The sequence below is a fragment of the Chelmon rostratus genome, chromosome 17, assembly GCF_017976325.1.
Source record: "Chelmon rostratus isolate fCheRos1 chromosome 17, fCheRos1.pri, whole genome shotgun sequence".
NCBI classification, from domain to species: Eukaryota; Metazoa; Chordata; class Actinopteri; order Chaetodontiformes; family Chaetodontidae; genus Chelmon; species Chelmon rostratus.
Window position 1 is genome coordinate 9383664 of NC_055674.1, and position 144179 is coordinate 9527842.

At 46.1% G+C, this 144179-nt stretch overlaps 3 protein-coding genes across 4 annotated transcripts; all 3 read right to left on the bottom strand.

Annotated features, from left to right (window-relative positions):
- Window positions 1–638: 638 nt before the first annotated feature.
- On the bottom strand, window positions 639–3317 carry LOC121620989 (peripheral myelin protein 22-like). Its single transcript, XM_041957276.1, has 5 exons — window positions 3179–3317; window positions 2310–2400; window positions 2053–2146; window positions 1822–1962; window positions 639–1726 (listed from the first exon to the last, which is right to left on the bottom strand). Exons 2-5 carry the CDS (start codon window positions 2385–2387, stop codon window positions 1569–1571), a joined length of 471 nt encoding a protein of 156 aa, XP_041813210.1. The 5' UTR covers window positions 2388–2400; window positions 3179–3317; the 3' UTR covers window positions 639–1568.
- Window positions 3318–18174: 14857 nt separating this feature from the next.
- Window positions 18175–31437, bottom strand: cdc42ep4a (CDC42 effector protein (Rho GTPase binding) 4a). Of its 2 annotated transcripts, none has more exons than XM_041957067.1 (2): window positions 31254–31437; window positions 18175–21341 (listed from the first exon to the last, which is right to left on the bottom strand). In XM_041957067.1, exon 2 carries the CDS (start codon window positions 21191–21193, stop codon window positions 20141–20143), a length of 1053 nt encoding a protein of 350 aa, XP_041813001.1. In that variant the 5' UTR covers window positions 21194–21341; window positions 31254–31437; the 3' UTR covers window positions 18175–20140. The 2 variants fall into 2 exon arrangements, with proteins under 2 accessions (XP_041813001.1, XP_041813002.1); XM_041957068.1 differs by lacking the exon at window positions 31254–31437 and adding an exon at window positions 23040–23229.
- Window positions 31438–35473: 4036 nt separating this feature from the next.
- On the bottom strand, window positions 35474–115001 carry sdk2a (sidekick cell adhesion molecule 2a). The gene is made up of 46 exons (XM_041956725.1): window positions 114883–115001; window positions 70789–70951; window positions 69078–69184; window positions 68650–68797; window positions 66315–66448; window positions 62622–62733; window positions 61989–62179; window positions 61669–61752; window positions 61361–61555; window positions 60750–60866; window positions 60331–60498; window positions 59776–59878; window positions 58834–59010; window positions 58440–58576; window positions 57581–57728; window positions 56272–56412; window positions 55715–55896; window positions 52803–52918; window positions 52376–52571; window positions 52184–52282; window positions 51902–52093; window positions 51607–51728; window positions 51381–51490; window positions 50892–51042; window positions 49145–49382; window positions 48946–49061; window positions 48657–48846; window positions 48449–48547; window positions 48071–48265; window positions 47073–47274; window positions 46874–46977; window positions 46525–46595; window positions 46304–46439; window positions 46060–46116; window positions 45499–45600; window positions 45266–45381; window positions 44949–45135; window positions 43287–43424; window positions 42455–42616; window positions 42219–42344; window positions 41950–42114; window positions 41727–41867; window positions 40535–40679; window positions 38033–38162; window positions 36519–36670; window positions 35474–36446 (listed from the first exon to the last, which is right to left on the bottom strand). The coding sequence occupies exons 1-46, from the start codon at window positions 114977–114979 to the stop codon at window positions 36260–36262; spliced, it is 6549 nt and encodes a 2182-aa protein (XP_041812659.1). The 5' UTR covers window positions 114980–115001; the 3' UTR covers window positions 35474–36259.
- Window positions 115002–144179: the final 29178 nt, after the last annotated feature.

Genomic DNA, 144179 nt, shown 5'->3' on the forward strand with positions numbered 1-144179 from the left:
GTCTGCACATGGTGCCAAGTTTCCAGCAGTTGATAAGCATGTCCTCAGACTGAAGCCAGGTGGTGCAAGTTGTATTTCACTTTATGTGTCTTTACAGTCTGGATGCTGGGAAATCTATGATTGTGGGAAATAAAGGTACATGAAAAGCTATTTGATCAGCAGTTTTAATCAGAAATGATTTGAATTAAAAGATACTCTGTGCAAGAATGCCACTTTTCAAAAGTTTTGGTTGTGCTTGATTGTTTGAGTTGTGCTTTTTCCTTCTCTAAAATGCCATTCTGCATTTAAACACACTGTATTTACCTGAGAATATGAGTTTGTGGTGCCCAGATGTTTCCCTCAGGTGAGTGAGGGGTCAGTCCTGGGAGTGTTTTTGTGTGTCATGGCTCCACGAAGTGGTGATTTCAAGCCACTACAATGAGTCTGAAACACTTGTGGTAGTTGCCGGTTCCTCAGCATACCATGCAATTAATATATCAGCTAGTATGAGTTTAGAATAAGACCACTGAGCAAGAAATATCAGGTAAAAATGTCACTGTGTGGTGTGAAATGTACACTCATCAATAGTGAACTTGCATTCATTCGAACCAGCCTCTGTGAATTGTGCATGTAACTGGACGGTGCAGCACTAAGTTGAATTAATTTCAAAGGGTTTATTTAGAAGAATACTGTCAAAAAAATGCAAACGTAGGTTTGTACAAAGCAAATTAATCACAGGACACGACACACTTGCAACACAAAGTATACATTTCAAGAATAGTAGATAAAAAGCACCATTTTTCAAGACTAGATTACTAAATGCATTAAAAAAAAGGTTTATTTGGCGTATCAAGTACAATGATAATTCAGAAAAACTTCATGAGTTTACGAACACTTCTTAACTTTCATGTTTTCGTTTCTGAGGATGTTCTCGTTTCCTTCAAGAAGAACACAGCTATTCTGAGTAAGGCACATAGTTCAAAGCGTTTGACACTCAAAAAACACACTTGAAAAGCTTGATACTCTGGCAGTTGAAGCGACACCTCTTTGGCACAGCTGCATGATTTGTGAGAGACACGAACTCTATCACGTAAATGGGCATGACAATGTTAACTTGACAACACTATGTACAAATTGTATGTAAAAATGTTATAAATATGTCTAAAAACCACAGACACTATGTACATCTTTGTACTGAAGCGAGGCAGGATTACTCGTCTTTGTTATCACGCACGATGGATTTGTGGGAGTCGGGTGCCAGCATGCAACAAAAGTCAATATGTCACCAAACGCCTTTCTAAACACATTTTGAAGTCACCGCATGAAACATGTGCAGTGACGATCGGCCTTTGTTAGAATTCACAAAGCAAACAGGTGTGATATTGTTCAGCATGTGATGGGAACACAATGAACCAAAATACAGCTAAAAATGATCCCCAGCAGTGATAAACGCCTAATTGTTAGTGACACATGCACCTTTGTTGTATTGTCGGGATGTCAGTCTATGGTCTGTGGGCAGTAGGCACAGTGCGATGTTGTTGTGAGGGGTCTCCTTACCACCCCTCCTCTTTCCTCCTCCGCTCCCTCTCTCATTCTTTCTTCCTCAGGACGATATAAATGAGGCCGCTGATGAGGCAGAGAGGGAAGGCCACCCAGGCCAGCACGTAGGCGTAGCCGAACTGCGTCCCGGGTTGGTCGTTCGGGCTCATCACGGTGTAGATGATCGCCCCGCACATCACGAACACACCTGGTCGAGAGACGACAGGAGAGGTGAGGGTGGATCTGAAAGTGAACCTCGCAACCCTGCCCGCGGCTGCTCGGGGTGCGTGAACTCATACTCACTTGCCAAGATCTGGAAGATGGCGGTGAAGAAGAAGCGCCCGCCCTTGACCAGCCTGAACAGCTGATACAAGAACGCAATGAGGGAGAAGAAGCAGAAGAGTATGGACAGGATCATGAGGGCTTGGACTGCCTGGATCCAGTCTGGAAGAGAAATGATGGAGATTCATAACTTGAATGACAGTGAAGACACAAAGCATCATTTCAGATTGTTTTCTGGGATTGTTGACAAACCTTCATTGCTGGCTGGTGTGCAGTGGTAGCCCCCATTGATTGTCATGCAACTGTACCATAGATCCGTGCTCTTGTCTCCACCTACAGACCAGGTCTGGTACACACAACAACACAGAGCCACTTAAACACACTGCGGCATCCACAGCACCAGCTTGAGCCTTTAACACCAGCAACAGTCACCGATCACACAATGAGCAGCTGGAAGGTGTGCCGGCTTGCTCACATTCACAGTTTAGACTGAAAGGAGAGGGACTTACGCTGGCTGCTGTTGACACAATGAGGAGAATGAGGGCGATAAGGTGCAGGATGAGCACTCCGAGCAGGATGAGCAGCATTTTTCAAGTAGATCTAGAGGAATGCATGAGACAGAAGAAGTGAATCCACATGAAGCCACAACCCCGCCAATCCCCTCCTTGGGAAACATCAGTTTATCTCGACGCTAGATGGCGCCGTTTCCCCACTCCTGCACCGACCGCAATGTTTACCTCAATGTGAAAGTATCCCCTTACAAGCGTAAAAAGAAAAGACGGAAGGAACTTTAATTTCTTCCCGATGGGACTAAAAACGGTCAGGCTAGGCTGAGCAAATCGATTCTCGAGTTGATTTCGCCACGATGAACTTTTGATCCGTTTGCAAGATTTAATTACAACTCGTTAATTTGAACGAGGCGTGTTTGCATAATGAGTTTTTACAAAAAAAGTGAAGAGAAAAAAAAAAGCGCCAGACGGTTAAAAGTTTGGCTGTGGGTCGATGGGAGTGAAAGAAAGAGCGATTCACGACTAATCTCTGCACGCTGCTGGAAAAACAAACTCAAGCCATCTGCATGAGAAACATTCCAGCGTAGTGCCGCCATGCGTGCGCCTCCGCCTTCTCCATTTTCTCCTCCGCTGCGAGAGCAGAAAACACATCTACATCTAAACTGGTGGTGGGCGCGCGAGCCAGGCGCAACGCGTGCGCCGCGAGCGCATTTTCGCGTCAGGTTAAAGTAAATCCAAAGTCGATTTAAAAGTCCAGGGGTGAAGTCCTGTTGTATGAGTGGAAAAACAAAGTGAGTGGAAAAAAGAAAAAAAAAATCAAGCATTTCACTGATTAAACAAAACGCTCCGACACATTAAGTCCAACTTACAAGAAAAGGCAAAGCGAGAGGTTTTGAGTCCGTGGAAGGGGAGCGCCGGAGTGAAGAGCTGGGGAAGAATCAGCGGGGATCTGCTCCTCTCGACTCTTTCTCTGTAGCTACTATTCCAGATGTGGCTCACACACCCCAGTCAGACTCTTTCTCCGCCTGAGAACACCGCCCTGCAGGCCCTGCACGTCACCAGAGGCCCGCTCCAAAACCTTTTCCTTTTTTTTTTCTCTCGCCCCTCTCTTTCTTTCTTCCTTCCTTTCTTCTCCTTGCTGTGGTGGCCTGTCATCTGGATTGTACTTAAAAATCCGCAGGATGGTGCATCCCGCGGTATCGCTGTGCAAAAAAACAGGGTTTGACTGACACTGCGTTCGTGTCCTGAAAAACAGCCATTATTTCACACCTACTGATAAAACATAACAATTACATAACATTTGAAATTCCAATGAGGGAAAGTTGTGTCTATAGTACTGTTATTTTATGATTCATGTGTTACTGATGAATTTTATGGTTGTAATCTTCTTTATGGTCCCTATAAAAGCGTGATCCTGCATCATGTGGTGTCCACTATCTGGCACCACCCAGACCACACTGGCTCCATGCAGGGGATCTAGCCTGATCCAATCTTTGGCCGCCCTCACAGGCTTGTTGTGGACCTCAAAATGTTAATGGCACCAGTATAAGTCTATGCACATCAGATAATTAGTAACATTAATTGTAAATCAGAGTATATCAGATTCCTTAGCTGTCATGTAACTGGCCTATATTGTACGTCTGCAGAGCAGAGATTCAGTTTTGGCTTTTGGTTTTTGGTGTGCCACACCAACATTCTTAGTGGCCCCATATGAAAAATTTCTGGGGCCCCACAGACCTGAAATCCTAACAACTGGAGCTCTAGCTGTCAGGACAGTCAGGAGGACTCCTCGCCTCGTTCCAGATGGTTGAAGGTGGCCCTGCTGACCCTCACTGAGTGGCAGAACTTAAACGTGCACGTTGAGCTTCACAAGCCACACATGTCCAGCAGCTTTCTATGCAGATAGTGTGTGTGCTTGCATGTGAACCAGCCCTCCGGAGGCCCCCGCGGTATGCCCAGAATGCCCAGTGTGTGTGTGTGTGTGTATGCATGTGAAGCGGGCCTCCTGTTTACTCCTGTGTCTGCAGACAGAAGGGGGAGTTTGTCCGCTGCCAAAGGGAGTTAACACAGTGCGATGTTTCAGTCATGCTAAATTGATGCAATGGCCTGGATCTCCACGCACACACGGCTGAGGGATGAGTGACAAAGATTGCCCGGCACAGCCCGCCGTGGCTCTGCATCCCTCATTACGCTGTGGTCTCAGGCCATTTCCTCGGGAGTGACAAAGTTGTGAACCAAACCAGAGCGCAAACAACAACAACAGTGACAAAAGAGCAAGCACACATTCGCTTGTTTTGAAACCCCTCCCGGTCCAAACGTGATTGCGATCAGCTGCTGCAGCCGGGGAACACAGCTTGAACGCCCCCTCTGGCGCTCTCTCCTCTTCCACGCAGTTTTTGGCCCATCAGGTGGATTCCTGTGGCCTGTGTTTGTAAACACGGGAGGGGAGGAACCGCGAGCTGCTGCCCAGGCTCGCTGTGGGATGCCGGGGGTGAGGCATGAGCCGTGAGTCCCGGCAGAGCTGGAAGAGGCAAGAGGGAGGGGGGGGCTCTTTGACAGTCAGCCGACCACTCAGCTGGACGCGCTGCTGTTTATGAAGATGTAATTGGCGCTGTGGTGAGGTGGAGGGCAGTGCCAGCAGCAGCGGGGTGAGGAGAAGTCAAACCTGGCTGCCCAGCCGGAGCAGGTGTGCGGAGGCCATAAATGTCACAGTGGGCCAACTCTTCTCTTCGGTCAGAGAGGATTCACACATAATCCCGCCCTGCTACTCGCCGAGTGCACATGCACAGAGCAGAGGGGTGAAGGGCCGGATCGGTTTTGTTCTGCTGAAGTGTCAAAATGTAAAGAACAACAACAATGAGGATGACTTTAAACTGTAAAGCGGCTCTGTTGTGTAATTCTCCTAACGCAGCATCCGTCCTACATTCCTCAGCAAATGAAGCTTCTCGGAGTGAACTACAGCTACAGGAACCCCACCCTTTCTTCATTACAACTTTTTATTAACTTTAATTTAATAAGCGGTGAGCGCACACCCATCTTATCATTACGCCGTGGTTGGATGTTAAATAATTCTTTTTAATAAAAACGCAGTTATTATTTGAGGTTTAGTGATAATCATTCCAGTCTGAACACACACCCAGCTGTAGTGGGGACACTCTAAAAGAGAGATGTGCAGGGTTTCACAAGCTTTACCCCGCTCGCTTATTAGCGCCAACCTCTCTGACTGATTGCTTCGCGCTGTCAGTGATAGCTGAGCCGTAACCCCGGAGAGTTATGATCTGTCTTACATGGCTGATAACACTGGAAACCATCCAAAACCTTTTAGCCCCATTAAAGGAAAACACACAGCTCCTCTTCTTTTGAAGGATTACTGAGCAAACAGGCAGGAGCAGCTCCTCTAGTAACTATAGTCACGGCCATTGTGGCGGGGGCTGCAGCTGAAATTCAACACCGACACGCCCTGCTCTGCTGATGGATTCACCAGGACACAGGTGAGCTGCTTTTTAGAGAACTGGTTATTTTTTTAAAAAAAGCAGAATTAAGACAGCTGGTGGATGTCTTGACTGGAGTGTTTTTTATTTTTCCCCAGATTAACCTCGCAGATTCGTGCAGAAGTGCGACAGCGCTGCTCAAGCAGTACCTCGAGCAAAACAGCTGACCAGAAACAAAACCACAGAGCCGTCTTTGTGATTCCAGTGTTATTTAATGAAAGTACAAAGTGTGATGCTGTGAAACGCTGCTTTGCCCTCCCTGGAAAAAAAAAAAATCTGTTTTTGATAGGAAATCATACCAATCCTCGAGAAAACATAACTGGATAGCTCCAGTTTGGACATGAATCCTCTAATTCTTTTAATATCCCTGCAATGGTAATATACTGATTTTGCTATTAGCTGGATATGGCTATTAAAAGTTTGATCCAAAGGTACGATTACACAAATATTTCTGGATCGGCTTCATTGTTTAGGGCAAGGCGAGTGCTAACTTTCGGTTTTCTTTTTGGCTTCGGTGCAAATGATGTCAGATTTGATTTTACCTCACCTCACATCGAAAGTCAAGTCGAGACTTGTGTTACAATTGAGGTGTATTACTGGAACGGCCCTCTGTTTTCTGAGAATGATTCATCCAGATTTCAAGCCCAGCCCTGGTATAAAGCAGCGCTGGGCTCCACCTGCAGGAGTGGCCAAATGACTCTGCTGGACTGCTCCAGCTCCAATAGCAAACAGAGACTGAGGCAAGAGTGAGACAATTAGGGATTAGGTGGTTTTGGACCTGATCCTGGCTTGCCTTGCCTGGAGGATGTCTTTAGTGGGACAGCTGGACAGGCACATTTTACTCATGGGAATATGGAGGAATGGTGGAACGCCTCAGCGCTCCTTCACCTATGGAAGCCACTGCCAAAACAAGAGGAAACGCTAAAGCTCTGAAGTCACTCTGGTCACATGTCATCAGGAGTAGCTGACAACGCCTGTCCACACACACGCAAAAAAAAATCCTCAGGTCATCTCGCTGGTCATCTCTGGCCCCTCACAGCTGGGAAACCTTGAAGTCTGCTCCAGCTGCTCTACAGCTCTCCATGCTTTTGTTACAGCTTGGGCTAGTTTGTTGCTGTGGCCCGGTTTGGTGAAAACGCGTCCCTCAGCTCGCTTTGAAACCGTAGACAGCGACATTCCTCTTGCAGACGCGTTCTCGGCTTTCCAGGATGTGTACGGCTCTTTCCTTGTGCTGACCGATCCTCGGGCCTGAACTGGCCTGTCTGTGCTGCTCTTAGTGTTTGCGTTTCGCCACTTAGTGACTATCAGATAACATCCCGCAGACCACGCAGGAGGAGCTTTAGAGGAGCTCTCCAGAGCCAGACCTACGTTTAAGGATTGCACACTTAGCAAGGCCATGTTAACGCTGTTCACCCACTATGACAGTGATGCCAGACAGCGTGTTGACAAGGACCATAAATATGCACGAAATGCGCTTGCAAAAAAAAGACAAGCGTCCCAGATTCTGTCACCTCAAACGTGACCCGGCCTCAGACTGTGAGAGGCGGCGTCTGCAGCTTATCTTTGAGAGGCTGCTCTATCAGAAATCTCTCTGCTGCGTGTGAATGCAGCATAACATGTGCAAGTTTAAAACAGGATCACATTAGAGCATCTGTGCCGTGCATGCCCCGTCTCACCTCTCCCGTTTTACACTCTGAAGATCCAAAATGGACCGTGACAGAGCTGAAGATCGCCATTGGCTGGGAGCGAAATCAGATAACACGGGCCAAGATGTTACAGAGAGGAGAGTGGCTTCATTTCTTTCCCTTTAGAAACGGGCCTGTCCCTCCCTGTGAAGCAACAACAACCAAATAAATCAGAGACATACGGCATGACGAGCTCCACATTGTGGCACCCTAGTGATCCTAAACATGTGCTAATCATTAGCCCCTGGCTTCCTGTTGGAGTCGATGTCATCAGCACACACATCCCAACAGGCAAGACCAGCATACAAACTGTTGCTTAGAATCAGAGCGATACTGGCCTCAGGGGTTTGGAATGAAGCAATAAAAGCGCTGAAAAAATTCAATTTGAATCGCCCTGCTCTGATTTCTACAAGATCTCACAGCTCCGTTATCTACGGATAAATATCTAAGCTGCATCAGACACGCTCTATGCTAGTTATTTTCAATTGCAATCAAATGTGTCTGAATGAACACTCGTGATCATGTGATTCATTTGCTTTGAGATCTGCAGCTAAAATCCCCTTCAGTTCCCAGAGAAGGAGAATAATTCTCGCCTACTTGTTATCAGTGGTTTCCTCATTCCTGCTGTTGTACTATCTTTTCCAGGCAGTATCTGTGCTCCTTTGACAGCCAACAGTGCAGCACTTCCTTTATAGGCTGCCAATTCAGGCTTATTGCAAAGAAAGGTGTGTGCCGGGGTTTTCTTTCCTTAAGTGTTGCCAGCACTTTGTAGATTTGACAAATCTGGTCTACCTGGAGAATAAAGAGCCGATTCTAAGTGGATATACCATGCGGCATTCAGTTGTCGCACGTCTGTAAAAAAGATATATATAGAGGTCAAAGGTCACGATAGGCCAATGTAAACACCTACAGCATTGAACTCATTTACTCTCTGAGATAAGATGTGTTTACATGATTAGCACTGGTGAGTGCAGCATGGGACCCTGAGGCCACGAGGACGTTTTTACACCGAGCGTGAGGCGTTGACTGAGGACAGCTAGCAACGGGCTAGCTATTGTCTTGCGTGGAAGAACAGAGGCTGCAGAAAAAAAGCATGAATAATGTGATCCTTATCCTTATCCTTATCTAGATCAGGCTCTCTGTTTATGTTATGAGTCATGTAGCTGCTGATACATGAAACCAAACTTGCTAATGGAATCCATAATACTCGCCGTGTTTTGGTTTCCTGTCTGTGTTTGGAGAAGACGATGGCCGGTCGAACTTTTGGTTTGATGCTGGGGAACGCACATGCATGTGCGATGGTTAGCCTAGCGACTGTACCGTGGCCTGGCCAGAGGAAGCTGCGGGCATGCCGTAAAGCCCAGCTTGGAGCAGAGTCTACGAGGGAATCGTGTTGTGTGTGTGTGTGTGCTCATCCATCGGCATCGGCCTGGACCGCAGCCCAGAGCAGCCACTCACACGAGATGTGCGCCGAGCCCACTGACAGCTCTGCTCAGCGGAGGAGTGAAGGAGGAGGCGAGGGCGGACTGACAAATCCTGGCAGACCCAGAGATGCACCAGCACGTGCTACAAATCCACACAGGCATAATGGCCGCACTTGAAAACAACCACAAATGCACAAACATTTTGGTGTTGTTGCTCCAACAACCCTTCCAAAAACTCCAAGATCAACCCAAACACTGTCTGTGAAATGCCTCTCCCTGACATTTGACATCCACAGCTATCGGATGCATTAACACAAACTGTGGCACACACATTCATGTCCCCCTGAGGAGGAACTGCAATAACTTTGGTAATCCCTCAACATTCCATCTAGCGCCACCATGAGGTCAAAGTATATGGCCTATGACCAATTACCTACAAAACTGATTACATTGCCGTCACCCTTAGCTGTACTTAGTTTTTGGTGCTGATTGGCAAATGCTAGCATGCTAAATGCTAAACCAAGACAATAACCATAGTAAACATTGTAAGCATGTCAGCATGCTGACATTAGCATTTAGCTCAGTACAGCCTCACAAAGCTGCTGTCAAAGCTGCAGACCCATAGTCCTTTTACTCCTTTTTCTTGATTTGTATGATGTCATTGTGATGAGTTCATGAAGGCTTAGAAAAGCGAAATGTGTGTGTGTGTGTGTGTGTGTGTGTGTGTGGGCTTTTCCAAGAACAAAATCTTTTGAGGTTAGTAAGAAAAGAGAACTAAACATAATCGGATTGAAATAGACAACTGGTCCTAACTGAGCACAAACAGGAAAGACTGTTGCCGCAGAGACTAAAATTTTTTATCACAGCACTGGCCACATTGTTTGATTGTGGGATGATATATTTGAAATGCAGAGCATCAACAAAACTGCAGCCACCGTTCATCATGAAATATGTGTCCAGAATCCCCATAAAACACAGATTTTGCAGATTATCAAATTGACCCATAACTGCAAGACAAACTAATCAGTTCCCAGCTCCAAAAAGTGCTATTTATTCACAAATATCAAGGAAGGCACTAGAGAGAAGAGCTTAATCTATACAGACTACAACGTTATCCTATACGAATCCAGCAGGATTTAAGACATAGCAGATCCTACCCACTCCCATCCCTGCCTAACCTCACTCCTCATCCAGAGCGATGAGAGATGCTGGGATGTATTGTTGTGCTTTATGCATTCCAGATGAGACCTTAGCCTGTTCCCCCACCCATATGAGCGTTTCAAAACATGTGTTTTGCTACGTTCTTTATACGTAATGAATTCCACCCTCTCGTGACAAAAAGAAGAGTTGGGCGTGGCAGCGTTACAAAAAGAGGAAAAGATAATATCTTTGCATTTTCAACATTTCACTTTATTTGGGAGCATTTTCTCCTATTCTTTTCTTTTGAAACCAAAAGGTTTGAGGACACATGATTAGAAACGAGGCCTCGGCTTTCTTCCAGCACCAAAAAGTGAGGTTTAGAATGCGCAAGCGGAAAAATTACGTTAAATCCCATTCTTGGCCATATGTTACAGGCAAGTGGTGAACTCAGAGAAGAAAATATAGCATGGCAGCTTGGATTGAACTCTAGTTTTCAGAGTCGTGGGGGGGAGGGGATGGGATGGAAAGACTTAATTGAAAACAGGGGTTGTTTTTATATTTTTCCATTATAAAGTTAACCTTTCAAAACAATTACCTGGGCTCTCATTACAGTGGGCCTACAGTTCAGCTTCAGCCTTGTAAAAAAAAAAAAGGCTGGCCTCCTTCAAGACCTAATGTCTGTCTTTTGGGCTCAATAACCAATGCAAAGTATAAATACCACAAGTGTAACCATGTGCCGACTACGTACACAAAAGCAAGCAGGAGCTGGAGATGCATGCTCATGGAAAACAGTCGCATATTTGAAGCCGCAAACAAAATGTCTCTCCGCGTCTTGCTCTCCCTTACACTACAACTACAATCACGACGCAGCTGACAGCCTAAATTGCCACTTTGGGGATGCGGGGGTTTTCCGAGGAGAATATTTAATCCTCTGAGGTCATGCTTGTGTTTGTAGATCTCCCAGTCTGTAAAAACTACACACATGCTTGTGGGAGGAGGGAGTGGGCGGCACTGGCCTGAGAATTGCCAGACTAACTACAGCGTAACTGTTGCACAATGGATGACTGGAAACTTCATGGAAAACTGGAAAGTCTGCGGTGATGGCGAAACGGCTTCAACTCTCACCATTGTATGCAAACATGAGGAGGCTTGATGCCAACTCTGTCACTTTCATTATTGAATTTGTCTGTCTGTGGTTTGTCCATTTTGAATTATAATGAGCGACATGGGATTATCAGTGCTGCCGTAAAGGCCTGAAAATGACCAGTGATTAATTTCCAATGAAACTGCTGGTGACCAGGAAATTCCAACTTCTATCAGCAGTTCTTTCCATTGAGTAGCCTTTCCTCCATCTGTGTGTGTGTGTGTGTGTGTGTGTGTGTGTGTATTACTCACGCTGTGGGGACATATGTAAATCTGCTACACAGTGGGGACTCATCTTTCTTACGGGGACAAACGTCAGGTAAATCATGAAATTAGGGTGAAGACTTGCGTTAATGTTAGGTTAGGGTTAGGCAAGTAGTAGTTATAGTTATGGTTAGTGTAAGCCTTCAGGAAATGAATACAAGTCTATGTAATGTCCCCAAAAGTTATGGAAACATGACTCTGTGTGTGTGTGTGTGTGTGCTTGAGTCACTGTCTGGCTGGCTCTCTTCCCTCAGTGAGAAGCGATGGGACAGGCTGCAGACGACAGGCAGCTGGATCGACTAAAATGCACACAAACACACACTGCAGGCCACCCTGGTCACACCCAAGGCATCCCAGGCACGCAGGGCCAGGCACTCACACAGCGGCCTCTAAATGTGCCTACGGCCCCACGGGTGACTCACTCCTGCTATGGGAACATGTGTGAAAGAGGAGGTCAGTGTTTGATAGCGGAACGCTTTGGATGTACCATATGGCGAGGGGCTCGACTAACAATGAGATTAAGAATGAATAGATAGAGCTGTGACAGTGGGCCAAGTGTTTCTCCTCTATCCTCCCATCCCAGGGGCTAACAGCACGGTGACCTCACCCTGCCTCCACCCCAAACATTCCCCCTCCAACACTTCCTGGCTGGCCCACAGCAGCACAGCTGGAGCGTGCAACAGGAGAATAGTGGAAGAAAAGAAAAGTGATTTGGATGATTACTTAACCATTCCTCCTCTATTTGTTCCATCCCGCTCTGATTCACATTTTGTCCGACCTCGCTTTCGCTCACCAAGTCGGTCAAACACCCACGTAAGCATGCTTGCATTCTTTAGCACACACACAGACAGGAACATACGCACGCCCAACTCCTTCAAATTTTGAGGTTTTCTCTGTCAACATGACGTTTTGCTGGAGATTGTGGTGTGAATGAGGCAGTGCTTCGCTTCAGATGAGTCTGGTACAACTTTCTGTGCCTCTTCGAGTGAGCTGTCAGTCAAAGTAAACAGCTACAGATGGAGAGGGCCTTAACCAGGCTTAACTATGCTAGGTGCACTGCCAAAAGGCAATTGTCTTATAGAGGAAAAGCCAGGAGATGGTCTCATGCTCAGCTGCGTCTTCTGAGCTCAGGGCCAGACTTGCCTCTGCTTCGCATGTAAAGCGTCAAATTGTTTGTGTTTAAAATAAACGCTGCAGTTAGATTTAAATTTCAAGCCTAAATCCACCCAGAAAACAGAAAAATATTTCATGACAGATAGGAGAATGTTAAGGTTGTTTAAAAGATCAAATAATTGTGCCGATCTGTTTTTTTGGCAGTGGTTTTAATCCAGCATTGAAGTGAACATTTGCATTTATAGCATGCATGCCTGCAGGACGGTGTCTGCTTCTATAAGTGATTCCCATTGCTGTATGGTCTTCTTTTCTGACGTTAAATAGAGCAGGAAAAGGTATATGGTAAACTGATTATGTGCAACATGTTAATATGTTGCACATTACTGCACCTTATATATGCTGAATTTTCTTTGGGAACGCTTTGAGAACACGTTGCACATCATCCTGTTCTTCAGTCAGCATGCTCTGCTGGTTTTCAGCTCCTGAAATGAAGTGTTTAATTGTTTTATTAAAGTCAAATATAAATATAGAAATGCCATCAAATATAAATATAAATCCAGTCAAGTTCAACCATCGAATAATCAGAGAAAATAAAACAAACAGAGCTCAACCCAATTCCAACAGTCACACAAACACACACAAAACATCTGTTTATGGTCTGCTGCCTCTGATTGGCTGCGTAATCTCAGAGGAGGAGGAGAGTCAGAGCCTGGCCGGTAGGACGATGAAGAGAGCCAGCAGCGGCCGGACTTTTCCCCCTCTCCTCTCCAGCTCAGCCCTGAGGGAGCCCTGGCCAAAGGGAGGGGAGCAAGAACTGGATGACAGAGTTGTTAAATGGAGGACCAACACCCAGTACAGTGTGTTTTAAAGTCATCTCTCCACATGGAGCTCTGGGATTCTTCACCCTGGTGTTGTTTTCTATCTGCAGACACACCCTGATTTATGATGCTGTTGAGATTTGGGGGAAGTCAATGAGCCTTTAAGCTGCAGTGTTTCCACTAGCGGAGGCTGCGCATGAAGTCGCATGAAAACAGGAAGGTGATAGCCTGTAATGGAAAGCGATATTAGCGGGGTGCACTATGAAATCACTGAGGTTCAGCCCATGTGAACTGTGTGTTTTCTAAAGCTAACGGAGGAATGCACAGAGGCCTGAACACAGCCCCTCATCCCATGAAATAAGAAGTGAATGAGGAAAGGTTTAAATAACATCATCATAGCTGTGAAGTTCAAACTATTTTGAGTGGCATATCTCGGTATCCTTTTTGACACTTGCTTAGAAGTGCAAAAAAAAAAAAAAAAACCTTCCTAACTAATATCCACTCATGTAGACTTTAATTTAAAGCACTTTTGAGGATGTGGAAAGTTGAAATTAGTTTGGGGAAACACAGAGAAATTTACTTTCAACATGCAAAGCCAGTATATATTAAAAATAACTTTAGATTGCTGGAGAAAAGAGGTGCTGAATGAAGGAAATGTGGACAAAAGGAGCCACTTATTTCCAGATAATCACCAGGCATCAGAGTGTCCTTCAGTTCCTTCTGTCCCTGCAGTGAACGGCTGGCGCTGGCATTACTCATTATGTCGGGAGAGAGAGGGAAGATTAAGTTGAAGAAGGACCAGAGGGTCAAAGTTTAAAGCCAGCCGATGGGAGGTGACCTTTTGTGATCCCTCACTTCCTGGTCAGCTTTGGAGTATTTCGCTCCACAGTGGGCATGCAGTGTCTGCTAAACAAGGAGGGTATTGTATGGACATACAGCCTCTGTTGGAATGACGCCAAGTCTGTGTTGGCAAGGATGTAGCCTCACCGTGTGATCAGCAACTGAGGCCTCCTTTTATCAGTCCTGCGCTCACCGATAAACTAACTGTCCCTACAAAAGAGCTACCTCCAGATTCCGTATGTGGAAATCCATCAATGCTGAATTTAAAGGTTCTGATGTGTGAAAATGTGCTTTATTTGATCAGAAAATGCTTAAAAGTTTGTATGTGGAAGTTTACATTTCACAACCTAAAGGTGCGGGTGTGGTGTGTGGTGTGTGCTCTCCTTCCTCCAGTGTCAGCCAGCCGTGGACAGGCCCTGGAAGGGAAGCAGCCCCTGGCAGAGAGGAGGGGGCTAGAGAGCAGCAGAGTCCCCAGCCCCATCCTATGTGGTCATGGCTGAGTGCAGGCCAGGCCAGGCCGGACCTCCTGGGGAAGCACATGGCTGCAGGAACCGCTCTTCTCCTCAGCAGAGTGAGACGGGGTTAGCACAGCAGCGCACAGACAGAAGGACAGAATGGAAAATGAAGGGATGAATCATTGTGTCTGTGCTTATGGCAAAAATGAGTCCTCCACGTCCTGGATGCAGGAAACGGGGCAGCACATCTGAAGAGCCATGGTGGAAGTTGATTTTATGATTGGAAAACACACCAAAACTTACATATATTTGTTCCAACTCTTTGTTTGTTCATTCGTGGCAAGAACAATAAAACTTTGTTGCATACATTGTTTCAGCCTGAGTTTAAGGCGGATTTAGCGATTGTGGTTCTGCAGGATGGAAAAAATGTGCTTTAACGCTGACTAGCACAGCCCAAAGAGGCTATGACACAATCTCCAGATTCATAAAGGAAACTGCTCTTTGCACAACAACCGGGGGAGAACGAGAGAGACGGGGAGCTGCGTTTTCCCTTGGAATAACTTTTCCATCTGAGAGAGCCGTACCCACATTCTGACATACCTGCGACAATCCCAGAGCGGGAAGCGTCGCGTCGATGTTTAGAGGACGGGCTAATTTTTCACAGTCTTCGGCGCAGGCATCTGAAGCTCTTTAAGGCAAGGACACCGGAGAAGCTTCGCGTCCTCCCTGCTCCTCCTCCCACCACGTGTGTGTGGTCTCCTGCAGCTCCAGGGGTTTAGAGGTCAACAGGTCAACTCTGGATACTGGAATGTTTATGTTCGCTGCTCCTGTTAACACCAATATCCGTAGCGCCGCGTCTTGCTCTCCTAGAGCAATACCTCGAGCCTGCCTTTGAGGACACAAAGGGGGGAAAAAATCCTAACAATAACATTTGTTAGTTTAATTCTTTCTTAGCAGATTGAACCAAAGGCAGATGTTGAAAAGGCAAAGATAAATTACTCTGGCAATAAGTACTGAGGCTGAATCAAGTCAAAGACAGCCAAGGAGACGTGTCTTCCATGAATGACTAACAAATATACATGATGATCTCATCAATGACAAAAACATTTGAAATACAGTCAGTCTTAAGGAGAGTGAGGCAGAGAGATCTTCCTCCCTGGAACATTCACTTCTCTGTTTAGCATAAAACTCGGCCCATTTCAGATTCTATACATGTTTTTATGGGCGGGCCCGCTCGCTCGGGTACAGTTTGCCCTTCCAGATGCCGTGCATACATTTGGTCAGAAACGCGTCTCAGAGCATGGGAAAGGATGTCTGGATGGCATCCAGTTTTCTCATTCTCGCTTCCAGCCACAAACACACAGTTGGGGCTTTCTCGACCATCACGCTCGCCTTCCAGTTCCATGCCAGCAAAACGACTCAAAACACACACACACATTCTGTCATACACACACCACACCCACACACACTCCCCCCTCAGCGCTGAACTACCCAGCAGTAACGACTGTTTGTTTATGACCCATTAAAAAAAAAAAGGATTTGCAAAATACTGCTGCAAACATAAAAGAAAATGCTGGAGCTGCTTGGGAGTGGTCTTTTTTTTTGGGGGGGGGGCTCACACGCTAATGTGTGTATGTGTGTGTGTGGGAGGGGAAAGGGAACAGAGCCAGGCAAAGGGCGGTATATGAACAATTTTGTATTCTGTTCCTTTTCTCCCCCATCCCCCACTTCTCACCCCCCCCCCCCCCCCCCCCCCCCCTTCCCCACCCCCTCCCCAGTCCCCTCCACCAGCAGGTTGTTTAATACTTTCCAGATTTCAGCATGCCGTCGGCCTCCTGGAAGAGCTGCAAGTCTGCTGATGGAATTTGGCGGAAAAGGTTGTGGGTCCAGGCTGGGGCTCCTGACATAATAAACCTAAAGGCAATGAGCGCCTCCCATTGGTGGCTCGAGAAAGAAAATACGATTTTCAAAGAGAGCTGCAAACCAAGGGGAAATGACATTTGACAGCCTCTGAAGCAGATGAGAAACTACATCCAGGCTGTTTGAGAGGGAGGAACAGCTGCAAGGCAGACTCAAATTACAATGAGTTTCTATGGGGGAGGGAGGTGAGCTGAGCCTCCTGAACAAATCTGCCATATCAAGTTCAGATGTGCAGGACAACTTGAACAGTTGCGTTCACATCCTGCCTCTCACTACAAATCATCCTAATGATCTCATTTGACAGCCTGGGTGATGAGTAAAGATTTTTTTTTTTTTTTACATTTTTTGTAGTTTGTCTGTAAAATGTGGGCGCAGCACCGCAAGATGAATGGAATCAAATAAAACTCAGCGATCAATGTGATTTTTTTTTATGATGCAAAATGAAATAAAGCTCAATTTACAGCCTCCAAAGTCAAATCAGCCTATTCACTGACACACCCATCACCAGATGTGAGCCTCACGCTACCACTAGGTGGCAGTAGATGATAATGTTTAGACAGGACCAGCAGCACAAGAGAGATAAATAATTCAGTTAGAAAAGAACAAGACTTTTTTTGAAATAGATGCAAAAGCGGTGACTGGAGAAGATTTAGTTTTCCCCTCTCAAAGAAACAAACAAGAAAAATCCAACAATCTCGAAAGAGAGTAACGGCTGTATACAGAGAAAAGTAGGATCAATAGCCCCACTGGTTTGTATTGACCACAACAATCAATATAAATGGCCTGTTTTTACCACGAGTGTAAGAATAATGACTTTCTCCAGCCCTCTGGCAGATCAGATGCAAGTATAATGTGACTGTGAAAAAGTGGAAGGAGATTAAACATCCCCAGAAGTGGGGATGAAGGATTGAATGGAAAAAAAACAGCAAAGGAGAAAGGAGTTCAGCATGCAGCTTCGACGTGAGGGAGGGTGGAGGGGGGGACTCAGGGTGAGACCTTGAACTGCCTGCACTCGGTGTTAACCGCACAGAGCGCAATGAACTTTGACCGGGCGGCGAGGGGCTCGCTGGCGTGTGAAAAGCCAAAGTGCGGTCTGCAAAATCAAAAGTGACAGAGCAGCTCTGGGTCCATGATGACAAGCAGGACCCTGGTCTAAGGCGGTTGCCAGACTCATCCGTCCTCCAATCAGCAGGGAGAAGAATTACCTGTCATCGCTGTTAATGGATGCAGCTCTCCATAATAAACTGCACCTTCCTCCATCCATCTTTCACCCCTCCTACATCTGTACTGATGAGAATATAGCTGTTCTATGGCTCTCTCTCACCAACACATACACTCATTTACTCATGAGTCATCACATCTTTTCCAGCTTGTATAGTAAATACTTAAGAGACATGTCCAACTAGGCCTCGATTGCTTCCTTCCTTCCTTCCTCCTCTGGGAGAGCCAAAGAATAGTGACAGGAAACAGAGGAGGCACTCAAGGAATTCCTTTGCTAACGCTGCTGATTGAGTAGCAGTTCTCCTGCGTTACCTTCTGATGCATGGCCACAAAAAAAAAAAGGCAGCTGTTCAGATGTTCAGGATTTCTTTTATTGAAAAATATAGGTTATTTTAGGTAATACAGAAAAAAGGCTGTAAATATACAGTGAAGGAGACAACAGTAAGGCATAATATACAACATTATACAGAAAGACACTTCCCATTCGCACAACATTGTTAAACTCTAGAAATGACCTTGAACGCATCATGTAGTGTTTGGAAATAGAAATATCCAGTTATGCAAATTCTTCTCCTTTTCCCTCCTGCACGATATCACACCTTAGAACACTTTTTTTTTTTAAACCTCAGAAATGAGACTCAGCCTGAACCGAAATTCAACAGTGATTACCCACACAGACAAGGGAGTGACAGAGAGACTTGACAGGCCCTTCCAAAGAGCGAGCTTCTGAGCGACTGAAATTATTTTTGGCGCTAAAATTATGATTTGGCACATCTGTCAGCTTCCGTTAAGGCAGCGAAATCAATCAGCACGACTGCGCTCCGGCTCTTCTGGCCACAGCTTTTAATGATGCAAGAGATACAGTGGAGCTGCAATGACTATGCAACTTGCATAAAAATAGCTTTTCTTAATGCTCTTGCATGTATTGCTGGCTGTGTCTTTTTCATCCACTCTTCAAACATAGCAAAGATTTTTTTTCTCTTCCAAATATATAAAAAAAAAAACAACAACAGGCATTAAACATCAAATACTAGTAGTGTCTGGTTTAACTGTGCATGTTGGTGCACTGATTTTCCCACAACACGTACCCTAAAGCCCTCCTCGTAAATAGTAGTGGAAACTGTTTTGTACATTAAGGCAGCCCCTGGACTAATGAGGATCAACATCTTTTACAAGGTTCAGTTGCACCACTGCAGCTGCTCGGATGTATAAAAAAACAAGGAAGGAAGTGGTTATCAAGCTCGTTTCTGCATCAACTTGAATAGACAGATTAGTCGGAGGAAGATAGCCTGTTCGTGTCAGTTCAATATGTAAAATCATCATCTTTATGCGTCAGGGTGAAAGAAATGATCTAATCGCTGGGAAAGAGTCAGCAAACGCATTGTGCAGTCCATCTCCAGAGTGACACACGCTTCTCTTCACACCTCTGGTTTCCTGTAGTAACAACAGGCGTCATAGTTAATGCAGGCCAACGCATCTCCATTAGCTTTACAACCCTGCTTTTCTCAAACTGACGCTGAGTCGAAGCCTACGTGGTGCTCGCAGGGGAATAAAAACAGAGGAGAATTTTGGTTTTGGGCTTTGTGGTCCGGCTTCACAGCAGGAAACAACAGCCTTTGAGCAGCGTCGCGAGGACCCTGAGTTACACAAGGGAGAAAACTCCGACACATCTATGGCACTTGAGTTTCAGATGAAGGAGGCTCAAGGCAGGGCTTCACACTGCAGTGCCAAACACAGGCCCCTTTATTGTGACAAGATACCTCCCAGTGATCCTGTGGAGACAGAGGCATGATGTCCCACAGCCGGAGAGAGAAAGCACAACAAGAGACAAAGCAAATGAAAAAAAGCACACATCGGGTGAGAGGAGGGGGGAGAGAGGGAGAAAGCGTGAACTGATCTTCAGTTCTGGAAAGTGTTTTTCCTACAAAAGTTTCTTTCTAGCCAGTCCTCCCTGCTTACTTCTGGAATGTTCCATATTTAAAAAGTGGCTGCTCTTCCATGTCGGTTCCCTCAGTGTTCAAAAAGGGAGCGACAGATTGACAGACAAACAGAAAGTGAAGGGTAAGGCTCTCTGACAGATGGAGTTTGGGCTCGCCCTAAAGCGGCAGTCACTCTCTCCTTGCAGACCTACTGTACAAAGCAGGAGTCCTCCGTCTTCTTCACAGTTCCATTCCCACAGAACCCGACACCAGTGACTTATTTCAAGTGCAAATCCACACTGTCAAAGGACTTGCCATTTTCACGAAAACTCCTCCCAGATCTGTCCCTTTTTTTGTTCCTTTTTTTCCTTTTTTTTTTTCTAAGAAGGCTTTGGATCTCATACGCGGATCTCATCGTCTTCATCCTCCAAGAAAGAGGAGAAGTTGCTCTCCTCCTCTGGTGGGGCACTGAAGGTGGCGCTGTCTGTATCTCCTGCATAGGTCTGGCTGCTTGGCTTCTCATCCAGGGCGGCAGAGCCAGAGCTGGACATGGAGCAGCTGTCTAGATGCTGCAAGTGTTTGGGACGAGTCTCAGGAGTATACTCCGGGGTGTAGGGCCCTCCGTTCTCATGCCCCAGATCGGTGGAGCTGCCCGGATGCATACAGGCCTGCTGCTGCAGTTCAGTCTCTTCTTCCTCTGCCTCCATCTGCTCCACCGCATCCTCATCTTTTTCTCTCTCCACGCTATCCTCTTCCTCACCGTGGGTGCTGAGTGGCGGCGAGGCGCGGCCCTCGCTGCTCTTGCCCTCCTCGTAGCCAAGGTCGTCCTCCTCCTTCTCCATCACCCCGAGGATGTCACCCAACATGGAGGGCCCCAGGTCAACGTGGAAGGACATCACTGACTCGGCGTGCTTCATGCCACCCCCGTAATGGTGTGAGGTCTCCGGGAGCTCCGTCAGCTCACCAAAGCTTCGCTCTTCCAGCTCCAGGAAGTGAGTAGCCGCGGCCGCTCCTCTCCCATCCACCTCCGCGAGCTGCTTTAAAGGGCTGGAGGACAAACTCTTTGACACCATGCCGTCCTCTCTGTCCCCATCACTGAGGAAGGGCAGGGACATGGCATTCTTCACATAGGTGGGGGACCCGCCGGGGACCATCAGGGTGTTGTCTCTCTGCTGATCCACTCGGGTCACCGACTGGGAGCGTTTGCTGCTTCTGAAGGTGCGAGACAGGAGGCCCGGCCTGGGAGAGCTGGGGTAGGATGTGGTCTCTGGGGGAGGTTCCCCCGAGCGGGTGCTGAGGAAGGAGGTGTCTCCAAAGGCATCGCCACTGCGGCCTACATGCATGGTGTGGCGGAAGTCGCCCAGCGGAGCACTGATCATCTCCCTGGTCAGGTCCATGCGTGAGCGGCGCTTGGTCTGGGAGCCAGACACTAGTTGTTTTAGGATTGGCATGGCGGCTGATTAGTAGCTTTGTTTTGCACAAAGAGGTAGTCAAAGATGCAGCCAGGCTATGAAATGAGCTTCTGAATCTTGAATATAATCCTTGTCAGAGACCTTGGAATGAATATTGACGGTTCTCAATTGCAGTCAGCCAGGGAACCTGAAAAATGAAAAAACAGAACAGAATAAATGACACCAAATTTACTTCAATTTAACTTTGCTGAAAAATGTATCCCTCTATTTAAATAAAAAAGGCGTTTTAAAGGGTAAGTCCAGCATTTTTAAACCTGGGTTCCCATTTCTTACATATTCTGGGGTCTAAATGACTAATAGGTACAAAAGGATTTGGAATTAGTCCAGCTGCAAAACAGGCTGCAACATAATCTTTGAAAGCAACTGCAGCCTCAAAGTACGTCCACAAAAATAGTAAAATCCTTTTTGTTTAACCACAAACAGCCGTCACATTGCTCTCCTTCAAGCCACCAGACTCCATTGACAAAAACAGTCATTTTATCTCGCAGATTGTTGTGAAACACAATTCATTCAAACGCGACAGAAACAAAATAAAACTCACCAAAACCATCTTGGTTAGTCTTTCCACTGTTCCACCAACAATAACCAACTTGGGCAAAATAAAACCTTAATTCACAGAGTCGGATGTGCAAAATATTGTGAGAGGAGCGAGAGGGTGGTCAGGCATCCGAGAGGCAGCGAGGAAAACAGCATGCAGAGCTAGAATATTTTCACATGTACTGATGATCTACTGGACCAGTTGCTAAGCTTTTTGTACCTCTGAGTCATTTAGACAATAAAATATGTAAAAAAAAAAGAAAAAAAAAGAAAAGAAAAATAGGATGCAGGTTTAACACAGTCAAAAAAGAGACATGAAACCATGTCTGGAAGCAACTTTGAACACAGAAAACAAGTCCTCAAGTATCTCCATGCCAAATATATTCACAGATGTCAAAAAGAAACCGAGAAATCAAATGAGGGTAAGGGCACAACTCCCACTTCACGTTGTGTGCAAAATCTTCACATTTGGCTGTTAAATCCCATCAAGTAAATAAAAACATTTCTAGGAATTTCAAACGATCCACTAATTACTGGGAGCTGAAGCTATCAATTATGCAGCGTTGTAATGATAAGCAGCATCTCTGTGAGATGACCTCTGAAATGCACTGGAAAAAAAAAAAAAGATGGGGAACACCACAGGATTCTGCTTCAAACCTGCATTATAATTGAGAGCAAAACACCAACCACAGACCGACATGAATCGGAGAAGGATAGCTGACAGCTGCCAGGGATTTTCTGGTTCGAGGCTCAACTTTGCACAACATACAGCATGTGACCGAAACACTAATATTCCAGTCACAGAAAAAAAAATCAATTATATACACATCAGAGAATAATAACACCCCTCTCAGCTGGGAATGCTATTCAACAGTCACAGAAGCGCTGTTTTGACAAATGCACATGAAGTTGTGATCAGAGAGATGAGATGCAATATTCCCTCGCCATCTTCTTTTTCTTGGACAACAGTGTTGAAGCCCTGAGAGGTTTGCGACAGGCGGTTGACAGAAAACGTGTTTCTGCATTATTGAAACATGCAGCACAGACAGAGGAAGCCTCACCACGGGCTGCCAGCCAGCCGCCGCCGCTGCCACCTCAGGTGCCGTCTCATTAGCGACACATCCCAACATATAAAACTACAAGTGCAAACGAGCGCTGCCACGGTGGTCTGCAAAGTGAGGTGCAAGCACTTTCTGCAGGCAAACATCAGAAACACACGCGCCTCTCACATGTGGGTGGAAAATCTCGATGGTTGCACGCAAGCCGGCCTGAGGAAGAAACTGCTTACCTTGCCGCCTTGACTGTGCACCTCTTTGGTCTGCACATAGCGCCGCACTCTTTGTTTGCTCACGGTAACGCTGGAAGATCATTAAAACAGCCAGCGACTTAACCTTGACTTTGGATTTCTCGCAGGCAAGCCTTCAAAAGATATTTAACTCGGAGTTGTTCTTGGTGGGAGTGCCGTGGGGAGATTTCGGCTGTTTAATGTGACAGGCTTTTTAGTGCGTTGACCTCATTCTTCTGTCTCCACCCCCCCTGTCTCCGCCAGCTGAGCCTCTACTCCTCTTCCTGTAAATGCCCTCACCTGCTTCGGTTTCCATGGAAACACCCTCCTATAAGCAACAGCGTTTCCTGTCTGCGGCTGCAGGAGGCTTCAGGCTTCATGAAAGCGTGCAGCACATGACCTCCCTCTGTGTCAACCAAGAGCTCAGACAATGCACCCTGTTACCCCTTTCATATCCCTTTTATTTGATACTTTTACTAATTTTAATCAATCTTACTTATCCATGTTGCATGCATTTTTATTAGTGAGAATGGAAATTCCTAAAAAAACAAAAACATGTTTCAGAGCTTCAGCAAAGAAATAGAAGAATCTGTCACAAGAGAAAGAAATATGTGCAAGATTGCAGCATTTTTGACTGAGGCTTAGACACGATGTGAAAACTTTCCATGAACTTCAAATGGTTTTGTGCCAAAAAACACATAAGCAAACCTTTTTTTTTTTTTCGCAGAAGCATATTTATTATTGAAGCTGAATGTTCTCATTTGTTTTGGGGGATAGAACGAGGGGAAATAATTCACACCCAGCCAAAAACACAAAGATTTTTTTTTCTGAGCGGTTGCTTCTGGGTGGCATAAACAGACCGGGAAAAACAACCAGCGGATGAAAGAAGGGGAGATGGTGAAAGCCCACCTCCCACTCCTCCAACCCCCGCCCCGGGCCAGGATCAATCTGAGAGGCTCAATGACGCCCCCTTTGCCAGGACATGGGTTCTTCATCTGCTGGATCTAAAACAGATCCAGAAGCTCAGCACAGGCCTTCAGCAGCTACACCAAACCCGATTCACAGCCCTGCTATATTTATAGCTTCGTGTATCTTTGTGAAGGGGTGCGTGCATGCACGTGTGGGTGTACACGTGGAGAAAAAAAAAAAAGAGAAAAAAGTGGAAGAGGGCCTGAGAAGGGAGCAGTTAGCGTGGGAACTACGGGGTCACGGTGGGGGGGATTGACTTTATAAACAGGCTTTCACAACACTCGGGGTCTGGCTGCAGCAGAGACGCAAAATGTGGGACAGAAACAGGCGGGACGGGCGAATGAAGCACATCCACGTTGTTTCATTTGGGCGGCAAAAGCGGAAACCGTGTACAAACACACGCTGCACACTTGGCCAACAGACCTTGAGCCCCCCTGACTGATATGTGATCCTGAAGACGACAGACCATGATGTGGCATTTCTCAGCTGCGGAGTGAAAAGCAGCGGTGCATGCAGGCGTGCACGCACGCGGTGATAACTTTAAGCACTGGGATCGTTTCCAAACTGTCGCCAACGCTGCTTCACGTCTATCGTCCTTTCACATCTGCTTGCGTAAATGATATTCCAAACCCATTCCCCCCAAATGTATTTATGTCATGGGAATGTAATGTTAGCTCTGTTTACACATCACATAACTCAATTATCAATATAAATACCTAGCGGGGTCCAAGGAGGGTTCTAAATACGCTTAAATATCATATGGTTATAGCCACTACTTTGTGGGAAGAAAATACACACCCAACTCTTCTGAGGGAAAAGCCCAGAAATAACACGGGAAGGAGGTAAATAGAAATGGGCTCTTTTACTGAAAGGGGTGAAAAGTGGAGCACTAAATCTGAGCGTATTCGCACGGGAAGAATTTTGCATCTCAAAGGAAATGCTGCATTCATTTCTGAACACTGTAGAGAGATGCTATACAACAGGAAGTGAACAAACAAGCTCAAGCCATGACTCAAAGATCACTCGAGGCTTTAGGTCTCGGCTAACGGAGCGAAACCGCATCAGAGGAGTGAATTTACGTGTTCGTGTGACATCCTGCTGAACATTAGATGAGAGAAAAAAATATTGACCTCTTGGGGAATTTGTGTGGAAGACGAGCGTAGCTTTTCACTTCTTGTCAATTCTCTCACGCAAGGCCGGCCGACATCGATACACAAGAGATCGCTCACATGCACACACGCACACACGCGCACACACACACACACACACACACACACACACACACACACACACACACACACACACACACACACACACACACACACGCACACACACACACACACACACAAGCTCACTCTCAGACATGACTAATGGTCCATTTGACTAATTGAGTATTGATGCGTCTTCTTTGTGCTCAATTCGTCCAGTGTGTATTCTACTGTCTGGGTGAGGGTGGCTGCTGCAGTGGTGGGGGGGCTTTCTGTCTGCCTCATTTGAAGGCACTGACCTGGATGGACAACTGCATGACCTGAGGGTGAAATGACATTTTGGGGGGGGGGGGGGCATCTCAAACTGCTCTGCCCGGTAATCACTCTGACGACCGCACCATTTGCACGCATCCCATTTGCCAGTGAAAAATCTCACTCATTCCCATACGTTGAAGTCCAAGAAGCATACAGCCGGCCAGCAATACGCCAGCACACACATGTTCTAGTAATTAAGCAGACATGTGGCCTCTAAAAGATAGGTATCTGCCATGCAACTCAGTTAGCAGGGCTGAATATCTCATTTAGGAAGGAGCAGCCCAAGGAAAAACAGTGGAAATCACATTATCTCTCAATCACACAGACGGGGAACGACAGACGCGGAGCTGACGCTGCCCTCTGAGATAAACGGCAGGATGAGAAAACACACTGGTCTAATGAAAATACAAATAAAGCCCCCCTGACTTGCATAAAAGCCACATTTAGTGTTTGCTTAATTGGCCAATTTAGGGCACCGGGAGTGTTGTTGGTTTAGATCTAGCTGTTGACCTGCAGGGTGTCTCGTGTGCCCTCCTGCCCCACCGCCCATCTTCCACGCCGTTCTCCACCGTGCAGTTCCAATGAAACAAGACAGCCAAGGGCTCATTTTGATCAAAGCGGGAATCCTCCGTGGTCAAAAGAGGAAGCGGTGTTACTGTGAAATGCAGGAAGTGATGAGGAAAAGTCATGGCACGGTAACACACTTTGGCTGAACTTCCTGACCAGCCGCTGCTGATGCCAACCTTGACCCGCGTGTGTGTGTGTCTGCTTTTTTTTTTTCTTACATTACCAACTGTTATATCAGACTTTGACATATATAGAGCTGAAAGTCGATAAAATCGGACGCATTTGATAATCCATTGATCATTTCTTCAAGCAAAAATGCCAAACACGGTTGTTGAATGTTGCCCGATGTGAGGATTTGCCGTTTTTCTCAGTTTTATATTGTTTAAAATTGAACATTTGAGGGTTTTGGGCTCTTTGTCTGACAAAATAAGACAGCAGGAGCATTTTTTAATTATCAAAATTAATTCATTAATTGAAAAAATCGTTCACAGATGATTCAATAATGAAAATAATTAGTAGTTGAAGCCCTAGACGGACATTTAATTCTAGTCACGAAATCACACAGACAGAGACACAACTATTCTGAACGCCCTTAATCATAACAAGATGAATATAACACCTCAATACTCGCACAATTCCTCCAAAACTAAGAATAATACAGCCAGGAGAAGATAAAAAGCCAGCCTGAGTGTATTTTTCAACCGCAGACAGCAAAAAAAACCAAAAAAACCTTCACATATCAGTGTTTTTGCTGTCCCCACTCATAGCCGGCAAGCCGGCGCGAGGCGATCTGTTATGCTAATGTCACACCTCGCCCAGCAGGACATTCTGCTCGGCGAGGATCAAAGCACAACAAATTGTTAGAGCTTTCCTGTTAATAAAAGTCCCCGTAGGTCTTTGAATTGCCATTCATACCAGTGAGCACGAAATCTGTAGCTATCCTGAGATCAGTGAGTGGAATATTTGAGGTAAGCAGCTTTGATTGGAAGAACAAACTCACAAGAACACAGCGGTGTTTAAAAATAACACTGCGCATATTGGGAATTGATCACACACCTAAACAGACTGTTAACTTAATACAGTCCATGGCAGCTGCATTAACAGAGCGACTCCTCGAACTTGAATGTGTCACGGTAACCATCGATAGGTCAACTGTAAGAATCTCTGAGTTAAACAAGCAAATCAGACAAGCTAGAGAGAAGCAGGGGAAAAGTGATGGAGGGATGATGAGCAGGACCAGAGCAGAGACGCTGACAGCCAATGAAAAGGCTCCTGGCAGACAGGACAGGCTGCAGTGAGTCATCGCGACGTGCACCAGCTGACCTGCGACACCCAAGAGGAGATGACTCGTCTCTTTCACGTTTGCAGCCAACCCAACCTCCAGACACGGCGCTCCGTCTCCGTCTCCCTCTCCTCCTCACTGTGATAAAACTAACAGCTTTTAATACCAACGCGACCAGCGAATGGCAGACAAGACTGCTGCGCCCCAGTTCAACACATTCAAGAATGGCGAGCGCACGATAAACATTTTCATGGAGCTAAACATTTTTTTTCCCCATCAACACACGATACTGATATTCCCGCTCTGTGCTATCCTCTCCGATCTGGTTAAAAGTTGCACACGTGCGACCAGGTTGCAGCCAGCATGGCTCGACATCAGCGTCATCCGCATGCTGGGCATGGCATCTAAATGGAGGGCGGTGGCGGGGAGAGGGCAGACACTGGCACCACTCCGGCTTTTGGAGTGTCTCAACATTATCAGAGAGACTGAGCAGAAAGCAGGCTGACATCGACGGTATCAGCACGAGAGCACGCCAGAAATAACCACTGAACATTATTCTGAGTGGTTTTCGGTAATGAGACATGGCTAAAACCTGATTGTTCATTCCCGTCCAGCTAGACCTGCAGGGTCAGCCACCGGCTACGGGTCATAAATAACTGCCCCCGTCTCCTCAGAGCACACTTAAACTACGTATTCATGCACAAATATCACCATATAGCGTCAGCTATTAGCTCGCTGCTTCTCAAAAGCACAGATTGCACAGGCGTAGCCACACATGATGGAAGCGTGACAGTGACAGAGAAACGTGTTGGTGTGTCAGGGGGTATGTTCACAGGAAGGGCAGGGAGAAAATAAGGCAGCAAACCCTCCCATCTCTCCGGAAATCTACTCAGCCTGCCCTTCCTGGCCGCTCATAATGTAAACAAGGCTGTCCTCCATCATACTGTATTACAGACAGGCTAACCAAACAAACACAGCTCCTATCTCCATCAACATACAGCTTTAATAACCTACAGGGCTGTGGACCAGTGCTGGGACTGTGTGTTCAACAACAGGCCGAAATGAAACATGTATCAGTACACGCGGAGCCTTGGGTTCAGTGGCGTTTAATTACCGGAGAGGCCGAACGCGACCGGATCTTCTGAGTCACCGCTGATGACAGCTCGGGCCTCGGGCCCAGGCGCCCGTGTCATCGCCCAGGACGGGCCGGCCAGGTATCTCTCAAGAGCTGCAGAAGAAGAGCGGGGTCTTGCTTTGAAACCCTCGAGTGGAGACCTGTGCTGCTCCTCGGTGGAAAGAATGCAAGCAAATTATGGGATCCGGAGAATCTTGTTTGAAAGTGCGAGAGTGCCATAATTATAGGGTCAGAACAGCAGAAAAGCAACAACTGCGCAGGCTGGCGAGGAGCCAAGGAAGCAGCTATCAAGCAGCGGAGGGCTCTTTTTGTCAAACACTTTGTTTTTTAAAAATACAAGAAACCACTCGACTTGCAAATGGCAGCTGACTAACTCTTAAGTGGATAATAAGTGCACTGTGCATGGGTTCTCTTTCAGAATTTAATATCCAATTACTGGATAGTATGAATCAAATAAAATAGCCTAGAACGGTTCAAACTGAGGCAAAAACGTCTAAAAACGGCAGCCTTCTGGTCAGCCAGCGTGACATTCGCGCAATTTTAAGATGATGATTTAGTCTGCTGCCACACTGATCAACTCCGATCCGATATGTACAACTGGCGATGAGGAAGCCGGATGGCAGGAAAGAATGAGCATTTCCTCCAGCTCACAGCGCCGACCCCTGCCTCGCGGGTCACAGTTCAGCATGCTGGATTAGACCAGAAAACAATGCCACCAAACAAAAGGCACAGGAACAAACACAGCGGTCACACACTGACATACGAGACGGCGTTAGAATTTCGTGTTGGGACAACAAGGTCGTAAAGAAAGGTGGGTGGCAGCGCATTAATGGACTGTCGCCATATGTCACACGTCCATGAATTGTTTGCTGAAAGAAAGAAAAACGTTTTCCACTGAGCTGGGATTTATATGCGACATTTGCAGGTCTGTGGTAGTAAGTAACAGCAATAACAACACCCCAACATGTTACTTTTGCTAAAGACCAGTCATGTTCACTATAACCATCCTCAGAGGCATTCCAGGAAAAAAAAAAAACAGTTTATATTGGTATTTCCTGGAATGCGAAGGGGCTGGACGGGACACACACATCGCCTCGAACGAGCACACAAACTGCAGACATGTTCAAACACCTACGCAGGACTTTACACTCGCCGGCCACGAATTACACCACTAAAGTTGCACTTCAGCACCCCCGCCAAAGGATTTTCACATGCCAATTATCTGCAAAATGAAAGTGAGGCGCACAAGCTCGCTCACTTTTGTAAACTAAATTCTGAGCAGGTTGTGTTTACTGGGCCGTGAGCCAGCGAACGCTGTCCACGCCGCGCTGTGCCCAATAACACAGTGCTTGGCACAGTGTCCAACGCCACGCTGAGGAAGGATAACTTTCACCTTCAGGCACTAAACACATGTCTCCTGCAGGCAATTAGATGCTTTGTAATCTAAGAGAGGAGAGGAAGTAGAACCTGTGCAGGCTGGTTAAAAATGTTTTCAGAGGCTCGTCTTGAGAAGAAAAGCAAAACAGGGCGAGCTTATGACGCATAAATCTTGGCAACGAGGCTTGCTTGTTCGCTGTGTCATCAAACCCAAATCCATCACAGCGTCTGGGTGGGACGAGAGGACGTCTCACCAAAAGGCCTCTGCGCGTTTTGGACGAGACGGGTCAAAGGTGGTGTTTGAACCTGCGAGTACAAAACAAAGCCACTCAATTCACCTCACAAGCAGAGACCTCTGATATCTTATCTCCTCAAACAATTGCAGAGGAGTTCTTATCAGCGTGGGGGCAATGGAGCGGCGGCCTACAGAGCAGAGGCCCACATCATCCCAGCCGATGAGCTCCATCAGACGCCACCATGGCATCCCTGCCAAGCGAACTGGACATGGCTGCCAAGCGGACAGGCTCTGGGATGCGTGGGTAATGAAGTGGACAAACGGGACGTTCGTGTGCTGCATGCTGGGCCTGAAAGCGTGCAGCGTGCGGTTTCCTTTCAGCCATCTGATCGTGGAAAAGCCAATGTGTGCCAATTCCAGTTCCTCTACTACCAAACAGAGACATTTCACTCACTCTTGACGTTTCAAAATACACCAGTACAGAGAGGAACGTGCGTTTGTGCATCACAATCACGCCAGCGCAAACCGAAACGTCATCTTGACGCACGTTTGGCCTAATTTTAAACATTCTGAAGCGCATCTGTTGTACTATGAGGCCTATGAGAGTTTTCCTTTGGTGAAAGGCAAAAAACAAGACATCGATGCATCAACTGCAGCTTCAAAGCATTACAGAATCAGCTTATCATAAAGAAATCTACACTATACCATAATGAAGAAATCAGTGTTGTTGCTGAGGGGCTGCAGACGTTTGAGCTCGATTCTAGACCAGTAATTACCTCCACAAAGAAACGCTTGAGAGAGTAAAAAAATAAATAAAATACTTCTTTCTGGGGGCCATTTGACTGCACTCAGTCCGCTCTCGCATTTCTGGCCGTGCAATGATTCGATCACACAACAATAAAGCTCTGATTCTGGGTGGGTCAACGGCAGGAGAACAATAAGCAGCTGACCACAAAAGAGTCAGCTGCCTGGCGCGCCGTGCGCTCCACGCTGAATAAAGCCGCTCTGTGAAATGAACACGTGAGCAGTGCAAACAAACGCAACGGCATTAATGCTAATAATTACACTCCCTTTTCTTTGTGTGGTGAGGTTCAAGCGCAACTGCGAGCACAGAAGCGCACGCACTTACCGAGCATCCCATTCATGAAGGCTCACTTTGAGGCCCCCCCAGCAGGTTGAGGAAGGGGGGCGCGTTCATCAACGGAGAGGGAAACGCTCAGAGCGACTCCCGGAAATCCAGACAGCTCCGCCAGACACACACGGGCCTCTCTTCTGCTCAGACGCGCGTTTCTGTCGCTGTCACCGCATCCTCGGACGCGGCGCGGCTGCTCTGGAGCGCAGTGAGTCGCTGCGGTGCCTCCTGCCTCGGCGGTGCGCTTGAACACGCCCTCTTTACATGGCTCCTTAAAGACACAGGCTGCCAGCGTGGGGCCGCTCCCCCAGGCCCCCCCTCCGCCCCTCCGCCCTGAAAGGCGGGGTCACCTGTGTCATGAGCGCTAATGACACGGCGTGAAAAGGGAAACAAGGGGAATAAATCATCGCAAAAGCTTGAACGAGATGTTTTCAATTATATTTGGCTCCCAAGCCATCTGTGCCGCCACTCAAGGCAACACGCCACAGTTAAGGCTGTATTTATATTGCAAATATCAGCGTTAACCTTCTGCCAACGCACCGTGTTTATACTCAACATACTTGACTTTGTGATATGTCACTGAGAGGGAGAATGTGCATGGTCATCCTCTGTGAGAGCGCCCAGCATGTTCACCGATATCCTTCCTGCAGCACCCGACATGGCATTTTTGATGGGGTGCATGAAGTTTAACGATGGGAGACATCTCGCTCAATGTGCGTGAAGAATAGAACCACAGCCACGAGATAACAAGGCCAATAGGACCCAGTAACAATGTGCCTTTTGATGCAAAAAATGTAATTTTCTGTATCTTTTTGCACCTCAAGTGAGCAAGATTTGGCACAATTACAATAAGGCAAATGAGGATTTCACATGTCAGTGGGATTAAAGTAAAAGTATGAAGTTTAAAAATAGCTTTTCTGTCTTTTAAAGTCACAGCCTACAAACTTTAGTCAAATTATTCACACTTTGAGGAAAGATGGTCAAAAGGTTTCGTGGATTTCTCACATTCTGTGATCACTAAAGGCTTTTTTGAGCGAGTGATGCTTTTCTTTTCTTTTTTGACCTTGTGTATTCCAGGATGATCAGCTGCCCTCTGTCAGTGGCTGCTCATTAGGACCTTTTGCAATGGAAATGAGAGGGAAGCAGCCGTGGTACTGCCCAAAGCTGTGCCTGAGCTCAAGAGAAAGGAATGTGTGAACGGCTGATAATTATCAAAGGCCAAAAGTCAGTCTCCTCCACTACCTGGACAGAATAACTATTCTCCTTTGTCTTTCACAGCCTATCCGCATACGCTACTATACTTGAAAACCTCCGCTCGGAGCTGCGTGGAGAGCATCCATCACACACATTCAGAAGTTATTTCCTGCCTTTGGCTATGTTCCCAGTATGCTCTGTCCCTCCAGCTGATGGGAGAACAGGGCTCTTTATGATGAGAACTTGACTGCAGTGGCCTTTTGTCCAGACTCAAGCTGTGCTCACAATTTTAATAAGTTGCTTTTTTTTATTACATGCACCGAAAGTATGAATTCTAACACTCTTTTCTGGCATAAACTTAAAATGAACATTAAAAATGTGTGTTTAGGAGGTACAACAGTCTCCTACTGTTGCAGCTTTGTGTATTGCATTGGCAGCTTTGACAGCTTTGTTAAGTGGAGCACAGTATATCAGTTTGTACAGCGCTGTCTCAGCCTTTGCTGGACCCTTTGCTAATGTTTGATGCTTTTGAACCTTTCAAAAAGTCCATTCTCAGTTGTGGTCTATCGAGCATTTAGGGAACTCTTTAGTTGTTTTTTTTCTGGTTTTACCATCTGCTGTGCAGTGATGCTCAGACCATCACATGTTGACGTTTCTCCCAGATTGTAAACGGGACCCCTTTGACCCTCCAGAATTGTTGTGTACCTCTTCAACATGGCTGTTGTGATGCCGGCAGATGGGCCAGCAGAGCCCAAACTTCAGCACACTGCCTTGCAGGGGACAGGAACCTATAATCAAACCCATTCAAGGGCTTTGACCATGCTCACAAAACTAGCATTATGATGAATAACATTCATTTCCCTGATTGTTATGAAGAAGTCTGGGCTGACTGCAAAGTGATGGATGTGTTACGCTCGTGTGTCTGTGAGATGAAATACCATCGGCCGAAGGACTTGTGCATCTCGACAAAACCCTTTGATGATCAAAACTTTTTAAAAACATGCAACGTCCAACTTCCCTCTGCGTCATCCAGCGTGATTTTGTCCTAATTTTGGAGTCTTTGGAGTCACCAGTCGAGATGCGTTAGCTGTGTTGCAAATGTGCTCTGATGCGCTCCAGCAAGCGCCTCAGAATTAGGACGCAGTCTGTTTAAGTCGGTCCCATGAGGAGATACTGAACCAAAATGTAAAAAAATGTAACAGATTTGCTGATGAGGAGCTGTGTGTGTGCGTGTGTGTGTGTGTGTGTGTGTGTGTGTGTGTGCGTGAATAGAAGATGAATCTGTGCGCCTCCTTGCAGTGAATTGGCAGAAGGTAAAAAATAGTCATGGTGGCACTGAATGTGAAGAATTACCATAATGTTGAGTTACAAAATAGAATTATTTAACATGTTTCAAAGCAATGTGTCATATTTAGTTTTTAAAACTGAGCTTTAGTTTTGCTGCAGAAACAAGTTGGGCTATAAAATATACACGAGGTGTGATGTGACTGATTTCGCCTCTTCAATCCTCGACTTTATGCCGGGGAATGCTTAAGAAATCGTAATAATATGTGTAATGATCAATTATCCATATGAGATGATCCATTCACTTTTGCAGATTTAACAATCCGTCAGTGTCATTTATACTGACATTTCATTTCTGTTACAGCTTTTGATGGGGGCAAATAAAAATGTTCCAACTCCCTGTACCCTTGACATGACATTTCTTTTCCCATTTGCCTTGCATAAGATCAATGTTTTCCGGCCTGAAATAAGGAGATTACCCAGGCACGCCCTCCCACCCTCCCCCAGCTTTTCAGCATGCTTGCACCGGATCAGGTTCTTCTTCAAATTCTTCCCTGGAACTCATGCTCTTATGCATCCCAATTATGTCTCTGTTGTGGCTGAGAGAATCAGGTCATTTCTGCACTGTAGGATCAAGTGTCACCTAGACTCACTTTGCCTTACAGACCATGAAAATAGGACTGGCTGTCAGTGTAAAACAAGCGTCTGCAGGCTTTGATATGGTGTCTTTTTTTCTTAAAACCCTCAGTTTCTTCCACTGTTTCAAAGCTTTACCACTTGCCTTATTTGCCAATACATATTATTCTGTGCAATATTCTATTATATTCTAAACTATTCAAATGAGCCATGAAGAAAAAGCCATTACAAAATAGAATAATTTATTTTCGAGAGCTACCATGAATAGGTCCATAATGTTTCCTTTATGATGTATACAGTGATGCTCACATTGGAAATTTGACAGATGATATTTTGGACCGACTGTCTAAGTTTATACACTATGGGTCCACCTCCAGCACAGCAATGTCCCATTCAACTTTAAAAGTAAAGATCCAGCATATTCAAAAGTCTCGTAGAAAACATCTCATCATGACATAATGTATCCGTATGTACTGTGAGCATAAAACACATTTTCAGTCATCATATCAACGCCATGTTACACTGTAACATGTTGAACACACATGGTGATGCATTTCATGTACAATGCATGCATCCTGTTGTTGTCCATCATTAAGTAAAGCTTCTTAAATACACACAGATGCACAGTGAAGCTCCTCCGCGGCCTCCTCCACAAACAGAGATTGAAACACATAATATCAGCCTTCTCGTTTAGGATTTTTTTCTGTCTGTAAGCGACCAATTTCATGCTGTCTTTTTTTTTTATAGTGCTGTCAAGAAAACACAGTCTTTAAAAAATGTTACATTTTGGAAAATTTGGTCAAAGTTGTGAAAAATAACATGCCAGTTTCGATCTCTTACATTGGTAAACCTGTAGCAAACCTACTTCATCACACCATTAAAAAAAAGTGTTCTTTATATTGCATAAAGACAGTTACTGTACTTCTTTGACAGCTGTTAATAGCACAGTGTTGTGATGCGGTTGTGATCGGATAATATCATTTGAACCGAGAAGATTTGTGCTTTTGGTCCGCAGACGTGTTCTGTAACATAAAAGCAAACGGATGCACATTAAGAAAGTGTTCCTAGCTTGTATATCTACTGACATGAGTACAAGCACACAATCAACACATTCCCCAGACTACTATAAAGGTGCCACAATGCTTTAATGTGATTCATAACATTGTCACTAGCGATGTTCTGAAAATGTTTAGCTTGAAGCCGATTGATATAAATATCTGGTAAACAATATGAGACAAGTACATATAATCAACACGTAATGCAGTTCCAACAATGATTAGGCAGAGTGAGAAAGTGGAAGGCAGCCGGGGGCCACGCTGACCTCTGGCGCCGCTCTCCAAGTCAGAGTCTGTTCCTCACAATAAGTTTTGTCCTTTGTCCAAACATCACATTATTCCATCAGAGCTGGTTTTTCCATTGTACAGTCTCAGCAAGCCAAGTGGTCCATACTCTATATGGTTCTAAGGTGGTTGTTTTTCCATAAAGCTCTCATATTAAACATAATACAGTGTTTTTAAAACAAGGCGTTCTCTTTTCAGAACCTCGGGTTCTGTTCTTCCTTGTTTACACGGTTGTACCTTCAAATAAATTCACTGAAGCAACGCATAAAAACTTTCAAATGATTGTCTTTTCATAAAATACACATCACATGAGAACCAAACATACGCGCTATACACAGTCGTACACACACACACACACACACACACACTCTTCACAGAGGAGAAAACGCGATTCAAGATGCCTGCAATGCTTAATATTGAGCAACAACTCTGTCAGTGAGACAGGAAAAAAAAGGTAAAAAAAAGAGAGCAAAATACAAATAAACCAACAACAACAAAATCAAAGACTCGTCCTCAGGGTCCTGTTGTTATTGGAAGGAGAGCTGTGTGTCAAACGAAAGAGGAGAAGCCAGCGGTAGGGGCCTGGGCGGCGCAGCCCAGGCTGCTGGGGGGCCGGTAGAGGGTGCTGTGCTGGCTAGGGGGTTCGGAGGACAGCAGGGAGGGGGTGGGAGTCCGGCTTCCCTTAGACCTGAACAGAGTGCCCTGGCCCTGGCACTGGGGCTGCGGGGACGGGGCGCTCTGGGGGAGGAGAGGGGGCAGAGGGGGCACGGGTGGCGGCTGCTGCCGTGACTCCTGCTCCACCAGGGGCTCGGGCTGGGAGTAGCCGTACGCCGGCGGACGAGAGACGCCCTTCTGCTGCCGCCGCCAGGAGTTGTAGTAGGTGGGGTCGCTGATGTAGTGGTTGACAAAGGAGTGGGTCTTCTGCCGACTCTGATCCATCTCGTATTCGCTGTCGCTGCCCTGCGAGCCAATCAGGAGGAAGGAGTTAGAAGACGGTGAGATCACTAAGCAGACGATGTTGGCTACAGCTAACTCTAGCACAGCATCCTAACAGTCAGCACAACACTGAGTCAGAACACAGCAGGAGACATCTACTGAGAGACAAGAGGGAATCTATTAATCCCAGTGCAACCCTATGGGGCAGATAGTCACTTCTACACCGCGTCGTTCACACACAGGAGCTCACCTGTAGCTCTGAGGAGCACAGATGTGATAAGCGTACAAAAGCGTGTCCTAGAATTGGACAGAGACAATGTTCACAGGATTAATTTGCTTTTGTCACAACATGAAGCCATCAGTCTTGGAGGTTGCTTGCGAAATGCCTGCGTGGTTGAATCCTGTCACATTTCCAGCACACTGAATTGGCTGAGGGACGCAAACAATAATAAAAAAAAAAAAGCAAATTGCTCTCACAGAAAACATAGCACACTTGGCACGTTTGTGTGCCTGACAAGTGCCTGCCCATCCACCGCTCTATTGAGACACCGCAGCTTAACAGATGTTGAAGCACCATTTATTTGCACGAGTGGCAGGTAAACAGTGGGAGGCTATGCAGAGGAAAAGAACTACACCAGTTTGTGTCTCCCACGAGAGAGGTGTTTGTTCAAACCGGGTTGAACAATGTTTTGACTGTGCAGGTACCAGATAAATTGGCCAGCGAGTGTGGGAAGACAGCTGTTCACGATCTGCCGCAATCTGCGTCTCCGCCTTTTTTGCGTTCATCATCCCTAACCTCCCCGTCTCTTCACCAGACCTCCCTATTCCACACACACACACACACACACACACACACACTGGGCCGTTCAAATCATCCCATGACTAGCTGCAGCCCAGATTAACGCAACACTTCCTGTTTGAGGAGAATTAATTAGATGTGAAGACGTCTCAAGTCACACGGGACATGAGAATCGGCCCCTTGCTTCCTTCCCATGAAAGAAATCAGAATCAGAAACTCAAATCCAGAGATGTCAGCCGTGACTGGCCTGTGCTAACAGAGAATATTTAAGTTTGAGCCTATCCACTTGAATCAAATTGTTGTTCATCCTCTGGCTTCATAATTAGATAGCAATCTAGTTTTTGCACGTGGAAATGCAGCGATTACGGCAAAAAGATGTCAAGAAGGTGGACAGCGACTGTGACAGAAGTAAAAGAAAGTGGAATAAGAGAAGTATTTTTGAGTTTGGAAAGGTTATGACTTTGCCCTGGAGGCCTTTCCCCCTTTGAGGAACTCAAACAGTTGAGTTTTGCTTTTTAATTCAACTTAATTCCCCATTCCAGACCCGGAGGAGTGGACACGGGCTGCGAGCCAGGATCGCTGCTTACCTGAGAGTCGGATATCTCAGAGGGTTTCTCGGTCAGACTGCTGCTCTCTGCCGGGATCAGGTCATTGTACTTAGTGCTGACATCCTCGTCCGAGTAGTGCAGACTGCCAGGACTGGGTCTTGGGGGAGACCTGGACAGATGGAGAAAAGGAGGCAGAGAAAGAGTGTCTGTGAGAGATAGAAAGGAAAAGGCAGAAACTGAGAGAGAGCAAACGGTTATATACGAATTTCATCATATTCCCCTTCGAGATGTTCCGGAGCGCTCTCCTCTTTGAGAGCACGTTTGAGTAAATTATAAAAAGCCTGATCGTTCCTGTGACTGACATCGTTCAGATGACTAATGGACGGCTGCGAAATAGTTCTGAAAATGAAAGAGCGTCACATCCCACAGAGGGATCAACGTGCACGGATGCAGCGCAGGTTCGTCGACTACGAAAATGAAAATGATATCTTAGCCCAGACAGGCACAGGACGGGTTATTTGCGCATTCCTGGAAGCCGCTGATACACAAAGCAGGGAAGAGATTAGAACTGGTTTAATTCTTTTCGCTGTTTCCTTCTGATCTGTGCGAAGTGTCAGGTCGGAGTTCTGCATGAGCTCAGATGCGCAGACGGGATCCAGTGTGGAAACAGATGAGCATCTTCATGAAAAGATTCTCTGTGGTGATTAGAGCCGAATGATGTACGGTTTGAGGCAGTCAGGGATTTAGACCTCCTGCAGAAAAGCTGTGCAACTAAGCATGGCCCCGAGCTCAGTAAAGTATTATAAAGTTCTTTTATGAGCGCAGGTCAAGTAAGAAGGACCCCTAGCTTCTTTTTGGGCTCCAGTCATTAAGCTCATAAAGTGAAGCGCAGAAAAACATCTGTGCAGACAAGTATTTTTCTTCTTCTGCAGTAATGGCTGCTGCTGCTGCGTTCAAGGTCCGCTGAGACTGAATTGGACGGTCAGAGGGCCAAAACCGGACCACTACCTCTCACATCACTGAGCTACATCAGTGGGCTCAGTATGTGACCCAGGCTAAGAGAGCATTAAGAGAAGAGCCGAGAGAAAAAGCCTAACACATTATATAACCTAGGAATGCCATGAAAGTAAATGTTTAAATGGTCTGAAATGGAAAACGTTGCATGTGGGGGCAGAAGAGACAAGCATCAAACGCTGCGATGTCAAGTGTAATATTAAGGCATAAAGCAGACAACCTTGACGAGCTCTTAAATGAAAATTAATATGTAGTGAGATGTACGCGGGAGCTAAATCACTGGAAATGCCAACAACCGGAGGCTTAAGGCACAACATGACAACGGCCATGAAAGGGTTGACACAACAAAGGGACATCTCCTCTGGGTTAAAGGGGATGACGCGAGGGGGCGGACTGTGAAAAAAAAAGAAAAGAAAGACAGAAGAAAAACATCCACTTTGAATTCAGGTTGAGTCAGACATTAAAAAGTCGGGGGCCACGTGAGCGCATGGGAGGAGCGATGGATCCTGCAACCGATCACGCTCCAAAACGCTGCCAGTGAGCGCTGAATTATTTAGGCGCACTGTACTTCTCCCCTCGCCTTATCTGTCTTAATTCATCCCTCTTCCCCTCACCCTTTCAAACATCCCGCAGGGAGCCCTCCCACTCTTCCTCCTTCGTCCACAGATCATTAGCAAAGAGTATGTTACCAGATTGGAGCTCTTCAAAGAGAGGGAGAAACGCAAGACCCTTTGATCCCCGTCTTGGCCTCCTTGGTCAAGGGGAAAACAGCACCGATTCAGCTGCCCTTAATGCAGCTCTTCTAGCACATTCCACCATAATGTGCACAGTAACGTGTAAAAAGCATCTTTTTTTTTTTTTTAGCTGTGACAAGAAGCAGACTCTGAACTCCCATCCTCCCCGACGCACCACATCACCATCCGTCCAGCCCCCGGCGTGCAAGTGACCCATGCCCCCACACAGGACATTCCCTTTGCTTTACTGCAGAGTTTGTGAAATTCCTCTTATCTAATGTTTACCTAAACGTTAGCAAAGAGCCGGCCGCCTGCCAAAGTCCCGCTGACGGCTAGAAGGGCATGTGCTCATGCTGGCGGTGCTGCACTTTATTTTGAGACGGCTCTAACAGCACCGCGCTCGAGAGAAACCCCGGGCCGGGGGCCAGAGGAAAATGGCCGGCTCTGACCCATAAGCACCCTTTGTCTAAAGCGGTGACGGACAGACAAAGAGCACACGCAGAAGCTCATGAATGCTAATTAGCTGGTATTGTGCTGTCGCCTTTCCATAAATTGTTGCTCCACACAAACGCTGAATATCAACGAGGGGAGCGGAAGGAGGCTCAAATCAGCAGCTGGGCTCCTCGAGCCTCGGTTTGTTCTCTCAAGACTGACAGACCATTGTGAGGGAAGGGGGGAACACACAACACTACATTACTAATTCCCGTCAGCATCGTAAGCAACACTCTGAATAGCAAGAGGAAACTCAGAGTTAACAATATGCCCGAGAGCACGCAGGAAATGTGTGACTGACCGTGTGTAGATGCCGTTCTTGCGGCAAAAGGAGTTCTTCACGGAGAGGCGTCGGTTGTTGAGCTCCAGGGCCGGGAAGCGTCCCTCGTCCAGGCGCACCATCTCTCCGTGGGTCAGCGGCAGGGCTGTGCAGTTGGAGTGGTTGCCTGCACAGGGGCATGAGGATGTGGGATGAAACAAATGATTTGTGGTCTTCAGTCAAATCTAGATTTAAGCCCAGTCTTAAGGATGGGTTGAACGCAACACTATGAAACTCAAGCACAAGCACTTGAACTTGCACATGGTTAATTTACATGTGCAGCACAGGTAAAAATGATGATTTTGTACATTAGGCAAAACACACAGCCATAAGCAGGACAGATCAGCTTCATGGCTAAGAAAATTTGAGGGTGGGGGGCTTGAGAGGGGCTAAGAAGTCTTCTTTGTGTCCCCACACAAACACAGTCCTTGTCTGAAGTGGTCTCGCCAGCCCTGCTTACTGACCCTGGTAACCTTGACACTGTGCTAAATGCTGACCAAGCTAAAAAGTCACTAGCATGAGGCTAACCCTTTACCCCCTGACCCCCCCCAGATCTCCCGCCTCTCTCCTCTAGCTGCTCCGTGCTGCTGGCTGATTAGACCAAGGCTAGAAAAAATTAGCCCCAGATGCCCTCACTGTGATTACTTGCCAACCATAATGTGAAGTATTAACAGTAAGTCTACTTATATTGATTAACTTCCTCTACTTCATGTTTTTGGGATTGAAAATAGAATCGCTGATAAAGAGTTTCTTCCAGCAGCGGTGTCACCTGGGATAATTCACAACCATGAAAATCGGCTTCTTGCTACAGTGCTGTAGTTATATAATTACCCTCAGTCTGACTAATGACCTGAGCATTAAAGCACTGCCGAGCCATTTATCCCAGTATTGATCCTCACTGCAGTTAAACATGAACAATAATGTTTATTCACCTGCCTTTTTCGGCTCTTTCACCGGTAACCTTTACTCTCATCCTTCCCCTGTCAGCCAGACAATGCTGATGAAATCTAGGTAATTTGTCTAATTGTGCGAGCCCTCACACTCCCGTTTCCAAAAATAGACCTTGGATGTGCAGTCATTAACATGCCGGTCTCAGCGGAGCTGTCCGAGAGGCAGACAAACTCCAGTCGATAGCTTAAGTTGCAGCAACAGACAGAGAGACTGAGCTTCTTACCTGAATCTGCTTTTTTGGTGTATTTCTTACTCTGGCCACGGATGATGAGGATGAAAACGAGGAGGAGGATGAAGATGAGGCCCACCAGGGCGATCACGACCAGGAACCACCACTCCTCATAGAACGGGGACACTTTCTGGGCTGAAGTCGCGACATATAACACACATTAATACACAAAAAAGCTGGCCTTGTTTTGTTAACGTTATTTTTCAATTTAAAGTACCTGATATAGAGGGGGAGGGGGCGCTGGGTGACCCATAGCCGTAGTCGTTGACTGCAATTACTCGAAAGTCATAGGTGACGCCCTCTCGCAGCATGTCCAGGTTCAGCGTGTAGGATGTCACTTCTTTGGGAATGTCTTTGATGAGGATGTCCCACAACCCTTCATCTGAAGGCAAGATGAGGAAATATGTGAGTATACTGACCATCAAAGCTGTAAGCTGTCACGTCGAGGCGCTGGAAACCCAAAACCTGTTCATGGACGTCTCTCACCAGAGGGCCTGGCCTCGATGACGTATCGAGTGACGGGTGCACGGCCTTGATCGCCGCTGGTCCAATGCAGCGTGAGGGCAGTGCCGTAACGAGAAATAAAGGGTTCTCCAGGAGGGCCTGGGGCTCCTTGGGAGGACAAAAATGGCGGACAGTTAGAAAAAATAGGCCCCTAGCACTAAAGAAGGCACCATTATTGACCCAAAGCGGTAAGACATCCCAGATTTAGAGAGTCCCACCTTCTCCAGGCCCAGTGGTGATGTTGGCCTCCACCTCGGGCCCATAAGTGAGCGTTTTGGCCCGGATGCGAAAGTTGTAGGTGACGCCATCGGCCAGGTCTTTGATCTTCATCCACAGGGGAGCACTGCCCTTCACATCTACTGTCACTATCTTACTGACACCTGGAGTGCGAGGAGAGGAGTCTGTACAGAAAACACTAAGACTCTAGACGCTGCTTTCTACAAGCGACACATAGCCAAGCTTTGTGCATGTGAACAGACACACACAGTCACACAGACAAATTCAGTTAGAAGACAGACTCAGACTATCAGAGACATGCGTTATTGCATATATAGCAGAAAAGGCCTATTATTCCAGCAGCCTTCTAGATATCCAGATAGAAGGAGACACCAGGACCTTTTTATAATAGACTTTTTTTATAATATTCCCCATCTTCACTGCTCTGTTCGGCTTTGCTCTGGGTCCATTAGTGGATAGCTGAGGGACCACAGCGGCCTCAGCTCAGCATTCCATCTCTGCTCCCAATTACTTGGCAATCTGGTCCAGGCAGCCACACTTAGCCAGCTATTAGCCATGTTCCTCTCAGTGAGAGACGGAGTTGTGAAGTCTCACCAGAGCATTCCGACATGTTTTTTTTTTTTATCAGCCTTGCCATATATGTTACTGCGGGGCCTATACTCATCTGCAAGAGATTAGAGCGTGAGCTTAAGCAGCGCGGGTTAAAAAAGAATATGGTAACCAGGCAAGAGGTAGTAAATCACTGTCTGCGAAAGCCTGCTGAGGAATGTCAAGACATGGCAGGGTTATTAGGCTCCAGACAGAGTTTCTCACCATCTACTGGAGTGCAGGGCTCGTAAACGAGGCGGTAACCCTCAATGATGCCGTTGGCCTGCTTGGGCTCCCCCCAGGACACGTTGACCGAGGTGGTGGTCAACTCGCTGAAGTGGATGAAGCCGGGAGCACTCGGCGCTTTCGGTGGAGAAAGGGAGAAGAGAGTTTGACGACAGCTGGATCTCCTCACAGCACTGAGGCGACACACTACATGCACCCAGCTGCAAAACTGCAATGCAGCGACACTGATACGTCTGCATATTCATGAAAACATCTGTAAGTTCTCAGTGACATTGTTAGACTTCTGTAATTAAAGCACAAACTGGGACACACATAAATAAGAGAAAATAAATAACCTCATTATTTATTTATAATACTTATACAGCAAGCGTTTTGAATGTCAGCAATATTTATTTCATTAATTCTTGACATTCCTCTCCAGTTTTCATGAGTCAGAATAATAATTTAGCACATTTCCGAGTAGTTAAGTTGCTTTTGTTGCAGCTACTTCCCCCACTTGTTTCAAATTGGCAACAAAAGCAACACTGGAGCAGTGCAACAGAGGCAGAACTCTTATAGTCTGCAGCAGGCAATTTGATATACATAAAAAAGAAAAATGATTTTAGATTTTAGAATGAAAGCTTCATTGTTCATTATCAGAGCACCAACAACAAGATGTTTCGTGCATGTGAAAACAGGTGCCCTGGTGCACACGGTGCTAAAGCAAATGAGTCACTAAAAAGCAAACTCACAAGTCGACAAAAGAGTGCGCAAAATCACTCTGCGACCTTGAAAGAGCGCTGTGAGAATTCTGCCTGCTGACCCAACCCAGATCCAGCTAAGTGTCAGGATTTCGCCACAATTCTGCATAAAATTCACAAAAGCTTGTGTTGGCTCACTTCCCAGTACCCTGTGGTGCAGAGAGCCAAAATTCCTGCCTGTGTTTTTAAGTTCTCAGCACTTTGTACCCCTCGCCAATGTCACAGCCTTCAAGGGGGCGGAAAAGACAAGAGAAATTTATACTGTAAACCATTTTTGTGCTGAAACCGCAGAGGAGGGACTCTCGCTGGCTGGTAAACACAGACGTCTTTGTGCAGCAGCGGCCAAAAAAGCTAATCTACATGTGTCCCCCGCACTCTGCATTCAGTGCTCCGCCGCTGTCATTAGGCTTCCACCCTCATGACTTGTCCTGGAGGAGGTGCCAAGAAGACTCTGATCTCTTATGTTGTATCCCACAGGACGAAACTAAACTCTGGCGTGAAAGTGTTGTATTTCTTGGTGAACAGGAGCCGGTCTTACATTATTTGCCTTAAAGCCGCAGTGCTTCAGCTCCAGCTGGAGTTTGTGTAACGAGAGTGAGTCAGGTTGGAAACACTTGTCATCTATTCTTCACCTTTTGTGACTGAGGAGAGGGCTAACCTTGAGTTACTGCTATAGACAAGCACTTGAGAACCATAAACAATGCAGTTAAATAAACAATACTGTGTAGATAACAGGGGGAGACACATAAAGGAAAGACAGAAGGGCATAAAGAAATGCAGAAACTAAGACTGTGAGTGCTAAGTGGTGTTGGCAGGTGATCTTAGCTGCAAATTGAATGCCACTGGTGTTTAGAACATCAATGCAATCTCCTCCACCGCATCTGCTTTTACTGCAACTCACCTGCTTGCTGAGTGCGCCCTCTGGTGGGCAGGGAGCGGGGCCCATCCCCTGCAGCATTGAAGGCTGCCACGCTGATCATGTAGGTGGTGTAGCCTGTCAGGTTTTTCAGCTTCACCCCGAGCTCCGGCAGGAACAGAGTACGCAGGCGCTCCGTCTCATTCTGGAGCTGAAACTCCCAGAAATAGATCTATAAACAGAATAAAAGAGTTCAGGGTGCAGAATTAATATGTTCTTAATATAATATAATAGAAGAAGAAGCATGATGTAAGTTTGGCTGATATGCTGCAACACAGAAAAAAACAGCACATTATTGATACCTTGTAACCCTGTATATCCCCATTCTGAGCATCCAGAGGAGGAGGGTCCCATGTGACATCCAGCTGAGTGGCGGTGGAGGACTGGACCACCACACTTTGGGGAGGGGATGTTGGGACTAGAGCGGGGCAGAGCGTAAACAATAATGCTTGTTATATGTTTCATGTGACTTGCTAAACAAGATGAAGCGTAAGAGGGCCGAGACACATGCTGCACAGTGAGAGAAGAAACATACCCGCCTCTCCAACAAACACTTCCTGTGGAGCACTGCTGGGACCCTCCCCCACAGCGTTATACACACTGAGACGGATCTCGTAGCGTTTGTGTTTACTCAAATCTGCAAGGAGAGAACCCATAGCAGCATTATAATAGAACCGTTAAGATAAAAGAGCAAAAAGAAGTTACTCCAGAGAGACCGCACAGTCATGGAGACGCCCGTGGCAAGACAACATCACAAATTGAACAAAACGACAGAGGGGTGGAATTATAAGGCAAACTGATGAAAAGATGGGGTTGTTGTGGGGACACGGGGAAGATTTGTGAGTGATTAAAAAGAAAGAAAACACGCTGAAATAATGACAGGGCAGCTCAGAGAGATTAAAGTCATATACACATCATAAGAACGAGCGACGGCCCCTCAGCAGATACAGCCGGGAGTGTGGGAGGATGGCGCAATGTGCACTTGCTGTAAATTATCATACAAATGGCGTAATTTGTGCAAGTACAATACAACAGACGACATGCAAACAGATGCGGAGTGAAGGAAGAGAGACATAAAGGGAGATGCAAGACTTACTATCCAGTTCGTATTGGGTGAGCGAGGATTCACTTAAGTTCCTGATGCTGTAAGGAGCTGGAGTTCGGATAGAAGGTGGGCAGGGTTGGAAACACAAGGGTGGTGCACAGGATTGGGAAAGAGGTGAGGCAATCTTAGCAAACTCATCTCTATTTTGCAAAAAACACTGCAAAGCCTTGCTGATAGCATCAAAGCAATGCTTGGTTGGAAAAAGCTGCACATAATCTAAGCAGTAAGAACTCACCCGTGAGATCAGCCCAGTTGGCGGAGGGACTGTTAACTGTGCGGACAGTGAAGCTGCGCAGCCGGTCGTAGTGTAACTCACGGTACCGGACCCTGAACCCCAACAGGACTCCATTTATGTGATCCTCAGAGGGAGGCTACGAAGAGAAGAAGTCTGCTTAATGCCCAACATTTAACCAAAACACATTCATTCGTCCATTCACAAGCAGCCCGACAGCGTACCTGCCAACGGACCAGCACGGACGTGGTGGTGTGAGGTGTTACAGACAGAATTGTCGGTGCTTTGTCTGGGGCTTGAGTAGATTGACAGAGAGAAAAAAAAGAAGTTTGGTATCAGCAAACCAACGCAGATGAGGAGCATGATGTATAATTTAAACAGTCTGGCAGGGAACAGCTTGAGAGTAAACACGCGCATTGTTGACGAAAAGTATGCACAGTGAAAATCCAAAGTTAAAACATCGATGTAAAAGCATGTTAAGTACAAAAGTGTTTCGGTACAGCTCAGCAGAAAAGCAGCGGATTATGACTCGGAGCTGACATGTTTGGTCTAATTACATCAGTCACAACTTACCATCCTGCAGCGTGGTGATGGCCTCGCTCTCCTGGCTGTATTCGCTGTCCCCGATGTCATTAGTGGCTTTTACACGGAACTGATAAGAAGTGAAAGGCTTCAACCTTAAAGAAGAGAAAAAAAAAAAAAAAAAGCAACATGCACGTCATGTTCTGCATGAGTTATTAATTTAAACTGCTGACTCAGGCTTGGCGTTTACCTGTCCACGATGTAGGAGTGTGTCTCGTGGCTGACCGACGCAGAGTGGACAGTCCAGTTGCTGTCTGGAAGCTCCCTGTACTGGACTGTGTAGTAACGGACCGGGGACAGGCCATCGCTGCCTGGTTCCCATGACAACAGCACTCTGCGAGCCTGGACTTCCTCTTGAGGGACCACGGGACGGCTCGTGGGTTGCGGTCGGGCTGGTGGGCACACACACGCGGTCAAGCTTAATATCTAGAGGTGAATCATTTAAAGGTACACTACGCAGCCCAGTGTCCCACCAGCAGCATCACATGCCTACATATGTGATGCTGCAGCAGCTCGTGACTGGCGTGCCTGACTACCTGCTGGAAGATGTGATGAGGCAGATGTTTTATCACATGACGCGTTTGTCGTGTGCTATAGGAATTGTTTGTGTATATGGATGAACAGCTACGCTAATAGTTGGATTAGTGGCTCTAATTAGCCGGCGAGTTTAGCCGTCTTCGGTCTGGCTCGCTAACAGGCATAGAAGTAGACGATAATTACGTGTCACGATGACAACATAATTACAACGTAATCTGTCGAGTTACAGCCGCGACAGCAGCCGGAGAGAGCCGACAGCAACGGCAGCTGATTGTTTTGGGGTCCAGACGGGAGAATTTAGTGGCGCTTCCTCAGCTTCAAACACAGATGACACAGATTGCACGCGGCGTCAGCCTGGTTTGCCGCCTTTTCATGAAAAGTCCCCGCCTCACCCGCATGCTGTCATTGGCTGGGGGGGCTACAAACCTTGGGGCCAAAGGTTGCGCCCCAGAAACATCCAGAGCCCAGCAAGACAATAAGAAAATGCAGGCAGAGGGCAGGGTCTCTGCAGATAAATATACCGCCACACGCCTCCAGTGGGTCATAAGTGATGGTTGAGAGGGATTCATTTTGTAAGAGTCTATATATTGTTTTTTTTCTGCATAGTATATCTTTAAATAATACATTTTACCTGCAGCATTGTACACTTACCTCTCTTTTCTGTTGTGACAACCAAAGCCTCAGCAGCCTCCCCCCACCCCTTCCGTGTTTGAGCAGTGAGGCGAAATACATAAACCAGTTCTGGTTTCAGTCCAGTCGCCGTGTACTGTCGCGCGCTGGGGCTCAGCACGTCCACGGTGGCGGCGTTGCTGTTTGAAGAGTTTCTCCGGTATGTGATCTGATAGGCTGAGAAGGCAAAGGCTTATCAGTACAGAGCCATGCATAAAAAGGAGCGAGAGCAGAGAGAGCGATTCGGGCTGCACTACAAAATCAAACCATAGTATGAGGAGACGTTTGAAGGACAAAAGCAGAACACTTTGTTGACGATATCTAAGTTCATAGATGAAAGTCTGTGTAATGTAAACTGACCCAGGATTATGCCATTGGGCTGTGCAGGAGGTTGCCAGATGAGCCTGACGGAAGTGGTTCTGACTTCTGGGAAGAGGATGCCGACTGGAGGGCCTGGGACTATCACATGAAATGACAACAATAAGAGTTTTACATGTGGCTTAAATCCAGTGATGAAATTCAAAGACAACAATGAGATTAAGTAGGCTGGTGGGATGCGTGTGTTTACCATCATCCAGGGTCCTCTCCAAAATGGGCGGCGAGCTGCTCCGTCCGTCTCCTATGCGCGTGAAGGCCAGGACCTGGATCTCATACAGGACGTACTTGCCCAGACCGCTCAGCTGGACGCTGTGGCTGGTGTTGCCCTCCACTGCCCAGAAGTTGGGAGCCGTGTCCGAATCCTTCTCCTTAAACACGACCTGAAACGCACAGATGATGATCTTCGTGCATGTGTTCTGACATTAAGATCATTCTCAGATGACTGGTGGAATCTGAGGGGTTGACTGCTCACTGCTGACCTTGTAGCCCAGGATGAGCCCGTTGCGATCGGTCTCTGGGACCTCGCCCCAGCGCACCAGGATGCTGCTGGAGGTGGTGGCGAAAGCTGACACGTTGGTGGGACCGCTTGAGGGCACTGCGGCGAGAGGATGGAGCTTAGCACACTTGCGAGCACGCCTGCATGATTAAGCATGTGGAAGCACATAATTCCATCCTCACCAGACTCCCTGGTCCTGCCGTGGACTGGCTGACCCCAGGGACCGGAGCCAATCCCGTTGATGGCCTGAATTCTGACCTCGTACTCGGTCCACTCCTCCAGGTCCTCGATTGTGAACTCCCTCTCCAGCCGGTCCATGATGACATGAGAGAGAACTCCCCCTTTGGACCCGGCTTTGGAGTACTGCACCCGGTAGCCGACAAGATCCGGATTCCCATTGTACTCCCACTCTGGAAGAGGCTGTGAGGATTTTTGCCGTTGTTGTTTTTTTTATTCCCCCAGTTCGAGCAAGATCAATATAAATGACATCATAACTGAGCGCATAACGAAGCAGCAAGCCATGAGAGGTCGTACTTTACAGTGATTTTACAACAGCTAAGAGGGGCTATCAGGAGCGACGAGAGGCAATATGAGAAGAGAAGCTAAACCCTCTCAGCACTTAGCCCTGCACTGAGTGGCTTTAATAAAATGTGGTAATACATTGTTTTAAAATAATAGCACATTCAATGGATCTGTTCAATCAATAGTGATATAATCCAAATCTGTAAATATTTTTTACTTTAGCAGGCAATAGAGTTCTTGAAGGGCAATTAAAAAACATGGTTGCTACGCAAGGGATAAGAACAGGTTTGAGGGACTTTCAGTACATTCATACTGAAATAAACTGTTGTGCGAAGGTGTGTTTGAGGGTGTTTGCAATCACTGTAAAAGTCACTCAGCCAGCAGGGATCGGTTTTCTATGCAGTATAACGCGCACTGACACTTGCACATAATTGAGCACGATAAGTGATGTACTGGGTTTATTTCTAAGAAGGTGCTAGTCCTCTTGAAATTAATGTGGGCTTGACTCAGACTAAGGCTTCCGTGTCATGGCCATGAAGCGGACCACAAAATTTTACTACAGTTTAACATGCAGCACTTGAAAAGGGGCGCAATCATTGAGCTATGTCATTAAATTGCAGAGCCCTATCACACAGCTGACACCCGTCTGCGGTTAAATCCAGGTAACGTGCACTCTTTATAATCCTGCAGGAGCTGCAGGAGCATCTCGCCTCTGTCTCCCGCTGCCTGGCACTGCTCAGGCTCTGGCACAGTGATGATAATGGACAGATGTAGCAAAGAATACATTGGCCAAACGCTGACGCAGGGTGCAGCGGTAATCAAGGACGGAGCATGTCCAGCTTTCCAAAACCATTATCAGTGCCATCGCCTGTATTCATCGTGTAACGGCTCCAAGAACACAGGGCAATATTGCAGAAGAAGGGAAAGGCAACATTTCATGGACGGAAAACAGAGCACAATGAAACATAATGAGCGATGAAGAGCGGTGCTTGTGAGTCAGCCGAGTTGAAGGTAACTGCCACGGATAAAGTCATCATTTAATGTCAAACTTTTTAATATATGAAAAATTGGATTTTGATGGGAAAAATGAAATTGCCTAAATCTGATTTAACAAAGCTTATCTTGAAAATGTTGTATCCAACTTATATCCCAAGGGCATTTTGCTAATTCGGGCCCAACGTGATTTTCCTCCATAGCAACGAGAAGGACAAAAAAGAACACAGACAGCAATTTCTAATAGCTTATATGCATGCAAAGGCATCTACAGCGCAGGAAATTTCAATAGTCCAAGCCTGAATAGGAACAACCCACACATGCATATCTAAATCCGATAATAATCTTATAAAATTCCACTAACTTCATACACACTGAGTCAGGAGCGGTGTGCAGTGAGTCGCGACAACTTACCACCCAGCGCAGCCACAGGCTGGTCTCGCTGGCTGTGCGCAGGGTGACATTGGCGGGGGAGATGTCTGGAGGGGCCTGCAGGGTCTCGATCTTCCTGGAGGGCTGACTGGGAGGACTGGTGCCCACAATGTTTACCTGACGCATTCGGAACCTGGGGCAAAGGAAACCAGCTCATGATGATACGGTAAAGGATTAGATTAGATTACTTCAGATTAGATTAGATGAAACTTCAATGACGCCCAAAAGGAAACTAGGTCATTGTAGCAGCAGAGAATAGGATCTATTTATGAGTAGAGAGCGAAAGAAAATAATTCTGGATTACAGTAAATTGATTGAGTTTATCAAGATAAAGCATAATCCCTGACAAAATAAGAATTTATCAGATTTTCCACTTTGCAACATTTTCACAATGTACCTTTAATAAGACAGGTGTGCAAGGGTTTGTCTTTATTTCATATACAGCAGCTGTGCATGTCTGTGTGTGCTCACCTGTAGAATGTATAGGGGTTCAGGTCCAGGACCTCCAGTGATCTGGCATCAGGTTCGTTAGACAGCTGATGAACCATCAGCCACTCTTCATTCTCTCCTATTATACCAATCTGAAATGCACACAGATAAGGGGGTGATTTCAGCAGCTAAACTAATTAAAGACAGTTATTAATTAAGACGACCCCCTCAGTATGTTCCCACCATGAAAAGATATTAAGTGTCTTACCTGGGCTTCAACCAGCCAACGGGAAATGGAGGTCTTGCCGTCGTAGCCAGGTTTGAACTGCAGAGCGACGGAGCGAGGGCCGATGTTGGAGATGGCTAAATTGGTGGGAGGGCCGGGCAACTCTGTGGGAAAGGGTGGAGGAAAGATTAAAATAACGTTCCAAATGACCACAGCTCCTAGAATCTGTCGAGCCACGGTAAGAGGAATGACTCATTTTAAAATAGTTGTAACCCTTTCAGCGGATACTTCAAGTACATCTAAATTCTCAGTTTATATTTCCCATAGCTCATCTGACCTGGCGGTACACCGGAGGAGATAGTGGAGGCGGACAGCTGGCCCTGGCCCTTGGAGGTCATGGCTGCTACCTGGATGGTGTACGTGGTGAGGGCAGTGAGCCCTGTCACCTTGTACTCCTGTGTTAAGTTTGGCAAATAATGGGTCACCCGAGTATTGGTCCTGTTGAACTCCTCCCAGGAGATACGATAGCCTGGAGGAAGTTGTGGAAAGTGTTAAGGACAGAAAACACATTTTGGTGACTCATAAATTGGGAGAAGACATGTGAGCATTACACAGTTACCTGTGAGAACACCGTTTTTCTCTTGTGGCTCCTTCCAGCTGACTTTTAGCGAGGTGTCCAAGATGTCAGTGAAGCTAAGGTGTCCTACAGCACCAGGGGCTATAAAGATAATAAAGAACAGGTAGGAAATGAGCAAAACAACAGCATGACTTCTAATTATCTGCATATAATATCCTGACTGGGAACACTTACTATCCTCATGGGTGCGTAAGCGCTGAGGCGGGCTGCGCGGGCCGTCTCCAGGCGTAGTAAAGCACAGTACCGATGAGTAGTATTCTGTGAACCTTTTCAGGCCGGAGATGTAACCGACGTGAACGCTGTCCTGGAAGTTTGGACGCACCGTAACCACAGTGACCTCGTTCGCACGACTGGGTTCCCATGCCAACAGCTGGAAACGATGGCACAAAAGGAACAGGCACACAGCTGGTGGTGTCAAGATTTTTGGAAGTTGAATAAAAAAGTCAAATAAAAACGGCTCACATTTATTAAATTTATGATCCGCTGAGAAATTTAGGCGCTCAGTGCAATCAATGTGACAACTTAATGAGATTTTGCCGACAGGGTGCTGGTCTGCCTCTGACCACTAGAGTGCACCAGTTGACAGAAAGGGGCTGCTCACCTTGTATCCCTGGTTGATTCCATTGATAAACTGAGGGCTTGGGGCACTCCAGGTAAAACGCACCGTGGTGGAGTTGACAGCCTCAGCTTGTACATTTCCTGGTGGCACAGTGGGCACTGATCCAGAGGAAGGAGAAAAGAACAGAGGCAGAGAGGGGGAGAAAAAAAGAGAGAGCAGCGATGAGATAGGGGAGGGAAAAACTTGAAAATGTACAACAGGCACTTTCAGACAGGCCTCGTGTACAGCGTGAGAAAAAGGATGAAGATTTTTTTTTTTCCCCGCTCATTTGGGGAGGTAAGAACATGCCAATCAAACCGGGTGTGAGAGTGGTTGCCTCAGGCAGCTTCCAGGTGAACCCTGCAGCAGTTTGTTTGAAGTGAGCATGCGATTCTGATGCAACACCGGAAAGCGGTCGGGGAGTCACACGTTAATGAAGGTGATTGGCCAGTATCGGTCCTCGTGTTCCTATGCTGTCCTCCGTTCTCTTTGAGTGCTTTTAAATGCACATCATGATCTGTTCCTGTGCCTTTAATGGAGTGAGTGACGGAAATTGTTCCAATTAAACAACGCGAACGCCTCGTTCACTGTCATTATTCACTGACAGTGACTTGGATGATGAAATTATTATTTATCTTTTGGCAAGGGAAGCAACGTGGAAGCATAGCGCTGATGTTTGCCATACCTTGCGGGTTTCAAAGTTTCGCTCATTAAACACAACAGTCTTTCTTCACAAATACAGTCCATTGGATTACTTGCAAACGCGTCAGACTCTAATTTGGTGGCGCTCATTAATTGATAGATTGATCGGGCATCACAGAAAGTGAACTTTCAAAGCTTTCAGCGATAATGTGTGCCAGGTAGAAGGCGTCATTTCTGAGGCGTTTGAACTGCTTTGTGCTCATACAGCCACAAAGCGACTGAAATGGAAGCCATCTTTTTATACACACACACACCTGCTCAGTGCTGATGATATAAATCAACTGGAGAAAATACTGTTATACAGTAGCAGTGTACAGTCCCGCTGTGTTACACTAATAGCCTGGTTCAGGTAAGGATAAAAATTACTCTATGCAACCCAAGATTTTTGTATATTCTTTGCTCTTTTTTTTCTCTGAAAAGTATGTCAGATTTTCTCATTACAAAAGCTGTACAAACAAATTAACTTAAACTTGAAACCAGTGTAAGAGGCTCATATACAACCTGTACAATCTAATGAAACCTAAATATCTGCTGATGCATCCTCTCTAATAACTGTATGAGATCAGGGAGTGGAACAGAATAGGAAATGGAAACACTCCCAATTTTCTTACGGGTGCTCTTGAGAATATTTAGCGAGCCGGGTGCAGAGGATCTCTGTTCATGGAGTGGATTTAACATGACAGGGATTCAGAGATATGTGAGTGCGTTAAGCCTTTCAAAGCTTTATATACAAGTTAAAGGAATTTAAAATCAAACTGGGAGCCAGTGCGGCATATCTAAACCTGCAGCGATATCCTCTTTCTTGTGTTTGTTAAAGTCGAGCAGCGGCAATTTGAACTCACTGTAATCTATGAATTGACTTTTCAGGAAAGCCAGTAAAGAGAGCGTTATTCAGTGTTGTAATAAAAACATGGGTTAACCTTGTCAACACGCCGACGCATTAGCCGTAGCTTGCTTTGGCTATATTTGTGGACAACAAGTCGGCATGCTAATGTGAGGTTTACGGACAGATTGTAAAGTCTTTGGCTTTTTAGCTCAGTTTGCTCTGGAGAGCCGCACTCACAATCCAACGCCTTCTCTCTTTGGCTTCGGTGCCAAAAACAATCTTAGATTTGACTTGGTATAATTTCACAGTAGCAAGTGTGACTTTCATCCTCTGAAGATTTTGAATAGACAGGGAGACGAGGAGCATGAGGTGTTGGAATCGCCGGCCGTGACAGAAATATGTCACCGGGGAAAGTTCACAATGCGTGTTCTAATTATGCTACTCAGCATGTACGATGAGAAGAGAAGTCAACCGAGGCAGCTTCCTGTGGCAGCACCGAAAGGTACGTCTGACGCACGTCGTCACCTGGTGATTTCTGTGCAGAATCAATTAAACGTGTGCACAGAGACACCGACCGACATGTCCAGGTGGTCAACATCAATATTTTTCTTTTTTGTGAAGCGGCGCAGTCGCGGCAAATTCTCAGTTACAGCACGTGTTTTGCCTCTTTTCTTCAGTGCGTCAGAATTCAACAGTGGAGATAAAATCAGTAAACAAATCAGACGAAAATACAGTGAAAATCAGCAGGATTAAAGTCAATCTGAACAAAAGCAGAAGTAAAAGCTCGGATGGATTTTTTTTTAAAGGCTTTCGTGAAGCTACTGTATATTCTCATGTCTGCACACAGTTTGTTCCACAATACTGCAGCACTTATTGAGAAATTACCTACATTAAAGCTGACAAAAACAAATAAGTAGCGCATAGAGGCAAACAGCACTTACGTGGCCATCTTAAATTCTTTTAAAAGCCTCGCTGCCGCTGCTGCTGTCTGCAGTCGATGTCTGCAGATGCTGACTTCTGATTGAGGCGAGGGGAAGTAGTTTGCTTAACAACGTGTGTGAATCACCTTTTCCAAGGCTGGCAGAGGATTTAAAAAACATGGCCGTACAACTGTTAATTTGATCGCTAAAAACAGATGACTGGATCTGTCACAAGTTTTGAGCTGCAGGCTTCACATTATCCAGGGGACTAACATGATGAGGCTGCAGGTAATGAATGGAATCTGTAGAGCCAAAGAAAGCCTTGTGCTTATGGGGACTAAGCTGCAGGAAATATGTTGAAATTCATAACGTGGCACTTGCAGACAATCCTTAACTTGAGCTCGGCTGCCCGGGTTGCTGTTGGGAACATTTAGTATTTGATATAAATCCCTGTGAGGTGGCCTCACCTCCTTGCAGTGTCCATTCGGTGACTTTGTGGCTATAGGTGCCCCTGCCCGCTCCATTATAGGCTGCCACCTCGATCTCATAGTTGGTCCAGATGATGAGTTCCTCCAGGAGCAGACTGGTCTGGTCCGGGTTGGTGATGTTTTTCATCTGACAATCAACTGGAAGCCCTGACAGACAGTACCTGGCAGCAGAGGGAGTGATCGATCGACGGAGGGGAGGGAGAGACAGACCACACGGACACACACATAAATATAAATATATTAGAACACAGATTCGAGGTGAAAAAAAAAGAGAGGGAGGGGAGTGTCATAATGGAAGGGAAGTCATGCAGAACCGTTCTAAAATGGTTATAAAAAGAGAGGTGACAACAGACGAATGGAGAGGAAGGTATTTAATTGGCACCAATTATTCTATTGCAGCGGTGAGTGAGAATGAAGCGAAATGGAGAGGAAGAAAAGGCGCTGACATAACAGTTATTATCGCTTCTGAATGGCATCGGGCCAGACAGGCGCCCATCCCCGGGAAGAAATTAGGCAGGTTGTCATGGTCTTCTTACCTGATGATGTAGCCCTGGAGTGGACCATTCTGATGACTCTCCGGGGGTGGCTGCCACTGGATCATGATGGACTGATTGGTGCGGCCGCTTGCGATGACTGTCTGAGGGGGGGCGCTGGGAGGCTCTTCAGGGAGCGTTAGCCTGAAGAATGAGAAGAGAGGTGAAAAGAAGCGACAAAGAGTGAAACCATGCATTAATTATCTGGAGTTTCTGCATATTTCTATCTCATTTCATCATAGGCATCAAATCATAATAAAGCCCGCTTTTTGTATTTTTTTAGAACACCATAAAGGAAAGTTGGAATAAGTGTGGCTGCGTCTTTGTCCGAGACGTAATCTCTATAACGCCGTCCGCGGAGGGACATCTGGCCGTGGCACGACGAGGATCAAAGAGGCCTCGGTGAAAATGGAGCAGCACAATGGAGAGACGGTGCGAACGAGAGAAAGATATAAAAGAACAAGAAAGAGCGATCCAGGCAGACTTTTCCCTTAAGTCAATTTAAGATGACATCTTGATTTCTTCCCAGTGCACCGGAGCACTGCTCTGGAGGAGATGAGGCAGAGTGTTTAGGATCAAAGAGGTGTGCCCGAGAGATGCCTCAGAAAAGCCCTGCACTCTCGCCGACGCTCAGCCTCCCTCCCGCGGTGCGCTCTTGTCTGGGCACATTCACACAGGAGTTCAGCTCGGCGAACGAGAGGTGCGTGATGGCTTTCAGCGTGAGGGAGTTCCTTGCTGCAGGTGTAATAGCGGGAAATGGGCTGTGCTGATGCGGGCGAGGTCAGACGGTGGCGTGTTCGGGTGAATTGTGATGGGCTAAGAACGTGTGTGTTTGCGAGCGTGCGTGCGTGTGCTGTATAATTACGACTCGCCGGTCGAGAGAATTTACTTGAGATTTGAGTCAGTGGGAAGCTCTGCCTCGTTCAAACCTCTCTGTATTTTACTCATGAAGTACGGCGAAGACAGTTAATAGGAGGGAGAGAGATGAAGCTGGGTCAGCGCACCCATCAAGTCTTCACAAAGCGCAATTTCAGCTCATTCACAGTTTTATCTTGAAAAAGGCCCGTCCCGAAGCTGGCTCATCTCTCTCTCCCTCCCACAGGAGCGAAGACCAAAAAAAAAAAAAGTGGACTTACAGGAAATAATCACATGATTTTCTATTGAACTGCCAAGACGAGGGGGAAGGACGGTCTGTTCCAGAGCTGTGAAAGCCCCCCCGTAGTGCTGTTCTCGTGACCGGCGCATGCATGAAGTTACAACAACAACATTTCTAACATTCAGTAGATGGAGAGAAGCTGAGCGCAGCACCAACCGGTCAGTCTCTTTGCTGAACTGGCCTCTGCCCACATCGTTGACGGCACACAGGCGGAACTGGTATGAACGTGCTGGGATGAGGCCGCCGACGGTAACCCCGGTGGACTCTGGTTCAATGTTGGCCAGCAGCACCGTCCAGGGGGCATCTGGGGCGGAGAACAGACGCACAAACAGACAGGGCTGTGAGCAAAAGTGAATGAACGGTAAATGACCTTGCGAGACCATTTACATTCTCGAGAAAGATCTCTTCAGCACTTGCAGACTGCAACTCACATCCAGTGTTATCCCTGACGATTATTGCACACCATTGCTTCATTTCAGTAATAAAATCGCAGCTGATAAAAAACAAGTCATTCATTTTGTGTACACTCCCTCTAAATATCAGATTGAAATTCAATTATCCAAAAACCAGATCCCATCTGCATCCTCGGATTCATTTTCCTCTTAATGAGTTGTCATCTTCTCAGTTAGCCCGAGCCACGATGAGGAATGGCTGAACGATTTACTCTCTGCGGGTGAAGAGCGCTTCCACTTCTTTGATTTTATCAAGCGAAAGCGAGATAAGAGCATCGGGCATCAACACAATTCGGTTCCCCTGATCATTCGCAAGGAAGCGTGCAGGTGAGGCAATTGAGTTACACTGATTGCGGAAGGTAAGAGGGGACGAAACTGCCAATTTAAGGGACACAATGGAAATGTAATATAATAGGTGGGGTAGCAAATGAGTGCTTCCAGGGAGTATGAAGTAAGAATATTGCCGCTAAAATGACTAACAAGAAACAATAAATGCATCAATTTTCTCAGCAGCACCCAGTGTTAATGGTGACACTGGTGCATTGGTGCACTGAACCACTCACTGTTTTCTGAGACCTCCAGGATGTAGCGGATCAGGGGGCTGTTGCCATCAAAGGCCTGGGCCCATGTGAGGTTGATGGCCCTCTTCTCTGTGGCACTCAGCACTGCCATTGGGTTTTCCGGAGCGTGGGGCAGCTGCCTGCGTGTACGTTTGTGCGTGCGGGACAAAGTGATAGATAGCGAAATAGAATCAGACAAGAGAGGCAGCAAATAACAGAATTAAACAGCCAAAGCGAGAGCCTCGCATTGTAAATATTAGAGGGTTTGATGGATTAGAGAGGAGAGCAGTGATAAACCACAGCAGTGGAGAAAACAGCCATCCATCACGTCCAGGTCTGACGTAAATCCGAGAAAAAACACACAGCAAGATAAGACAGGGGAGGGAAGTATGCAGACCTGACTCTGAGGTGGGCATTACGGGAGTCATTGCCACCCACTGAGGTCACCCTGCAGGTGTATGTTCCAATGTCGCCCGACCACGTCTGGGAGATGTGCAGGGTCCCGTCGGGATCCAGCCGCAGGCGGGGCGACGCGCTCACGTCAATCACCGAGCCGCTCTTCTCCCACACGTACCTGGAGGTGACACGCACACGCGTATATCAGCGCTGGCGCACTCTTTGCGCCGTGACAGGAGATCCGTTTTCTCCGTGTCAGTTCATACAGCGAAACACAGAAGGCGCTGACACCGATGAAAAGCCTCGTGAGGCTGATGGCAAAGCGATTTGAATCTGAAACCCATCTCTCTCCGTCACGCATACAGTACATAACCTCTCCTCCACGCATTTCTCTCCTTGTCACATTCCTAACCGCACATATGGACGCCACCACCGCCCCCCCCCCCACTCACATACACACACACGCACTCGGAGCTCCTGTGATTAATTGCGACTGTTCGGGCTTTCCAGCTAATCTCCTCTGTGTTGCGTTTAATTAAAGGCGCTGTCTGAAGTTATTACTCTGTTTACATATTCATCTGTTTACCCCCCGATCTGATCAATGCCGTGGGCCCACAGGTGACAGGCACTCTAATCACTGGGCTCCACAGACATCATTTCACTCCCTCTGAGACGGATGCGTGAACACACAGTCTATCATGCTCGAGACCGTCTGAAGAGTGAGGGACTAATTCCTCAATCAGACTCTGAGAGTTTCAAAATCTTCCCATAGGAGGTCGTCTAAGGGTGGATAAACACTATAAGATCGCTTGCAGATTTCATAAACTAATTAAGTGCGGCATTGATACTCAAGCTTGTTTTCTAGAGCGGGCTGTGATGTCTGATATTTATTACAATTGCGCAATGTGAGGAAATTCCAACATGCATCGCATGTGATCATTACCTGACGGTGACACTTGGGTCATGGGTCACACCGCAGGTCATGACAGCCTTGGTCCCTTTGATGACACTCTGGTCTTGTGGCGGTTTAGTGATGCGGGTACGTGCTGCGGACACACACGGAGGTTATTATTCCTGGGCTGTGTTGGAACAGCGGGTTGAACAGAGCTCGCCGGTCTCGCCTTTCACTCGATGCGTGTCTGACGGAGGGTGAATCATAGAGTGTTTCTGCTGCTTGGAGTATTTTGCGAGGCTTTCAAGGAGTGGGAATGTCAATTTGTGCAAATAAGTACACGTATGAGTCATTAGACTGTAGTCAGAATATCTTGACAATGACCTCCAGGAACCAGGCTTACTGCATCTTCAAGTAAACAAATCATGGATTAAGGAAAGAAGGATGTGCTTTTCATTTTTTAATATTATGCAAAGGTTTATCTTGGACTCTGCAGTATCTTCTACATGTGCTGGACAGGGTAGAAAACGAAGGCCCAGGGGTTTTCCAGACGATGCAAGCAGCATGAATGATGTGTGGAGGGTGTCCAGTTTCTGTTATGCTTACCCCAGACCACGAGGTCAGCAGAAGCTTCATCGATGCCCCTGGAGTTACTGGCCATGCAGGTGTAGGTACCAGCATCAGACAGGTGGGAGGGACTGATTAGCAAGCTGCCCGACTCCAGCAGGGTGAACCTGGGCAGCTGGACCGAGCCACTGGCCAAGACACGTTCACCTGCAGGGAAGGGCGGAAGTGATTGATGGCGTGGGATGGATGGCGGGGGGGAGAGGGAACAGGGAGAAAGAGAGATTAAGGTATTGGAAAAATGTCAGGGACAACAAACAGGAGGGAAAACAGCGAAGCAAAAGTAAAGAAGCAAAGCTTGTTCGGAGAATACGCGTGCGCTCAATCCTTTCTGTAGCTCTCGTCCGACTTTGGCAAATCCAAATGCGGCATAATGAAGCGCACGCTGTTAGCCCACGCACCTTTCTGCCAGGTGATGGCTGGCCGCGGGGCTCCCGAGGTCTCGCAATGCAGAATGACTGACATGCTGTCAATCACTGCGCTGTCAGAGGGGCCAGCGGTGATGTTGGGAGCAATACCTGAGAGGGTAGGGGTCAACACACACACACACACACACACACACACACAAACACACGCAAACAAAATCAGGTGAGACAGAGGTGATAATGAGCGATATAAACAGCTTTCTCCCTAATAAAGCAGACGGCAGCTGAGAGCTTAATAGACTTGACAAAAGGGGCGGCTGTCAGGTCTCATTTTCAGGGACAGCTCTGAGAATCTGACAAGGCGAGCCTCCATCTCTCTCCCCGCTCCTCCTGCACATTCTCTGATTCAAAAATAGCCAATAATTGCCCGAGCATCCAGGGTGACAAATCTGTCAGCGCGAAGAGATATATAGATAGATGGGTGTAGGAGGCAAGACAGAGAGAGGGAGAAAAGAGGATTAGAAAGGAGAACAGTGGAGCGGATTTGAGAATAAAGAAAAAAAAAGGGAGGGAACAGAGAGGGGAAGATGAGCAGAATTAAGCAGCAGACGTGCAGATAGCTTTGGAAATTTTTCAAGGGGACGTACTTGTAACAGCTAGGTAGGTGTTAGTCTGGATCTCTCCTGCGAGATTGCGGGCAAAGCACTGAAACATCCCCGTGTCATCTGGCAGGAGGCCGTTGATCTGCAGACTGCCTCCCACCAACACCCTGTACCTGGGGATCTTTACCGGGCTGATGGGCACCGCGTCCTTATACCACACTATGTCTGGCTGCGGCGTGCCTGCAGAGGAAGGAGAGGATTAATTCCCCCCCCCTCTTGTCACCGCAACCCTCATGTTCCTTTGATTCCTTTTGCTCTTTCGCGCAGCACGCAGAAAAACAAACAGCACCAACCTCGTGCCTGACAGGGGATATCCACCACCTTCTCCATCTCTGCACTGATGTGACTCGGAGGCTCTTTGACAAACAGAGGATACTCTGTTTGAAAGAAGAAGAAGCATAAAGCATCGGCCCATTAAAGTCTTTAAAAACAACTCACAAGCCATTTGCGCTTTTTTTTTAATTTTTATCTTCTAGATAACAACATCAGCTCCATTACTGAAGTCTAAAATGGCAATAAAATGTTCTCTCAGCATGGGGCGAGCGAGCTGATGCAATATTTGGATAATGCAGGCTCAGCTGCTGTGTGCGAGGTTAAGCTGTGGGTTATTTACCAAGAACGTGCAGGAAGGCCCCGGCAGTGACTGAGGGGACGCTGCTGCTGCGGAGAGACGCCTCGCACTCGTAGTAGCCGCTATCGCTAACCGCAGGCAAGCTGATGACCAATCTGCGGCCGAAATCTCGGATCCCCGTATTGACCACCGCACCATCCTTCTTCCAAGTAATACTCATTTTGACGAGAGGTCTGGAGGAGAAAAAAAAAAGATGAAAAGGAGGAAAAAGAGAGCAAGAGATAGGGAGCGTGGTTTTTAATACAGATTCATATTCCGTTTCAAGGTTACGGAGCATTGAGGGAGCAATGGGATACATCTGTCATTCTGATTAAGTCTTTGAATTGGAGATAATAGTCAGAATTCAGGGCTGGGATTGCGCAAGGCAAGGAGAACAGAGCGAAGCCTTGAATCAAAGGGAAGAACGGGGGCGAGTTACAAAATGAGAGACGTCCAAAATACTTTTCCGTCGCGTTCAAACAAAAGATTTCGAGATTCATTCAAATCAGGAAAAAAATCAGACGAAAAGGTGAGAGAAGAGCGATGTTTTTTTGATAGTGTGTGCATGTCGGCTTGTTTGTATTTGCATTTTGTGCTTCTCCATGGCGCCCGTGCGCCCCCGCGTTAAAGACGTACCTTGCGTTGGCAACGCACTCCATGATAGCCTCGTTCCTCCCCATGGTCACACTGGTGTTCTTTGGGGGGACGATGATCGACGGGGCGATGGGGTCAGCAGGTCCTCCCACATCTATCACGCACACAGAAGCAGAGAGAAAAACGTGAAAACAATCTATAAACTATACGCAGCCCTCAGATTAAACCCACGCATCTGCCTGATACAGCCAACTGGGCGTGAGTGGATCCTTACATAGAGACTGACAGCCTGCCACTATCACCAGCAGGTAGCCGGCATGCTATCACCCAACTATTAACACCCCTGTCTTTGCTTTAGATCCTTCTTCTAGTGCACACAGAGTTTCCTGAGCATGGTGTTAGCCCAGGTGTTAGAAGCCATTATGTAGCATAATTGAGACAAACACAAAAGGCGATTAAATGCAGCACCATCACTCACGGGTTTCACGGAGCCTCCAGCCAACCATCGATTCACTGCCCTCAATCAGTGATCTCTCTCTGAATCTGATCTCATTTCCCCCCCCCCCCCCCCCCCCCCCCCCCCCCCACCTCCCTGGAGTACGGCTACGGGCCTGTGCGCTTGTATGTGTTTGAACGATTGCGCGTTTGCGGTGTGTACTGTATGCATGCGTGCCAGTTTGTTTTTTTTTTTCACGGCTACCTCAGGTTAACAGGGTGCCTAATCAAGTTTTTATTATCATTATTGCTATTCTGTGTTACCTCATTGTAAATCACACCCTTTCAAGGCCCTTTTTTTTTTTTTTTGTGGAATCTCAGCAGTGTAATGGCAACGCTTCCCCCACAAATGCTGCCTGAACGTAGGAGCGGCCCTCCCGATGGGTTATTGCTGTTTGGTTCTGCTCCCCGTTTGATTGCTTCATTCAAGTCTCCAGCTCTTCAGCCGCAGAGTTTAAAATCATTATTTGAGAATTTCGCAAACATTTAGAGCTTAATACGGAAAGGGTTGCTGGAAAAACACTTTTAGAGAAATTTTCCCTGCGGAGCTCGATTTTTTTGTGGGGCTCGCGCAGCACAAATTCTCGTTTACGTCACAAACACACATAATGCTGACAGCTACATTGTCGAATCAAAGCGAAGCACAGCCTTGACTCTGAACGTTCACAGCAGACAATAACACGCTAAATGGATTTAAAAGCAGTGTTCTGAGCTGATAATGCGGTCACTATTAACTATGATTTTACCGCTTCAAGCACAAAACCCACATTTAGCTGCCGCTGACATTTTGCTGGAATATTTAAATGCATTTAACGTTTTCAAATTACAGCATTTGAATTAACCTCAGAGCATACATTAATGCAGATGATTCCTCATGGCACCACAGAGTGTATTGAACAGGTAAGTGGTGGACCCTCACCCTAAAACGCAATGTCACGGTGTTTTTTTAGACAAAAAACACATGTTGATACAGGCAAAGACGTGCTTTATTTAAAAAAAAAAAAAACACTGATTGATATTGTATGTGAATAGATACCATTTTGTGATACTTATTTCATCTTGGTGGTGCAATTACAATTATCTTGAGGGCATTATTGACATTATTATTAATTAGCATAGTGAAGATCAATCAGTCTGTGCAGAACAGCTCGCTGTCAGGTTGTCAGAGGAGTCAGAAAACTGAAAAAGATGAAATCAAACAGACTGCAATGATTCGCCAAGGACTGACGAGGAAAAACCAGAATCACTCGGATCACGAGTTATTGGCTAAAATGCGAGATTACAGGCGTTTGACTGATCTGTGTAATTTTTGGCGCCTAATTAATGGGCGAGATTACGTTGAAAGTTTGATCGCTGCGGGTTTCTGAGCGCCTGACGGATTCAGTGGAGAGGACGTTGATGTAGAGAGGAGGAGAAGAAGTGATGGATGGAGGGCGAAGAAGAAGAATCCTATCAGCACTAATATTCGCGGTCTACCACGAGGCGTGTGAGGTGAAGAATAAGCCAAATCACTGAAGTGGTATTAACACCAATAATGTATAATAATCTATGAATGATTTATTGGTTGTAATTGTTGATGCGAGCTGTTAGAAAATATGATAGCATGATAGATAGCGTCTCCTTCCAATAGAGAAACTTAAATATCTATCTAAGGTTAATGACATGCTTTACAATTTTTGTGTAAATATACAAACTAAATTGGTTTGTGAAATTAAATTCCACAATATAGAATGTTGTCTGTGTTTACCAGTGGAAACTGGGAAACCATTTGACTCGTCAAATAACTCATTTTATTTTCCAGAGGACATGGTTGGCTTCTTGGCAGACACTAATTAATGTATTGCGGTGCATAAACTCTCAGTGTTGAGAATAACTCAAGTGTGTAATCTCCTAATTAAATGGGCAAAGTAAACAACGCGATGACCTGCATAGCAAATTCGAGCTACTAATGTCACCATATTGTTTACGTTTCTCCAAAGACAATCGCGAACCCGAGTCGACTGTTGTGAATTTCACACTCTGAAGAATGGAAGGGAGAGCAAAATGCCTGCACAGCTGGAGCATTAGCCAGTGTCAGTTTGCTTTTTACTATTAGACTCAGCTCTGTCTCATTTGTATGTTCCCTTTGGAGCAACGCGCTCCCTCCCCTGCATATTTTTTTCCCCTGTCTTTTCTCCACAGACTTGCTAAGACGAACAAATGCAGCTCTGAAAGGCTTATTGACTTTCCGATGCAAAACTGCGGTTGTGTGATCCGCGAGGCCAGATTCGGCGATGCTCCGCGATATCTGGTCCCCGCAGATTGCTGTGTCATGCGTATTGAATTACAAACACTGTATTAATGATATGATGAGCAGATGCTGGAGCCAGCAGGACGATGATGCTGAAAATGTGCAAATGCGAACGGGCTAAAATCGTCATAAGATCATAAGAAGTCTGAGCCACGATCGGATAAATAATACAAATCCTGTGTGTGTTTCATCTCTTATCAAAGGTGGCGTACTATGTAGTAAACAGCATCGGTAACATTATCTTCGGAGCCAGTTAGAAAGTACATTTGGTGACGCCTCTAATTGGCCGCTCTTGGTAAGCAGAGGAAGACCGACTTTGTTTAGATCAAAGTCAGAAACAGTAAAAAGGGAAGTGACAGGCCCAGCTAAACACTAACATGCAGCCATGCTTGCACAGGCGACGCCAAACCCTATTTAAACACGCTCCGCTTATAAGTGAGGCCGACCTTCTGATCTGATGTGTGTGCTTGCATGGATGTGTTTATGTGTGATCACTCGCCGCTCCCTCAGTGTCATTTTCATAAATCTGCTTTTTTGTGGGGCGGGATTAAACTGAAGGTCCACTTTATGGGCCAGTCAGAGAGGTGCTGCTGCTCGAGCTCCACCTAAAACATGCCTTATGAGCGTATAAGTCACTGCTCGAGCCAGAGGTGAGAGGAGGACTGCGGAACAGGAGGCGAAGGTAATGGGTGTGATTACATCTGCTGGACGGAAATAAGAAGCGGCAGAAGGGAGTGATTTGATGAAGGGGAACGCCAGTAGCCAGTAGAGGGCGCTGACTGTGCTCCTCTTGCCAAGCCACCTGTTGTGTAGCTTGCTGTGCTGATTGAATATGTGCGCTCGAGTGTGAATATGAGGGATAAAACTAGATCTTGCTCTGCAGCAACCTGCTCATGCAATCTGCTGCGAGGAAGCCTCGCTTAAATGTGTGCAGATGCGCGCGTACTTACTCTCCACTGTGAGCGTGATGGGCTGACTGGTTTTGTTCTCGCCGTTCTTGTCGTTGACTGCCTGGGCGTAGTAACGTCCCGCATCAGGCGCCACGGTGGACAGGATGACCAGCGTGTTTTCCAGGGTGATGGCACTGTGCGAACCACACTCACACATTAGTTTAGCGTACATTTAAGGACGCTGCATTGGCTTACATTCATTCCCGTGACGCCCACTTAACCTCAGCCTCACCCTAATAAAGACACAAACAGCTTTAGGCAGCGTTGAATGTAGTTAAATGAAATTGGGGTCACCAATTTGGCTCCCAATTAATCACACATTCCCAGTCCACTGGTGTTGCATTTCTAGATTTGCCCCCCAACACACACCAAACCCTGCACACATGCGCACATTAACAAACACACAGATACACTCACATCATTAAAACCAGTGAGCAGTTGTTTCTCGCAGTCAATAAATCCTGAGGGTAAATTGACACACTAACACACACACACACACACACACACACGCACACACACACACAGATATAAATTATATCTGCAAAGAAGCACACAAAACCAATTTTTATGAGCTCTTCCGTCTAGAAGGTACCACAGCGTCTTAATGGAATAGCTCAGACTCTCTCTGGTTATTTCAAACCTGCTGTTCCTGCAGTATTTGGTACGAGCACAAAGTTCACTGTAGTTTTAATCACCACATAAGATAAGTCCGGATAAGTCAGGCTGATTGTGTGAGATACTGTGCTGGAAGAGAGTCTTAATGTATCCAGACGAATAATTGGTCCAGCAACAGCTTTGTGCAACTAATAAACTTGTCTGCATATTTGAAGTATAGCTATAAGATGAAAGCTACAGCCAAAGAACGTCTTTGTGCAACCTGCCCCATTATACAGAGACGAATAAATGCAACACACAGATGCTAAAAGGATAAGCACATAAAGTCATGAATTTAGTATAAAACGTGAGCCTGGCTGATCTGTGGAGGTTCTTTCAGGCTCAAAATAGATCCTTGATTTCTCCCACATTAATGGCTTCCACAATAATTATGACAAGCTACAGAAAATACAAGATATAGTATGGTCAAGTGTAAAAAACTGCATGTTAGCAGTTGGCTGTTCCTTCACATTCATTTCTGTGATTGTTGCATCCCAGCAGCCTTGAGAATGGCTAAATGTTGTTTCAGAGGATGGTCTCAAACGTTTGAGAGGGCCCCATTAAATGAGATCTGACGCTAAGCACGCGGCCAGATTAGGCTCTTCGTATCTGCCAGCATCTGCCTGATCTGGGGGGGTGGGTGCGCAGACACACTCCTGGACAATTAGGAGCCGCTGCTCTCGCCGAGTCAACAGACACTTACACAAACACACAAACACCGACGTACACACACGCGCCTGTGAATATCAATGTGGCCTGACACAAAGCGAGCAAACAAGCAGTAAATGCAGAGTGTCCTGTCAGTGCCTCTCATTGTCACCGAGAAAAGCCTCACCGCCCGACTTCTGATGCGAGTCAGCGGCGTAGCAACCGGGTCTGGAATCGGTCGAAACATTCGTGGAAGGGTCTGCTTGTGGTGCGTTTTTGCAGCCCGGCAGGCAGAGGATACACGCAACAATCCATTCCTGGGGCGAGAGCATGCAACTCAGAAGTCTTCATGTCAGCTGCGACGTGGTGGAGCTCGCTGCTGAATAACAGATGAGGAGGCGGTTTCTGAGGAGTGGTGGACTGCCTTCCTCTACTTGTCTGTCTGGATGGCAAAATTAATCTCAGGTGATTACCTTCACAGCGTCTCTTCAGGGAAATTGCATTTCTGGGCAGACGTGAAGCCAACAAACAACAAAAAGCTACCACACATACACACACAGTATAACCCATACAGATGTACAGTCACCCACAGAACTCCCACACACACACACACACACACACACATAAATCCACCCAGGGGTGAGTGCTGTCAGTCAAACACATCATCAATTGAGGCCTTTTGTCCAATTTTGTCTAATTGGTTCCCCTGCTGCCTGCTCTATCTCTACCCTTCAATCATTCTGCCTGCAAAGTCAATAGGGGCGATATAATAACCCGCTTTATCACTGAGAAGTGATTCAATGATGAACACAGGGCCTGCGCCAAAATTCGTTCATCAACTCCACTCGACTTGTGCATGGTGTGTGGGGGATTGGAGAAAATCTGCGAGCAGTATCGAACTTCTCGGAGTAAGAGATATTCTGCTTCGGCGGCTCAGTGTTCGCCGACAGCTCTGAAAAGCAGCGCAGAGCCACGCCAAGTCACGCGCTCTCCCCCCACCAAACAAACCGAGCCGGGGCGGACGTCGACTTACATGCGGCTGCTGGAGGGAATCTTGCGCCCGTCTCTGAACCAGGTGATCTGCGGCCTGGGGAAGCTGTGTATCCGCGGCGCGTGGATGAGAGCGCCCTCACCCTGGGATACAGTCTGAGACCTCTCGCCCTCCACAAAACCACCCATGTCTTGCAGAAAGGAAGGCATGTAAGAGGGGGAGACAAAGAAAATTAAATATTAATACTAGAATGAAAAACGTTGCCAACACGTTGGAAACGCATGCCAGCGACAAAGAAGATGAAAAAAGAAGAATTGTCATTATTACCACATTTAATACCTTTCAAAACCTAAGCTCCTTTACTCAGAGTGACTCATCCACATACCGTGCATGACAAGCCTTTAAGAAAAACAGTGTCTCCCCCTTAATCTGTAAGAACTGGGGATGTATAGAAAGAAAGCCACACTTACAGGCAACCTGCACTTCAGTGCTGCACTGCATTATGGCGCCCACTCGATTTCGCACAATGCAGCGGTAGTGGCCAGCGTGCGCTCGGTCCAGCGAGGGGATCAGGTACCTAACGGCCATACACACACGCACACACACACAACACAAAGTGCCATTAGTCATCATCAGCATGACAGACAGCGACATTTGTCATCTTGACGCTTTTATCCCCCACACTCAAGATGCTAAATTAATCAAGATGTTTCATTGGGCACCTGAAACGCGGCTTAAATGGCATTCCCCTTAGAGTAGCCAACAGAGGGGCCTTGAAGTGTGATTTGGTGCTGATGCAGTTCTGGAGAGCAGACTGTAAACTAGAGGAGGAAGTTGTTTTACGGCCTGTTGTGGAGCGAATAGCAAAGACAGCAGAGTTTCCGTCTGGCGGGACAAAGCCTCACTGTATCCTGTATCTGAATCAGATCATATGAGCACCCCTCACATGCTCGTCCGGCCCCGATGTGCATTCGTGTTATATGGTGTGTGTGAAATGCAAGCTATAGATAACCCTAAAGCTGAGTCCCCTTTAATTGGTTTGCTTCAGCCACTTAGGAGTGAGGAGTCCGCCCCTGCCATGTTCCCCCTGCACTGCAATTCAGGGTAGGGGTGGAGGGGGTAGAGGGGGGGGGGGGGGGGGGGGGGGGGGGGGTGGTCTGATTAAATGGATTCCAGTTCTCCTCTTTGATCAGGGCTGGTGAAGAATAACAAGCAGAGGACTGGCCTGTAAAGCCGACCCAGAGACTAAGCCACGTGAGAGCACAGCCAAATGCTGAGGAAAGACGGGGAAAGAAGAAGACGACGAGGGGGGAGAAGGGGGGGATGTGAGAGAGGGGAAGATGTGTGTGTGTATGGGGGGGGGGGTTCGCCAGTGATAGCAATCAGACAATGCCACCTGAGAGTGTCTGTCCATGTCTAGGCGACTAGACAGACTGTGTATGGAGTGCAGAAAACGCCGCTGGAATGAGATAGAAACTGACTTTCACAGTGGACTGCAACTGAGACCTGTGAGCGTGCATGCAGGCACACCAGCGCACAAGCATACAGTGCAGGTACAAATGGGCATCCTGATGCATGCGCACACACACAAACACACACACACACACACAGAGCGGCCTTGTTAGCACAGGCCGGGGCTTTCTCTTGCCACACTCTGTGCAGTTACTCGAACTACTCAGCACCGTGGTTAGAGGCTGAAGTGTGTAATAGAACGTGCCCAGGAGGAACTCCACAGTCAGTGAAACAGCATCTTATTGCTGACATGGCAAAGCCACCCACACTGTACAATCTGAATCTGGAAAAAAAAAAAATGCATTGTGTGATTTTGTTGCAGCAGGGATGGTTTCGGCGAAAAGCCGAACAGCATGAGGGAAACGAAGAGTTATCTGCTAACACCATCTCTGAATGTTGAAAGCGGTGTAAGATATAAATCGGGATAAATCTGACAACCCCCTGAACACAAGATGTTATGTCTCAGGGGAGACATGCAGCCAAATCAGTCCTGAATAAATCCATAGAAATGAGTCTGGAATATGAATAAAAATGAGCGATTGAGCTATTAGTTACAATTAAATGCTGCTAAAATGTCCTCATGTAGTAAGCTAATTATAGTTGATGAATAATAATAATAAAAAAAAAGATAATAGAATCAGTTCTGGCAGGCAGGGCTGCGTTCCTCACCTGTATTCCAAGGAGAAACGTGTGAGCTCGGTACCGTTGTAGATCCACTTGAACTCCAGGGGCCAGCTGCCCTCTGCCATGCAGGTTAGGACCAGGCGGTTCCCCTCCAGGTGAACCTGGGTCTGAGGAGGCTCCATCTTGAAATAAGGTGGGACATCGTCTACTGGAAGGAGAGGGGGAGGGAAGAGGGAAAAAAAAAGTAATGGTGATTATAAAAAGACAGGAAGAGATGGGAGAGAAAGAAAGTGAAGTGGCGAGAGAGGGGGTTGTTGGGGAAAAAAAAGAGCAGTGATTCAGAAGCCCTGTGAGCAGGCACACAACACAATTCCAGCAATTCACAGGAAATGAGGGCTTCAGAACAAGCTATTTCCATTTTTCTTCGCCGCTGATTGGGAACTTGAAGGTCAACAGAGAAGCCTGCCAAAAAGCACATGGAGTAAGTTGTTACTGCACAAGCAGCTTACTCTTTTATTTCATTTGAAATGCACTGGCAAAGAGGTAGGAGAGCAATTTGTGCAGCAGAGGAAGTGTAAATGAACACTTCCATACCTCTAGATCAGTAAAAGAGGACGGGGAGGCAGAGGGAGATGGAGAGAGGCGGGAAGGTGGAATAGACAGAAAGCAGATGGAGAAAAATCCAGTCGAGATTGCGCGCAACAACAACAACAACAACAACAAAAAGAACGCAGGCAAGTAGGAGGAAGAGACAGGGTGAAACTAGGAAGCCATGGGGGGTGGGGGTGGTAGGGGCTGCTTTAGAAAACACAAAGTTTCCCAGCCTTAAACCCCCTTCTCTGACAGGATGAGTTATGCTCTGTGCCTCCCTTCATTTATCTTTATAGTTCCCTAATGCAGCCAGATTATACAGGCCCCATCCGCAACACTGCACACAGCGAGTGCAGCCACAGAAAGCCTTTAAGGTGAAGCGCGAGGTCCAGGGCTGAGCTTGGAGACAAAGTGCTTTCATTTGAGCTGATGAAAAAGGCATGATCAGACCTATTGATCTGTCTGCCTCACCAGCCACGGGCGACACTGAGCCGATTGTGCCAGTGTTTGTGGCGGGCTAATTAAAGTCTGTATTAATAGTTGCAGTAAGCCGCCAAGGCCCGGAGCACGCCCGGTTCTCGGTCTACCACACGAGCTGACTCACTCTCTCATGGCTGATTACTGGAGCCTCTCGCTCTCTCTCTCTCTCGCACGGGCCGCGCACAAGTTCGCACCCGAGATTTATGGCGGCGAATGCGGATGATGGCGCGGTGGAACTGGGTGAACGCGAGGGCAGCCGGCCTTGCTGAGCAGGGAAGGGGATGCAGAAAATTGAACCTGATTGAAACTGTAAATAAAAGAATGAGTGTGTTTCACACACAGAGCAGCCCTGCGCGCACTGTGCACACACACACAACACACACGTACACACAGGGGGCACACAATATCCCTTTGAAAGCTGCAGCTTACTCCCCTATCGATAGCCCACAAACACACCGCTCATAAAAGGAGGCAAACAAACAGCAGCCATCTCATCGCTTTCTGTGTTCAAAAACCAGCCCTTGCATTTTTTTCCCATTTGGCAACAACAATACTCCACTGCCCGGCTAATCTGTTCTTTCTACCACCCTTGCATGGACTTCTCCAAAACAAATAGTCAAACCTAACAGGCCCTTGAAACTGATCCCTGTCTGAGCCCAAATGGAGGAGCCATCGCTACCCCCCCACCCTTCCCAAACACTAGCCGCAGGAGAGGTGGCTTTGCTGTAATTCCATCCACTAGTAAATGCATCTGTACTTGACACACACACACACACAAAGTACACACACGATCCCAAAACATTCGCTTACGCCTGAACGCACGTACGCAGTCAACACCCATCCACTTCCAGCTGGTTCGGGGGCTCGGAGGCAACGTGCACTTAGCAATGCAGCTCTATCAACAAGCCACCATTAGAGACCTGCACACACCAAAGCCAGACTCACACACTGATCACGTGAGGCAAAAGGATAATGCATAATGCCAACTTACCCACGTGAAATCGTGGAACGGGGAACTGAGTGCACAGTAATCACCGGTGTGGTTACCTGTTTCAGCGCCATTCATGTGTTCACGTTCATTTCTGCCTCACTCAACCATTCAGCTGAGCCCTAATTACGAACCCCTTAACACTTGTGACCAATTTTACATTTCGAGCAAAGTGTACGTTTCCAGGAACAAATCCGGCTGGGGAGAAAAGTCATTGTTCAACATCACGCAAAGAACAGAACATCCACTACCATGCTGCTGAACCCAAGACTGTTACACAGATCGCTCCCCATGTAGCACAGCTCGAGTGTTCTTCTCTTTGAGACTCAGTCTGAACTTAAATGGCCGCTGACCGCTGACAGTTCTTACTGCAAAAGCAAGATAGGACTGGTTCCTCTGCACGCTGGGCTCCGGGATCTAATGAGTTTCCAACAGAGAACCTCTTGTCTGACCCTCATTCTCGCCTTCCTCTTCATCACTGCGCTCTTGATCTTCACAGGGAACCTCTGAGGTCAAACGCTGCTGATGCGTGTTCGTGTCTGTGGGAGACACAGCGTGTGTTTTAAGCGTGCTTTCTCCGTTTCCTCTGATTTGTTTTGTGTGCGAGTCTGGAAGTGTGTTCAACCTGTTTGTACGTGCACATCAACGTGGGAACATCTGTTGTCGTTCATGCAGATGTGAAGCATCTCATGTATGCACAACAGCGCAAAGCTGTGTTAATGTATACAGCATGTACAGTAGCGGCAGCTCACTGCGAATGCTGCTGTCAGGTCGGTGTGTTTGCCTCCACTCTGATATGATCCATAATTTGTCTCAGGCGTCATCTCCTTTTAGAGCGCTTTGACTTCATGGAGGAGAAGCGCATATGACAAACATGCAGGACACGTTCACACACACACACACACACATGCTTGTAGACACAAGCACACACATGTGTCCATCTGACCGCGGCTGACTGGCTCGTAGAGAGGAGGAGACAGCAGAGCACTGGCCACGAAGAGCTGCCGCCTCCTCCATCCCAGTGATGAACAAAGGGAGAGTGGTGGGTTTGGCAGGTGCGCAGCAGCGCCTGCTGCAGGCTCCAAATCCAGATGGAAACCTAGAGGGCAGTCCTTCTGGACCAGGCATTCCTGCAGCACTATGAGGACAGATAAAAGGCAACCAAAATGGGTCAGACCCAAAACAGGCACGGGAGGACCAGGAGGGCTTTAATGTGGCAGCGGCTGCCCCCCCCCCCCCCCCCCCCCAAAAGTCAAGCTGCACCTCCACAGCCCATTCACCACAGATATAAAACACCTTATTCTAACCTGACAGCTGAGGTTGAATGGTGGCATGGCTCCAGCCGGGTCCCCTGCCGCATACACAGAATTTTAATGGCTGTGAGACAAAGACCACAGGCACTGGGGCAGCTTTATAAACCTGGACCCATTGTGCTCACCATTACACCACGCTGGCACGCAATCACACAGACCCTGTTCACATTCGACGTTTGTCTTGCATTTTTTTTGGGCTTATTTTTTGCCTCACCTCCTTACCCCTGTTCCCCTCCAACAGCAGGGAGCTCTTCCTGCCCTCTGTTCAATCCTGTGTTTGAGCCCAGGTAACCATATCCTAGCTGGCGCCTGGCACAGCTGTATCAGTGAGAGATGCGGCGATAAAAGTGGAGCCCCTGCTTGCTGAAACATTCGGTGGTCTAATCTCTTGCTAGCCGTTTGCCCCCTCATCCTACCGCGCCTCCATTCCCAGACAGACACGCACACCCATACATATGCACATAACTTCCCTGCTCCATCGACCACATCCAGTCCACCTCATGGCGCTTCATGTCATCCAGGATAATTTAGCGCTATCATTTAGCCTCTGCAATTGGACTTTAACGTGCAAGATGGGTCATGGTTAGCCTCTCTGATGGAGGTCATGCAACAGTCATGGCAGCGACCTTGGCCTGGTAATGGGTTGGTGAAAGGGTGCTGATTGTGGGGTTGGTGGAGGAGGGTTAAAAGCATTTTAAAAGCTGATGAACCCACCCTCCCTCCCCCTTATGCACGCTGGCTTGTCTTCTACGATTCATTTGTTGCTTCGCAAGTTGAGATGAGAGCGTTTGGGTCAGGACATGAAGCTGTTTTAGCAAACACGTATATACACACATCGACACCCACCCGCCCCACCCCGTGAAGACACGGCCCGTCCTGAAGGTCAGGCTCATCTGTCACTCTGTCACAAGTCGCTGTCACCGTGACAACGGGCACCCCACCGATTTACACTCCATCACTTAGGTGAGTCAGAAAGCGGGCGGGCACCAGGGCAGGGATTAAAAAAGAGAGCGAACAAGAGAAGACAGAGAGGAGGAAGACGGAGTGACGGCGAAACAGATGGTGAGAGAAACGCTGGGTTTAATGATGAAAACAAAGAGAGATGGAGGTGTGATGTGGAGGCAGGGTGAGGTGAGGTAGTGAGAGGGGGAGAAAGAGGAGAGAAAAGAGAGAGGGGGGTGGGGGTGCTGTCCTCCAACACCAGGCTGCAAGGTGAAGCGACCCATTATAGCCGAAGCCAAACAAGCAGACCAGGCCTGTAAGACAGGGAGGGGAGATGGAGAGCCTCCATTTACCCCTACATTCATTTACAGAAATGGCCCATGGATCAGCATCTGCATGCTGCATGTGAGTGCCAGTCCATCACAGCTTGGTGCCCCCCCCTCACTATTTATAGCCCCTAGAACATGTTTGTGCAGCAGTTAATAGGACTACGCGCTGCATAAGTTCCCTTGGTATCTATGTGTGGCGATATAGACTTCATGGCCCAAGTGGCATGCCTTTAAAAGCTCACACAGTCATGCTCACTGCTCACAGGAAGAGATGAAGTAGAAATATGGATTTTCATGTTAAGCTGTCGAAAATGTTTTTCTTTTTGATGGTGCGTCTGCTTTGATGTTGCAGGAGAAGTCCCCAGGTCGCTGCAGATGAAATGCCGCCCGCATCCCAGCTGTGTTTAGCGGATCGCCACGGGTTAATTGATGTGTAATTGATGTGATTAATTGAGGTGTAATGTCCCGCGGTGACGTGTCTGGTGTCACGCTCGCTGTGGGCCCCGTGTGTGTGTGTGTGCCGCGCGGGGGTGATCGTGCGCGTGTGCGTGGGCGTACCTGTGTGTCTATCTGAAGCTACGGCAACACAATTAGAAGCAGTAGCATCCAGCCAACAAATGGAGATTTAATTAGGAGTGAAGACGGAGCGGGAGGCCAGTCAATGGGCAGCAGATTGAATTATCTGGACACACACTCCAGCGGGCAGCACAGACAAATTCGCACACACACACACACACCCTTTCTGTTTGGAATTCGTCCCTGTTTGCCTCACTGCTCCTCTGAGTGCCTTCCTCTGCCTCTCTGCTATGCTCTGCCTGCCTCGCATTATCATCGTCTTTTCTCTTCTGCACCCATCTTAAGTTTCTCTTCCCTTTTACCCGCCACAATAACAGTTTCCTCTCCGTGTGTCGTGGCAGTCTCTCTTTCTTGGCGGCCTTGATCTCTCCCAGTACAGTAGTTTTCACACTCTCTCTCTCCCTGCCCTCTCATCAGTTGTCATCTCTCACGCACACGTTTCCCGCGCCCCTTCCCTCCAGCTCTCAGTCCAGAATCGTCTCCATCTTTTTCTGTCTCTCTGCATCGCTCCTGACTCTCTATTTTCCTCCACCCTCTCGCCCCGCTCTCCCCTTCTCTTTAGCACTCTGAGTCACTAGCAGTATATTGTACGCCGCACCGTGGGACATGTCTGTGATATCCAGGAGCCTCATTAGCAAGTCCAGCTCCTGGCAGAGAGCACGGCACGCAGAGGAGCACAGGCACAAGGCCCGGCGTCAATTAATGAGACCTCACACACCCACGGCCGCCATTACACGCCCTCTGCAGCATCCAGTCTCTCGTCAGCTCAGCCTTGTCCGACGAACAGCGGGGAAACCGCAGCTGAACAACTGTAGCTAGATGTAGAAAGTTGTGTCTTTAATCACCGAGGGATAGTCACAGCTTTGTAAAAGATAAAGGAGGGATTCTCGTCTGACTTTGTGGCACTCAAATAAGATTTATGTCTTGTAGCGGGGAGCTGTGAGCACATTCTTGGCGCCAACAGATCAATGCATCAACTTAGAAATGTAAGCCAGACACTATGGCAATTTCTTACTTTCCAAAGACAAGATATATGAAATTGTTTTTTCTTACGGAAAGTGAGGCTTGGAGAGATCTTATTGAGTGGAACACAGTGGGAAATGATCCAGACTTCCCACCCGTTGAAGCGCGCGTGTGACTGACATCACAGTATTATTTCCCAGGTGTGACAGACAGCTTCTACGATTTGGAAGAAGAAGTGAGGTATCCGTGCGCCAGATCACACGCGCGCCTCTCTCTCTGACTCCCTCTTAATTCTCTTTTCACCAGGGAGAAGGGAGACGGTGGTGGTGTGTGTGTGTGTGTGGGGGGGCAGGTAAAAAATTTTCACTTGATCTTTGTGAGGGCTAATTGACATTGTTTGAAAAAAGAAAAAAGAGAGCGAGAGAGAAAGCAACACAAAACAGATAAACGACAGTAAGTGGAAGAAATAGCAAATGAAAAAAAAAAGCAACGAGCAGCAACGGGAATAGGAGGCGGGCAGCTTTTCTCAAGGCATGAGAAGGTTGGAAATAGGCCTAAGTGAATTTAGAAAGTAGGGCAAAGACTAATGGAGGAAAATAAACAAACGCGCTGAAATGTGAATTCCACAGGGCCCCGGGTCATTAGAGTTAATACTGCGCGCTATGCCATCTGCTGCGATTGTTTACACTAGCCTGGATAATTAGATCCTAATTAGTGGATGGTATGGTGGGGGAAACATTATTTCACACGCGTTGAGATGGATAGGATCAAATGCACCTGCATTGCTGCGCTGCCCGTCCATCCTGGGACCTCTGCGGGCAGCTCCGTGCAGACGTTGCTATCACACAGGTCTTGATTTAATTGGTTGATGCCCCAGACAGGATCTGGATCTTTCTCTCCCACCATTAACATATAGATGGAGTTGTACATTTTTGGAGGAGAGAGTCATCTTTGCTCTTGACATTATGAACACCTGTCTGCTCCTTGTTCTCCTTTACCCCTCACATAGTGTGTGTGTGTGTGTGTGTAAATGTGCATGCACATGCTCGTGCTCGTGCGTTTGTGGCTGTGCGTCTTTAAGATATGTACTCTGGAATATTATCAGACAAAATGCATGGATTCAAACCGCCATGTCCCATCCGTGCTTTTCTCCCCAGCCGATCCCTTTGAATCTCTGAATTGGAGAGATACCAGTGGCATGCTAATAGTGTTTTGCTAGGTGCGAGGTATCAGGGCGCCTGCCATTGTAATATATGCATGTGGAATGGCTGGTGATTGTGATTCTTATCAGTGTGGCAGAGTGCATGGGCGCCAAGCAGTGAGTGGCAGGGGCTGGCAGTAAATGCTAATGGCAGAGAGCAGCTGACAGAGAAAAGAATTATTATCTCCCTTCATTACGCTTACACTGACTGCCTGTCTGTCTCACTTCCTTCCTCTGCGCCTGGGTGTGAACAGCAATCAGTGCTGGCAATGCTTTATTTACCTGTTTTGCAGGAGACAGAACCCTTCCTCTGTGTCAATGCATCAGGGATCGGGATCTGAGGAGTTTCTCAAATTGACAATACGTCACACGGACTCGATTACACGTGAGCAACAACAGGTCTTTGGCAGGAAGGAGTAAGAGATGATAGATGAGTGGAGTTGAAGAGTGCATGGAGGATGCTTTCTTCCAACTTTGGTGGAGGTCTCGGGTGATGTGTAGCAGGATCATCACCTTTGTGAGCAGGGCAGCCTGTGGGAACACAGAGTCCCTGTTCCTAATTGAGACCTCTGGAGTGTGAGAGCTGGCAGAATGGAGCTTGTCACATCACTGCCTCTCTCCACCGCATTACTGCGAGGCCCTCTGACCACTATTTTCTCCCATCATCCACGCTTGAGCACCAAGTCCCGCTCTGTGATTGTGTCATAGCTACCCCATCGCCCCCAAATCACTTCCTTCAGATGGAACCTCAAAGCTGCCGCGCTCCTGCCAGGCCATCCCACCAGGCCTCATCCCTGACCTCCGAGGCATCCACACAGGCAGAAGAGTCTCTCCCCGCCTCTGACGTGCACATGCCCCCCAAGCAGGAGGAGAGACGGAGGAGGAACACGGCTCCGTGGCATTGTGTGAAGACAGCCAGCCAGCGCTATGCCAGCAGGCAGACAAAGATCTGAACGCCCTGACATTATGCTAATGGAAGCGTTTGGCTGGTTCTTACATGACTTCACACCACATTGCTCATCTCAATTATCAGTTAGAGTAACGGGTGCTGAGTGAGAAGCACGCAACTCGAACAAAGCGGGGGGAAAATTCTCAGTCAGGGAACTAATCGTTGTGTTCTCTCCACACGATCCTTTAGGATGATTTAGTGCGAGAAACATGACTTGTTAAAATTGGAGGTGCATAATAGCATCCTGTGTGGATACTATGAAGTGATGCATGCTTGAGAATGAAATTAATGAATGATGATTAGATGCTAATTCTGACGGACCACACCGGAACATTAAAGACATGTATATCTCTCTTCATCATCTGAGTACATAACTTAAGGTAACAAAGTGGAAGAGCCGTCCATTTAACCTGATCATATGTTTGTTATATACAAACAAACTCTCAGTGTAATCACCCATCTCCTCCTAAAATGCCTGTCATCCGTCCCCACATTTAAAATTGTAAAGATTTTGTCATTTTGATGTAAAAACTGCAAGCAAGACAGCCAGACCATACCCCTTGATGCTTATCATAACACTGGCACAAACTACAGCTTGGAGCCCTGTGCCAACAACGCTATCTAATACATGAGGCTGATGATGTTTTTCTAATTATATTCTGAAGCTTGCACTCAAGCTAACATTGCTCCCAGTGTTGCTGCAGCGATGTTGGCAGGGTTGGTTTCTCCATTTAGGTTGTGGGCAGAGATTAAGGAAACTTGCTAACAGGAAAATGCAAGATTCAACCCTTCAACTCTTTGCACCCCAATGAATCAATTTCCCATGCCAGAGAATGTGAAGTACGGAAAGCCGTAAAGAAGTTTTGAATTTGCGAAAGTAAAAACCAAGGTTAGCTCTATTTTTTGACAGAGTCTTATACATATGCAAGAGCTCTTTATATGAAAAAAAAGGGAATTACAACCGCAGCAATTTTAGTCTTCACACAATGTCACGTATATCCTGGAGGTTATCGCTAGAAATTACATAAATTTAAATAGTAACACCATCTTCCATCAGGTTAATGTATTCAGAGAGCATTTTTTTTCCTTGCTGTGTTATTGAAATGTTCCCACCACTGCTCTTTAGAAAAAAAAAAATCCATGTTGGTAATTCTCTGAACTTTCTCCGCCTCGAAGGACCTACAAAGCGGAGGCATTGACTGTTGTTGGCTGCAATCAAACATTGAAATATGTGCAAACGATCAAGCGGATACGGCATAATGTTACTGGCGCCAGAGCAACGGCATGAGTGATTTGAAGGCTTAATGCGGCCCTCCACACCACATAGAGTTATAGCCTGTGATTTGCATCATAAACGTCTGTTAAATTTCCATTTTTGGAAATGCATATCACTAAATGACAACCTGACAGCGAGCCAGATGGGGGAGGTAGGAGTGACACTTTTTCACGTTTGTATTTTCCACCCATGATGGGACCTAATTCCATATTACTACATCTATAAGCCGTTCATAAATACACATCAAATAGCGTTTTTTTCCGGGCCTCATAATCCCTGGATAATCTTCATCTACAATATGAGCAGCGCTAAATTGGAGGAAAGATTCGCAAATGAACATATTTACATCAGTCCCATTAGTGAGACACTGAGGAGATACTGCTCCGAGATCTGCTGCCGCTTTGAAATGCCTGTAGGCACTTAAGAATTTTATTAGAAGCACTTTAACGCTCACCATGCCATGATAAGTAATGTGCTTTAATACACGTATAATGCAGTGGATTACAACTCTGGATATTAATAAATCATCTGTTTTATTTATTACTGCTTTTTTACCGCAGCGACTAAATGACATGCGTAATCTCTGTCATGGATTTCAAGGCTTTTTGTGCTTTCCTGCTTATGTGCTTGGAAGTGTGTGTGTGTATGTGTGTGTGTGTGCAAAAGTATCACTGCGTACTTGTTGACCTCCATATACAGTAAATGCAGATGTTTGTGAGTGTACAGTAAGTGTGTACAGTATGTGTTCCTATACGTGTGACTGTGCGTGTATAATTATCAAAGATGTGAATACACGCGTGCAAACACGCGAGCGTCTCTCTGGCTAGTTGATGTATATCTAAATTCTTCATCAGATTAAAGAGACGTGCATGTACTCCACAGTACGTTAATGACAGACAGATCAAAGCCCATCATGTTCCTAGCTGAGCTGAGCTGAGGGGGATCATTAGCGATGGGTCAACAGGGCATCATTAGCCAGCATGCTACCCTTGCAGCATGTTTACTCTGCTCTGAGCCACATTGTATGTGTGTGTGTGCGTGTACCTGTGCGAGTGTGTGTGTGCACGTGTCTGGGGCGCGATCATCAAATGCATCCATATTGCTCTCTGATCTCTGCACAGTGTGTGGGAGGAACACAGGTCTCTCCTGTGGCCCATTTCCCCACAGACAAATGCCGCTCCAGGAGCGAGAGCTAGCCTCATCTATTGTACCTCCTGCCTCCATCAACTCACTTTCCATCTATTACAACCCAACAGGCTGATCTTCATGGCTGAAGCTCATTGTAAAACCCTAGCCTTGCTGATTCAATAGGCTCTGGAGGGTTCTGACAATGACCAATTCACTCGTGACTATTATTCATCACAAAACCTTTCCAGCTCTCCAATAAAATCCACCACCCACCTTTCCTACTCTGTTTGGTATGCTGCAACAATCCATCACTTCCAAATGCTGTGCTACCAAACGCACCATGCGTACACAAACACACGCGTATGCACACACATCACTTTTCTCTTACAACTCCACTGAACAAACTCTTTCTCACCTCAGAAATTGCTATTTTGGTGCAGGGCTATTCCTCCTCTCAGCAGTTTCACATAAATTCTTCCTCCCTTTACAAACATTCCCTCCTGGCTGCCTTCTACCAACCCTTCTCAACCGCAAACTGCTCTTTTCCACTGCCAACTCTGCCCCCCCTGCCTCCTCCCTCTCTCACCTTCAGATGCCACCCATCCACTGCCTCCATGCCTGACTGCTTTGACAGGCCCGAGACTCGAGCGGAGGGGGGGCGGGGGGGCTTGATCCCTCCGTGGAGTGGAGCTCTGGCAGTGGGGTCCACTCTCCAACCGCCGGACGCAGAGCCCTGAGCCACCGATTAAAAAGTCATGAAGGCTTTTAGGGGCATGCAGGGCTGCAGTTTCCCCGCTCTTCTGTGGATTGGCTGCCTGAAAATAGTCTTTGTGTTCCTGAGACAACAGTAGAATATGCAGGAGGAGGGGGTGTTTGAGGAGATGCGGGTTAACAGAGCAGCAGTGCGTAGGCCACCGCGCTCTCCCCTGCGCTCTTAAGCAGCACTCTCCCGGCCGCTTGCTCCCACAGCTTAGATGAAACACCCACAGCCTATATCCACTGTACATCATTAGCCTCTATATGAGCATTGTGTCCGGGCTTTACGAGCGAGGGAGGACAGCTCTTTTAAAGCAGTGGCCTCCTCCTTTTCTTTCCATCATGCTGAGATCAGCTCGGCCTCGCGGGGGTCACATTCAAGGTCGGGTCCTTTTCGCCTTACAGCAAAGCCGCACTATGTCATTCTCGGACACGCTACGCACGGACGCACCTGGAACCAAATAGCGTATCAACGCTTCCTTTGAAGATGAATAAACGGGCTAATGAGAGTGGCTGTGAGCTTGTACATCATCCACCTGAGTAGCTCGCTTTCAAGAAGCCGCACACAAATCAAGTAAGCCACCATTTGAACTCATAATGGCTGCAAGAACAGGTTGTATACAACAATACACGTGTGAAACAAGACCTTAATGTGCAGTGAAAAAAAAAAAAAAAAAAGGCACTGGCCTCCAAGCATTAGTTTAGTCTTACCAACGGCAACCATCCATACCATTGTCACAAATAGCAGCCAGCCACTAATGGAATCAATAAAGCCTTGCAAATATTTACAGGACAAGAGAGCCTCAAGGCAATCAATTCCAATCTATAGGACGATGGAAGGTTCCACAGTGACTGTGTTTCAGGTTAGAAAAATCGATGAAGTCAGCTTTGGAAACAGAAGGGAAAAAAATAAATAACAACCTTATTGTGACGGCACCCCTCAGTCTTTCACTCACACACTCCTTCCATCATCCTGACCCTTGTGTTGGTTCCTCCTTTCTTCCCCAAGTTTGACATCGCCGGCTGCGCCTCCCAGCAGGAATGGGGAACCGCGGGGAGTTCATCCAGAGAGGTAGTGGGAGACAGCTTTTGAAGGAGGGAGAAGCTAGTGGATGTGACAGGCTGTTGAAAGCCTGGGAGATAACAGCATCTGCTTCTGGAAGGCTTAACAGGTAGAAAGGTAAAGTTGTGGGGAGGAGGAGGGGGGGGTGTGGAGCGGGTGAGAGGGCCAGGCAAATCCTCCGGATAATAGGATATAAAAACAATGTTGCTCACTTTCTGCATACATTCGCAGGCAACAAGGAAGGCAGGCTGAGTGACGGAAAGTGAAGCGTCGTAGCAGTGCGGAATAAGAAGTAGGGTATATTAAAAACAGATTGCTTCCATTTCTCTCTGGGGGCAGATTTTTTTTATTCACAAGGTTGTAATCCCTAGTTTATGTTCTGTAGTAACTAGCTCGATAAAATACATCAACCCGGCACATAAAAAGTGAATAAAACGAGTATATAAAAGTGTGTCAGGGCGACAGGAAGCTATAGAAGTCAAGACCGCCCAGAGTGATGGCTGATTTATTGATGCTTTGATGCCTGGTAGTGCATTGACGAGTTCAGCAACTTCTGATAAATAGGCGATAATGTCGGGCTTTTCTCTGGTAGGCACGCCGTTGCCAGGCCTCATGCAGCTCCCCGGTCTCCAGCCTAATGAGCAGGTAGTTGAAGGGAGAGGATGAACGGAGCAGAGAGAGTCTCTCTCCTAGAGAGAACAATCAGACGGAGCTACAGCTTCTGCCAGCGGCTATCAGCGTCTCTTTAACAACTCCACCTCCGCTTTTCAGGTAACATACATGTGGGCAAAATCTTAAACAGCCGCGCGGTAAACAGCCCATTCTGGACAGCTGGGGGGCTGTAGTGGCTTCACGCAAGCGTACAACAAGTGTGCGGTTAACAGCAGAGCCGCATGTCACCGGACGCATCGCAACGCGTTGCACTGCCCCGGGGCTTGAAAACTTAAGCACCCAGGTCGACTGCTTCATCACCTAAAGTGCCCACCTCAGTGCGTGCGTGTGTGCAACAGCACAGATAAATCAGGCAGATATGTGCATAAATCAACTGTTCTACAATGGCTCGTGTTTTGCACTCTATGCATCACGCAGATATGAATACTGCATGGTCCACACTCTGAAAAACGACTATATCCTGATCTGAGAGATTTTTCACAGCATGGCTCAATTAATTGAATTTTTCAACCGAGCTGTGAAATCCATAAAACAGATCAAACTGAAAATGCAATGGCCACAAAGTGTGTGTGTGTGTTTGTGTGTGTGTGTGTGTGTGAGCGAGAGGCTGAGAAAAGAAAGAGAGACTGACCGCACAAACTTGAGGGCCCACTTGGCAAAGCATATGTGGTTCTGACTGCCAACTTGCGAAAAATGTCAATTACTCTCTCAACATCTAAAACTTTTATGAAGGCTCCTAGGCTGTATCAAAGCCTTCCACCTCAGCAGCTCCCTCGAAAATATTTTCTCTCAGAGAAAATCAGCTTTAATTATTGAGAGTGTGGCTTCAAGTTTATTAGTGTTTTTCGGGACTTCCTTCAAATAGCTGTCCAAGGCGCCGTCGTGCATATCAAAATGATCTTATTGATTCTAACCTGCTTTCCCCTTCGCAAACAGACAGACTGTCAGAAACCTCAGATCTGTTTCCTTCAGTGGGAGGCTTGTGATGCATTACAAAGACAACTGTTTGTAGACGCACACACAGGAAACATGTAATGGCAGCAAACACAGATATGATTCTGGAAGGAAATTAGAAACAGACAAACAAGAGCTGGACGTGCCGCACAGAGAGGCTGGAAATATATAAAGATGATGATACTTGTGATCAAAGCATCGCGGAGGCAGGTGTTCTTATTAGTTGACCATGTTGTGGATCACACCTCCTGGCCCCGCCATGATCTGACCTGGCCTCAGACTCCACAGCACAGGGCTGTATATCTTTCCCAGCAGTACGCCAGACAGAAGGAGGAACAGGCAGCCCTGATCTTTCTACTTCCATAAGCAACACTATTTTAATCCCTTCTGGATCAAAGGAGGCAGCGAGCTTTGCCTCCCTTTCATTAGGGAGGAATAGAGGACCGTGTGGAAACCCTCGCTCCTCTCCAGGACTGAACGGCTCAGGTTTGATCAATCAATATCAGTCCACTCGCTCTGGCCTAAGTGCTCCTGCTCTAATCACTCTCCTCTGAAAAATGGAGGGTGAGGTGGTGGGACCAGAAACACACCCGCACAGACCTTCATCAAAACAGTCTTTGGTCTGGGAATGAGTCAAATTATACTGTGCTTTGTTATGTTCTGTTCCAGCAGAAAATCTGCTGCCTGACAAGCACTGCCTCAGTACTTAAGTCCCATCGCTCAAAACATGAAAGTCTGGATGCTGGTGAAAGGACAGAATAGGGATCAGCCAGGCTGACGGAGTACAACTGGGCTGCTGTCTGACTTTGCCATTGTTGTTCACTGGTGGAACGTAATCTTCTTAATCACAAGCTAAACCTGCAGAACAATTGACCCATTTTCATATGCAGCGTCTTATCTCTGAATGCGTGCCCATATCTCATTTAGAAGTGTTAGAAATCCCTCTTCAATCTAGGTGATCTGTTCTCACCAACCTGCCTCCACATCCCTCTAATCCACTCTGATCTAATCCAATGCATATCATCCAGGGAACGCCATGTTTATATATTGAGCACCCGGGCCTCTGCTGTGCTGTGATGTTGCAGGTGTGTTTAACACTGCTGGGATCACAGGGGGAAAATATGTGTTTTATATTTGCAGTTCTGACGTCCAACTCCGGCAAAGGCAAAAAAGCAAGAGACAATTTCATTTGTAAAAATAGGCTCGCATTCAGGCTAAAAGTCATCACAGCTACTGGTGTCACGATCACAGATGTAAGCTCACATCTAAAATTGGATTAGCAGGTCCAACCCCTAATAAGAAAAGTCAAGTCGAACTTATTTGTGCAGTGCTTAATCACATTAGTCTCAAAGAGCCACACACCCACATTTTAACACAACAAACGGCTGATTGCTTTTCAGCGTTGCATGAAATCACTCGTGATTTTGACAGGTTTCCACCGGAGGGAGTTTGACATATTTCCTGCACGCGTCGTGCAAAAGCATGTGTCTTATGATTTTACGACAAGGGTGAAAACAACCCACTTCGCTGACCAATGCTGAGACTTTTAAAGGCGCCTGAGCTACTGTGGCACCATTACCGTGCACGTATGCAAATGAGAGGTCATTCCACCACAAGAATTGCTGCTATGAGGTCAAATCAAACCAAAAACCTCCTGAATCTAGCCAACTTTTAGCATTTAGCTTCTCAGTTTATTAGTATTAGCACTTTGTGCCTTAGCATCTTGTGCTCGTGTGAGGTGAGATTTTGGATTCAGTTACATTCATTTTTAGACGTGTGGTCATACGTGGATCCATCCCTGGCTCCTCCAGCCTGCATGTCCTTGTGCACAGCAAACTGTGTGTGTGTGTGTGTGTGTGTGTGTGAATGGGTGAATGTGGCATGTGCTGTAAAGTGCTTTGGGTGGCCGGTAGACTGGAAAAGCGCTATATAAATGCAGTCCATTTACCGTGCAGTCCATTATGATAACAAGTGCAATGATTAATTTGTATTGGTAACTGTATTTTTATTGCTGAAAGTGAGCCAGTGATCCCCGTGTCAAAATATGACTGAGCAGTTTGTTGCCATGCATACGAGTTGCGTACGTGTGTGCGCGAGGCCTGTTTTATATAATCTGTGTTTGTGTGTGTGCATGTGTTTATCAGTCTGACAGTCTACCTACATAGCAGAAGAGGGGTGTTACTGAAGGATTACCATCGCGGTGGCAGACTGTCTAGAGCTCAAAAATCAGTCTTTTTTCCTTGACTGCATGCCAGTCAGCCTCCCTCTTTTTTCCCACCTCTCCACTCTCCCTTCCTCCATCTCTCTCTCTCTCTCTCTCTGCATCCCTTCTCTATGAAATGAGAAGGGATGGGCTCTTGTCAGTATGAGCAACGGTGGCATTATTGTCAGCGTGAGCTGTCTATCGTTGCAGTGTGTCGGGCCGGACCCCTCCTGTCGGGCTGTCACCGCGGTGCGCGGATGAGATGTGGAAACTTCGGCGGATTTGTCGAGGGGGAAATAAAGCATGGCACCCGACTGATCTGACACCCTTATCTTCATGGTATCAGTCCCCTCACACAGACAAGTCAGGCAACTGGATCAAATATAAGTAACACACAAAAAATCAATATAAAGTACATCAAAGACTGCACATCTACCAGTCCTTATGAAATTAATATGACATAAGCAGCTCATGCCAGGCCTGGGGAGTGTCAAAGTGAGAGAAAGCCTGCATTGAGAGCTCTGACCTACATGAAACAGTAGACTGGACAGTGCAGGAATGAACGTCTCTCCTCTTCTCTGTCTCTCCCCCCTCCCCCCTCGCTTTCACGCAAGTTTCAAAATTTCAACTCACCCCCCACGCCCCCGCCTGAAGAAAAAGTGACAGCTGGAAGCCATATTCTTATCTAAGAAAAGTGGTGTAAAGCACAAAATTGCACATCCCATTTGTGATTTCTTTTGAAGATGTCTGCTTACAATTCTGAATGTCTTCTCTGGAGCATACATGAAGCCACCTACTGAATAACAAGCTTTTTTTTTTCCCCCCAAGGTGCCAGAGCTCAGGGAGCAAGCGCGGCGTAGAGAGGAGCGAAGCTACCAGCTGCTGACCTTTACTAGCATCACACAGCAGCAGGGAGTGCCTGGGTTTACCTGACTCACATCTTGAAAACAGCTAATCAAAAGGTCTCTAATGGGTTACCACCTGTGAGGAGCCTTGCGCGTGTGTGTGTATGTGTGTGTGTGTGTACTGGGTAAGTATGTGTGGATGTGTGTGTGTGTGCGCGCGCGCATAACTTTGGCGTACATATGCTCCTATAATGTTTTGATTATATCATTACAAGTCAACAAGGAAAAGAAAATTACCTCTTTGACCCACTACAAAGTGGATGCGGGCTGTGCGGCGAAAGCCCTCAAAGTGGGTGTGAGTCAGTGGAATTTAATAAGTCAAATCCGAGTTTCATGCTCATCCTTTAATTTGCAGTGACCACACGGCCGTTCCAACCGCTGCTGCATTTCAACACCAAAACCACACCTTAAAAAAGGTCAGATGAGGTCACAGTCTGGCCACTGCTGACTGAATTCCTCCGTTAAGGCAGATTTAAAGCTTTTCTTTCACTATGGGGAGCCGACTTCACGGCATCAAAGCGGCTATAGTGCAAGAGTCTGCCGAGGTGTTATTGTTTTAAACCCCATGAAGTGACCTGCCATTCAATTACTGAATATTAAAGTGAAATACTGTTTCCACATTCGCTGCTAAATGTGTTAGTTGTGTTTCTGTTTCAGGGGTGAATTCTGCCTCAAGGTGCATTTATGCTTAAAGCTGGGGAAGAAAGCACTGCTTGAGAAGAAAGTGCAATTACACCAAATAAATCCGCTTTCCCACAACCTAACCCACTTCTGAGAACAATCTCGCCCTTTTCCCCGGCAAAGGAATCCAACCCACCTCGTGACTCTTTGAGCAAACCTCCCCAAAATCCCTCATAATCAGCACTGCTGCTTGGCAGGCTCTGTCTCCACGGCTGCTAAGGCCGCCCTGATAAAGGTGTGCCTTGCGTCAATAGGGTGGGGGTAACACTCTTAGACGTCCACTTATCGATCAGATCAATGGCGGCCAAAGAAGCCGGGCGCCTCTCACTCTTTGCCCTGAGCGCGAGGAAGTGGAGCAAAGGTGGAGAGGAAAGGAGGGGTGGGGTAAGGGGAGAAAGGTTGATGGTGTGAGGAAAAGGAGAGGAAGAGCGGACGTGACGAGACCTCACTTGTGATTAAAACCCCTTGATCAAGCCGGGGACGGGGGTTTGGACGAGTGCCGGCGGAGGCGGAGGAGGGAAGAGGGCGGTGAGAGGGAGTGGCTTGGCTGCCGTTATAGCTCCCGGAGAATAGGAACTCAATCAGCGGCCAGGCGAGAGGCCCATTGTGCCGCGGCGTAATGGGAACTGTGAGATTTTATTAAGAGAGAGCAATTGCATGTGCTCCTCATCAGGCTTTCCATTGTGGCACTGGTGGTCACAATGACGTCTGGGGAAGATAGAAACAAGGTATTTACTGTCTCACATTCGATAGAATAGACAGCTCCCAGAAATAGGGTTCCACTTTGACGTTAGGGGCTCTGTTGCCTATAATTGTCATGGCATCCTCTTGTTCGATCTCCTTCCTTCCCCATTCCTCTCACTCTATTATTCCTCCAGCTCTTTGCCTTTGTTAGCTTCTCCCTCTTTCTCCGGCTATTTCATTGCTTTGCTCTTTCATTTTCCCGACTCCCTCCGCCCGGCACTGTGGCAGAACTGCGCCGCAGAAAGTCAACCTTAGCGCGTTTTGTCTTTTCCAGTGACTGCATGCATAGCAAGGCTGTGCCGTGGCTATTTAGAGGAGACAAGTGGAGGGAGTGGAGAGAGAGAGAGAGAGACGTGGGAGGACAGCGCTGTGAGAAGGTGTTTCAGCTTGACTAGTGATGGACCCAGCCCTGTCTGTTTGATGCTGTCAGAGTCGGGTTCTCCGGCACACAGACCATAAATACAGCAGGGAACTGTTCATTCATTTTCCCCGCGGTCAGGACAGACAACTATAGGTAAAGGGCATGTTGTTGATTGCTCTGTGTTTGCGTACGGCGTCATGGGAGGAAAATAATAGATTTTCTGTCTGTGCAGGTTAAATTACAACTCCCTCACTCCTGAGATTCAAGAGGCTCCCATTAACTATATGTTTGACTTTGCTGCAGAAAAATGGCCAACTCATGATCTCTAAAAGCACCATGTTGGTCGCTTTGTGCAGTTTTACTTAGTTAACTACAAGTAAAACTTGGATTTGCATTGCTGCTGTTGTTTAAATAGTTTTCAGCAACCTACTCACAAACCTTGGAGGCGAAGAGTTTCTCTGAATGCCTTTTGATCGACTGAATGTTTGGGGCATTTTTAATACAGTGCGCAAAAAACGAGGTAAGAAAAGCTGACAAAGACTGAAATGAAACCTGCAGTCTGCCTGGAACATAAGAAATCGCCAGTCATGTGAAATATGCAACAAGCGCTCCGACCTGAAAGACAACACGCGTCATGCGCAGCTGCCCTTCACAGCGGCACAGACATTCAATAGACGCACCAGCGAATCTTTATCTACGAACCTTCAAAGCGAACCGACTTCACTGAACCACCGTCGGCTGAATCCGTTCTCTTTTAGTGGTGGAGCTCCACTTACTGGCGACTGAGGGCGCCGCCGTGAGCCGTGATTCACGGTACGTTACTGCCTCGTTAAAAGCACATTAAAAGGCCACGAAAGCCACACAAGCAACCGCATATGAAAACTCAGTTGTGAATAATAGGATGCTTAATTATTAACCTTGTGTGTGGTGCTTATAAAGGCTAGTTTTGTGCTGAACTGAACGTGACAGCTTGGACTCGCAGCAGACTGAACGTTCTGCTGAGCTGAAGTCAGCCTGAATCAGCGCTGAAGATCAGGTCGTATGAACTGTGACGCATTCGTACCGAGATGCATTCGAACACTGACGCAGCTGCTCAGAAAAAGATTGAAAAACCCTGATTGCTAGTACCTAGATAGATACTTAACTGACCTCGAGGGAAAGGGTGGACACGTTCAAACACAAACACGAATATACAGCAGAGAACTGATGAACTGCTGCAGAGAGCTGTCAAGGAAGGTGATTAAAAAGTTAAAACAAGTGATGATTTTTTTATATAAAATGCCAGTTGAAGCAGATTGTGCATAAGGCTCATAAACTGATTGCTGTGGATGGTAGAATGAGATAAACAGTTAAAGGATGATGGCTACTGCGGAAATTGAACGAACTTCACTGAATCAGCAAGGCGCTGCGTGATTTCAAGTGCCGGAAAAAGAGATCTGCTTAAATGCCTGGTTGTTCTTTGGTCATGTTTAGGTACAAAAAGGAAGCTAGGGCTCAGGAACGATCACAGTTTGGGTTCAAGTAAGTATTTCGCCAAGGTTGGAAAAATATTTAGGTTTGGGTTAAAATGAGGAGAGGAGCTTCGCCATCACGTTTACAATAATGCTGCTTGGTTAAGGTTAGGGAAGGACTGCTGTCGTGGTAAAACCAACTAAAGCAGACCAAAAAATATAATTAATAATTTGCTGTCTCTAGAAACAGGTAATTAACAGCGGTTTCCTGTGGCAAAGTCCCACTTTTAGTTCATCCCGACTTCCTCCCTACGCAGATTTTGTGGCTGTTTTTCTTCACCTGACTTCCTCCTCTGCTAACAATGGACAAGAGTCCCAAGTACTGTTTGTCATGTCAGTTTGGTGCATTTGCAGAAATGAATGCTGTTGTTTTTCTGGGGAGGGCAGCCTTACAAAAACAAAACAAAACAAAACAAAAAAACACTGTTGTGGTCCTTTAAAATCTTAAATTCTTGTATTTTCGGTTTGCTGTTTTCTCTTGGTTAAGGAACAAGTGTCATTGTCTGTGAAATCACTTCTAAAATTTAGTAATGCGAGTTAATTATAGACGTCAAGTTGAATCGTAGATTGCTGCAATTATCCAATCCGACTGGCAAATGTATTTTCTTTTTTAGGGAAAAGCTGATGCCAACAGTGCTTGGTGAGATGTACTTTGACTGCGAGATGATTTCCTATTGAATTATGAGCCGCTATCATCACTCTCTGTCCTGATCTGGCTCTGTCCTAATGAATCCAAACCTGCTCCTCTCCGGTCCCAGCCACTACCGCCTCTCCATCACGGCCAATCTGATAAAGGGATGAGAGAGGATATCATGTGTTCCTCACACAAATCCTGCCTGTAATCCGTACATTGTTGTTGTTCTACTTCTCTCACTGTAATCTCCTTGCAAGTCCATTCTGTCCCCCTCAATCCACCAAATATAGAATATCAAACATCCCGGTCAGCCGCAATTTGCGAGAGACAAAGGAGGACAAAGGAGACGGTTAACTGAAAACTTAACGAAATACTTACATTTTGAGTTTCAGATAGTGCTGGTATGCGGCATAATGCTGCCACACATGCCGGCCATCTGATAATGAGGCAGAAGGGGCGGGGGGTGAGATTACATCCACCAACTGGGATGGGGACCAGCACATGCCATATGTGGTCCAGTCCCTCGTAATCCCATTTTGACCAGAACGCACTTAAAGTAAAAGACATCTGAAGAGCAGAGGGCAGATTGAGGGATGGAAGGATGTGTTTGAGATAAACGGATGACACGGTGCTCAGGACAAATATTACTTCGATCAACAGATTAATTCTCTACCTTAAGTCCATCAGTGCAGCGGGAAATCCTGAACAAAGCCCCGCCAAATGTTGTTTTCTCCACTTTTTCCCACCCCTTCCCCCCAGAGCTGTGCTTGATCTTACCAGTAGCACGTTCACTGTGTTTATTTCACTGTATGGCACGCTCCATCTGCTCGGTTCTGGCAATGTAAAGTGATTGCTGTCGCACATAATTTCTCTGATGCGGCTGGATATTCGTCGCAAGCGTGCCCCCAGAATGAGCCACCCAGAGCGAAGGCAAAGTTGCACGCGGGCATGCGCGCAGGTAACACATTGTCCCCCGAATGCACACGCCTGAAAAAACTCCATCTTCAACTGGCCTTTAGTTTTCATCCAGATGCTGACAGTTCCAATCATTCAGGGAATCTGAGCCCATTAGCGTCAATAATGCGCTTTGACAAAGGGGACAAAAACCTGCAAATGGATGCAGACACGGCGAGAAGCACAGTGAATTACACTAAGCATGAAAAAGGCGCAAGGCAGCACAGCTCACATAGACTACAAGCCTGTAGACGAGATGCAAAGCACGTGAAAAAATACATAATCTAGAAAAGAATATACATAAATATACTGTGATGCATACGCCTGGCGCACGTCTGACATGAAATGCAATAGCTACACAGACACTTTTGTTTAGACTGGCCCCTTGCCCATGATTAACAAGAGGAGAGCCAGGTGTTGTTGAGCCTCAGGGTCAGTTTGCGGGCTCTGTTGGCTGGTTGATCGTGGCAAAGCTGCACTGAACGCTGTAAACTTGACTGTATGCCACAGGATTCAATTTACAAGCTGTTGGTTTAAGCTGGCACGGCGAACCGCCCCGTTGTTTGCACCAGGACGCGCTGGCTGTTTTTTTTTTTTTTTTTTTGGGAGGCTTTTTGTCCTGCAGTTAACGAGCACTCTGATGGGAGAGAAACTGTAATGGTCGATTACGGCTGTGATAATGGTAGACTCTTTTGTGTACTCCTCACAAGAGCAGAAAACCTGTCCTCACCGAGAGGAAGGAAAACAAATGAGGAAAAATAAACTCTCGGTTTGCAATCCTGCAAAGCCTGGTGCTTTTATGTGATGTGCTGACTGAGGGCTCAGTGCTCTCCGCCTGTGGATCTGGATCCCAGTCAAGGGGATCACGCATGCCCAACACCCCACCAACCCTCTCTCATCCACTTCCTCTTCCTCAACAGACACACACACACATTTACTCCCCTACAAAGGTGTTCTTAGAGGTACACTGGGGCATTGCTCTGTATTCCTGCTGTATTCTATGATTTTAGGGGTTATTCAAATTCATAAACAACGCTGCAGGCGTTTCTCTGTATTTCAGAAAATGCCGACTGAATATATTAAATGAATATTCCAACGGTATCTAATTTTGAAGCGGCGTTGGATAAGAAACTAGTTTCAAAACCAACATATGGTAAGCGGCTGAGAAAACAGGTTATGCACTGAGAAGTATGGGGTTTCAAGAATGAACACAAAGAGTTTTGGTTATTAGAGATTTTAGCAAAATCATGTTGGATGTCTGCACATCACCTGTTTGCAATAACGCACGCAGCGTGCATTCGGCACGAGGCTTCAGAGGGCTACGAGGAGAAGAGCGTCCACACAATTTTTTATCTTGATCACTCAGAGGAAAGCGAAACAAACAATTCACTTGCTCAACAATCCCAGAGAACACAGAGAGCACGAAAACACGGCGCCGAAATTCATACTGAGGCAAGCGCAGGGCGCAGACAATCAATCCCAAATCTATTTCACTAAGAGATCAAAACTCTTAGAGATAAAGGGTTTGAAGAGGACCAGAGAGGTTTTTCCCCAATCACAACGGGCCCGCAGGTGTTCTGCGGTGAAGGACCACAGCCGGGGTGAAGAAGTGCTTTTGTTGATGGGACTGAGATGACAGCATCAGTTAGCGCCGAGCGTCACAATTAATCTCTGACTAGAGGCCCTTCAGCCGCAGCTACAGTGTCAGCCCGGTGATGAGGTCGTGCTGAGTGACCAGGCTCTGTCTTCAGCTGATTAGTCCTGAGAGTTTACAAAGCCGTCGCGAGTGTGGGCAGCCATTTGTCAGGCGCCTTGTAATTAATCCATTTCCACCGAAGCACGCTGGGAGCCTTCGGGGATCACTGAGGACGCCATTGGAAGGCAATGATTAGACGCGCAAAAATTGAACCGTGTGACACGCACAAGACAGAGACACAGGGGCCTGTTTTGAGCGACGCAGAAGTATCTGATGTGTTCCCAACCCCTTACCTCTCAGTAAGAGGGTTGATTAGAGGGAGGTCATAGATCAGAGGCTGAAGCAGCCGCCGCAGTCGGAGGCAGGTGGAAAGGAGTTAAAGAGGGAAAATAAAAGACTGTTCTCTAAGTGGACTCATTTATCCAGGCACTTTGAGGTCATCACTTGTCTTTTCGCCATGACAGGCGATATTTGAGAAATGTGAATGTCTGACATTTCCAGGAGGATGCTTTGAAGACGCCTGGCGGAGCACGGCGATGATGGGAAAGGTAATTCACGTACAGTATCTACAGGAGAGGGAGAGGCTCGTTGCCTGCGGAGACAGCTGACTGTGATTTGACCCACGGAATTGAGGTGAAGCCACGCTATGCTAATAGCTACGTCACCTGTTGATATCATCCCGCGCGTCGCGAGGGGCGATTTATGCTCAGTAATGGAGAAAATGTTTCCTCAATCGCACAGGTGTTTGACACCACGCCTGAGCTCACAATGTTATCTCCAGCTCGACCAGACAAAACAGATGTCTGGGCCCTCCCTGCGGTGCAGCATCCCACTCCCACCGGGTATGCACAAAGTCACCCAGTCACCCACGCATTAAAGAGAGGCAGCTGCCAGAGCATTAGTGTCCAAAAATTCAGTCGAGAGACAGACATAAACAAGCATGACAGTTGGTTTTGGGGATGCGAGGAACGCTGATTGACAGTGCTCTGTCGGCCGGATTAGAGACGTTCATTTCGTCCTGAACTCAATTATATTTTACAAAGGCTGACATCCCCAGTTAATTGCAGCCTTTCCACATGAGGGAATTATTTGCACTTCTCAATTCCCTGGCCATGTGTACTCTGTTCCGCATGTGCAGGCTTCATCTAATATGTGGAAATATTGCAAATTAGATCAGTAAAAAAAAAAAATCCGGGAAAAGAAAAAAAAAATAACTCAGCGAAGTGTCGAGAGGCAGAAAGGAGCGAAATACTGGAACGACTTCAAGAGGGAGGCGTCTGGGTGAGTAGTCTGCCTCTGTCTCTCAAGTGTGTCTGGATCTTAGCTCAGAGACAGCTCAGTTCAGAGACCGATCCAGAGTGACAGCATTGTGATGATTGACACGTTGATGAAGAGGAGAAGAGGAGAGCAGGAGGGGAGAAAAAGGTTGTGCGGCGCCACCGGCTCCACTGTAATGAAAATGTGAGTCTTGCCCATGGAATGATGTGACAGGAATCCCGGGCTGGGCTTGTGCTGAGGAGGTAATGTCAGGGAGGTAATGTCAAGGAAGCCCACAGGCCCGGGAACCTCTGCGTATGTGTGCAATATGTGCCGACACACATGTATGTGTTTCTTCGCAGCTGGAGGGGGGGTTGGTGCGGCGACTGAAGTGAAAGACTCCGGGGCTGTGTAGCCTGGATTACCCCGCCTTCTTCTAATTCACCCCGACTCCTCTCTCTAGACATCCCATGGTTGACATGTGTCACCACACAGAGATTACCGGGTCTCTAATCCACATCTGAGGCTCTCTGGGTGGGAGAGAGGGCTGCGGATGATCTGCCACACCACTGATAATCCAGCACCTAGCATTTCCGCAGCGAGGGGGAGGGGGCGCAAGTTGTTGCTCGCCTCGCTGTCGCCGTCGCTGTACGCTGGAGGTGCCACGCAGCCTTGGATTAGGCTTGTTGCGCTGGCTGACATGTGGACAGACAGCTGTCAGCAACATGAGCTAAACCAAAGCGCTCGGCAGGCCCGTGCCTCTCTGCTACCCTTGGGTTGTCCCTGATCGGCGGGAAGCTAATCCCGTATCATTGTTTCGTGGTTTTGTTTGTTACAATGGGTATCCGTGACATCACCAGTGTTGACATCAGCTCGCCAGCAAACAACACCAGTGTTTATCTTTGTCTGTGAGATACGGGCTGAAAAACACTCCCAGATGGAAGCATGCCGCTGCCAATGACATACCAGAGTAAACAGGTAGACAGGAAATATTTGCTGATAATAATCTTATCAAACAGATGAATGGAGGTTCTCTTTTGTCAACAATAAACATCTTCTTTGTTGTGTTGGTTGCGAGCGGTAGGGATACTATGTGATTTAACACATCCTGCATGTGTCCTGGCAAATGCAGCATGACAGACATGCAGGAAAAAAAAAAGACTTGAACGTACACAAAGGGCCAAGAGGGAGTGACTCACGTAGTGGTTCAAATAAAACAATGATTCATTTTATATATAGTCCCGGTGCCGGTCTATGTGCTGTGACTCACCCGCTGAGTGTGCCCGGGTTGTGCTGCTCCTTCCAGGGACACTTGACACTGATCTCTCATTTGGTCAGTGTGACCCCACTAAGAAGATTGTGCAAGTCCTGATAAGACTTTAGTATTTCAGATCTCCAGAGGGCTATTACAGTTTCCGAACTGAACATCAGCAAATCACTCTTTCTGGCTCTTTCGGGAGAATAAAATATCCTTGCCGAATGAGGTCTTTAAGAGAAAACTTGTGCTTTAACATGTGGTATGTTTTATTGCATTTCTCTGTTTAGGTATGTCTAGTGGTTCAAAGTTTATTGAAAAGACCTTGGTGATCTTCCTCCTCCAACTCGATAAGAGTCAGAAGGAGAGCTGGACAGCAGGGCAGTAGGACAGGTCAGGTCTGCAGGAAGCGTAGGGACTCCCTGCTGCTGCAAGGCACTCGGCTGATTAGAACAGGCCAATCGCTCTTAGTGTCAATGTCAGGTCTGAGAAGGACGTAGCCTCTCTCTCACCTTAGAGAAGGAGAGTAGCGGGCCAGAGTGGCTCAGGGCCAGCGCCGGTTCAGCCAACGCCCCCATTAGTAGGACTGAACCAGAAAAACCCAACCTCAGGAGACCCCTGACTCAATACAGGGAAAAACCGCCTGCTTATTAAACTCGAGGAGCTTCAGGTTAGTCTGGAGTGCTCGTTGCTGTAACGATGTAAACAATTCAGACTGGTGTAATTCTGCGAGACAGAATTATTTTGCAAGTCATTGTTCCGTCATTGTTTTGAGAGTGGGTGTTGCACTCCATCTGGGAGATAGGGAAGTCATTAACTGAGCACAGCCACTTTCCAATCACTGCACGAGTAATGGTGAAATTGACGGAAATTACATAAAACTAGCGTCTATAAAATCCGAGCTGCAGCACTTATAACCTCCCTCTCCAGATGTTAGTTAAGGTCAGAGCTCATACGGTTGCCAGATATCGAACTGTGTCTTCTAACTTCTGCATATATAAAAGTGTTGAGAGAAAAACAAGGGAAAAAAACCCAAACTTGTCAGGCAGCCCGTTACTACACCAGTGTGACCTCAGTGGTTATCACAATATATGAATGATGTGGAGACAGTCACCATGATGGAGTGGCTGGGCTAGGCGTGTAGGGGATGTGTAATATATTTCCAATGTGTCCAGGCCGGGCTGTTCAAACACTATCTTAATGGTGGATGTGTCCCAGGGGAGAGCAATGCAGAGGTTAGACACAGAGACACAGATTGAAGACTGGCCACCTCTCCGCTACAGGGCCTGGCCGCCAACCTCACAGAATTTTTTAATGGCACACTAAAATGCTGCGTTAAGACTAAACTGCTGCCCTCAATGGGCAACAGATGATGGAATTAAAGAGATTTAGAGCTGTGGGGGGAAATGGGCTGCGCGTGTTTGATGTGGGCCTGGGAACGAGGGAAGAGAGGAAAGAGGGCAGCAGAGCAAACCGAGGCAGCATCTGGCCCTTGTAGGGACAACACAGCTCTCTGAGAAGTCTCCACGGAGCGAGAAAGGGGCTGACTGATAGCTCTTTCTAACACCCACTATGTGCACAGACTGGCACTCAGCTACTAGTAACACCTGCTGCACCCATATGGCGCTACAATATCACCCATCACCTAAACAAAACTAGAACACGTGAGGCGTGACAAAAAGTTCTAACTGTGAAATTGCGAGACCACCGCACAAAAACACTCATTCCAAGCCTACCCCTACTCCAGGTAACCATAGCAACCCCTCACCTGTCGTCTCCTCGACGAGAATAGGCAGGCAGCCAGGTCAGAGTGACACATTTCCTCTAACTCGCAAACACACGGGATGATTTGTCATGTGTCCTGCAGTCCCCCCTTACCCTCTCGTATTCCCACCTGAGCATAGGCAGATGCACGACGCTCCCTCTATGCACGCTGGATTTATCATCCACCTTTCGCCATCGCTCTGGAGTGCTCTCTCTTCTCTGCCTGCAGGGTTCAGACCTGAAATCTGGTTCCAAATTGGAACCAAATGCAAAATGCCAAGAATCGGGCGCCCTAAAAAAGACGTGATTGTGGTTCTGGTTATCGGTTCTGAAACCTGTTAACCCTTTATCACTGCAAACAAAGCCTATATATTTGTAAGGCCGTGGCTATCTGCCAGGGTCTGTCTATTTCACGCATCAATGCAACAGCCCGTCGGTGATTGGCTGGGGGGGGGGCGGGGGCTAACGACGAGCGGGTGGTTGAGCGAGGAGGGTTTGTGAGCGGCAGGGGCTAGCGGAGGTCTGGGGAAAGCGAGTGAGAAAAAGTGTTAAACACAACCAACGTGAAGCCAAAAAACAGCTATTGATCATCGATATTAAAATACACAATTAACAAAATGAATAAATCCCACGAAAAAGGGCTTAACTAAATCAAACTGGGGAATTAAAGTTTACGAATTACCATACCGGAATCAATAAGCAGATTGGATCAAATTTAAACGATTGCCAGCCCTGTCTCTCATTCGCCAACACTCAGCACTGTCACACAGACACATACGCACACGAACACATTTTAGTTTCACTACTTCCACCGCGGGAAGCTGGCAAAATGCCTTCCGCCGCCCACCAAAATGGCAACAGTTATCCTGACCTGGCATATTCCGAGCCCAAGTGAAAACGTGGCCCGGCATAAAGGGCCAGTGGGCTGCGGCAGCCTCTCTATTCACTAGAGACAAAACCTGGATCTGTGGCATGATCTGGCTGGCTGGACTTGTGAATAGAGCCAGCAATCCAGCAATGATAGCTCCTGTTATCCCTTCTACTATGAGGCACTGCCTTGCTGTATACAACATAGATGGCGAGGGAGGTGCTGGTGTGTAGCAGACTAGAGAGGGGGGGTAGACATAAAAAAAAACAAAACAAAAAAACTGGCACTGATGATGACAGCTCTGTGCTGCGTGTGCGCTCATGATAGAGCCATGTGCCGCATAAAGAGACGAGGGATTCCAGACACAAGGCTGCAATATACCGGGCGACAGGCAGTCAGCGAAAACTCCAGCAGAAATTTACTAACCGCAGCCACATCCCTCACTACTCTCCCACACAAACTTCTGCTTTTATCTCATCCCAAGTGTGGAGGGAAGTTAAAAATAATTCAGAGAAGAAAGGGGGGGCGAGCAGACTGACACATTCAAACGAGCCCGGGCGTGGAGGATGAAGCTGAAGCACAGCCGTTGTTGATAAGTTGGGATGGGACGGGCTTTATCCCGAGCGATAAGAGGGGGATGGGCCTCGCCACCTTGGCTCGCGTTTTCCTGCCGCTTTCATCTCGCTGCACGCCGCAGACCCGGTGACTCACCCAGCGAGCAAAACACAACCAAAACCAATAGCCGGAAGATAGCATCTCTTACGCTAACAAGCTTTTCACTTGGGGATACCATCAGCTCCCTGGTTTTCTCATACAGCTAATTAGAGATGGACTGAGAAGCAGACCTGCAGCTATCTATCCGCCCTGTTTTTATCCTCTCGCTCTTTTTTGCTGCCTTTCTGCCTGTCTGTCTCTGTCACTCTTCCTGTCTGTCTCTCCAACACACACACCTCCGTCTCGATTCAATCCACACTCCATTCACTGTATGCATCTACCTCTCCATCTTCCAACCCACTGCGGCTGCTGCCAGCACCGCCACTGTGTCCAGCTCAGGGCCACTACTGCCTCTTAATCCCATTAGACCAAACACAATCAATTACCCAGCCAGCCATAAGGATCTGAGAGCATTAAAAGGTTAGCTCAGGAGATTTAAAGCCATTGATGTCTATGACAGGAATGCACCCCACCCCCTCCGCCCTCCCTCGAGCGCTCCACGGTTACCAGCGTGTTAGTGTCTGCGTATGCGTGTCATGTGTGTCAGCGCGTGTTCATCAACATGACACCCCGGCACCGACTCGAGCCACCATGCATTGCTTGCGGATCTTTAATCATGTCCCTGCAAGTCCCGGCAAATTACTGCCTTGTGATGGTAATCGATAAAGCGATAAACGCAGCCAGGGACTGCAGCTGCTGGAGCGGAGAAATACCGCTGTGGCCACTGGTTGAGTGTTTTTTTTTTTTCTTTCCTCATAATCTGATCCCTTCTTGCCAGGAGTAAAGCAAAAAAAAAAAAAAGTTCAAAGAAAGACTTTCAAGCAGGAGAGGAGGAGAGAACAATGCACCCTCCTCACACACAGGCATGGCATTGAGAGGTGGAGGAGTTATGGAGACGCAGGTGCAGGTCAATCAATGCTATCAGGCAGATAGACTGATATAATCATATTGTAATCTGGAGACTTGATGCCCCCCCACCACCTCCGCCCCGCCCTCCACCACCATCCCCACCCCGCCGGTCCATAAACTCCATGCCCCTGCGCCGCTCCATTCATCGCTTGATCTAACTCTCTCCCTCCCTCCCCTTTATCTTCCCCGTGCACTCCTCTCCGACACCCTCTCCTCTCTGACTCGCTCCTTTCTCAGGCGAGAAAATTAAATATGATCATTCCTCTTCAAAGGCACCACTATTAGCCACATAATGAATATTCAGTTAATGTAGCAGAGAGGAGAGACTGTGTGAGTAACAAGAAATAAGTGACAGCAAGAAATGAAAGGTGGAACTCTCAAACTCATTTTCAGCAGCCTTTACGGCACGACCACAAAAAGGCGAACGAGCGAGCGGCAGCAGATCATTTTCCATACAGACTTTGGAGCCAAAAACATTAATTATTACAAATACCTTATTACCATGAATTAACAGCCCTGTGACATTTAACGATGTGATTGTAGATCTACCTCATCAGAGTCCAATACATCATTTATGGCTCATTAATATTTCCAGTGATGAATCATTGATTATGGGGCTATTATGAAATACTTCCTCAAATCCTCATGTCCCTGATGCGACCTCCGCTGAAAAATCATTTGGCTAAGGCATGAAAGGCGCCGGAGCACTTGTGGCTCCAACTTTAACTCCGCTCCTAAGGACTCGCCAGTCGACGTTTCAGATGCAGCTGCCAAGCACCTTCTCCGCCGGGATTCAAATGTGTTTCCTCATGCAGACACGATAGCCACTTTCCAATTTCAACTTCATCTTAAACCACCAATTTCTGCTGCCTTGCCGGTGATTGAAATATGAAACCCTGCATATATACAGGCCATTACAGCGAATACAAGGCCCCAGCTGCTGTGTGTCTGCCCAGGGAAGTGAGAGGAGGAGAAGAAACAACAGGGATCAACTACAGCCGGAACACATTTCTATTTATTTATTATTCAATAACGCTGAATTGGCCCCTGACCCCCCCAGCAGCAGCTCACGCCAAACTACCCTCAAAGAAAATGTCAGCCTTGCTGAATCAGGAGGAAATCAAACAGGATCCCTGGGGCTCAATGGTATGAGAGTTCAAATCTGACAGAATTTGATGAGTCTCCCCTTTGAGTAAATCCTTGCTCTCATGCGAACATACTGTAAGTCAAAGGCACAGACGCTCACTTTCTAGGGCAGCACCATGTACGCAGACATGCCAACATACGACTCACAAGTAAATAAATGAGTCATCCCATTAAGCTGTGTTTTTACGAGGATCCTTGACAGTGATGAGCGTTTTTCTGAGCTTACTTTCGCATCTGCCGCCCCCCGCCTCCCTCCCTCTCTTCCTGTCTCCAACCCCACAAACCAACATGTTTTTTCAGGGGCAACATGTAGTGCTTTTATCTGTCTTTTATGCCTCTCCAATTTTCAACAGAACAGTTTGATGGGAAGGTACTTCCAACCTAATTTCAGCTGGAGAAAAAAAAAAAAAAAGATTATAAAGTAACTGTTGTTCAAGTGCAAAATAAATGAACTGAGTAGCATAATACACATAGCACAGACACCAGAAAATGGTGGTGGAATGAGAGTGGTGGTGGTGGGGGGGGGGGCAAAGGCTGCTAACACTCTGTTGTCTGCAGCTTTCAAGGTTGTTTCAGCTGTTAATTAGTTCAGTTTGATGGCTTGCATCCATGGGTGCAGTCTAACCCAGTTAAGTCAGATGCTCAATGAGTTTTCTCTGGGCCTTAAACACTGAGCCGCTGCTCTGCAGGAACCTGGCTCAAGGTTAGGGTCGTATCGTCAGCCGAGCCCAGTGTCCGGCGCTCGCAGTCTGCCACGCTCCTCAAGTGGCTGCCAGAGAACGCTCATCAAGGTTACGTCTGTCAGAGCCAATGAGCATCCCACTTATCTCAATCAAAGTCCTTCACAAATCGTTGAGGGATTGCTCCCGCCTGCGCTTGAAACTCGGAAAAATAAGGACATTAACTTTCGTGGGTGGGGGCAGGGGGGGGAAGCGGGCGAAGCAGTCACGCTGATGCACCTAAACCCAACAGCTTGACAAATAACATCTTGGATTATTAAGCCGCAACCAATCAAATAAACATCTTCAATTAATCAATTAAAATTGTCGCTTACCGGGGGAAACAGATGAACACATTTGCATATTATTGTTTGCCATATCTCTCATCTGCGCTGCAGAACGAGCGCACTCCGTGATGCTAAGTTTCTCTGATGGCTGTGTGGTGGGATCACTGTGGGGTTTTTGGGTTTCTTTTTTCAGGGCTTCTTCTTAGTCAGGGCTTTTGATGTTGATAAATAGAAAAATGAAAAAAGCCTATGTGAGATTGACTCCACATGTAATAAATTAGTTGCCGTTATTTATTTTTTTTCCTTCCTACTCAAGAAGAAAAAAGCTTCAGACTGCATATTTCTGCGACTGGTTTCAACCTGCAGCAGCAGCAAAACATCAGCCTGTCCAACTAAAAGCATTCCTCCTTATATAATGGCCACAATATGAACAAATGCCTGTCAGTTTACATTGGTTCCTTATTAATGGCCAGGTAACATAATGACTGTGTTTAAATGCCAAACTACATCAGGAGAGATAAATTGACATATTTTCATGTCCCAAAAGTCAGTCTGAAAGTAATGAATTGCACGTTAATGACAATAAATTACCACACTCTGTTTCCACAGGAAACAGTCTATAAATTGGCTGACAGGCAATGTAAATGTTTTGTTTGCGTGGCATAAATCACTTGCTAACAGACACCTGTGGATTTTCAAAAGTAAGAGAAAAAAAATCTTTCAAGCCACCCACCTGCTCGATATTTCAAACATAATATGAATGATCTATTCGCCGCAGCATTGAGCACAAATGGAGCAATTAGCTATGATGGATACGGGGATAATTATTATTTCAGGGAGGTAGACGCAGGCTTTGATATATCAGATTGTTTGTGTCCAGAGAGTAAATAGTATGATGAGATGACAAGATTGTCACTCTTAAACGCCGGAGCTTTTTTTTTGAATGTCATCATATTGGGGTATTCGTCTGTGTGCGATTGTGTGTGTGCGTGTGTGTGCTGGTTGTTTGTCTGATCCCCCGCAACATCCTCCATCTCCAGGGGCAGCGGTTCCCTGTCTCATCAACCATGCCCAGCCAATGTGACTGTCACTCCCAATCTGCACTGAGAGGGGAGCCCGTGCCTATTTTTATAAATGTATTCATATTCATTAGCCCTGAGTGTCATTCATAGCAGCAGTTCTTTAATGCGCTGCGCAACCATCAGAGGCTGGAGGAGCCTGCCTCCTCTCATCTCGCAAATTAATAACACAGGCAATCACTGCAAAGGTGCCTACTGTCAAACAACAATGGCTTCTGATTTCCATCAACCGCGCGCACTTCCTCATTTCCACGCGACGCACACAAAAACACTCATCGGCGCTCTCCCCTTGGGGAATCTCCGCAAAAAAATGCCATTGTACCAGCCTTTGAAATATGAAATCATTAATTTAAGTGAGAATTAATTACAACCTTCTTTTTTTCCCTTTGACCCACCGCAATATTCTGCCTCATAACATCTTGGTGGCAGCCAGTTAATTGTGCAGAATAACTGGTGTGAACGCCGGCTGCTAATGAGAGCAATTAGGCATCAGACTCACACGAGATTTAACTTCGCCCACTCGCTCAAAGACAGCACACTCTGCCTTGATTGGCTTATATGTGTCACATAAAGCACATGATGAACTAATTCTACAGAGGCAACCGGCGCGCAAGAGAGTCAAGTCGAGATCCCTGGGAGAAACCCCGTTTCTGGTGCGACAGATGCGACGGCACATGTTGACACATAAATGCAGAATCGCTACGACCCCGTCATGTGTGAATGTTTCTCTCTATGCCTGTACATCCGCTTTCTCGTGCGCCGTTTTTGGCCACCATGCCTTCTAAAGTAATGGAAGTGGGCTGCCTCTCACAGCCATGCCATGTTTTTTTCATGGCCATTGTTTCTGCTCCACCCCACTTTAAATCAAGAGCACAATGCATTTCCCCACCCCTACACCACTACCCCACTCTGGACAACATTAATAAAACAAGCTTTCAATGATGCAGAGTGCAACGCCACATTGGGCTCTGAGCAGTGGTGTGATTAAAGCTTTTAAACACCACCACCCTTTGAGTTTGCATATGTCAGCTCTGCAGACTGTGTTTGTAAGAAGGCTGGCGGGGTACACGTTCTCTCTGTCATTTTACCTTGTCTTTTTTTCCCCTCTTCTTCACTTAATGCAGAGAGGGCAGGAAGAGTGCCGGGTCTGCTTTAACATATAAAGCAATAACACGAGCGCCGACAATAAAATCATAGAATCAAGAGCAGGGCCTACAGAGGAAGATAAAAGTGGAGCGGTAGTTGCCGCGCTACAGTGATTGCGTCCATTGTCGCCGCACGTCTTCCTATCTTTGTCCACTGTGCAAACCCAGCCGCGGCCTTTGTCCACTCTGCTCCTCTACCCGCCTACAATGAAGTTTTCTGTCGCAGCTTTTCTCTTCTTTCAGAAGCATTCACTGTGAAACATCTGAAAGACACTGGCGGATCAGTGTAACAGGCGCTCGAAGACCACATTTTTTTTTCTCCAACGCCTTCTCTAAAATATGACGGCGACTGCAGGAGGCAGGGATTAGCCCGCTACGTTTCTCACAGCTTCCTTATACTATCCCTGACAGATGTACACTGAGAGCTATAACTTTTGAATCTGAGAACAGCGACCCCTTGAGTGATTACTGCGGAATGGGAATAAAGCTTTTTAATTGAATTTCATGAAATTAAACATCGGCCGGAGCAACTTCATTAAACTGATATCATCCCACTGACTCTCCCATTTCTGCTGTCCCCACAGGCAAAGAACATGTCCAGCATTTCTACAATATGTGCTCAAACATTTCCTTTCACAGAACAAGGAAATCACTCTTTGAAAGACGCCCCCCTCCTCCCTCCACTTGCAAATTAAAATAGCTTGACCAGCAAATTGTGAAAGCTCTGACGACAATGAAACAGAAATTTTGCCCGAAGCCTCTGCAACAGCAACACAAGTCAGAGCAGCTGCAGCCGTCGTGTGTCCATATGCAGGATCTGCTCACAAAAGGGGAACAACAAGGGCGAGCCCTGCCTCTGCTGCTGCCGTAATGCTTTCACTTAAATCAGGCATCGCAAATCAGTCTTGAGCCATCATATGTAGCTCGCATGTGACGCAGATCCGATTTGGCTTCGCTCTCTTGGGTAAAGCTCTGTGTCAGCTTTGAGTGTGTTCGCATGTCCGCCGCATCTCCAGCGTGGCGACAGGGGGGCCGGCGTTGTCAGAAGTCCTCCCGGTGCAGTACAGTACCGAAACGCCAACAGGGGACGCTCGGACTCGTTTGTTTAGGTACGTCTCCGGCTCTGAGACAAGAGGAGACAGTGACCGAAGCGTTTGGGACATGGCAGTCCCCTGCAGAATTAAACAGGCTGCGTCTTGGGCCCCAGTGACAGGAAATCTCACTCAGATCACAAAAGGCAGCGCTGATTGCGTCTGACATGTGCATCCTCTTCCCTCAGATGCGATGTCTTTGTTTTGTCTGTATCACTTGTGTGTAGGCCTTTGTATTTTTGTGTAGCCTGTGTGTGTGTGGACGTATGTTACTCAGTTGTGAGGACATTAATCTGTTTATACAGTCTTTGTGAGGACTTGCCTTCCTTATGGGGACAAATCGCAAGTCCCTGTAAATCATTACATTTTCAGGTGAAGGCTTCGGCTTAGGTTAGGTTTAGGAGTTTAGTAGTGGTCCCCTGAAGTGGACTGTGTGTGTGTGTGCATGGGCAGGGGTATCTCTCTCCATCCAGCCTACTTCTCTTCTAAAATTGAAACGCTGACCTTTTTCTGCACATTGCCTGTCTGTAAGAGTATGTAAGAGCTAAAGAGTGTATAAAAAGGCCGATTCCAAATTAAACAATTGGACTCAGGGGAGGATAACCAGAGATGGGTTGTGTCTAACAGGCCGAACACGCCACTGAAATACGGGGTGAATGTATAAAAAGGCTGGCAGTGCGAGAAGTGGAAGGGTTACTGTTTGGGCTCAAACTGGGCACACTAATCCCTTTGATCCCCCCATTTTACTGTCAGCTGTTTCCTAGCTACCGTCGGATCTGCACAGAATTTAGGATTTGTGCTACTGTACACCACAGCAATCTCTACCCCACTGATGCAGCGGTGTCCTTTCTTTCCTCTATGAATACCCCACCCAGCCCCTATCCTACCCCCCAACCCCCACCCTCTGCCTCCTCACAATGACCATAGCGATATTCATTTCTCTTTCTGTTCCCCTTCCTCCGTCACCTCCCTGCAGTTGGCAGCGACTGCGCCGTGGCAGGGAGACAGGTTAAATTGGAAGGTATTTTGCACAGAGGACCATCAGAGCATGACGCTTCACACTGAAAAAGCTGATTCTGATTTGGTCTATTCACACGAGACACCAGGGCTGTGCCCCACTTTCATTAGTTGTGCCGAAAACAGCATTCGAACGCTGGTTTGGTCTTTTGAGAAAGCTCCATTTAGCGGTAATGAAACAATCTGCGCGCGTTCGTGCAGATGCAAGTGTCTGTGGAGGAAAATGTGTTTGCGCATTAGCGAACAGGCACACTTTTTGCTGTGTGCATGTTTGTGCATCTGCTAACATGCATTAAAGCAATAATGACGCTTTTATTAGATTCCTCTGTCAAGCCGCCTTTGAAATTAAAATAAATAGGCATCTGTATCTGCACAGGATCTCTTTTGTCCTTGTCAGTACCGGTTGCTTTCAGAAGTGCAATGCCCTGCAGACTTCCCCGCTAACCTCCGAGGAGCTCCCCAAAACTGATCCTGAATCACTCCGTGTCGAGACACACGGACGGACTCCGTTTGCGCATTGGCAGACTCGTGCTACATTGTCAACATTGCACTGCACCTATTAATCCTGTAAGCATTCAGAAGCAGAGAGAGTACCCAGAGTTTCTCAATTTGCTGCTACCAATCGGAGCTGCCACATTGTACTGATTTCTGTATGCATTGTACACGCACTTAATTTCTATCATTCAAGCAGTCAAGCTCTCAGATCACCCCTATTTTTCTGGAGCCTTTCTTAATTCTGTATGTTTCGATTAAGTGCTTTGAATATCACCAGCCGATTCTTTCTTTAGCATATAAATGAAAATGCAATGCTCCATTACATTATCGGTATAATGACGACAGATATTATCGGTAGAGAAACTTATGGTCAAATATGTCGCCACTGATTGCTTTCTCAAGAAGTTCTGTTGTATAAATCCTATCTTGCATGAAGAACAGAAATCATCAGGTTGAAGTTTGTTTTTAAGGTCTGTGTATGTCTCTCTACATGCAATCCGCCTTAGGAGAAGAAAGCAAGCGGCGCAGGACGAAGGCTTTGTCTGGGCTCTCGCTCCAGGTTCAATCCCGCCATATGCTTTCAGTCTCGCACCTGAAGCACTTTCATGCCTTCTGCTGAGGGGCCAAGGAAAGGGAATCCAGATGTGACATGAGCCAGAGAGCTGAAGCCCGCAGTACTTCTGTCAGCTCCTATCATCACCACACTTCTTAACTGACACTCTGCTGACGTTAGAGGCAAGGACAGTGATCAAAGATATGTGTACATTAAAGTGCTGCCGTGCTACAGCGGCAACCAGCTCTGCTCTGCCATGCATACCAGACAGCGATTCCTTATCAGCAAACACAAAAGCGCTGCTGGATGAGATTGTTGGTGGGAATTTCTTTAGATTTATCTCGGTTGATGCCTTTGCATGTTCCGTGCTTTAAAATCCACGCTGACATCCCCCGGTATCTCTGTTGCGAGCCATTTGTTTACAGTGAAGGTGGAGTTCTGTCAAAATGTGACAGGAGCGGGGAGGGCCTCACGCTGAGCTCTGCCTATCTCGAGGAAGGGGAAGAAGGCAGGTGTTGGGAAACAAAAGCGATATCAAACATGATATGAAATCCCATGCGGCTAACAACAGGACAATGGGGGGTGAGAGTCAGCTCTGGTCCTAATCAATATTGAGCACAAGGCATTGAGATGCAGCTTGAGGCACTTCGCCAGGCCCCCTGGCGGGGCTCGTAGGCATGCTGCCAAATACGGCCTGAGCAGAGCAGCAAGCTCAACCCTGCAGATGGAGAGCGTGGAGGCTCCTTCTTTCCAGACGAGACCCTCCTCATGGACAGCAAGTATGGCATGGACGGAATTAGCTTCAACCTGCCGACACCACCTCAATGCACGGTGGTTAAATGCAAAAAAAAAATGCTCTCCTCAAACAGCATGGTGAAAGATCATCAGCAGGATAGTCCAAACGAAGCACAAACGAAATCGTTTTCCCGATCGTCTACAGTTCAATATGTTGTGGGCTCTGTGTTCGTCTGACTCGCTTATATTTCCTATTCCAGCTTTCTGTATTGAGTGAAACAGCGTTATTGGCACGTCTACCCACATCATCACTTACTGCAGGGAAACTTGCTGCCGGTGGCGGAGCAACATAACCGAGTGTTGAGACTGGCGTGGTGGAGGGATGGAGCGGAGTGTGAATTCATTCGTGTGAACGTACAAAGAAAAATGGATCGGTACAACCAGTTGTTTTTACTAGGAGAAAAAGAAAAAAAACATGAGCCTGCCACCCCCCACAACTTCTCCCCCGTTTCTCTATTTCTTTGCCTCTTTTGCCATTTTATTCACAACACAAGAATACACTCACCAGTCCCCAGGAGGGGCAGGCTGAATGAGAGCAGAGATTCAGTGCGCACATTATGCTGCAGAAAGCATTGTTTCTCACCACAGTTTTCCTTGAGTTGCCTTTGTGTTGTTTAAATGTTTACATGGAACAGCTTGGGGGCTTGAAGACAGATGTATGGTCCAAGAATACCGCCTCAGTACAAGCCTTCTTCTCCCTGGATGAAAGTAATGACACCATTTTGAACGCTTTTCAAATCGCTTCTTAGAACGATGCTTTGATGAGGCGGCGTGCGCAGCATCTTTGCTCCCTTGTCAAAACGATATTAGACAAATTAAACAAATAGCGCCACTTCGAATCCCGCTCCCCGTCCAAGGTCATTTCCTCTTCCAATTTCTGGCCCAGCTCGGGGCCCGTTCTGAGACATTTCTTTTTGTTCTTGATAGTTGAAGAGGTGCCTCCTGGTCCTGTGTCAGACTGATTAGACTTTTAGCCAGGAGAATTAATATGTGAAGAATTCATCTGCTTCCCCCTACAGCGCTTCTCCCCTCAGTCTCATCAGTAAACAAGGAGACATGAAAACAAAACCACTCCTAGCTATGTGATTAAAATTGGCCCCCGAAGAAGGACTTGCCTCCTCACTCAGTGCTGCTACTGTTGAAAACTCTAATTTGAAGAAGCCTATACCTTTCCAAAGCTGTATTTTTCACCAAGTAAGGCAAAGCAGGGTGAAGAGTCTACCTAACGTGGTCTTTTAGGGTGAAGAGCTTGCCTTTCCCCACGGGTTGCATCCCACTTTGCATTCTCCAGCCTATGATTAAAAAGACCCAGGTTTGGATTACCGAGTGCCTACTTTGGCTGATAAAAGCCTGCACCTAAACTCACAACGCACAGCAAAACTAAACTCATGAATATAGGAACAATTCCAGCTAGCTACCCTAATATGGCAGTGTGACAGACACATGGTGGAAAGATATGAGTCTTTGCCCCATGCAAATAGCCATTACCATAGCCCTTTGGGCAAATGGCAATTACTGGGCAAGGGGTGAATGCCAAAACCCTGTGGTACAAGTTAATTTGATTACATTTCCATTATGAACTATGAACACAGTTTTGCTGCTCGACTGAGCCAATTAAAGGCCTCCTGAAGCTAAAAAACGTTGACGGTGCAGTGGCCCTATTGTTCTTCAAGAATAAAGTAGATCAGAATTGTTTGTTACCCTTAAACAGGTTTGAGGCACTTGTCTTTGCTGAAACATTACTGTTTTTTAAAGACATATCAGGCTTTTTCATTCATTTATTCCAAATGTTACTGCCAGTGAGCTCTTTTTTTTATCTAATTCAGCTGTGATATGTTCCATCTTGGTGAATAAAGCATCCTGTGGCAACATGAATAAACATGTGTAGACAGCATTTGGCAGCCAGAGAAAAAGGCAGCCAAGCAGCCAGACATGGAAGGATGGAAGGCAGGCACAGAAGACACACACGAGGAGTCTGATTTGGAAGTCGGGCTGCCACCGCGTTTCACCTGAGGCTGTGCAAGCCACTAGCTGGTCTTTCTGGGCACGAGCCACGTCGCAAAGAAAACAAGCATTTAGTCCAAATTTCAGCAGACATCTGTTAGCTCTCTGGAGCAGTAAACATGTTTAATTAACTACATTTCAGCAAACGGGGAGATACATATGTCATAAATATGCAATGTGTGTAAGTATGGTATGGTGGCTGAGGAGTCACAGCCCTCGCCCACCTCGCCGAGCCCCCACGTGGGACTTGTGATGCGATCAAAGTGCCATATGTTAGGAACTGATTTCATCACACAGGGCTCAGGGTTTACTATCATGTCTCCAATCGGGTGCTCGAGGCCAGCGTGGCACCAATGTGTGTATGTGGATCCACTTTGGTGGAGCTACATACAAAACAGATTAAGCCCTCTATTGTTTGTGATGGAGTGTTGTGCGTGTGGGTGCGTACGATCGGGTTTGTCATCACTCTTTGATGGAACTAGGAGACGCCTTTGATTCTATTAAAACAGCATTATATTCCTCTTGATGGAGTTGTGTAATCTCGTACACATTGATTCTTCTCTCTTCCTGTGGACGTGTTTGCATGCGCCTGTGTTTGTGTGTCACCGACGTAGATGAATTATGATCTGGTACCCGCATTAGAGCGGGGAGTTTTAATCACACAAGGATTCAGAGTGTTTTAAACAAATGTTTTTTTGTAAGCACGACGGATTATCGTAAGATTTAAAAGATTTGGAAATGGCTGACAGCTGTCAAGCTCCATAATAACGTACGTCCAGAAAATTATAGCAGCTGCCGGTTGGCAGAATATCAATGCTGCTATCTAGATTAAAGCTCAATAGGCGGGAGCATACAGTAAGCACCAGCGAGCAAACACACGCACATAGAAACACACTCACTCACAAGACATGTGGGTAGATTTCAGCAGTAGATACTTTCAGGAGGGGTGACACACAGAGACCACTGAGAGGTGCAGAAACACAAAACCTCACATCTATTTACTTGGTATTTCGATGAGGGGGTCTAAATGACTCTTAAAATTGCCTGCTGAGAGCAGCCTGCAGCAGGAGACGTTCCTCTGCGGACTCTATCAGGTATCCTCTTGTGCACTAAAGCAGCCAGCAGTATAAAACACAGCAGGAGCCTCAGTAGGAACCTGCTGAAAAACAAGTACGTGCCACCTCCGGTTCCGCGGGGGCCTCGTGTGCCTGTATGCACGCCTAATTTATGACATCCTCAGAGGTCCTCGGCTCTCAGGGAATGACTACAGCATCTCTTACTTTATGCACAGGCACAGCTGCACTACCAGTCATTTGCAAACACGGATGCCCCACGAGGATGAGATCTGCTTCCTACTTCAGGAGAACAAGCCCTCTCTGGCTTGTGAGAGGACCCCTGCAAAGACTGCAACTGCGTTTTCACTCAAGATCCCAACGCAGCGATTGTGCGCCATAGAGGAGGTCCTTCTCAATTGAAAGAGGAGGCAGACAGGAGCAAATCTCTCTCACCAATGCTAATGCGCAGCCGGGAACATTCAAGCGGCCTGAATAGCAACTGCGAGGAATGAGAAAGAGGTCTGTTTGGGGAGGAAAGGTAAAGCCCTGTGAAGTAGCCTTGAAGCGCTCAACAGATCCTCACAGACTCCAGGCATGTTAGCTCGAGAAAAGGATGGTAATAACAGCTAGAGGAACTGTGCCCTGCATAATAAGACACGCCTGAGACTCTTTTCAGATAAGGTTGGGAGCACTTTAGAGCAATGCGACCTGTTCAAAGACAAACAAGCAAAGGGATTATGCTGCTTTTAGCACTTTGGTGCACTGTGCATTGTGATTATAAGATGGGGAGTGCATAGAGACGCCACTTCTCGTATGGATCAACTTCCAATATGTGAGATTTTTTTTCTCCTCTGGGACCTTTAGAAGTAAATGCCTCAAGGATTTGTATGTCAAATATGCGTCTGTCTTTCGCGGCGCTGCATGGCCCTCTGTAATAAACACCTCGACTCTGTGGTAAAATGCTGAAGCATGAGGTTAAATGCTATTTAATGTGTGACCACACATCAAGACTGCTGATGAAATTCACAGCCCAGTCGGCCCGCACCATATACTTTGTCCTTTATCAACTTACCTTCACTTCTTGTGACATATGGCAGTTATGATTTTCCAATAATGGAATATGGAGGCAGAAGGATTTGCTCTCGCTGGCTTTTTGTCTCAATCTACCATCTAGGGCACATCTCATTACCTCCTCATCGGTCAGCAGGTCATCCACTGACAGATGACGAGTCACGAGTCAGATCTATTTCACAGCAATTGTATGATTAGTGTAGATAGCGTTCATGCCTTTATATCTCCGACAGCGCCGGACGTGAATGAAACATATATGAGATTAATTCATTCTGTATCATGTAGATTACTTTGACACAGCCTGTGAGTAAGAGAGCAAAGGTGACATTTGGCAAATAAAGGCTTCAAATAACGGCCCTGCTTCTTTTGTCCCACAGTCACATTCATTGAAGTTAATGATTGGTTCTGCTGGGCTGTTGAAGTGGCCTATAGGCAGGAGGGGTGGCCCAGTCTACATGGAAGATCCTTTTCACAGGTCATGAGGACCCTCACAAAATAACTCTTAACCCCAAAGCCTTTAAAAACAGTGCCACATGAATATGATGTCTACAAGATTTAAAGCCACAGACAAGAAACACCTTTGTGCCATCAGGTAAACGCATTTCAAACAGCGCACAATGACAAATCCAAAGGCTCGTTTAGACCCGACCGACATTTACAGTGTCCAGTTGTGCGGAGGCAGCCTGCACTCCTTGAGCATTTGGAGCATGCAAGTGGCCTTGTGGTTAAAGGAGGAATGTGGTGGAGGTGAAGCCGACAGCTTTTTTTTTTTTCTTACACACGTTGTTTGACGGATTTCGTCGTATTTAGTGTGTGTCAGGCATGTGTCCAAGTTTGGCTCTCTGTGCATGTGTTTAAAAGCATCATTTTTGGAGCAGTTTTTGTTTGCCTTATATTTTTTTTGCCTTATTTGCCACTATACATCTCTGCCACTGACTTTCTTGCGCGCTTCTCTGGTCGCATCCAAAAACGGCAGCGGCTACAACACAGTGTGGAAAAAATAAATAAAGAAAAATCTAATCAAATCCTGAGTTGCGCATCTTACCTTGAGCCTGAGCGCTGAGGATACAAGTCGCCGACAGCAGAATCCAACAGGAGACCCACACCTGTCCGACCTGTCCAGTCCGTCCAGCTGTAATCATGGTCCGCGGCGCAGCCGTCGAGCCCCCGGTGCGCCTTCCCCGTCTCCGCGCTGGGAACATGTTGCTCGGTGGCCACGCACTCCCGGGAAGAGTCCTGGCTGTTTGCTGGTCCTGTGCGTCAGACTGCTCCTCACTGGTGATGAGGGTGAGTGACTGGGGGTGGGGGGGTGGGGGGGATTGTGGCGAGAGCTCGCTCCGTCAGAGAGCACCAGGCATGCAGACAGGCACGCCGTAGTATGAAAAGCCTGCGGACAAGTCCCGCATGAGCAAGGCGGAGTCAGTCCAATTGAATTTGCTCGGCTGTCAAGTGTGCGAGACGGAATATTGACATCATCTTCTCACTGCTCCGAATCACCTCTGAATGCATCACGGAGACATGAGTGGAATATAGGAAGCGGGCTGGTGGCTGCACACAGTCTCACACAAGTTCATGTGATGTGCAGGTGACAGCTTCGTGCCCGTGTGATCATGTGTGGCAGTCCTGTGGCATCAAAACAAAGGTTGTTATTCGGTTGTTCTGTAAACAGGCTAACCGTCCTTGAGCAAGGCACTTCAGCAGCTGCTCCTTCTCATTACCCACTGGCCAGAAGTAGGCTCCCAGGTGTGTGTGTGTGTGTGTGTGTGTGTGTGTGTGCTGTTTCAAAGTGTAAATAGACTCAGTCCACCTTCCCACAGAGGTTAAAAGGCTCTTTTCGCGCACAAAAAACGACCTCTATTGTGCTGCACATTTGTCAATACGGGTGGCCAATGATTCGGGAAGTTTTTTTGCTTTTGCTTGTTTCCTAATGAATTGACCATCACGCAGACTATGGCAGCGCGCACAACCCGAGCCAAACAATGCCAGGACAAGTGCTCTGTACGCTATTGCCACCGCGCGGCAGAAAGCGGTAGGAGAGATCTACTTGGACAGCTATGATTGATTGTTGTCACATTAAAAACGCAAAGCCCGGGTTTCAAAACTACCTGATGACAGCTAAAGCTTTCCATATAGCTGTTTTGGGATGTTTTTGCCGCCGGGGATGAAGCCTTAAACTGGGTCACAGACTAAAAGTAAGACTATGTAAATATTTTTGCATTGGCCCCTGGAAACGCCGACCCGGTGAAACCAGCGCGCACAGGTGATGAGGAAATAGCTTCCACCTGAACGATTTGATTCAGAAATTAGTGGCAGACGAAGCAGGGAAGCAGGCTGGCGTGGTCTGTGGACGCGCGCAGGACCGGTGGGCACTTCTGAAAACAGAGGAGGGCACATGTGGCCTGTGATATCAGCTTTGTTGTCCCTGCTCCTTTTGAACTCGCTGCAAAAATGCGCGCAGGGCGGCGAGGTGAGCTTCAAAGAGCTGTCACGGTGTCCCTGCCTTACACCGGCGTACCTGCGTGTGTGCCATTAGATTTTGCGCCGCTTTTGAGGACCGGCGGTAATATTGACTAACAGGGAACATCCAAGCCACCGTGGGCTGAGTAAAGCCCGGCGCTGCTTCTCAAAGCGCAAACAGAGGTGGTACTCTGCGCCTCTGGGATGCTGCCTCGCCTCGGCCCCTTTTATGCTGCGCCTCGTGTAGTCCCACAGTGAATCTGTCCCCCTGTCCTTCCCATTACAAATAACCAACTCCCCCTTTCCCCCCCTCATGTGCCACATTGTCTCATTGCTATCAGGGACTCATTTAGTGCCATCCATTGCTCCCTCCTTTTATTTCCTCTCTCCTCACCCCGCTGCCGCCCCATGCGCCAGCCCCCCCTCCTGATAATGATGTGCTGATTATGAGGCTCTTAGGCCGGCAGATTGCTCTCCAGTCTCATTCGCATGCAGTGGAAAATTGCTGCTGTCTTGGAGCCCCCACCCCGCTGCGCATATCAGGCAGGTTGACATTAGCAAGCTGCTGGGAACAGCGCTCAGGCACGAGGGCAGGTGCTCTGTCTCAGGCTCTATAAGTGTTCTGCAGCAGAGGAAACAGAGGCTGCCTGGTGCTACAAGCCACACTGGGGGAGGGGGGGGGCACCACAGGCTGGTGTCAAACAATAAGATATTGTGTAGCTGCCATTTATTTTATTCCTGCATTTCCTGAGAATGGGTACTTTTACTTGCCAAGTCAGAAACAGTGTTGCAGTGTTACACCCAACATAAAAAAACAAAACAAACTCATTTACTCATCGACTAACATCACAACTGCTCCATTATTGATGTCATTTCCCAGAGGGAAAGTGTTTTTAACGTGTTTAATCAAAGCACTTCATCCATATGACAAGTAAACTAAATGACAGCTAAAAGCATTGACGGGGGGAAAAATTATATCAAATTATAGCTTTTTTCAAACGGTACCATAGGAGTCCTTGATGACTAACTGATTCCACAGGCCGCATTACTCAAAGTGATATGACACTGATAAAAAAAATCCGTGGCTTGGTGCTGAAACCTCAGGACAACCTTGGAGTGTTTTAGCGAAAGTCTCCTTCTCAGCAGGTGATTTTTTTCCCCTCCCTTTCTTTTTCTTATTTTTGTTATAACGAGCACAAAGGAAGCCAACTTGCTCCCGGAGTTGTTCTGCAAATCAAGTGTCGTTTTTCTTTTTCACGGTCTTGAAAGCTGAATCTGAGGTCACGTGTTGAGACGGATGCTCTTTTCGGTGCTGAATTCATTTAAGTAGCACTAATATAACTTGTGCAGATCAATGGGTTTTTTTTTATAAACGCATCATTTAATCCTCGTTTCTTTTCTTTTCTTTTTTTTAGGGATGTCTGGATGCTCCAACATGTTCAAACTGTTGTTTCTCAGGGTCACTGACAGTCTCGGTCATAATAGTTCACCTTCAGTGGGGCCGCAACCATAATGCATGTAGCATCGCAGCTGAATACTCCTGTTGGTGTGGGAGATGGGAAATTCGCCGCAGCCTTTGGAAAGCTGTTCTCTTTCCATCAGCTCGCCTGATTTGAAATGCCCTGATTGAAATGAGCTTCATTTGAGATTGGCCCTGCCGCTGCCTCGCTCACGCATGCGGGCATGATGGTGCAAAGGCAAACAAAGCGGGCATGAAAGACCAACCTCTGCCTATCACATCAACGGCTAAGTTGCCATGGTCCGCTTTAAACAAGGAAAACAGTCCGGTCATCCGCTCCAGCTTTGTTCTTCACTCTCTGCGTTCCTCTGGAGACGCTGCAGCCGCTTGTCACATGTGTTGTTTTCATATGTGGATGTGCTTTCCTCAGGAAGAAAAAAGGGCACACACACACACACACACACACACACACACACACATAAACACACATAAAGACACATACAGCACAATGTTGCTGCATCAATCCTGACACCTCATCTGTAATGTCTCACAGAGAAACTCTGATTCCTCCCCAGTAACAGATCATCTTGAGACAAACTCCAACTGCAAATTGAAACATGAAAAAGGCAAGCGAGCCGCTGCTAGGAGATGTATGGCTGCGTCTGAGCAAAGACATCAGGGGATCATATTCTGTGTCACAGCCTTCGATTTGTTTTCTCCCTACAACAAAAGTTAATTTATCTTTGTGTGTCTTCTGGACTTGGCAGCTGAAATGCTTTCAGGATTTCCACATAACTTAAGTTTCAAAATTATGCCAACGATAGAATATTGAGTATAGTATCGACAGCATAGCGAATACCTGCAGCCAGGATAGCCGGGTTTATGTGTTGTTTCAGAAAAAAAGGGAAAACAATGCTGGGTAGAATATTAATAATATCAAAACATGATACCGTTATTACCCGAGGGAAAACTCACTTAGGAATATTGCCTTGAATCGCTGGCATAATTGGTCTCCTCCAGTCTCACTTTGATGTAAATAACATTAGCAATTTTCCAGTCATTTTGCATTGATCTTCCGCTGCAGAATTCTGCCCCGAGAAGCAGCTGAAAATTGAATGTCTTAAACTGGAGATGTGAAGGGTGCATTTCATTCAAGTTGTCAGAAAAACTGCGCTACCTGAAAGATGCAACATTATTGGGATTGATTCCGTGCCTCGCCGGAGGCAATTTCTGTCCACCACAGAAACGAGCACATGAAATGGTATACATACGCGTGCAGGCACCCGGCATTTGATGGCCAGCGCAGAGTCAAAGAGTTACATTATGACTTCACATTACGCTGTAAACTGCCACTCCAGGGCCAAGTCTTTATCAGACTGTTTGCTTTCAAAACAGTTATTTTCATAAATCCACTGCACTACTTGACAATTTGACATTTGTTAGGGCTTTGTTGGGTTCTGTTTTACCTTCTAACTATTCCACCTTCCTGTGTCACTCAATGTGACCTCCACCACACTGATTTGGCAATTTATTTTTTTCTGCTTCCTCTCTAAGTCCTTGTTTAGACTGAATAGCTTGCAAGAGAAAGCACCGTGGGTAGAAATTGTTTTGTTTTTCTGCTCCTGTCCTCCCTCTCACTTAGTTGGCTCCATTTGAGCAGCTGCAGCACTCAACATACAGAAAACATTGCACCTTACATATGCTCATTTTGAGACGAGGAGTGCAAAAAATGGTGTGTACAGCTCTGCACAGTGAAATAATCAATGTTTACCACATTGTGCCGCAGAGTTATGAGTTTTCCTCCGAAATAAATCGAATCAACAAATCAATAATTATGAGCGAAATCGCGCAACAGATTGGATCACCATAAACAAACGCCAGCTGAAGATGCAAAAAAAAAAAAAAAAAGGAGAAGCATTAGGGAGCGTGTCCCTGATAATTTTAGATCACCGGCTGATAAAGGTCATCTTTGTCATTTTCACATTCAGCTGTTGGAAGGTAATTAAAGCAGTTATTTACATGCAGAGCAAAATAATTTTCCCCCCACCGGTTCTTGACTCTGCCTTTTGGCTGATCGCATCACACTGCTAAATCCTTGAGCCCTTAAACCCCGCCATGGTATATCATGGCATTATAAAATATCCTGGGGACACTAAAGATTAGGTGGGATGAATAGCGATATAGAAGCCAGAGGTCTCATACGATTTCACGCTGGTTTTAGCACGTTGAATTTTTCCCTGTAGCCGTCACTCTGCCATAAGTCCCCTGTGTGCACCACGCTGTTGCAGCATGTTCAGTGCAACATTTGAACAGACAGGAATCCATATCTTGGTTCTAATAACATTACATTAAGGATCTCTGTTGACTTGCTTCCAGGTGTTCATTACAGCGTGCTGCAGTTTGTCCGTGAGCAATTCAGGAGGCAGGGTGACAGCAGCCCCTGGAGTTTAGCAAAGTGTGAAGATTTTGAAACCTAATGATTTCCAAAACCAACCCTGGTATATTCACAGCTAGCATGGGCGGAATTTTAACGGCGTGTTTGACCCAGCTGTGCCGATCCCACGGAGATGAAACTATTGTCTTGCTTGGTCTGCATACATCAGTTGCATTTTCAGCAAAGTGAATTATGGGGCAGGATGCTTGTAATCAGATCAATGGGTTTGAATTATTGCACTGTATGGATGCCATTATACCATATTAGCTGGCTAAACTTAAGCCAATTGAATTGCCCAAGTAGCTTAGCAGTGACAGGGTGATTTATGTAGTTTTCAGGTGTTTGGCCTGTAGTGTAATGTAAATGAATGTGGTGGAGCGGGAGCGCTCCCATGTGGGTCAGGCATTGTTTGGGCTGTCTAGAAAGCACAAAACAAGGCGTATACATAAATTAGGATTCAGGCCAAATGCTCTGCGCCCTCTCCCGCTTATTGTCAACACAATCAGAGTGCAAATGAGATGACTATAAAGTAAGGGTAGGCTCATCCTTTCCGAACAGCAGAGCAAGTTAGAACACATGTCTGAAGAATATTTAGTCAGAGGGAACACTGCGATCTCTTTATAATAGCCTGGTTCCAGGATCATTACCAACTCAGTGGCTTGTCTGTCAGGACAGATGAGCAAAGGCAGCAGCTCCGGTCCAATCTTTCATTATGAGGGAGTTTACAGAACTCAGCACAGAAGAGAAAGGGCATCAACCCAGATATTGTAATTTCTCATCTAAATTATCCAACAAAGGTAATTTATCTTCAAACATAACTGCTGCGTTACCCCAGGAATGAAGAAATAACTTCACCACTGCTGAAACTTAATCAGGACTGCAAATGACTAATGGATACTACAGCTAAGTGCATTTTAAACTGAAGGAAACTTGCATATCGTACACACAGTTCAAACTACGTGAGTCAACATGAGGCAAGCCAGCGTCCTTGTTCTCAAAGGGTTTGCCGCAGGTGAGTCGACTGCCGCCCTGATTTTAAGGCTCCACCCGCCCAGGAATCAGAGAGGCAGGTAGAGGAGGGTTGGATTTTCTACATGTCTTCATGTGATGTTGCATCAACTGTACAGTGTCAGAGGAATTTACACTCAGGGACATAAATTCCTATTTAGACATCAGCAAAGAAAAAAAACATAATGTAGCATATGGCTTTGACATACCAACAACTGGTTAGGCTGAATAATGGCCGAGATGATTCTCGCAGATGTCTCGCAAAAGCGTTCGCTGGCTGTCATTAAGAAATGATTCCCAATAGAGGGAGATTAAAACATTAGCAACACGGCGCTGTCCTGTAAATGAGGCTTGAAAAACTGCTCCTTTCCTCTCCTCTAATGTAATTGGCCACAGGAGATGAGATGACCCGTTAACAGTTTATTGACAGTATTTGCAAGATTTGCCATAAAATGACATATTGATTTTCATAAAGCAACAATAAAGCGGGCCGTAAAGTACGTCCAGCCATCGCCCCGGTTATAACAGCATCAAAGCCGACGAGATTTGATGGAGCCGTTCGAGCTAAGGGTTTATATTCTTGATGCAAGTTCTCAGTTTGAGCATGCAGCCCACGTTTGCCGCTGTTTAACACCTGAGTGTTAAAGCCACGCAAGGTTAACAAAGCAAGACATCATTTTCATTAGAAAAGCCACTTGAGCTAATCATAGAGAGCTCTTGTGAAGTGATTACATCAAAAACATAATTAGTGTCCTTGTGACGTCAGGACATCATGTTTGAAATTGGACAGCTGCAGTAACTTGCAGACGCGCACTTGTGATAGAGGTCATTTTTGTCATTACGGAGTATGGAGCCAAGCCTTTTATCCTGGCACTGAATATGGCTGCCCCATAAATTTGATGCAGTGCCAACGGGAAATCATGTCCTTTAAGTCCATTAAACATTAACCATCGAGCAGGCCTGTGGTTGTCTTCTTGACGACAGCCTTGGATTTGAGACTGAGTGCATCTCAGGCTTACATATATTTCCTCCCTCAGGCAGTAAGAGAAGGGAGTCAGATATTATTTCCTGTTGATGCAACAGCCTCCATCAGTCTATACAGTCAAACCTCCAAACCTCCAGGAAGAATGCCTGCGGGCCTCAGCAGCTTCAACAGTCTACAGTTGAGCCCTTATCTATTCCCAAAGTCTTTATGTTTCGACGTGGGGTTTAGCACTGTCAGGGGATCATAGTCAAACACATCACAGCTTCATCTTCGTCATTTCATGTTTGCCTTTCCTGCGCTATATACACACACAGACAGCGCCCAGCAGCCTGCAATAAAAACTTAATTAGAAATGATCTTTAAGAGAGAGACTGGGGTGCCTCAGCTGATGTCATCCCCAAGTAACGGCGCTAAGATCAAGTGGTGATGAGTTAGAATCAAGTGAAGTTAATTTATGCAAGACTACCAATGCAAAACATTGAAGATTTTATAGGAAAACTGGTGCGATCTGGATAATTTAAGCATTAATTCTGATCCGGACCTGCCATCCTGCCCTCACAGGTCTTTAATGACCAGACTGTGTTGTTCTGTGCTGCCTCACGAGCCATCACTCCACTCCTTTCATCTTCAGGCTGAAATAACTTCATAGATCGAAATGAAAAATATGAATGTGTTGCGTAAGGTTGGAAACAGCCACAGAGACAAAAGTTTTTAGGTGGATAAAAGATAGTTTTGTAATCTTGGTGTGAGAGATTTGACCTAAATTCAGTGGGTCACAGGAGAATCTGCGTGCTTTGTGACCAAACACGGTCCTCTGTGGTTTCTCCTGTCATGTCACGACAATCCACCCTGGGAGCATTTGCACACACACTGTACCGTGGCCAAACAACGATGCTCTTTCCTTCTTTCTGATCTTCCAGCTTTAGAGAGCATCAGACAGGACGGCGTGCTGGCTCCCAGCCTGTTCAGCTCCAGCGCCGTCAACCCCAACAACCCGCCCTGGCTGCGGCAACTCTCAGGCGGTGGACTAATGCCAGCGAGCCTGCTCCTGGGGCTCTTTGCATCCAGCCAAGATAAACCTGACTAGCTGTGGCAGGGACTGTCCCCAGCCGAGAGCAGCCTCCTCTGTCTTGGTGCTCGCAGACGGCCAAGCGGATGCAGGGAAATCACGATGAAGGCAGTAGGTAGAGCGCAGGCCACCGGCAGACTAATGGAAGCTGAGCGCCGACGTTGTGAGTCAGATTTGGACTCGGCTTGGATGTGGATGTGTGCCGCGAGGCCAAGCACCCGCTGTCCTCTGCGCTTCTCCGTGTCACCTCGCCACGATTTACAGTGAGTGGATGTGACTGCGAACACACCATGGCCAAAAGGCCTCCTCTTTGCTTTTTGTCACCTCTGTGTGATTTTCCATTCATGGCAGCATGCCTTCTAAATGCAGGTGAGGAGGGCAGCCTCCCACTATGGTGCGGCTCATCCAGGGCATTCATGCTCTGTCCGCTCTTTTCTCCTCTTTTTGAAAAGTTATATGAACAAAGAAACCCATTGAACGTGCTCATCCTTCTCTTTCCTAATTCTGGTGCAGGGGTTATGCAATATTTCACTAGAAGGGTGTATTTGCCGGCCATCTCCTCTCATCATGTGAAGTCTGAAGACGAAGCACATTTTAGCCACCTCTCCTCTTTCCGCTTCCTGCAGGGAGTGAGGTGGCTGCACACTCTTCTGTCCATTTGCATTCCATTTTTTTTTTAATCTTTTTCAGAAGCGAATCCATTTGAACTCGTTGTGCACGCTCCTTTGACGTTGCCCGTTGCCAGTTGTGGAAAATAAGTAAGTGCATTTACTCATTATTGTATTTAAATACAATTTTGAGGCATTTTATACTTCTACTCAACTATAATTCAAGTATTGTTCTTTTAACTGCGCTGCATTTATTTGATAACTTGAGTATGACTACTAGATACTTTGCAGATTCAGATTAATAATGCAAAATATAATCAACAAATACATTTCTAATTATAGGTTAAGATAACACTTTATTTACTTAAACATATAATATATGTTCTGAAATGGGCCATACTGAATGATGACTGCATGATATATTTACTTTTGGTACTTTAATTAAAGTTTGAAGCCAATACTTTTGTACTTTTACTTTACTGTACTGTATTTCGACACTGTGGTATTACTTAAGCAGAAGATCTGAGTGCTGCAAATATCCAACATAACACAAAAGACAAGACTGAAGTCTATGTTGCTTCAAGACTACTGCCGGAAGAAAAAAGAAAACTATGTATGTTTGCAAGCAGGTGTATATGCTGGAAGTTACAGGCACAGAGAAAAGCATATTGGTAAAAATTTTGTTTACTTTCCTGTGAGTCAGAAAACCAACCAATATGGCATCGCTTGAAGATCCTTTCATTGATTTCAGTTGTTTCAGTGATTTTTTTTTTTTTTTTAACCCAAAAAACAGTTCCACTGTTAATCCACTGACAAGCTTTACTGTGTTTTCTTCTGCCTCGTGCACATTTCCTCTCCCGGCCCTGTTGTGTAGACAGAAGTTACAGGCTGCAGCCTTTGACCCGCTGAAGGAACTCCACCATGTTATCAACTGCAGTGTGACAGTGGAGAGTGGAGAGTTGTAAGGATGGTCAATTATTTGTGCTTTAAAATCTGCATTTTAGTCCACCCACTTACTAAGATATAACAGTTTTTTATGATCCAGGGTGGTTCACCTCATTGCCATTGGATATCCACCTAACAAGGAAGAAAATGGACAGAAAATGACAATTTTCAGCGGGATCTGATGTACTAATCCTCTCATATTATAAGTCACTCTACTCAAACATTCGAACAAATGCTTGACATCAATCTCAGAACCCATCATCTGAAGCCATTTAGCCTCTGGGGGCAATGGCCAATGCTTTGAGGCTTCCAGCGTGGCCAGCGGGTCTCCGGATAATCGATATCCTGGTCAAGAATTCCTCTTCCGTGCGCTGCTCATTGTTTACAGTCCGATGCTTTCAAATTCGATGACAACTCATCATTTCAGCTAATGTCTACAAACAGATATCTGCATATGAATCAATATGCATTTAAGAAATGCTAATAAAAAGCTAAATCATTGTCAGACGACAGCTGATGGGTTTGCATTTGAGCCGGTGTGTTTTGCCTCATTCACAGACACATTCAGGACTCGTGTTGGTAAGTTAATAGACTGCCGTGACTGAATATTTTTCCTCTTTAGCCTTATTCGCTACAAATTAGCTTCCCCCAATCACATACCATTTTTTACATTCTGGACCAGCTCATGTCTCATTCATTTCTCAGTCCCTCTCCACCTCTCTGTTGTTCCAATTTCCTGTCCCCCCCGCCCCCCCGTCTCCAATTTTCTTGCACATTCTCTGTTCAAATGTCAAGTAGCAGCTGCCAGTGCCTTGCCATTGCGGTCTGTGCTCATAAATCTGGGCTAATTCTCCACCTCTCTTCCATGGTGTATAAATCTTCTCACTCACAAGAGCACTGGTCCTTTTGATGAATGGGCTCGAGAAAGCGCAGGATGCCAAGCGAGCTCCAGTAGAGCGCACAGTCCACACAAACACAGACAGTGTTACAGTTAGCCGCAGCATGTCTGCCTTTCAATTTCTTTGGTGCTGCTTAATACCTCCAGTGTGGAAAACAGTACAGAGGTTTTCACCCCGCTGACTCTCGAACACAGTGGAAAAGCTCAGTTTGTTCTCTTTCTGGTTTGATCTTTTCTCAGACGTTTTTTGCAATTTCTGAAGGATTGTTAAGGAAGAATACAGTCCCTGACACCTGCATTATTTTACGCTAAAGAGAGAGCCATAAAAGCTGCTTTCAAGTTATTCCTTCTCTAAAAGATGAAAAGCAGGTCATAGTCTGAAGAGTCGGTTCCTCAATGAAATGTTGAGGGCAGCATACGAAGTCACAAGCAAAGGTTGAAGCTTGGCTAAGCATGACATTGGATCGTCTAATTGCCATAACAACATGGAAGTCAGGGCTAGTTTGTTACAGAGGACTAGTTTGTTGCCACACAAGCGCATCTGGGAGTGGGTGTTTTGCTTAATGAGAGGAAATGAGGGTTTGCGCAGCCACTAGCTAACAAACAGTTGTTATTTTGTGCTTCATTAATACCAGCTGCTTGAGGAGGCTCGGTTGATCTCCATGTCAACACACATTACCAAGTCAATCGTGCAGCTTGACTACTTGCTGAGAAACCAATCATAATCGATCTGCTTGTCTCACCGTGGGCAAGAGAGAGACAGGAACATCCTGCCAGCTTGTCAAGTGCCAAAAGCACTTCTTCAAAAAGACATCTTGATGACACGGTCTCTTGGCACACTCTGGGCATTTGTCCATCACTTTGAACAGTAAATGAAAGTGCGACAGATGACATCAGTCATTATGAAAAGCCTGTCATGGCACCTCTCCATTGCGGCTCTCAGTATCAACTCCACCTGATGCTTTGATGGGAATGCTGTTGTCAGCCTCCAGCTGGTAAAACGGGGAGAAGTTGTTGTCTGAGCCGAACTGATAAATGACACATTAGCGCACTGTAAGCTTAAAAAGATACATCCCTATCTTAAACATTTGAAGTGAAAACACTCTCTGGTCAAGAATCGCTAAATTAGATTATCAGCAGAGGCAAGATGTGTTCTGAAAAATGAGCCAAAGCCTTGATGTCACGTGTTGCAGCAGGAGTATCAAGAAATTTGACACAGCAAAGTCCTCTTAGACATATAAGAATCTTTAAAATCATTTGCTGTATGTGTTACTTGGGTGTATGAGGAGGAAAATTTATCAAAGTAAGGGTGACGGCGAAGCAAAATGTGGCTCCAGATGGTATAAATTGATGACCTCTGAGCATTTTTATATTAGTGGTGCAGGAGTCACCGTCGGCCCAAAGGTCTCCCACAGCTCCAGTCTATCCTTGAGTGGCAGTTTCATAAGGACGCCGGGCTCCGGAAAGGTTGCTCATTCAAATCTTTAGGCATTCAGCAGTTCTAGGTGGTGAAGTGAATGAAAACATTCTCCCGCTTCTCAGCATTTGCTTCTAAAAGCCAGCATTTTGTGAGACGCTGAACTCTGGCCTGGTCGTATTATACTGATGTTAAGCAGATATAACGTTTTGCACGTTGCACGTTGGTGTGCGAACAGGTGAATGTCATTCATTTTGCAGACACCCTTTAGAAAGAGGCCAAACTTTGGAGACTATCGATCAAAGAAAAACGACAGCATTGGCTGTTTCATCAGATGCCCAAAGATGACGTGTTTACATTGAAGTGACAAAGCTGTCTAGCAGCCACGGAGGATCACAGTTTTCCTATTGACAGTCAACATTACTTTCTTTTGACCATGAAAACAATCATTCCCTGACGTTAACCAAGTGGTTATGACTGTGACCATGATCAGGAAGATCCCTTAACCTTCATGAATTAGTAATTTGAAGTAAAACCAAATTATTTTTCAAACCTTAATTCAGTTCATGTTTTAATCCAAACCGACTGTTGAAGTCGTCCAAGTTGTCGTCTTTCTGATTGAGGTGTCAGACCAGAAAGCACATTTATGTTTCGCTCTGGAGGGAAGTTACAAACAACAGATTTTGTCATTTAAATTTTGAGGACTTGTACAAGTACAAATAAATGTTCAAAATGATGCTTGTGGAAATTCTACGGACTCATGAACGTCCCTACAATTTTTTCTGAGGGGGGAGAAACAGTTAAAGTCTGCTTTGTTTTAGGTACCAAAACTGTTTGGTTCGGTTTAGGAAAAGATTTTGGGTTAAAATACGTAGGTTACTGATACATATATGATGAAATGTATGTTATGTAGCTTAAAACCAGTCAACATCGACACAAACCCACCCCACCTTCGTCCAAATGAGGATTTTCTTGCCCTTTACACTATATCACCTGACCTCCTCCATCCCTTTCATCATAATCACTTCGGCCACTAGAGGCCACAGCCTAACACTAAATGTAAATACGTGTTGTAATAACCTGCTCCCAACTCGACCTAATGGACCATTTTTCTGCTGAGGACGGGCTCTAAATTTCACTAAAAGCCAAAGCGTCATCAGCGTCAACATAATATGGGAACCATGAATAATTTGTGCTAATATATCAAATAGATGTTGAGATACTTCAACAAATAAACTAGATCAAAACTCAGATTGCCAAAGTCATTCGGGTGTATCATGGGCACCATGGATACCTGTGGAAAATTGAACGGCAATCCAACTAATGTTTAAAATAAATTCACAAAAATTCTAATATCCAGGAAGGCTTTTCCCTGCTAACATCTTTTCCCCCTCTTCCCCTCTTTTTCTTTTCCCTGTCACCCCTGAATGTGACACGCTACCTGCCAATTAGATCTTCCTTCCCACCCACTTGATAGGAGTGATGTAGAGATTTTGGACGATGGAGCAGAGCCCTCGGGGGATGGCTGGGGTAAAATATGAGTGCCTGGCCAATCCCGATGAAACGCTGGAGTCACCTGTTCCACAGTGTACCCTCCCCGCCGCCATATATCACCCAGCACCGCCATAACTTCTGTGACAGCTTCAGTAAATCTCTCACTGTTTTTACAGTTTAAACTGTTACTCATTGCTTATCTTTCGCCGTCCTCCCAAGGCAGGTTGTTGAATAACATTGTGAACATCAAGTGGCCGAGCACTGATGGGCGCGGTGCTGAAGTGATGGAATTTTAATCACAAGTATTCCACGTTTGATTTTATTCCTTAGAACATACAGATTTGGATAAAGGAGCATAGCAGATGTTCATTAAGAATGACTGCATTCACACTCCCGCTCTTTTCAATATGCACATTTCTGTTGACTCAGTCAGACTCGAGGATAGCATGAAGCTGACAGCAGGGTGCGAATTATGTCTTCCACGTGCTTGTGCATCCATCTGCATCTTTATGCACACGTATGCTGCAAATAAAGCAGGGACCGACTCATAAAAAAAAATGCTCCATAGCACTACAAGTGGTCAAAAACTTCTCAGGGTGGCTTTAAGCTGATTTATGATGTAAATTCCGTATATTAAATGTTCATTTGCAGTTGTCTGACTGAGCAGTAAATTTGCTTAAGTGTCCGGAAGCAGCGTATCACATGACATGGGAGAGCATGCTTGAAAATGTTATGAATGCAGTTGCAAGCACGATACTTTCCTCTCATCTCGAGATGTTTGATTTGAAGGAGAACTTGTAATGAAGCAGAAGCATGTCTTTAGTCTTCAGATAGTAGTGTCAAAGCCCAGCAGAACATTTCCTGTCTTGGTTTTCAATTGATTTGCAATGAGCAGCAGTCGGTGAGTGGAACCTCTAAAAGCCTCCTGAGGATGCCATTGAGGACTGTTCACGCCTCTTCACTTTGAAAGATCAATGGCCAATGGGGAAAGTCCAACACTCGACTACCAATTGTGCAACTTCATCGCTCGGTAAGTAAGACTTTCCTTTTTATAGGGCTGGTCCTGCTTTGTCCAGCCAAAAATAACATTTTACCAACAATTTTCACGTTTATTTAAACTAGACTCCCCCTCTCTTATCCACTATATATACAGTATGTGCATGCATTAAAAATGTGTTGACAAGTCCATTATAGGGGCACGGTGTGTGTTTGTGTGCATGTCAGCAGGAGTGTGAATTGGTGTCTGTGAGTAAAGAAGGTATCAGCAGCAATAATCTAATTATCCTGACACTAAGTGAAGGGCACAAAGGGATTATGGAGGTTAAGTACTGCATTCCATTAGTGGTCTCACACTTATCACCCCTATCAATTCATTATCTGTAATTATCCTGATATCAGCTGAAAAGACTGACAAATTCAGCTGGAGTGCAAGAAGCCGAAACTGTGCTGCACTTTCAGCGCTTTGAATATAAGATGCTTGAATCCCTGAAATAGCCTCATTTCCACACTCACAACAATTCACTAACAGGATGCACTGCAGCAAGGGAAGCTGGGGATTAGGCTGAATTGTCACCGGGGTTTGTATCAGTGCATGATCCGGGTATGAGAGTCAGACTGAGTGGGAGGTGAAAAAACATGCAAGTCGCCCTCGGGTGCAGAGGGGTCTACTTAGCACATGAATAATGTAATGAAATAGCTGGTGATTTATTCTACAGTAAACACACCCTTTTGACAGAATGTCCTCAGACGGCGAGTGTTTGTAGGTGGTTTTGTGTTTTGACACCTCCGTTCATTTCTGGTATGCCTGTGCGCACATCAGAGTGTGAGCGCAGCCGTCCGAGTATGTGCCACCGAGTGCATCTTTAAGCGTGAGCCCCGTGCGAGGTGCTGGTTGAGCTCATCACAGGTGAGGGCCGTGTGTGGGCCGCTGTCACCTGTCCTCCATCATCCTCCCTCCCGTGCCCGTCCCCTCATCTCACGGCTGTTTCATGTCATTCATTAATAGATGCCCCAGGGCCAACAATAGCTCACTACCGCCTTTTATTACTGTCACTTCACTCTCGGAGCCGTCAAGGTCAAATCTGCTTCGCTGTCGTTCAACTGTCACACTCAGCCTGCTGACATTTGTGTTATAGCGAGCGAGAAGCAAGAAGGTGTGTGTCTAAAAAAGAGGAAGACGGTGAAAGAGAGAAAGAGACAGAATGACAGAGAGGAGAAGGAGGGGAAATAATAAAATGTCAGGAGAGCTGCCATGTGAACAGATGCAGTCTGTTCTCTGTCCTTGATTAACCGTGATGAGTATAGCTCCTGTGAGAATACAATATGTAAGTAAAAATATAAAGGCAATCTGTTTCTTGAGGAGAGTTTTTAATCACAGGATCATTGGTGCTTGGAAAAAGGTGATCAGGTTTCAAAGACAGTTGAGGACTTGATAAAATTAAATGCTGCATCTGCCACAGGCTGAATGAGAGTTATTCTAACACTGATCAGTCAACTTCAATATCATTTCCCACATGGAGCCCTCTGCATTTTACTACAGTATGCGCTGTACTATGCGAAGGTGTTCTCGGTATATGTCTCAAAGATTAAAAAAAATATTTGTCACATGCACAAGAAGTATGGGTTATGAAATGCAGTGTAGCTCCTGAGGCTCAGCTGAAAGATTAGTGTGAAAACTGAGCACGAGTAAAAGAATAAAAAAAAATATGAATAAGTCTAGATTAGAAATATATACACAAATTTAATGCAAACTATACAATAAATGTTGCAGGAGTACAAATATGCAATATGTATATGTATATATACAGTGGTGGAAAGTAACTAAGTACATTAACTTAAGTACTTAAGTACAATTTTAACATATTTGTCATGATCCTAGCTGTGCAAGCCTGTTTTTTGTTGAAGATTCCCCTTGTGTGTTGTCATTGTCTGTTTTTTTGTCACATCCTGTTTTATTTTGAAGGTTCAAGTTATGTTTCTTTGTTTGCTTTACTTCCTGTGTTTTCCCACCCTTGTGATTGTCTGATCTGTTTCACCAGTGTGTCATTAGTGGTCCTCCCTTGCGTATTGAAGTCCGTGTCTTTCCCCCAGTTTCTTGATGTTGTCTTTGTCCCTGTCTGTGTAAGTGTTTCCGAGTCTTGTCTTTGTCAGAGAATCCTCGCCCTTGTTCCGTGCCTTTAGTGAATGTTTTTCCATGTGCTGTTGTATTCATGTCCAGGCCATGTTCCATGTAAGTGTGTTTCTAGTGTTGTCTTAGTCATGCCATGTCTCATGTAAGCGAGTTTCTAGTGCTGTCTTTGTCTTAACCCATGCCACGTTGTGTTTTGTGTTTGTGTGTGTGTGTGTGTTCAGTGTTTTCCTGTGTTGTCATCGTTTTGTGTTAAGCTCATTTACATGTGTGATTGTTTTTCCTTTAGTTCCCTGAGTTTTGGTTTAGTTTCCTTAAGTTAAATTTGTTAATTTGAACCAAGTGCCCCCTCGTCTGCATTTGGGTTCAGCCTTAGTTCCCCTGTATCCCCATTCCTGACAATATTGTACTTTGGGTATTCCATTTTCTGCTACTTCATACTTTTACTCCACTACAACTCAGAGGAAAATATCATACTTTTTACTTCATACGATAACCTTTTGTTGCTTGGCAGACATTTTAATCATAAAAGTGAAACAACAAATAAATTATGGTGTATTGCTACAGGTTAAGGTAAGACCCGGCGGCTACCCAGCAGTACATCATTCAAATGAGCTCCACCTTTACCTGCTGCAGCATTCAAGTGATGTAGACGCTAATGCACCAATAATTATTCCTTTTTTTAATTGTGGTTTCTGCATTTGTGTGGTTCTGGCCTGTACACATGAAGAAACGATTTGGTTAACTGTGTTCTGGCCTGATTGTTGCAACCCTCAGTGTGCAAACTGCAGTAACTGCTCTCTGATCTTTACATCCGTCTCCCTTCGTTTATGAGCCTTCAGCTGGCGTGTGAAATGAGGATTATTACAATAAATCTGCACATTGTTTTCTCCTTAAAACGTCTTTTTGAGTGAAAACAAAAACAGATCTTTGTTTCTTTTGTCTCAAACATCTGGTCGAGTATTTGTACCTTTTTATTTTTTTAAGAAACTTGAACGGTTAGTGAGGATGTTGTAATTAAATCAGCGGCTCCTCATTCCTGCCGCATTGCTCATTATCCTTGCTTACCACCATCTCTGTCCTGAAGGCCCCCATGACAAGTATCCTTGAGAAAGAGCTCCTCTGTTTAATGCTCAAGGCAGAAAAATGAATGTTTTTTCTTTTTTTTTTTGGTGTTGTGAGTAATTCGGGGTTTATGCTAACAGAGAATAACTCTGTTGATCATGGCATTCGAGGTTGTCTTGCTTTTTTAAAAGGCTGACTTCTCTGAATTGTTGTTCAGGCTGACTTCACTCCTTGTCTCATGGACGGTGGGAGATGATGGAGCAGACTGGAGCAAGGCCTCAGGGGGGAAAGTATGACATCAAGCATTATCTATAAAATGTCAAACTTTTCTGCAGCTGCATGTGGTAGGAACTTTGGACTCAGCTTCAGATAGCAGGAAACTTGTACAGTGTTCAGGACGGACTGACAGTCAATTATCAGCGTCTTTTTCTCCACAGCGTTCATTTGGTGTACCTCAATCCCAGCTCTGGACTTGAAAAGAAGACCATTCTTCCAGACAGTGATTTCTCCCAATATCTCGTCTCTCTCTGTCTGTGTGCATGTTTTTTTAACAGGCAGACCCATGGGGTTACAGTCCTGCAAGCCTTGCAGCTCGTGCCTACAAAGTAAGGAGGAATGTGGACCGGCTGGCGGCTGCCCCTGTGTGTGTGACGACTGGAGATACGGCCCTGACCGCTGCTGTGACATCTGCTGCCAGATGTACGTGGACGTGTGCCTTGGCTTGTGTTCAGGAGACTGCAGCTACACCTTCTGTACTCTCTCCCTCAGCCTGGCACGGAGCTGCATCTCGCTTTTTTCCACCCAACTGCCTGAGACATCGCAGACCCAGTAAGCCTGCTTGTCACAATGCAACTATTATACTGATTGAATGCGCTTGTGCGTCAGCAAAACCAAATCAAACCTGAATGTTTTTGTTTGTTTTAGAGGCTATGATGGACCCAGAACAGCATGCCGAGTAAACATGTGACCAAGCCCAAAAAAATGCATTGGTTTGATGCAAGATCCCATAGCTACACCAGGTAAATTGAATTTAGCATTTGCTGTGTTAGCTCCAGAGTCTTGACACATGCTGTGGGATTTTAATGCAGCTGGGCTCCTTGTTTCATCAATGACTATATTAATGGCAATTTCAGCTGCACTGTAACTAAATGAGTAGATTTTTCATTTGAGCTATTTAATCCACATTGACCTCTAAAATTCCTGCCAAGCGTCCTGTGGAATAGATCCAACCATTTTTATTGTTCACTTCCAAGTGCATTTCAGTGATAGCATTTGTGCATTTCAGTGGTAAAGAGCTGTTTGATCCCAAGACATGTTGGCAATAACAGAAGCCTCGACGGGTGAAACTACAAACGCTAATAGCACTCTTACAGAGGTCATAACAGGCCTGTGTATGTGTTATTCCTCTTACATTATCTTGAGTTGACCTGTTAGTGGTAAATAAACCAATAAGCAGGATTTTTATCATGTAACCGAGATAAGATTTTTGGCTCATTTGCATTAAGAGCAAAGAGTTTTGGTCCACCTGTTACTTTTTTTTTTTTTTCTCACATGCTTGGCAGAAAAAGGAATAAAAAAACTGAGCGCACACCTTGTTTTATCTTAGATGACCACCTGCTTGTTCACTCTGCACAGGCTAATTCGGTGACCAAAGGACAGCCCCGCAGGGCCGAGAGACTGCAAGGACAGTGGAATGGACAGAGGACAAATACTTGGGCCACTTGAAAACACTGGAGAACCTTCCACTGAAGGCAAGAAGAGCAGTATAAAGATTATAAGAAATAAATAATTGATTTGAGAAGATACAGACTATGATCTGATGGTGTTGACTCAAAGAACACAGACCATAGTACCAATCCAGATTTAAGTGAAGGTAATGAAGAATACAACATCCTCTGTATCTTGCAACTGGGCACCCACCCACTGGATGGATGACAGCAGCTACATCTGAGCTATCTATGGTTGCAGGTAAAAATTTTGATATGCCAAATTTATCAGACTGTACCACTCAAACTCGAGGGTTGCAGAGGATCAGTAGTGAGATGTTAACACAGACACACTCGCAGTGACTGAAACAGGACAATAATACTTTAGGTGAATAATCTAGAATATGAAAGTGTTGAAAAAAGTATTATGTTGAATTTATTCAATTAAAGCAATGTAAAATGTAGAGATGAAAGAAAATTGATTTTAATTGACTAAATTAACTACTTTGATCTTTTCAACCAAAAATGTCAAACATTTGGTGGTTCCCGCTTCTTAAATGTAAAGATGGCTCCTTGTCTTTGTCATGTATTACAGTAAATGAGAAGTCTTTGAGCTTTGGAGTTAAGCAATAAAATAAGCAAATTAAAATCATCCCTTTTCATGATTTCTTTGACTCTAAGCCATCAATTAATCTTGAAAATAATCCGAGAATGAATCACTAGTCATAGTAATAATTAGTTGCATTCCTAGTTCAGCGTACATTGAAATTTACATTATGTTTAGTTGGCATGAACAATATGTAACAGTCACAGGGAGTTTATCCACCCTTGCTTTGCTCTCCTGGCCTGTTTTGTGGCTGGCCTTTGTTTTTTTTCATGTCAAACACACACCGGCCATTACTTCAGACCTACCTTTTATCACCTTTGATGTGAACTAGTCTGAACTCTAAATGTATATTAACATAACATGTCTACAGAAAGGAACAGATATACAGCTGCATTCACCATCAGTGTCTGAGACAAATGCCACTAGTCCCATGTATAGCACCACCATAACTCAGTGTCCTTATTTGTATGTTAACACCAAAAAATGTTTTTTACTGTATGTATATATATATATGTATATATATATACATACATATATGTATATATATATTCCAATTCCACAATTTGTCATAAAATGTTTTTCTAAAAGGAGCCTTTTCAAATCCCACCCACTGTTTTCAATAGAAACTTCTGCTTTGCAGGTGATTTTGTACACTGATGAAATAGGATAAGCAATTCCCGGGTGTCACACACTTCTGCAAACAAACTATTGATGGTTTATTATACTTTAGGAAACATAAACCCCGAGTTTAGCTCAAATCTGATTCCTCGCTATACCAAAAGCTAATGATATTGAAAAGTGTGATATTGATGTTGTAATACAAACAACTGTCAAAGACTCACGGTTGCTGTATAATGACGTCAAAATCCAAACACGAAATGGTGGAATGGATTTATGAGGTGCTGTAGTTTCAGTATGACTTGACAAACTTGCACAACATGAGCTTGCTGGTAGAGCGCAGTGGCAACCTAATAAATGTACCTTTGAGGAAATGCAAAGGAATTTTGACAGTTTGACCAAAAGGAAGAACACATTAGAAATAATAAATAGCTGAAAGTAGAAATAGCGAACAGCCTAACTGAAATCATCCCTCAAAACCACCTATTGAATAAACAGTAGAGGCAACTTGGCTTATTTTCAAGCCAATTCCGCAGGATTTAACGCACATCATTCTTGAAGGTGTTGCACCCACAGAAATTAAGTGTGTGTTAAAATACTTTGTTGCCTCTGGGCAGATGGAGTTGGACATGTTCAATTCAGCCATGCACAGATTTCCTTTTCACCAAGTGCAACAAACCCTATCCTATCAGTGTCAGTACTTGGCATCTAATGATAACAAACGGTCTTCTGGGCAAATGCTGATATTGTTGAAGATCACGCTTTTTCTGTTGAACAGTATAGAGGAAAGTGTACATCTTCAGTTTTTCTTAGACCTGATTGAGATAGTTCAGTTACATTTGCCCTGTTTTTGTCTGGGCAAAGGGTATTAAGACTGAAAAGCACTTTGTCCTGAGGATAATGCAATTCCTAGGCAACATGCTGCATCTCCCTGCTCAAATTCTTTCTCTGGGCCCTTTGGTAAGGCTTGTGTGTGAGTCAAAGCATTGCTTTTCAAACAGTGGTCATTTGAATTGAACTTCAAAAATGTCTGTAAGTCATTTGTAAACCATAATCAGCTTCTTGAATATTGACACAATGAAATGGGCACTGAGCATCCCATTACATGACAAGAAAATGGGTCTGGTCTCATAAGTGACAAATATGGAGAACACAGCACAGATTAGAGATTTTTGGGAGATTGATGTCATACATCATGCAGTCACTGTAAAGTGGGTTATTCTCAATGGCAAATATGACTTTGATGAAAGGCCTCTGATAATCAACAATGCAAATGACAGTGTCTGTCATTAGTAAGCATTATTATTATTATTATTTAGCAGTTTTTACTGGGCAGTCTTGAATCAAGTTCTCACAGCTTGAAACAGCTTTAAAAGACACAATTTAATTCGTCTCAGTGTCTCTGATTGTAATTTAGCTTGATGTCCATGTAAAATAACTTAAAAATTTACTTAAAACGAAAAATAAAACATTCTCAAAACAACTTTTTGTCTCAAGCATCAAAAGCACCGTGGTGAAAGACAAAGAAAAACATTAGCCAACATAATGTAAAGCACCGACCAATCTCCTGACCATGCTTCTTCAGCTCCTGTCTATAGAACTCCTCTTTTTTTTCGTACCTATCTGCTTTCAAGGTCTCACTGAAGCCATCTTGGACCCCAGAGGTGACTTGTTCTCTCACATTTGCCATGAAGAACCTCTTTCTCCTCCCACTGGTGCTGCACCTCTCTCTTCAGGACATCAATGGCCTGCCACAAAGCCACAGTATATAGCATGGTGATCTCTGTGATGGTATCTCTGTCTCCAACATCGGTCATCTTCCTTGCTACGTGCTGTCTGGCTGGCTAAATGTATCCCTGGAATCCATTCTCTGTGGTGACGGATGTCCAGCACACTGTAAAGGCTCCCTCCATGCCTGTTGAGACTTTGAGCGCTTACAAGAGAAAGACAATGGCTTTTCTGGGTCTTTGAATAAAGCATCCCAACAGGCCCCAATTCATTCATAGCAATGATAAAAGGTTTAGAAGAAAACTTGTCTTTTACAATGAAAACGTAACGGTTGTCAATCTTAAGTCCCTCGATTTAAGAGTCCATTTCTATTACGGCCTATGCATGGGATGTTAAGGCCACTGGACGCCTTTAGCTTCACAAACGATGGGTCGACATTTACACTGTATTCAGGAAACTCCCTAATCAACAAGCTGTGTTGCATCAAAGGAACTTGCTCTTGCTCTTGTATGACCTGATCCCACTGCCTGGGCCTCAGCAGTAGGCCTGGTTAGTTTAAAGCTTGCTGGTGTTTGGAAAACTACCTACAAAATCGGACAATGTGGCCAGATGTTTGCAAGGCCTACAAATGGGCTTGCCCTGCGCATTCCACATGTTGAAAAGGTGGGCTTCTTCACGCCCCCTTCCAGGCTGGTCCTTGGGAGTGTTGATGGACCTCTGCACAGGGGCGCAAAGGGGGCTCCTTAATTCACTACCAAGTCTGTCATCTGATCTTTAAGATCTGCCATGATCTTCCTCTTGTATGCTGTGGACAAGACCTGACACCATTATAGCCCCCTCCCCCCAGCACAGGTTACCTCAGGCCACCTCTGGCCTTTTGTAGGCATCCTCCAGCAGTAGTGCCTCCTGTTACACTGCAGTGAACATCACTTATGGATCCTGGTGGTCTGTCAGTGCATGGAGCAGAGCGCCCTCCCCCAGGTACAGTGGGAATTGGTCCAGCGGGTGGCTATCATTGGGGGCTTCCTCTGGGTCATAGCCTACTGCTGCAGCTGACAATACAGTTCTTTCAGGCGTAGCGTATAAGATTGCACTGGCTCCTCTGGCTTCTGTGCACATCCAAAAAAACTGTGACCTTAATACATACAGGTTTTCAAAAACAGCAAAGATCTCAGCAGCTAAATCTCCTTCATCTAAACCCTGAATGTGACCCCATTAAAATCCTAACCTTTTGAGGTTCGTTCAAGTTTTACACCTCTACGTCAAGAGGCCTTGCCTCTTAGGCACACAACAGTATTTTAAATCATCATCATGTCCTTGAAATTTAGGTATCCACGGTGCACCGGGGTAGATAGACATCATCATTTTCAATTTTCAAAGAGTCCCATTTGGTAAAAACACTGCTCACAATCCTGTTATCCTGCCAACAATGCCAAATTCTGGGAATGAGAAGAGGTTTGTCGCCACATAGGAGAGAACCTAGGACTGGACTCATGTGATTTGGCAAACGGGGATGAGCAATAGAAATTACCCAGAGGGAGACAGAACTGAAGCTGTACAATTTCTTCACACATCATCCAATATTACCATGATGCACCGTGCAGGATTACAAAAACGAGCAGCATGAAAACAAGGCCTTGTGTAAAGATGGTAAAAGCTAAAAGAGGATACAAGTTAAAAGTCCAATAAATAGGAAATAAAAAAGAGCACAGTCCTTTGTATGTCCGTCACTGTGTTCTCTTTTCAAGCCACTCTGTCAATAAGTCGCTCTCTCTCTTTCAGTTCAACTTTTAATGACATCCTTTTCGCCTCTGTTCCACAAAGAACAAGAGAACAAACTGCCAGTGGGGAACCCAACAATAGCCTCACTTACCCCTCATCCACCCTTCGCTATATTTCTAGACAGCTTGCCCGAGCTATCCAGACGGTGTGTAGCTCGCCTGGTTGAGTATAACTTGTGGCATTGGTTCTTTGGACTGCTCCATTGGATTTGGCTCTGCATCTGTGTCCACCTAGTTCACTCTCTGTATGTCTCTGTCACAGTACCTACCACCCCATTACCGTTACCACTCACCTCCACTCGGGTGTGTTCCATTGTGCTGATGGCTGCTGCCAAGTCAAAATCACACCAGAAACTACACACTAGAATTCAATACATGCAAGGACTAAGCAACCCACAACAAACTTCAATTAAAAAAAAATCATAATTATATCCAAGACAAAAACAGCAACCAAAAATATAACTGCGAGTAAAAGCAGAGGCAACCTCACGCATGCAATAAAGAAGCCTGTAATGTATAAATCAAGCAACTAATCCGAAACATGTAAAACAAGAGAGAGATTCAATTAATTAACGAAGCAATAATACAGAGAACAATGGAAAACATGTTGCAGTGGTAGTGAAGCAGTCAAAGGCATAGATATTTGAAGCTGACAGTGAGAAATGATGAGCATAGATTGGAAAGATGGTAGATTAATTAAACTGAGAAAGCAGATTGGAGCCAATTTAGCTAGAAACAGTTCTGAGGACTGGGGGCAGTTTTCGTTGATGGTTGATTAAAAAGGTTGATGCAATGGATAGGAATCAAACCTCAGCATCCCAAACGGTAGGTGATTAATCTATAATTTTAATATTAACCATTTTTTTTATATAAATATTTCTTTTTTAATAATCATTTGTGGAGCATGTCTTTTTGTTTTTTTAATAGGTGAATGCATTCTAATTTTGGCCATGTTTGGTCTGATGCGGCCTGTATGTTGTGACTGAGGTGACAGTTGGAATGAATGCTCCCCCTAGAGGCCTGGGGTCATAGTGCAGTTGGACACTACCCATTGACACCTGTACAATCTGCAGCAATCCAGAGCAAAAACAGCAACCATAGCTTCAGCCTCAATAATAATTCATAAAGGTTGCTCACAAAGAAAATATAAAGAAATAGATAGATGGATAGATAGATAGATAGATATAGATTTTTTTTTTTCAGAACGTGGATCATTAGAGTGTGCAGGTACCTAAGGAATTGGTCACTCAATATATACACTGGTACCATGAATCTAATAAAACCAGTTTAAGAGATATAACGATTCATGCTCCTGATCAGGTTGCTCTGTTATATGCACCCTGTATTATGCACTACATCTCCATATTCATGTGCTCATACCAAAATAATGGTTATTTTCTACTGGCAAAAACAAAGCAGTGGATTTCAGGTTACCAAAATTCCACAGAGCGAGTTTGACCCACAACATAACCTGCAGACAACAGCATGGCCGGTGAAATCTTGATATCTCTCCTTTACATCAGATTGATTGACAAGTGTGTATTGAAGAAGTCTGACTGCTTCCTTCCACAGCGACTGTGGAGCCGGGCTATGGGCTGCTGTCTAATGAGGATGGGGTTTAGAAGCACAGACACTTTGACAATGGGTGTTAAAAAAAAAAAAAAAAAAGGAAAAGAGTCTGCAGAGAGCCGGTGTGTGTGTGTGTGTGCATATGTGGATTTGTAAGTTCAAAGTTCATGAACTCTTGGCTGCTAAGAAAAATAATGTATACTGACTAATGGGGTAGAATAGAATATATGAAGTTTGGAATTAAGTCATAAGTCATGTTTAAACATGATATGCTGATGGACTGCCCGAGGTATTACAGGGAGTATTTGTGTGTTTTCTATTTTCAGAACAATAAGCTCAAGCTTATCGCTGCTATCGTGGCTGAACAAAAGCTCTCCGAACAAAACAAGCTCTCCTTCCGCTGGGTCACACCCATGCGATGGCAGAGACTGTACCCTGCTTAACACCACCTTTTCAGCCCCATGCTGCACCTCATTTCTTGTGGATGGATTTATTTCTTCTGTATCTGGGTGTTTGGTTCCAAAAAAAAAAGAGGACAACACGCTTCATCCATCTCTTAAAGAGACAAACAGGCTTCCCGAGCGTCGGCCGAGTCAAAGTGCTGCATTTTTTAACACGTGGAAGATTAAATTCAGGCGCAGAAATGGCCTCATCCTCACACACAAGCACTACTTCAAAGGATTCGTTTAGATGTCTGCAAGATTGTTTTGCACTTTGAGGCAAACAAAAATATAATTTGGTTGCACACAGTGTACAATCTGATATCCTTTTGTGAGATAAGGCTGCCTGAGGACACAAGGTGCTGTTTGTTTCCACTGAATTAGACCTTTTTATTATCCTCCATGAAATTGCTAGTTTATGGAAATTTTAATGATTGAGTGAGCCATGTCCCTGCATCAAAATAAGATTAGGATAAGGTCTTACGAGGAAAATCCAGCTGTACCCGCCTCTGCTCCAGTCTTCTCCTCCTTCCAGTCCCTCTGGACTCGCAGTGCATTCAGTCCGACTCAAATTCACATCCCTCTCAAACTCGGAGGATATGCCGTGTGGCCTAGTTTACTCCTTGAACTGACCTTATCCTCCTGAAAGTTTGCGCGCCTATATTTATAATATCCGCAGTGAATCCTGGGGGCCTGAAACAATTTGCTTATGCTTCTCTCACCTTGATTGATCGATTGTCTCCAAGTGTGGTTTCATGGTATATATTTTTAGGCTTATTTCCTTGAAATATCATCTTTGAAATTGGGAATTTAATATAAGAAGTGTAGCAGGAGCTCTGATGTGAAGTGAAATATTGTTTACAGATCAATAAAGATTGCATGCTTGTTGCTGCAGAAATGTATCTTATACTGTCCCCTTTTGTTAACGCTGGGTCTTCATCTTGTACAGAGCGGACTTTTACAAGTCGGACCATGACACCATGGTGACACCATGTCTGTAAATACCTTGTCTCAGGGGGCTCTTCTTGAATGATGTGTTCATTTACAGAACGTGGGCACGCACACGGTCTTAACAGTAATATAAAGTCAGGACGAGACCCCAAGTGACTGAGGTTCTACCTCAAAACTGTGTTGCAGGAAGAACAAAATTGAAGATCTTGTGAGGATTTTTCCCCCCACCTTCAGCTGTCTTTCATCTTCTTCCCTGCTTCTTATCTCTTTGTGGCTGAGTGCATTTCTCTCACCTCGCTCGCTGTCTGTGTTCTCCTCACATGAATTGCATTGCTGTTACTGAATGTCTTCTGGTTAGGTGTGGAGAAAGGCATTGTGAGCTGCTGTCAGTCAACTAGATTACAGCTCCGGAGGATCCTTATTGCTCACCCTCCAAAAATAAGTAGATGGCTCCTAACTTCACCGGCCAGACGTATCTGAAGATTTCTGATTTTTTTTTTCTCTCTCTCTCTCCTGTTTGGGAGGTTGCGGTTCAAAAAAACTCAACATGAGAGGCAGAATTGGAAGACTAAATCCGAATTTGATTCAACAAAGCTGCTATCAACGATTCCTCACTCACTTTGCAACCTTGTAGATACACAGATCATAGAGGCAGAAGATAACCAAACACGTTATTTAAACCGTCAATGCCTTTTCATTTTATTTGTTTTGCAGCGATGCTCTTATTGTATTTTTTCAACAACAGTTCTCTGTTCGCCCGTCAAGACTCCCACTGAACTGTCAGCTCAGTGAGACGAGGCCCTGTGAGGTTTTCCCCCATCATCAGCGCTACGAGGACACACAATGCTCACTCCATGCAGGTGATCTCAACTGACGATGAGCTTATTGCTCCACATCTGTCCGAATCAAACCTTCTGCTCAACACATAGCTCAGTCTGAAAGCGCAGCATGAAGCCCCTTGAAGGGCCTCCCTCTTCTCACTCCTAAAACTGTTTAGATCTTTTAAAAGTCTGGACTTTCAACTTTGAGCATTAGGGATTCTTTGGAGCATAGCTTCACATAGTACACCCTCTATATTATAATATGCTGCAAGTAGTCAGCTTTAAAAGTTAAAAAAGGGCAATGGTGTGTGTCCAGTCTCTGCTGTGAGCGAGTAGAGGTGCACGGTCCCTCTCTTTTTGCCCTCCTGCTGTGTGTCAGGTTTCGAGATTCTAGAGATTTGCAGATGAGACCTGGGCAGGCACAGCTAGGGCGGCTGCAGTTTGGGGAGGTGGGGGGGCAATTATTATTTTTGGTTGAAATTGGATTTTATTTTTGTCCACTCTGAGACCTCCATCTTATCCTGCAACCCAGTCCTCCCACTCAATTTCCATCTCACCGTGCACGAATTGGAGTGATATAAAGATGTGAGCTGGAGATGGAGAAGACAGTCAGAGATGGTAAAAAGGAGGGCAAGGGAATGGCGAAAGATGCAGACAGCGAGATATAGGGGAGAGAGTGGAAGATGGAGGGCGGACAAGGTGGCAGCACACAGATTTCAGCATTTCCAGCGCACAGCAGCAAATGTCTTGACCAGATTTCCTGTGATAGCTTTTACTCATGTGGAGAAACAAACCATGTAGCCATCACACTCCAGTAAATTATTTACCTTTAACAGTTTCCGTCTAGCATCAAAACATTACACTGCCAGAGTCATGCATGAGAAACCAGCAGTTTATAAAGATGCCAGACGATTTGAGAAAAAAAATATGATCAGTTAAATGGGAATATATCTTAAAAAAAATCATGTGTCTAACATTTCTTTGGCCGCTTAGTATTCAACATGTGGTGCTCACGCTCCTCTCAGGAGGAAAGACAGAGACACTCATACATACAGTACATATAAACTGTGACATTGCTCATCTCGGACACGCTACACGTTGTGGCTCGATAACAGCGTGGTCAAACCAAAATCCCTGCACGTCAGACACATTCCA

What these genes read in the sequence shown, in the direction of transcription:
- sdk2a (XM_041956725.1), bottom strand. Translation starts at nt 114,979, where the DNA reads ATGATTACAGCTGGACGGACTGGACAGGTCGGACAGGTGTGGGTCTCC. An exon ending in CACCTACCTAGCTGTTACAA is followed by an intron (nt 60,867 to 61,360) that starts GTACGTCCCCTT and finishes CTACCCTCTCAG; the next exon opens with GTATTGCTCCCAACATCACC. An exon ending in AGTGTTTGTTGGAGAGGCGG is followed by an intron (nt 45,382 to 45,498) that starts GTATGTTTCTTC and finishes GCCCCGCTCTAG; the next exon opens with TCCCAACATCCCCTCCCCAA.
- cdc42ep4a (XM_041957067.1), bottom strand. Translation starts at nt 21,193, where the DNA reads ATGCCAATCCTAAAACAACTAGTGTCTGGCTCCCAGACCAAGCGCCGC.
- LOC121620989 (XM_041957276.1), bottom strand. Translation starts at nt 2,387, where the DNA reads ATGCTGCTCATCCTGCTCGGAGTGCTCATCCTGCACCTTATCGCCCTC. An exon ending in TTGTGTCAACAGCAGCCAGC is followed by an intron (nt 2,147 to 2,309) that starts GTAAGTCCCTCT and finishes TGTGTGTACCAG; the next exon opens with ACCTGGTCTGTAGGTGGAGA. An exon ending in CATCTTCCAGATCTTGGCAA is followed by an intron (nt 1,727 to 1,821) that starts GTGAGTATGAGT and finishes TCTCTCGACCAG; the next exon opens with GTGTGTTCGTGATGTGCGGG.